Raw genomic sequence first — 144,179 nt, forward strand, 5'->3', positions numbered from 1 at the left:
TGCGTATTGAATTGTCCTTTTCTAGTTTCTACAAAGTCATTAGACACAGCTGTTGGGAAAGAGACTGCTCAGGATACCCCACCTTGCTCTAACTGCAGTAATTCCTGAAACCGAGCAGAAAGACTCAGGGGCCTTGTCCATACCAGGACAAGTGTCCGAGAAGAGGAGCAGGGCTTTAGGGCGGCAGGGGAGTGAGAGAGAGGCTCCTGGGTACAGAGACAGCCCCCCCCCCCCCCCCCCCCCCCCCCCCCCCCCGCTGTGGCAGAAGAAAACAGAAGGGGGAATGAGCAGTGGGGAGGAGGGAGGGCAGGGGAGGGGAGGGGAGGAGGGAGGAAGAGGAAGAGGCAAATGCAGGAAAGAGGAGAGAAAAAAAAAGGAGAGAAAATCGGCGTCTCCACAGGACAGCTGGCCCTGGAGGCTGTGCAGGGCCCCGCACCAGCAGGGGACAGGGAGGACCCCACACCAGCAGGGGACAGGGAGGACCCCACACCAGCTGGGGACAGGGAGGACCCCACACCAGCAGGGGACAGGGAGGACCCCACATCAGCAAGGTCAGTAGGGGGGTAAAAGTCCAGAGCTGATTACAGAAGCCTGGAGAACCCTTACCACTCTCTCTAAGTATAAAATGGTCACAAGTTTAAGATGTTCAGAGAAGTTAACGGCTATTTCAACAAATATTCTAATGGACTCATGATCTCACCAACCTTTCTTTTCTCGCTGTGTGAGACTGTGTTGCATGAGCCTGCCGTGACCTGAGTTTGCTTCCTCCTAGGACTCAACTTTCAATTTTTTCACATTTCTGTGATTATGGGGCAAACTCATGCCTCGGTCATTTAGTCATTTAAATAACACAGGCCTGGGAAGATTGGCAGGTAGAAAAAAAATTACTCAGATCAAGTTAAGATTAAATAAGAGATGGTTTAACGCTTATATAGATACTTGTAATTCACAGTTGAACTGTGTGGAGAAAGTTGTGAGGACCTGGAATCGAGGCGAATTCTCCCTTCTAAGAAAGGTTTCGTTTTTAGTTCTTTACAGCGCTGTGCACGGAACTCAGGCTTCCCCGCTGCAGTCAGGCACTCCGTCCTGAGCTGCACTCCAGCCCATAGCCGCCAGCATTCATTCAGCCATGAGTCAGGTTTCTTTTAGCCATGGCCCCTGAACAGAAACAGGGAGCTGAGCCTGAGCATGCTGCCCTCTGCTGCCCCGGAAGGGGAAGAGGTTGGTATGCTACGAAAAGGGAGGAAAGAGCTTTGCTTTGCTTTTCTATGGGCTTTTAATGTTTGAAAAATGGGTTTAAACTTCCCGGGCCTCCGGCTCAGGACATTAATGATTACAATCCTGAGGCTGGAGAGTTGGCTCGGTGGTTAAGGGGAATTTTTCCTGTAGGTAGAGTTTTCCTGCCTGGCCCACAGTCAGGACAAATCTCTCTCACCTGCCAGTCCCACAGCCTTTCAAACCCGACCAAGTAAACACAGAGACTTATTTTGCTTACAAACTGTATGGCCGTGGCAGGCTTCTTGCTAACTGTTCTTACAGCTTAAATTAATCCATTTCCATTAATCTATACCTTGCCACATGGCTCATGGCTTACCGGCATCTTCACATGCTGTTTCTCATTGTGGCGGCTGGCAGTGTCTCTCGGACTCAGCCTTCCACTTCCCAGCTTTATTCTCCTCCTTGTCCCGCCTACACTTCCTGCCTAGCCAATGGCCAATCAGTGTTTTAATTATTGACTAATCAGCAACACATTTGCCATACAGAACATCCCACAGCACTTCCCTTTTTTTTTTCAAAAAGGAAGGTTTTAACCTTAACAAAGTAAAATTACATATAATTTGGGAATTTGGGCGTAGCTTCTCTTACTACTTCCTGCTGGAGGGGGGCGCTGTATCTTATGGGGAAACAAAGAAAATTTTAGGATTATGGAATAGTCCATGAGGCTGCATCGTCTGAGCCAGTTGCCTTGAAACCATTCTGGATGTTGGATCATCTGGGCCATGGTGTCATAGGAGACCTTTCAGGTGGTCTTGGCTGGTCAAACCTGATATATCTTAATCTGGAACAAATCCATAGCCTCTGGCTTTCTGTGGAAACAAAAGAGACTCTTTTCCAAAGCAATATATCCTTATATCCAAATTTTGAAGTCAAGGTATCTTTAAAATATACATTTTGGCATAACTCAACAGCTTTTACAATCAAATGTTTTTCTGCAGTTAAAAATCCCAAAGACAACACAATCCAGATTCTCTGTGTAATATCCATTTTTACGTGGCTTATTTTTTATACTACCTTTACTGTCTCTTTAAAGACTTTATTTTTTAAAACTATGTATTTGTTTATATAACTTTATATATCACCTTTTTTTGTCTCTTTCAAGCCTACGTATATTTTACACACATTGTAAACTATTACATCTGAATCTGTCTTATTGTGAATCTATTGCTTTAAGCTGCAGCAGCTGTGGCTGCTGGCTCCGCCCACCTCAGCTTCCCATCATGGCTACGTTTACCACCAGCTCTGGGAGCCATTGTGGGTCTATGCTTTTATCCAAGCAGCGTGTAGTCCAGAAACCTCTTTTTTTGTTTTATACCTGCAAAGGCTAAATCCACCACGCAGCTTAATGTGCCACTTGCAAAGGCCTCATTCCCGCCAAACTGCAGGTCGAGCACGCACACCAGAAACCCACAAGGAGCTCAAACCAGCAGCTGCTGCTCATTTGAGAGAGACAATTAGGAACTGTTTTTAGCTCCGTTTTAAAATCTTTTTTCTCAGTTTTAGGTGGAAACTCTTGCCACCACGTTGGACGCTGCCTGGCCCACAGTCAGGACAAATCTCTCTCACCTGCCAGTCCCACAGCCTTTCAAACCCGACCAAGTAAACACAGAGACTTATTTTGCTTACAAACTGTATGGCCGTGGCAGGCTTCTTGCTAACTGTTCTTACAGCTTAAATTAACCCATTTCTATTAATCTATACCTTGCCATGTGGCTCGTGGTTTACCGGCATCTTCACATGCTGTTTCTCATTGTGGCAGCTGGCAGTGTCTCTCTGCCTCAGCCTTCCACTTCCCAGCTTTATTCTCCTCCTTGTCCCGCCTACACTTCCTGCCTAGCCACTGGCCAATCAGTGTTTTATTTAATGACTAATCAGCAACACATTTGCCATACAGAACATCCCACAGCATTTTCCTCTTTCAGAGGACCTGTGTTTGGTTCCCAGATCCCATATGGTGGCTCACAACCGTCAATAACTCTAGTCCCAAGGATCCAATGCCCTCTTCTGACCTCCACAGTCACTAGGCATGTACACGGCACACGCGCGCGCGCACACACACACACACACACACACACACACACACACACAGGGATGGGGGCAGACAAAATACATGCATAAACAGATGTACAAAACCTTTTCAAATGCAGCCCAATACACATACCCACATGTAATGCAGTACCAGTTGTGGACAGTACTTATTCTCCCTTTGTGCCTGCACACCAAGTATTCACTGCTGCCCTTCTGTTTGCTTTTCATTCCTGGCCTCGAAATCAGGTTTTGAGCAGCAGTTTGAAAACTTTGAGAGTGAAGCCACCCAGTGGCCATCTTCATGTCTGCACTGAAGCTCATCAGTGAATGTGAAACATTCTACACAGCTTTGGCTGAAAACAGATTACTTTAAGGCTGGGCATGGTGAGGCACACCTTTAATCCCAGCACTAGGAAGGCAGAGGCAGAGGTAGCACTCTGTGAGTTTCAGGCCAGCCTGGTGTACAGAGTGAGTTTCAGGGCAACCAGGGCTGTTAAACAGAGAATCCCTGTCTCGGGGGGAAAAAAAGTTACTTTGGAAAAACGAACTGGAAGGCTGGATCTGCAGGTGAAGGTGCTTGCTCCCAAGCCAAAGGATTTCCGTTTGATCCCCAGGACACACATGGCGGAAGACTCCTGAAGGTGTCCTTTAACTTCCAAACATGCACAATGTCATGCCCTGCCTCATCCACATAAAGTTAAAAAAACAAACAACAACAAAGTGCCTGGGAAAATTCTAAATTTCATGCAAGACCAATGGAAATGCCAGCCCTTTTCAACAAAAGGCACATTCCACATTGAACATCAGAGCAGGAGGCTGTCTGGATGTTAATTCATCAAAATATTACGTCTCTGCCTGTATGCATCACATCAGCTAATTGCACCTACAAGAACCAAATTACCTGTCATTTCTGATGTCCTGAACAAAAATGCCTACTTCTACACAAAGTCTTACTGCTAAGTATCTGTGATGCATTCTTGTCTTTAGAACTCAATACAACACACCCTTTCTTAGTCACTGTTCTATTACTGACACTATGACCAAGGTAACTATTATAAGAGAAGGTATTTAATTGGAAACTGGCTTACAGTTTCAGAAGTTTAGTCCATTATCATCAAGGATGGCAGCAGGTAGACAGGTACTGGAGAAGTAGCTGAGAGCTCCATCCTGATCCGTAGGCGGAGAGACACACTCTGGTCTTGGCAGGGGCTTTTGAAACCTCAAAGCCCACTCCCCAGTGACACACTTCCTCCAACAAAACCACAACTCTTAATCCTTCTAATCCTTTCGAATAGTGCCACTCTCTGGTGAATAAGCCTTCAAATATATGAGCCTGTGGGGGCCATCCTTATTGAAACCACCACACACCCATACATAGAAGTAAAAAATTTTAAGAAAGTAAAGCAGAGCATCTAGCCTAGACTTGGATGTGGGTTTGGGATCTAAAGCTAGATTCTTCCCTCACTGTGGCATGGGCTAGCTAGCAATATCACCTAATTGTGTAAGTCAAAGGCAACGTGGACTCACTGGTTCCAGACACCTGCTTTAGTATACACATCTCAAGCGGGTTTTGTGACCACTCTAAAATAAACTGGAGCCTGTAATCCAACACTCAGGAGGCAGAGGTAGAAGGTCACAGGTTCCAGGCCAGGCTCAACAAACAGGAGGGCTATCCTGCCTCAGAGGCAGTGCTTCTATAAGGAAAATGTGTGAAGTCGTACCTCAGCTCCCTTCTAGTATTCTCCATCCAAATGAGGGCACTAGGAGCCTACCTAAGCAAAAGCTACAATTTTTACCTCAACCTTCCATGCCAAAGCTTTATACTAGGCAAAGCTGTCTTTGTTTGTGACAGTTTCTCTATGCAGCCCCGGCAGTCCTGAAACTTTGTATGCAGACCAGGCTGGCCTTTGAACTCACAGAGATCCAACTGCCTCTGACTCTGAGTGCTGGCATCAAAGGCATGCGCCACCACTGCCTGGCTCCTATTGTTGATTGTAATCAAGACAGTCTTATCTTGGATAGTTTTATCTAAGAAGATAAATTTTCATCTTATTTCCCCAATAATGGTAAGGAAATGAGATCTGTTGTGGGGTGCCCTCTGCACACATTGGTATGAAGTACTCTGTCCCCCAAACCAGGACCATTGCAGGTGCAGAGTCTCAAAATAAACAAGTAAGTATCCTGATTTCTTCATACCTCAGCTAAACTGTAAAATGGGGTCTTGACTCCACTCCTCTCTTCCAGCTTTACCCTGGCCCACCCTAGATGGAGAGCTGGTCCAACCAACATTTAAAGTTTTCCTGGTACTAATCTAGAAAACACATAGCCCATCAGCTATTTTCTACACAGATCCAGCTCACTCCAGGTCCTCCGGCAAGGCGGAAAGCTAGGAGGAACTTGGCTTCTGAGGACTTGAAATGCCAGAGTGGACTCGTCTCTAAGTGACACCGAGGAACACTCAGCAAAAATTCTGTTTGCACAGATGCCGTCATGGTGGTTTGTACGGCGAGGTCTGAATTCCAGAGTTTGTTTTGTTTTCAATTACATGCCCAATGAAATGCATGAGGCCCCAGAAAACGAGTGTAGGAAAATGTCATGTTTTCTATTTTCAGACAGACATAGGGAACTTATGAGAGGCTACCCTACCATAAATACTCAAGGATAAAACATCTGACGACCAGAAAAACATACCCCAGATTTAACAGTGGTAAACAGTTTTTATTCAGGCAATGAAACATGGAAAAAATATATTAGTAATTATCATAATAATTCTTTTGTGTGAGTATAACTTTTACAAATATTTACCTGACATATAAAAAGGGAAATTACTATGTGTATAAAATCTATGAGGATGATTATTCCACACAACACAGCCCTGACAACAGGAGTCAATGTGGCGTGTCCCCCTGACCCGGTGAAGGGCTCCTCGCACACTTCAGGGCACTGGAGAACACAGTGGAAACAGATGTGCAATAAACACTTGGCACGTTAGTACAGTGGGTATCTACTGGCAAACACTGACTCGCCAACAGCGATACTGGAAAGCTGACTGCTGCCTGGGGGACTTATCAGAATGCCTGAATCCTGTCCCCAGGGTGGCAAAGGACCAAGCTGAGGCTGCAGGTGTGACCTAGACGCTGCCCTGTATCTGGATCGGATGTGGTTTCAGAGTTCAAATTTCTATGTGTCCATTTGGCAATGATTCACAAATAGAGTCAGTGACTTACATGAAGAGGAAGAACTTTTGTTGAGCATGTTCAGATACCACCAAAAGGCAGAGGGACAGAGTGGCATCTGGACAGTCGGTATTGAAGACTCCATACAGGGAAGGTTCAGGCCACACCTCAGCCCCATGCCTGGCCTCCTCTGAGCAATTAAAGCATCATACAGACTACCTAAGGCCAGCATTGCAGCAGCATCTTCATAGTGGAACTAGAACCAGAATATATGTGTTTACATAAAGCTGAAACCATAGAATAGTTAAGAAAGTCATTCCTCGGGAATCTTATTTGTCCAGATCTAACTGCATGCTGACAGGCACAGAGAGGGGCTGCATTTGGGTAGAAACTACTATAGAAGGTGCAATCTTTAGTCTCTGCCATGCCAAGTGCTTGACTGTGCTCTGGACTCTGTTTCAGAAGGGAAGTGAGAAGGAGAAATGCTATTTCTATACATTTATTTCCCTTTACTATCCATATGGGACCCTGAAGAATCTAGTGGTAAATGCTTGCCCCTCCCCAGCACTGGGGATGGAAGCCGGGGACTCGGGCGTGCCAGGTAAGGGTGCCACCAACTGAACTACATCCCCAGCCCTGGGAAATGGGTTTTTAAAAGTAACTGGAATCTGGAGGCCAGCCAAACCTTTGTGAACATCAGTTTCCTTGAAATAACTTCATTATTAAAACTTTTTGAAAGATGATTTCTTAGACCTTTGGCTTGGTGTCCTGGGATTCCCAGACTTTATCTGTTCTTCAGTCAGTAAATAGTAATCTCCTATCCTTAAAAGTCTTCACAATATATACATCCTTAAATTCCTTGCCTGAATCATTTACTCTTTCAACACCTACATTCTCTCTTCCCAAGAAGAAAAGAAACCTGAGAGCAAGCTCAGAGGGTCACAGACCTACAGAGAGACAGCAGGAACGACCGATTCACACATCACAACTGACACGAGACTAAGAACTAGGGGAGGGAACGCAGAAGGTCCACATCACTTTCAATCGGGTGTGCCCTGAACTTTGCCGCGGTTCCTGATGCCTGGGAGCTGCGGAGGGGCTCTGGTCTACTGTGGTCAATCCAGGGTTGCCCAGGGAGTGAGCATTTGTGCATGGGTAGTGGCAAGTCTGCACAGGGAGGAAGGGAGGGGGCCCTGGCTGGAAAGAAAGTTGAGCTTGAACTATAATTCTCCACAACAGGAATCCCCTGCCGGGGCAGAGCTCCGCACCGTGGGCTTCTGCGCTTCCTAATTTGGTCTGGTTCTGAAGATGCCTGACTCCACACTGGCGCGCCAAGCACACAGCATACAAAATTTAGGGAAGTGACCAGTCTCCAAACAGAGTAACCGCACGGTAAGCTGCGATACTGACAGGTCAAAGCTGTCGACACTTTGGCAAAGTAGAACTCATTTTAGGTCTGTGCTGAAGAGTCTCAACAAGACCACCTAATGTTCCCACACCACTTTCCAGCAGCATCCACGACCCTTGTGTTTGAAGTTTTTTGTTATTTACTTTTACAAAGCTGGGGCTTGACACCAACGCCTTGTACACAGTGAGCAAAGGCAGCCACTGAGTCACACCCTCAGCTCTTAAGTCTTTGTAGACAGGGTCTCATTGTAAAGCCCAGTCAGGCCTCAACTTTTGGTCCCCGCCTGTGCCTCCAGAATGCTAGGATTATAGGAGTGTGCCACCATGCCTGGTCCCCCCTTTTATTTTTTTTTTTTTTTTTTGGTTTTTCGAGACAGGGTTTCTCTGTGTAGCTTTGCGCCTTTCCTGGTACTCGCTTTGGAGACCAGGCTGGCCTCGAACTCACAGAGATCCGCCTGGCTCTGCCTCCCGAGTGCTGGGATTAAAGGCGTGCGCCACCACCGCCCGGCCTGGTCCCCCCTTTTAACTGAGTAACAAACAAGTATTTGGCCCCCAGCGTGTGTTGAAGGAAACTTTATATTTTTACTCTCTAGAGTGCTAAGAGCCTTTTTAGGGCTCATTTAATTAAAAGAAAAATAAATATACTTTACTCTGCCTGGTATATTTTCTTAATTTGCCAGCTGGGCGAGCTACATTTTTATGCTTGTTGGAGAGTATCCATAAGCCAGAAGTTGTGGACATTTCCTGGTAATGGTGATGACTAAGAGGCCACTGGCAAATATTGCTTACAGGACTATTTTATGTCCCCTGTACAGCAACTTCATTTAGCAGGGCCTGTTTTTCAAGGAGTCTCTTCCACCAGTGTGGCAGGAAAGGGCGGTCACCATGCCTCTTCTAGGCTCTGTAACATACAGTAGAGGAACCAGCCTAAAAAGAGGGCCAGGGCCAGAGATGTAGCTCCACAGTAAAGTACTTGCCTAGCACGTTCAAGACCCTGGGTACAATTCCCAGTACTAAAAAAAAAAAAAAAAAAAAAAAAAAATTTAAAAATAAAATGAAATAAAAAATTCAGGAAACAAGGACTATAGATTTATGATGGAGACCACTCTAGGCCTTTCAGACTGAAAAGAAAAGCCATTACAAAACACACACACACACACACACACATACACACACACACACAGATACTACCGTAACACTGCAGCAGAAACTTCTGCGGTGTTTCTCGAAATGCAAAATTGACTCCTCTTGTGGAAGAGAGCTAAGCGGACGCTGGTTAGGCCCCCTGAAGACACTTGAAGCTGGCAGTATTTCCTACAGCTACAGCCTTCACATTAAGCCACTGTGACTAAATTCAGAGCCCCAATGATTGTCAAGCCATTTCTCCAACCCCAGATAACTTCTGTTTGTTTTTGTACAAAATGTTAAGACAGTAGGCCTCCAAATACAGCCTAACCTAAGCACCAATTATAATAAATGCATATTGACAAAATGTGATTTCTAGCTTGAGAAGACATTACTCACTCCCTAGGGCTAAAAGCTTTGCGCCCACATGGTAGCACACTGCTAAAGGGATACTGTTTCTAAGATCTACAGAGGTTCCCCACGAGGCACAGCTCATTTCTGGAGTTGGCTCATGCAACAGTTTTACAAGGAGGAAAATATATGTGTACTGAATAGTGCATTTTTACCACGACAACTCAGGGTAGAAGATTAAGGCAAAAAATTCGTGAAAACTTGAATGGATTTGGTTTTGCCTATCAAATGGAAAGGAACTCACTGGCATCAATGTGGGAGATCTCTATTTGGGGGTTAAGGTCCCCCAGTATGAGTTAACAGAACTTCATTCTGTCTGTGCGGACCTTCTCCTGCACTGCCCTCCCCAGCATTCAGCTGATTTGGGGCATGAGTCACATGACTTTTTATTGCCTGTTTTGTTTAAAAGTCCACCTCCAGTATGAAAGCATTTGCTGCTGTTTTGAAGTCTCGGAAGTGTGCCATGCTTGTAAACACAGAAAACCAGTCCTTCACCCTCTAACTGGTCCTTAGGGATGCCCTGATCTGTGAACAAGATCAGCTGACCCTTTCCCAAGTCCCTTTTGTGTGTGTTTCAGATAGATAACCATGGCTGATTTTGTCTTAGAGACTGCCCCCAGGTGGACACATCCATCAAATGCCAGCTCTGAGGGAGGCCCACGCTGCTGTTCATGGATGTGAGAGGCTACTTTCATTGTGAGTACAAAGGGCCATGCTGGGGCCTGGGGGTGTCCAGTACTGGGCAGCAAACGTCTTCCTTGGACACAAAACCTATGTCCCTGATCTTCATATCCCCATTCTCCCCACCCTGACTCAAGTGTTGGTTTGGGTGTTTGACTTCTAAGAAAAGGTCTACACTGCCTAGTGCGGTGCTGTCCTTAAATCCCAGGTTCGAGTGATTTTCCTGCCCTAGTCTCCCAAAAGCTAAGATGTCACCATGCTTCCATTCACACCTTTTTAAACATGGTCTCATATAGCCCAGGCTGGCCTCCAAGTGGCTATGTAGTTGAGGATGACCTTGAACTTCTGACCCCCCTGCCTCCACTTTGGGAGTGTTAGGATAACAGGCATGCACTACAATATCCAGCTTTTGTAGTTCTGGGGATCAAACCCAGGGCCTTTGTGTATAGGACGCACTCTAGCAACAGGGCTATGTCGTCAGCCCCTTCAGAGTCTGAAGCTGGCTTTTAGACCTAGGGTTCTGTTTCGAAAGAAGGATCTGTATTTACTTATGTGACTACGCTCCTCCCTAGAAATTCTTATCTGAATACGCCTCAGGGAAAAAGCAGCGGCATGTAGAGAGGTACATGCATGAGTAAAAGTCTGGAAATAAAAGGGAACTCAGAGTCTCATTGTTAGTAGCAATAGGCCAAACTGTCTCCTTCAATAAAACCGCTGATATTGAAATTTTAAAAGATTAACCAGGTCATAAAAATATCAAATATGTGCTGGGAAGATAATCCCACACAGTCGCCACAAAATTAGAAACTTCACAAACTCGGGAAAGGTGAAGACGAAGTGGAGATGGAGCAGCACACACTGGACCCAGCAGCCCGTCTAACGGAAGCGACAGCCTGGACGCGAGCGCGGGCCTCTGCGTCCCGTCGTTCCTTCCCCAGCAGCCAGGCTCCAGCTGCGGCAGGGGCCGTGAAGCGGGAGAGGCAGCAGCAGGCATGTGCTTTTTAAAAAGTTGTCTTTCTCTGCAAAGGAGGGGTTACTTCTGGATAAGGCAAGATAACTGTGGTCACGACACAAGCAGCCAGACTCCGATCCACACGGCTCTCGGGAGGAACCTCAGTCCGTCTTCCCCAGTTTTGCGATCAGCTCGTCACAGATTTTCGTCAGTTCTTCAATCTCTTGGTTCTGAAAGACAGAGGAGATGATTTTTGCAGGCCGCCTTGTGTTCTGAGAGAAAAGTCAGTGGCTGGGCCATTCCTAGGTCCCCCCCCTGCCCCCCTGCACCACAGTCCTCAGAGGCAGAAGACCAAATGCGTTCCATCCATCAACGTGTGCTCAGGACACCGCACGGCACTGAGCTGAGGGAGAGGGGAGTCTGCAGCCCATAAACCTCAGCATCTGGGTTCTCTTGTCGAGCGGCTCAGTTACTGACACACAAGTTCATGGATTTCACTTCCGTCTACCAACAGCTTCAGGGCCTGAGATTCCAGAGCCTGAGTCAGGGCCACCAGACACAAGCCATGAGCCAAAGGGCATCAGTGCATGAACGCCCATCTGGCGACACAGTGAGTCAGACACTGAAGGAGGAGAAAGGCCGAACCCCGCTGAGCAGTGAGAAATCCAACTGGTGTCATGGAGACTGGGCATTAAGGAGGGCTTCTCCCATGGTAGTGAGGGATCAGAAGAGGCCCTGGAGCAGCTGCCCTTCCAACCCACCCAGATGTATATGTAACTCCAAGGGGGCAAGCGTGGACACAGATGCCCTGAGGAAGTGGTATGTAGAAGGGAAGAGCATCCTGAGAGGGGGGATTAGGAACAGGATCAAGTATGCACCACCAAGGGTGGGTGGGAGCCAGGGCGGGCTTCAGGCTGGTACCCAACACCTGCCTCCATAAAGCACTCCCAACTCAGCTTGGGCACGCGCCCTCCAAGGTTACCTCAACACCTCGTCTCTCTGCCATCACTGGCATGACCAATGGCAAGCAGCCAGTTCCGAGCCTGGTGACATTATATCTCCGCTTTCAATTTCTCTGCCACAGTTTTTCAGCATCCATTATGTTGGGCCGAGATTTGATGAGTTGGACTATCCTGTCCATTATAGGATGCCTGGCAGCATTTCTGGCCTCTACCCACTTCGGGGCTACTAGCATCTCCCAGTCACAACAGCCAAATTAGTCTCTAGACATGGCCTTGTGTCCCTAGAGGGCATGTCGGCTCTGAAAACTGATGACTTATAGCAACGGAAGAGAAGATGATTCACGTACTATACAAAACCAGAGGGGATGAAAGGCAAGCTTGTGACTAAGTGTCCAAGCCCCTGAACTCCAGCTAAAACACAACCTTTCCCCTGGAATCCTGCCTATGGTTGATGGCTCCCCTTAGCCTTGGTTAACAATGTGACGAGTGTCCTGTGAATCGGCTCATAAAGGAGCTGGCCTGGAGTGTCTGTGTAAAAAGGGCAAGCCACTTTCCTCCAGGTCCATGGCAAGCTAAGTGAGCCACAGAGGAGGAGAGCAGCCAGTGTCTCTGTGTCAACCAGAAGAACCCTCCACGACAGAGCCCTCGCCTACCTTCTGCTGAAGGGCCCGCTCCAGAGACTCCACCCTCATCTGCTCTTTCCGGAGTCCAGCATGGAGAGCCGCACTCTCAGCCTTGGCCTTGGAGCGAACCTGAGCAATCTCTTCGTTGGCTCTGTGATGGAGGGTTGGGTTTGTTTGCAGAAGGAAGAAGAAGCACATGGTCAGCCACGAGGAACAAAGAGACTCAGGGCACTGACTACCGACTTCCACAAAACCCAGACTCCAAAGAACTGAGAGGAAAGCCAAAGAACAAAGTCTTACAAATTTCCATGGTACATCCCGACAGCAGGATCAAACTCAAGGACGGCAATGTATTTGTATTTGTATTGTATTTGTATTTCATGGGAAAATGACATTACCGAATTTTTTTTATGACAATCCTAACTTTAAAGGGTTGGTACAATGGTGGCTGGGTTATTCTGCACACGATCATATCATATGGGAGTCATTCAACAAATGTCCTTCCCACTGAAATGGTGTATAAAGGCAACTCCACATCAAAGCGCCCATGTCAGTCTAACGTTTTTATTAGACTGCAGGGCTAAACACTGCCTTGTTTAGGCTCTCCTAGGTAACAGTTCCAGTTTTTTCCACTGTCAACACTGTTGCCCTAAACACAGAGAAGAGATACTGATGTCTGTGAGTTACAGCCCTCAAGAGTGTCTTTATCAATGAGATGCATTAGTATGTCACTTAGTAAACATCCGGTTAATTGGTAAAAGATGCTAAAACTTCACCAGCAATAAAAGACATACAAAGTAAAATAAGCTTTTTAGGTGGCAGGTGTAGGGGACTGAAGCCAGAATCTCCTGCATGATAAGTGGGTGTTCTATCAAGGTCAAACAGTGCAGTTTATGGTCTTGTCCTAAGAATGCAAAAAGACAGGATCACGTGCCGTGGGAAAGATGGAGGCCATCGTGTGGGGATGAAGAAAACAAATACACATGCCTTAGGCCACAGCAGTTCCATTTTTAGCTCACTTCCCAGAAAGACTCTGCTAATGTAGCTCTTTTCAACAGGGAGAGTGTATGAACCAATGCAAACGTCCATCAGTGAAGAAAAGTTACAGAGCTGGAGAGATGGCCCAGTGGTCCAGAGCCCCGGCTGCTCTGGCAGACGACCCGGGTTCCATCCCCAGCACCCACATGGCGGCTCACAACCAACAGTCACTTCAGTTCCAAGGGACCCAACACTCTCTTCTGGTCTCCATGGGTGTCACCAGGCACGCAAGTGATGCATAGACATGCATGCAGGCAGAACACTCACACACATACAATAAACGTAAGTGAAGCTTTAAAAAAAAAAAAATCCTGCCATTTAATAAAGGGACCAGACTGAGCCATGAGTTCTGACTTGGAAAGTGGCTCTAATATGCTAGTGAGTAAGAAGGGGAATCTGCAGGCCGTTTTGATACAGATCTCAAAGCTACAACGACTAAAGGACACCAAACCATCTGGGGCAGTTTCTAAAAGCACAAGGACAACACAAGGACATGCAGCAAATCCTTGATGAGAAGCCAGAAAGGAGTGGGAAGGAGAGAATCTCTCATTTTCATAAAACACACATACGGTATTGCTTTACAGCTTTAAAAAAATATATAAATAAAAAAGAGGATGGGAGCTGACCATGGTGGCACATGGAAAGGCAGCTGGATCTCTGAGAGTTTGAGTTTATTTGGGAAAGATAAACCAAGGGGGTTAGCATGTGTGTCTGAGGAAAAACACAGAATATCAACACTAATGAGCCAAAGAGGTAAGAAACAGAGGGATGCTGTGTGTGCATATGCACACCTTTTTATACTCTAATGTTTTAACCATGTAGAGAAATAAAACACACCCACACACCCACACAAGCATGCAGGTGCCCTGAAGTCGTAAGCAAGAATGCAGATAGCAAAAGGTGCAAGCATGTTACTTTGCAGACCAAACAGCGTCTGTCCGCCTCCACCTGCAACAGTAAGCAGGTGCAGCGCACATTTACAAGCTCTTACCGGTCCAGTTTTTCCTCGGCGTGAATCTTCAGGGCCTGGTACCGCTGCTCTTCCTGCTTAACTCTAGCTAAGTAATCCTGAGCGCATTTTTTCAAGGCTTCTTCATTCTATTCCAAAGCGAAAATTCAAAACAAACATGTAGTCTCTTTGTTTCTCTTGCCCAGTGTACCCCAAGGGTTGGCTTTTGGGGGTTTTGTTTTGTTTTACGGGAAAGCCTGCTTAATGGAGATGTGTTTAATTCAAAGTCCACAGCAACCTCAAAAGGCTTGTGCAGCCCCCATAAAGAAAGCCTATGGAGGTTCTCCATGTCCTAATTCGCATTGCTACCCAGGGCTTCAACTTCCTAATGCAGCTTCTTTCTCAATCCCTATATTAGATGATTGACCAGCCCCATCTTTAATTAATTATTTATTTTTAGTATTTGGTTTTCTAAGACAGAGCTCATTTTGCAACCCAGCCTGGCTCTGGCTTTGCAATCCTTCTGTCTCAGCTTCCTGAATATGTTAGTTAGGATCACAAGCCTGAAGTCATAAAGCACCTCACGTATAGAAGGCCCTGCGTTAGACCTACCAAGAAAAGAATTCCACAATCCTTCTGACAGTACAACTGAATGATCCCACTCACTTCTCCCGTAGTACACAGCTTGGCCCCTGTTCAGTGAGCTAAGATCTCTTCTACTTTTACTAATATCAAAGGGTGAACGATCAAGAAGAAAGCGCCGGGCTAGCCTCAGCCCCACACAAAAGGCTGCCCATCACTCTGACAGGAGACATGGCGGAAGGCCAGCCTACCTTCTTGAACCCTTCCAGCACGCCTTTCAGGTTTTCGTATCTCCTGAAGAGATCAGAAAGGGACCTTTCGACAGAGTTCAGGTCAGCCAGGGCCTGCTCCTTCTCCATCGTCAGCTGCTGGAAACTCTTCTGAGAGGTCATGCTTGTCCTCTGCTCGTCTTCTGAGAACCACAAGTCAAAGGGGACAAAGTGAATGCAACTCTGGAAAAGGGCATGTGGCCTAGGTGTCCCCACTCTCAGGAACTCACAGTCTAATGGGAGGATACACACTGTGACAAGTGATGGGGTAGTAGCAGGATGCGCGGGGTGGGGACAGAGCTGGTGTTCACAGAGAAGCCTCTCAGAGCAGAGACTGGAGCAGGGACCCAGCAGGGACTGGGGATAGGAGCTGCACAGAGCAGACAGCCAGGGCCAAGGCCAGGCTGGGAAGGCTGGTGGTGCGGACTGTTACAGGAATTCTGTCACCAGCTGGCTAGCCAATTGAACGGAGCGTTTTGGTCCAAGAGGTGGGGCTTTTATTGGGAATGAACAGTGATGGGGGAAAAAAGGCAGAGCGGAGGTGTGTGTGTGTGCATTTGCGTGCGTGTGCATGTGCATGCGTGGTGGGGGCTTTGGTCAGGAACAAGACGCAGGGGAATGTAAGCAGAGGCTGGTGACTTGGTTCAGATTCCCCATCTGTCTTGTGATATTTGTGCATGGATTTTGCTTGATAATAAACGATAAAGTAATCTTATATCATCTGCTATCAGTGGACAGTGGGGAAATCTTCTCAGTACTTAAATGCTGCAAGGCCAGAATAGAGTCATGTAAGAGCCAAGCCTCAGAACAGCAACTAAACAAGTCTGGAAGCTCGGTACTGAAAATCGGTCACTGTTACCCTGTCTACGCGCTCTGTGCTGGGTCTGAAGGAGGGAGATCAGCACCTGCAGCGAGCTACCACATCACACCGGACAAAAGACTCACTAAGTGCAGAGCACAGACCTGCCATGCCTGGCCTCGGGATACTGAGCTAGAAACGCTGAGTTCAAAGCCAGCGTGGACTACACAGTGAGTTCAATGCTGCCCTAGGGTGTCTTTGAAGGGCATTATCTTGCTTCTCTCCGCTCTCTGGTTGGTCACATACTCCCACCAACACCATGTTCTGTCCAAGCATATGGGGCCCAGTGACTCTAGAATGGACTCTCGGAAACTGTGAGCCAAAAGACGCCATTTCTCTTCCGATTATAATCATGTATTTTGGTCCGAGTGGTAAGAAAACATACAGAAACAAGCCATGAGAACAGACAGAATCAGAACCTATAGAAAGGAGAGCCCAGCCCAGAGAACATCGTATTACACAAGCCAGACACAGGAGGACAAAGACTAAACGTTCCCAGAGGCTAAATGAGCTCATCCTATAGGTGTGGAGGGCAGAATGGTGGTCCTGAGACGCTTGGAAAGGTAGGCTGGGACAGAGGGACAGAGGACGGCTGGGGAATGAGTATCAGAAGGCAGAAGAGTACGTTTGAGTGTCCTATAATAAAGAAGGACAGCTTCCACCTACCGGAATTTGTTATATACTTTATAAAGAATTAGAAAGTACACAGGAATTCGAATGTTCCCAAAGAAATGACAAGTGTCGTTTTTTTTTTTTTAGGTCTCTCTATGTAGCCCTGGTTGGCCTAGAACTTGATGTGTAGACCAGGCTGGCCTCGAACTCTCAGAGATCCGCCTGCCTCTGCCTCCTGAGTGCAGGGGTGCTACTCACCTGCCTTGAAATGACAAACGGTTAAGGAAGCGGAAATGCTAGCTGTAACAGCTTAATCATTGGCCACTGTATTCATGTACAGAGTACCACACTGTTCCCCACAATATGTACAATTTTACGGGTCACTTTGAAAAGGCCAGAAAGGGTCTGGGGAGATGGCTGAGCAGTTAAAAGCATGCATTGTTTTTGTCGAGTACCCGCGTTCAGTTCCTAATACCCACATTAGGCAGCTCACAACCATCTGTGACTCCAGTTCCGGATGATCTGAAATCCTCCTGCAGATTCCATGGGCACCTGGTGCATGTAAACTTGTGCAGCGCACTCGTGCACATGCGCACACACACATGTACAAATACATCAATATATCTTTAAAACTACAGAAAGAAAATAAGGCTTCAGAAAGCTAGCCATCTCCTCCAGGAAGAATGTAATGATTAAGTGGGAAGGCACCGAGGGTGATGGGCCCTTCCAGACACAGAATCTGCCAGAGCCTCAGCTTAGACTCCACAGATTCCAAAACTCTAAAAACAAGGGTAAAACTGTAAAAACAAGTGTTTGTCTATTGTTATGGCAATCCAAACAGGCTCAGATAGGTTCTATGGCCCATGCTCACAAAACAAAACAAACAAAAAAATCTTCTTCCTTACCAATCATTTGGGCAATGGTCTTTTCATATTCAGCCACAATTTTCCTAAAAAGAAAAAAAAGTAATGTATTATAATCCTAACACTAAAACTTGTTCTGTGATCGGAAGAAAGCAGTTGAAGTCAGAGGACCACTGTCTGAAACAAATTCATGACCAGATAACAACACGCACATAAACCACATCTTCGCTCTGTCTCCCTTCTTAGGTTTTTCTTATATACATAAGGTTAGTAAAGTTCTGAAACGTTAAATGTTCTTAGCACAAGCTAAAAAGGAAGAAAGGAAATTAAATGAAGAAGGCTTATGTCTTTGGTGCTAGGAATGGAGCCCTAGGCTCCCACAAGCTAAGTATGCGCTCTACCCCTGGGCTACATCCTGAACTCCAAAAGCTTTTGATAATCTCATGTTGAATATACTGGTTAGATTTCAATTGTCAACTCGATACAACCTTGAGTCTCCTGGGAAGAGAGAACCTCAACTGAAGAACTGTCTTGATCACACTGGCCCGTGCCCTCCCGTGATTCTCTTGATTGATGTGGGAGGGCCCAGCCCACTGTGAGCAGCCCATGCCGTCCCTCAGCAGGTGCTCTGGCTCTGCAAGAAAGCGAGCTGGTTGCCGGGCGGTGGTGGCGCACGCCTTTAATCCCAGCACTCGGGAGGCAGAGCCAGGTGGATCTCTGTGAGTTCGAGGCCAGCCTGAGCTACCAAGTGAGTTCCAGGAAAAGGCGCAAAGCTACACAGAGAAACCCTGTCTCGAAAAACCAAAAAAAAAAAAAAAAAAAAGAAAGCGGGCTGAGCAGCTGAGCAAGCCAGTAAGGAGCATGCCTCCTTGGTTCCTGCTTGAGTTCCTGCTCTGACTTTCCCTTCATGATGGCCAAGACCTGAGAGTGTAAGCCGAAACCATTCGCTCTCCCAAGGTGCTTTTGGTCATGGTGTTTTTCACAGCAACAGAAGACCGGCTAGAACATAAGCCTTTTGTAAAAACAACTGTCTTCACTTTTTTCTATTTAAATACTGTAAGACAACCTTTTTAAATTAAAGACGTTCTTCAGAGCCCCTCCTATGAGATCCACTCTGACTTCTGTCTTTCCTGGCCCATCCACCTTTCCAAGCACTGTTCTCCTCTGGTTCAGTTCCAAGTTTGATCTTGTGTCCTCCTCCCACAAATATTTTACTTTTTGGAGATTCTGACGATCATGCCCTCGAGCTGGCCTTTCTCTCAGTGAAGCCTGGTTATTCTGACCGACCCAGGGCTGGGTGATCCTCCCTGCAGCTGCCCCTTCCTGGTGCGTCCACCAAGCTGGACTCTGCACTCAAGGTCCTTATGGTGGCTACTGGACGCTCATTAACAGCAAGGCTGTTCGAAGCCCAGCGCTGGGCCTCCAACCAGGAAGTCCTCCCAAACCACATAACACAGGAGCCACCAATCACAGTGGTCATGTTTAAAATATCTCGTCTGCACTCTGGTGCTCGCTGGGGAGGATTATGCTTTCTCCTCTTCTTTGAGGTTATCTTTAGTAATGTAATGACTCATATAAATTTCTAGACTGGACAGGAAAAAGACAAAAATGTTTCTTTTGGGGGGGGCACAAATCTGAGACAAATGTGTAGCCCTGACTGGTCTGGAACTTGTTGTGGGGCCCAGGCTGGCCTCAAACTGTGGTAGTCCTCTTGCCCCAGTCTCCAGAGTGCTGAGATTGAAACACCACCACAACCACCACCATCATCATGGCTAAAAGATTTCTATTTACTAATCTCAACACCTCCATCATCGAATGTATCAGGAAACTGTATTACTCTTTAATGCAAATGGATATTTTTAAATAGACTTCTGACATTCTTTAAAAAGTTAAGAATTATATGAGTTCTGTTTGCACATGATGTTGTAAATAACCCAAAGAAGCTATGGTATTTGAAAAATAGCTAGTCCATACCAGCTCTGACTTCCTTCTTTTTGGAGATGGGACCTCTCTATGTAGCTCTGGCCATCCTAGACCTTGGTAAGTAAACTAGACTGGCCTCAAGTTCAGAGATCCACTTGCCTCTGCCTCAGTCTCTAGAGTACTAGCATTGAAGGTGTGTGCCACCATGCCCAGACTGCACAGACATTTTTTACCTCAGAGTATGGTGCAAAGAGCAAAGCCCTCACACTGTCAGCCACTGATTTTGTGACAAGATAACATGGCTGACTGAACCCACAGAGCACAAAGGCATCCATGTTCCACCCGGGCACCAGGCTAACCTCATCTCCAAGACTTCTTCTCGGGTCTCTTCATATTTCTTCTTCCATTCATTGGCTTCAATCTCTTTAGTGATTATCTAGATTATAAGAAAGGTCTGTTTTACTTCATCAATCTACTGGAAACTGAAATATAACACATGACCGAGTCTGACACAAGATGATCAATTAACATTTAGGAATACAGTACACTGCAATGTTTGTATATAATGTTCATAAACATCTGGGAAAGCACATTCTCAGCTACACAGGGTGCTGGGATACAGTCACACCAGGTCAGGTGACCAGCACAGTGCCCAGCCAGTGTAAGGTGAGGTGACCAGCACAGTGCCCAGCCAGCACCAGGTCAGGTGATCAGCACAGCTCCCTCACATTTAAATGGTACTTGCAACTCTTCTGAATTTTTTGTCTTTATTTTAAGAGAGAGTGCATCCATGTCAGCTTTGAACTTGTGATCCTCCTGCCTCAGCCACCCACGTGCGGAAAAAATGCACTACTACATTCCTGTCTGTAGTGGTGTCTCAGCACTCGATAAGAGTGGAGTCAGAATGAAGGGGCTCAGGGTGCATCCCACTGTGTGATCCATCAGTACAGGCAGATCCTGCTATTCGGACCAGAACCCCATTTCCTATCTGAGACATTCTTGATTCTCAATTCTGTTCGCCCTGCACAGGGCTTGAACGGGCGCCCAGAGCCCTCTTCTCACTAAATGCCTCGGGCTCTCCCTTCTTCCTAATTGGTACATCTTCTGGTTTTGTGCGTATATGAGGGGTCTCAAGAATATAGAGATGGGGGCTGGGGAGATGAGGCGGCTCAGTGGTTAGGAGCACTGGCTGCTCTTCCAGAGGTCCCAGGTTCAAATCCCAGCACACACATGGCAGCTAACAACCACCTGTAACTCTAGTTCCAGGGGATGTGACACCCTCACACCATCACACGTGCAGCCAAAACACCAATGAACATTTTATATATATATATGAACATACATATATATATGGGGAGAGAGAGAGAGAGAGAGAGAGAGAGAGAGAGAGAGAGAGGGAGGAGTGGAAGGATGGCTCAGAGGTTAAGACCACTGGCTGCTCTTGCAGAGGACCTGAGTTCAGTTCCCAGCACCCACATGGCAGCTCACAACTGCCTGTAACTCCAGCTTGAGGGATCAGGTGCTCCTTTGGAATACACATAAAAATAAAAGAATGCAGGGGCTACCCTGTGTGCTTCCACTGACCAGACACAGCTTTCCTTCAGTCACCTCAGTGTACACAGTCTTACCAACACCCCAGTGCATCACCTCGCTGAACACCAGCACCAACACCCAAGTCTACAGAAACCCCTTTATGGGAGCCACACGAGCTACAGAGAACAGGAACCTGCAGGCTAAGGTGAGGCAAGTCAGCAGAGATGGGGCCTTCTGCACACAGAAAGAGACCTTTACCTCTTCTCTGATCAACGTGAGCACGGCGGTCTTGTCTGCTTCGCTGAGGCAGATCCCATCCAGGGGGCTCTCACTCCCACAGGCCACCGACACGGGGGCCTTTTCTGAAGAGGACTCCAGCGCTCCCTGAGGGACAGAATTTGCATTTAACATGGTCAGCCTCTAGCTTAACCCTGAATATCCCTCAACAACTTCCTCACCACAAAACAGATCAAATTCTTTTAAAATGTGCTTGCAGAAGAACCAGGAGAAAAGGGTAGCTTTAAACAAGCAATCTAGTTATAATACTAACTAAAGGAAGAGGTTCTAATGACTACTGGGGTTGGCTTATATTGGAGGGATGGAAAACATAAGAAAGCTTTCTTCTCATGAGAAGGAAAAGAGTGTAAATGCCAAGTGGTCAGTTACCAGAGAAAAGAAACACGTCTCAATATCTCATTTTTTTGTGGCATTTTCTGGGGATATGTCCTATGCAAATAATTTTTCAACAACAGTGAGAACCCTTCCAATCATATATGGATGCTGTGTATGTCTGTTTAACCATTTTGGCAAAGTTTCTAACATGTATTACTGCTGTTGGAGGTTTTTGCTCTTTTGGGGGCCCACCGCCCAGCTCCCAAATAAATCACTCATGGAGGCTTATTCTTAATTATGAATGTCCAGTCTTAGCTTGGCTTAGTTTCTTGCCAGCTTTCCTTATCTTAAATTATCCAGTCTACCTTTTGCCTCTGGGCTTTTCCAGTTCTTTTCCTCTGTAAATCTCACTCTTACTCCATGGCTTGCTGGTTGTGTAGCTGGGGGCTGGCCCCAGGAATCCTCCTCCTCCTCTGGCTGCTAGATCTAGATCCCCTTCTCCCAGTTTTCTCCTTCTATTTATCCTCTCTGCCAGTCCCGCCTATCCTTTCTCCTGCCTTGTTATTGGCTGCTCAGCTCTTTATCAACCATCAGGTGTTTTAGGCAGGCACAGTAACACAGCGTTAAACAAATGCAACATAACATAAGCATAAGTAACACACCTTAAAATATTCTACCACCTATTACCAACTTCCATGCCTAGGCGGGCAGACGTGGCGAATCTATCTGACCTTTGACCTTTGCCTGACTCAGGATGGCTAAGGACTTCAGCTTGGGTGATGATCTCAAGCACACACCCACATTAACCCTTGCACAAAGGGGCCAGATACAACATAAAACCTGTGGGTAGGTGAATTCTGAGAACAGAGAGGTTAATGAGCAGTTCAGTTTGCAGTCGAGTCTGGAATTCCTTCTCAGCGGCCTCTGGCCTTCTGGTACACTAGTTTACTTCCAGGACAGCTAAAGTTCTAAAGAGCCATGTTTGGTTGGTATGTTGGTGTTCCCAAAAGCATTTTATTTTTCAAAGCAATTTCCTCAAACCTAGGAAAGTGAGGTTTTTGTGTATGTGTGACCTAACAACCAAAATGGCAGCCAAAGTGACCTGGAAACACTCTCAACCTCCAAGTGCGTGTGAGTGTAGCTATTCAAATACAATTCTCCTGAGGTGATCAGGGCAGGAATTCACGCTGTGGCCCATTTTAGTTACCCTTTCCTGTCCTCTAGGACTGGAGTTTGACGGCACTTCGCCCTCGTTATTAACAACCAGTGTAAAGCCTTCAGACCTGCCCTCAGAGAGGACTGGCAAGTCTCTTGTAGGACTGCACCAGAACCTAGTACATGTCTAATACAATGCTCGAATTCAGCCAGAGATGATAGTTCAGTCAGTCAAGTGTCTGCCTCCTCAGCACGAGGACCCAGAACCCACGTAAGAACGCTGGTTGTAGTGGTACACGCTTGTCCAAGCAGGAGCAGCTCTGGGACCCACGGGCCAACCAGCTGAGCTTATTTGGCAAGCAGCAGGCCACAGAAAGAGCCTGTCTCAAATAACAAGGTGGCCCAGCCCCTGATGAATGACATATACAGTACTCTTCTGGCCTCCACATGAACCCTTCCCCACATAGACACAGACCCCATACACACAGGAAGACACATGCACAAAACACATACACACAACTCCACACACAGGAAGACACATGCACAAAACAGATACGCACAACTCCACACACAGGAAGACACATGCACAAAACAGATACACACAACTCCACACACAGGAAGACATATGCCCAAAGACCTCAACCAACCAATCGCACCCTTCTAAAAAGGGTCCAGCTTTACTAAACTGCACTAGACTTCTTCCAACACCTTGAGGAGCAGCAAAGCTCTATCTACCGTCCTGATCACAATCTGCAGTCAGCAGGGACGCCATGGAGGAGGAGGCCCTTGCCTGGGAGCACCAGCAGTAACCGGTCTGTGCCACGATGACTGCTTGTCCCATTTGTCCCCAAGTCCCCGCCACTGCTCTACTAGAGGTCTGCTCGGAAAAGCCCGAAGAATTCAACTTTTAACAAGTTTTAAGACTTCTTTAAAAAATAAATAAATAGCCGGGTGGTGGTGGCGCACGCCTTTAATCCCAGCAAGCACTCGAGAGGCAGAGCCAGGTGCATCTCTGTGAGTTCGAGGCCAGCCTGGTCTCCAAAGCGAATTCCAGGAAAGGCACAAAGCTACACAGGGAAACCCTGTCTCGAAAAACCATAAATAAATAAATAAATAAATAAATAAATAAATAAATAAATAAATAGCTGAGTCCTAAGTGGAAAACGCTGCCGAGTGACGGACTTAATCCTCACAACGTAATAACAGGTGGCCTTGGTCACCACTTGGTACCAGGCAGGGGTCTACACCAGACACTCAACACAGGCAGGCTTAGAGATAAACATAGATCATACATTTACGACTCCTTTCCTTTCTGTAGTGCTGGGGATGGACCCAAGGTTTTGCCCAGGCTAGGCAGTCTTCTACCTCTAAGTTATGCCCTCAGTCTTCAACTGAGAGTTCTCCCCATAAGGTTAACATCACAAGGAGTGGGGACTAATTCACACTAAGTTTATACGGCCTTGCTTTTAAGAGGTCACGACAAACGCGCCAGTCTTCCCCAGCTGGCTTCTCTCCATCCGTTTTTTTCCCCCCTTTCCTATCAGAATGCCACCTGATCCCCTGGAGCCCCTCACCCTGTCATTCCTTTTGTCCCTCACCACTCTCCCCGAGGCAGCCAGGCACCGCTGGGAGTCCCAACCCGTCACTTCAAGGGCTGAGTGAGGCACCTGACTACATCAGACAGATGAAGGCCCTCTCCATTCGATAACTGTAGCCTGAAGAGCCTAAGAAGTGCTCCTGTCATGCTGGGGAAACTTTCAAAGGAACTGGCTTCCTAAGCTATCCAGCCGAGCTGTTCTGTAACTCAAGAGTCTTCCTCTCACAGGTATGGACAGCAGGAATGAGGAAACGGAGGCTTCAGCCCTGCCCCAGCTGTGGTTGCTTTGGGCTCCATGACCTAAGACACCAGGAAGCCAAGGATGCCATCGGTTTCTAAGCAAAGACGGTTTCTGTCTGGAAACCAGTCGCTAATGAGTGAGACCCTGTGAGAGGCCGTGCTTCTCATTCCTCCTGTGCCCGGGTGCTCTGCCTTCCCACTTCCTGCCATGCAGAAGCTCTTCCTCCAGCAGTGCAAGAGGGTAGGCAGCTCCGTTCTCTAGGCAAATACCGTGGGCCGTGGCTCAGTCCTGAGTACTGAGAAAATCTGCACACATACCAAAACCTCCAGGAAATTATCAGGGGGAAACCACATGAAGAGAGACAATTGTGCATCGCTTTATGAATACACAAACACATGTGTTACACCATATTGTACATCGGTCAAAACTTGACATGTTCTTGTGCTTGGTTTTGCACTCTCACGTGTGTGGAAAGTGACCTCTACTTTTGAGCTACATCCTGAGTCCTTTTAAACTCTATTTGGGGCAGGGTGTTACTAAGTTGCTTGGGCTAGCCTTTAACTCTCCTGATCTTCCAGTTTCAGCCTCTGAGTGCTGGGATTACAGGCATGTTTCACGCGTTAAGTTTAAAGTAGATGAAAGTTTACTATACTCGTGTGCTTTCTACTACTCTCGTGTGCTTTCATCTACTTTAAACTACAGTAGTTCGCTCACACTTTGCCTACTCAACCACCACCTGTGTCCTGAGGACCCTCATAACCTAACTCAGAGTTGGCATGAGCTCACGTTAGATACTACTGCCTACAGGACACATGGATTGGGAGATGGGTTCCTCAGAGCCACAGATCTATAAAAACCACACAGTTCCACTCTTCCCTCTGCCTGGGTCCTGAGTAATCCCTCCATTCAACAATGTTATAGGAATAAGCACGGGGTACAGCAGCCCACAGGAAAGCCATGGTCCCTACCTTCACCAACCTTACGGTGTTACAGAGAAGGCAGGGGGGCAAACACATGATTCAAAGACAGGTTCACAGAGATCAAAGAAACTCCACACAGGCAGGCTAGCACCCAATGTGGGAGGGAGGGAAGACACTGCACCCTTCCTGTCCACCACAGCGAATCTGAACCTATCCTAAGAGAAGGAAAGACACTGCAAAGCCATGAGAAACAAGGCCAGCTTGGGGTTTAAAATACAGAAATCCATTACCCCGAAAGCTAGGCGTGACGGTGCATCCCAGCAGCGACACATTCAGGCGAAGACACAGCATTGCTAGTTTCAGGCTAGCCTGGGCTACCTAGAGAGACCTTGTCTCTAAAAGCACATATAGCGATATGCACATGCACAAATATGTATTATACTTTCATTATACACCTTTAAAGCTATGGTGTATCACCAAGTCTAGAAACTGGGAGACTAGTTAAAAATCTGCTGTCATCTTTTAAAAGACTGGTAGGGGCTACGGGCTCAAGAAGAGAAGGTAAATTTTCCCTGAATTCTGAACACAGAAACCAGTGACCCTGCCTGTGAGAGAGGAGGGAACAACACAGGTTCAAGGCTCAGACAACGCAGTGGACAGCGGCGTCATTTGGTAAGGAGGCTCCTCTGGTCGCTCTGACAGTTGCGGCTGCAGGAGCAGAACTGGGAGTTGACCTCGCCAATGTCGTTCTGGTTATGATCCACACTGCAGCCACCATGCTTGTCACTGAAGCCCAAACAGCACCGCTGGGTGATTTCTCTCCACCCCCCTCCCCTCCTCTGAAGGCTGCTCCCCACTCAATTCCACAACCCTACTAGGAACTCCAAACCTCCTAGCAGGGTGTCTGTGGCCCCGACGGGTTAGTCCTTGCTGGCCATATGCAACTGCATGGGATTATTCACAATTGTTGTAAAATGTATGCTTTTTTTTCTCACTTCCTCTTCCTTTGCACAAACCAACTGTCCTACCTGGATTGCAGACGACCTCATCTGCCAAGAATCTTTCCTTCTCTAACACTTACTCAAATGGAGGAACCTGATAGATGCCATCTAAACGCAAGTGGCCATGACTAACTCCACTGTTGTAGAATATTGTTTTAAGGTGTGTTACTTTTGTTTCTGGTGCATTTGTTTAACTCTGTGAAGCTGTGTTACTGTGCCTGTCTAAAATACCTGATGGTCTAATAAAGAGCTGAACGGCCAATAGCAAGGCAGGAGAAAGGATAGGTGGGGCTGGCAGGCAGTCAGAATATAGAGAAGGAGAAATCTGGGGGAAAAAGAAGTAGTCAGAGAAGGAGGAGGACTCCTGGAGCCAGCCACCCACCTACACAGCAAGCCATGGAGTAAGAGTAAGATTTACACAAGTAAGAGAATGGAGAAGCTCAGAGGCAAAAGGCAGATGGGATAATTTAAGGAAAGCTGCAAGAAACCGGCCAAGCTAAAGCTGAGCATTTATAAGTAATAAGTTTCCATGTGTGATTTATTTGGGAGCTGGATGGTGGGCCCCCCAAAAGAGAAAAAAAAAAACACTCCACCAAGAAAGGGACACATGGACACAAACATTGTCACTTCTGTTCTATCTGTACAAAAAGCAGATAAACTTAGCTTAATCATGAAGAAACACTAGAGGACCACAAACTGAAAATGTTCTATAAATAACGGCCAGGGGCTGGGGAGAGGGTTCAGCCAGCAAGTGCTTGTCATTCTGTAAGCAAGAAGACTGGAGTCTGGCTGACCAGAGCCCAAGGAAAAGCCAGGTGGGCAGGGCAGCTCAGGACTGTGACTCTAGACTTGGGAGGTGGAGACAGGGAATTCTCAGAGCAAGCTGGCTAGCCAGACTAACCAACCATATCTGTGAGTTCTAAGTTTAACTGGTGGAGTCTGTCTCTAAAGAATAAGGGGGTAAAATGATGGATGAAAACTCCTCTTATCAGCCAGGCGGTGGTGGCGCACACCTTTAATCCCAGCACTCAGGAGACAGAGGCAGGTGGATCTCTGAGTTCAAGCCCAGTTTGGTCTACAATGCAAGTTCCAGGACAGCCAGAGCTACACAGAGAAACCCTGCCTAGAAAATAAATAAATAAATAGAAGAAAAGAAAATTTCTCACATCAACTTTAGGCCTCTACAGGCATATGCAAACACATGCATGTGCACCCACACACATGTAAACACACATATATGCACATATAAACACAAATATATACACACAAAAGTAAGTGGACATCATTCTCAAAAACTGTTGAGGTCAGCCAAGCATGATGGCACACACCTTTAACCCCAGCACTGGAAGAGAGGCAGGAGGATTTCTGTGAGTTCAAGGCCAGCCTGGTCTACATAGCAAGCTCCAGGACAGCCAGGGCTACATGGAGAAACCTTGTCCCAAAATGAAAACAAAAACTATCAAGGCCTCTGTAGACAAATAAAGACTGAGGAACCAGCATAGATTAAAGAAGACTCAGCTGGAGCTGATACCAGAAGGAGGAGGTCAGTGGAGCAACGCTAAAACTCAATGAGGTTTCCATTTGGCTGTTTGGGAAGGCTTAGGAGGTATAGCCTTGGTGCAGGGGTGTGTCCCTAGGGGGAGGGCCCGAGGCTTCAAAAGTCTCCTGCCATCCCCAGTGGACTGTCTCCAGCTTGTGAGCTCCAGCTGCCTGCCTCCTGCTACTTCCACTCTGCTCCGCCATCATGGACTCTAGAACTGTAAGCCCCAAAGAAACCTTTTCTTCCACGAGGTGCCTTGTTCATGGTGTTCCACCGCAGCGATGGAAAAGTAACCCATTTACTTGCTGTGTAAGTAATCTAGGATGGTCTAGAACTTGGGGCCGTCTTCGTCCCTCAGCCTCCCAAGTACCAGGATGTTAGTGAAGTGTGAGCGACCAGCCCAGCTTTGATTTTAACAGCACACTTAACATATCCGAATTGTTACCTTATTAGAAGTCACTGAGACATTAACTATGCCCCTTTTGTGTACTCGGTCTTCAAAGGCTGAGTGTATTTCACAGTATATAAGGCATTTCCATTCAGACTCACAGTTCAAGTTGTCCACACAGTCACATGGGGCTAGTGGTTGGTGTAAAGAATATTATGCACAAAAGGTAAGTTCTGCAGATGAAGAAACTGTATATACTACGTATGCAAGTATGAGTGTGAGCATGGGCACCATGGCGTGCAGACAGAGGTCAAAGGGCAACTCTGGAGTCCATTCTCTCCTGCCACCACCTCTATGTGGGTGGTCAGGCTTGGGCAGCAAGCACTTTTACCTGCTAAGGCATCCAGCCAGCCAGACATGTCTTCCCCCTCCATCACCTAATAGTAACTAGAATTTACTTCTGTTAGTGTGGGCTCCTAAACAAACACCAAAAGAAACAAAGGCTACTCCCACCCCTCCGAGTTTGGGAACTTACATGCACAGCTGACTCCTCTTTCTCCGTCTTCTGGCATGTCTCCTTCTCTACGCCTGAAAGAGAGAAAGTCATTTTTATACTTATCCCGAGGAACGGGTCCCTTGTTCCTGGTGAAGGCTAGGCAATTCCAGTGCAGGCTTAGAACAACAGAACCCAGAACTTCAGGATTTCTAAGACGTGCGCTCGCATTCTTTCTTGAACTCTGGTGTTAAAAGTCCTCAACAAGAGAGGCTTCCAGAGTCAGCCCCAGCTGTCAACCCTCAGGCAGAAGCAATGGGAAGTCTGCCCCCTTGTGTCCACTGGGAATTTAGCAGAGCTGTACTAAAGAACCAATTTCAGAAACGGGAAACAAACCCTGAATCCTACTTCATTCCTCAATCTGAGCACATTTAAATTTTGGCTCAGGAGGACACTCTCAGCTCATGTAGCAGATAAAATGGCCTGAAATCCAATCCTGAAAACCTAGTTTTGACCATCTTAACTGGTCTCCTTGTCGTCCATCAGGCCTATTTTTCTGTTTTAGGCGGTGGTGGATCAGGGCCTGGACAGACAGGCCTATATATATCCCTGAAGAAAATTTACAACTTAGAAAAGCACACAAAACACAAAGCTAAAAATCTCCTTGTTGCAATATTTAAATACTGCTTCAGTCAACACTTACAACACCGACGTGAATGTGTCACGACAGTTCGGCTAATCTGTCTCACTTTTAAACCACAATCTAATGTACACCTCTCCTCTCTGCAAAGCTGACCATCTCAGGCATCAGACACAGCACAGAGATTACCACAAATGCAAACTGTGGCAGGTGTGTGTGTGTGTGTGTGTGTGTGTGTGTGTGTGTGTGTGTGTGTATGTGTATGTGTTCAGTTTTTACTTTCTACCAGCTTCCCAGGGTTAGTGACGGGTCATGACCTTTAAATCTCTAAATAAAATCTCACAAATTACACTTTAATAATGTCTGTTGTCAGGACCACAGTTCTAAACTTTCAGTGAACAAAATTTAAGAGCACACTGTGACATGGGACGTTAATGAGGGTCCTTCTTCCGGAGTGATTAAGAGTCCTATCTATGGTGAGAGGCACTGGGCCAGGCTAGTCTCAGTTCTTGACGAGGACATGAAGGATTTCACAGGTGCTGGTCAGTCTCCACCTACCACAGCAGCCTAATCAGGTGGGAAGAGTCACTTCACATTTTAGCACCAGGAAATTTAATGCTGGAGCCATGGTCTGTGCTCAAAGAGAGAAGGAGAAATGAGATAAAGGGAATGATGCCCTCAAGGTGAGACCCCAGCCAGCTAATCCTGCAATCTATGAAAAGAAAAAGCCTAAGGAATTACGTGTTCCTGAAAGGCACCAATAAATAAATGCTTATTTATGCTGATGTAATTCAAAGAGGGGGCAGGTGCCGTTCTAAGCAAGAGGCAGAATTTGGCATCAACAGGCACATGGTTCTGGCTTTAGAGTCCTGAAGGATACGGGAGTAAGGGGGTTGTGTAATCTTAACTCTGAGGTTAAGGAAAGGTTAAGGTCAGCTCTGAGGCAGGACAGTCCCTGCCTGGAGGCTCTGAGAGGCCTCTGTGAAGCTGTGAAAGTGAAGCCTGGGTGTGTTGGAGACCTCAAGATGCTGGAGAAGCCTCAGGCGCGGGCTCCCTGCCAAGGAGCGCTGCAGACAGGGAGTGGAACCAGCCCAGGAGAAGTATGCTGCCAGGGGAGGGCCAGCAAAACCCTCTGGTATCGGACAGAGGCACAGGATTTCAAGTTTGCCTTTTCCTCGCTGGGCCCCAGTCCTCCCTTTTGGAATGATAATGTATATTCTGTGCATTGTATATTCAAGTATGTAATCTGCTTTTTGATTTTACAGGGGGTTACAATTAAGAGACTGCCTTGAGTCTCAGATGAGACTTTGGACTTTAAAGCCTTGAGACTGGGAGACTACGGGGCCTTTCTTGAAGTTGAACGAAATACATTTTTGCATAATGATACAGCTGCAAGCCTCTGGGGGCCAGAGTGGAAGTGGAAGGCCCAAAGAAGGGCTTCTGTGGGCTCATATAGTGAATGCGTGGTTCCCAACTGGTGGAACTGTTTGTGTGGGAAGGGTTAGGGGGTGTGGCCTTGTTGGAAAAAGTGTGTCCCTGGGAGTGGGCCTTGAGGTTTTCAAAGTCCAGCCATTCCTAGTCAGTCCCCGCTACCCCCTGCCTTGTGGCTGTTGTCTCAACACGTGAGCTCTCGGCTACTTCTCCAGCGCCAAGCCTACCTGCTGCCATGACGGTCATGGACACTAACCCTCTGGAACCACGAGCCCCCAAACTAAACGCTTTCTTTTATCAGTTGCCTTGGTTGTGGCGTTTTGTCACGGCAACAGAAAAGTACCTAAGACACGGACGGCATGGTGGCATAAGCCTGTCACCTGAGTCCTTGGGAAGCACAGGGTGGAGGACCACTCCACAGGTGAGGCCAGTCTGATCCACGTAAGTGTCGAAGGCCAGCCAGGGCTATAGAGCTAGACCTCGTCTTAAAAACTGAATGAAGGAATGATTGACTGAAAACTAAGACCAAACCCTATACTTTTCCGTTTATTTGGCCTTCGTTTTAGAAGGGTCTTCTTGTACTTTGTAGAACTTACTTTAATGGGGGCCTGGTGATATACACCTGTAATCCCAATACTCAACTGAGAGAGGCAGGAGGGTACTGAATTGAAGGCCAGCCTGGGCTACGCAGGAAGGTACTGAACTGAAGGCCAGCCTGGGCTACACAGCAAGTCTGACTCAACAAAACCACGGGCTGTGATACAGCTCGGTGGCAGAGGGCTTGCCTGGCACACACAAGAGCCCTGGGTTCAAACCCCATCACCGCAGAGGCAGAAACCATCAAAAAGACCCTCAGGTATAAATTGGTGTTGTTCTCTGGGTCTCATTTTGGCTACACAGGTCTCAGCGATCAACCTTGCCAAACAGGACCAAGATGCTTTCCTGGGCCCGTCAGGTGACCTGGTCAACGTGCTTAGCAACGTCGCTTCTCTGAGCAGAGCGAGAGCAAGGCCAGACAGAGCGCTAAAGTGAGGCCGCCACAGGCAAGTACCACAACCCAAACAATGCGCACGACAAACCCCAAATGCCACACGCAGGACGTATTTACAGGCCACTCTAAGACTGACCGTACAGATGCGAAACGAGAGAGAAATTCAGTTGCCATCCCCTGGGCACCCTCCACACTTCTCCCTGTGCCCAGGACTGTGTTAAGCACTTCTGTGTCTGTTACAGAGAAGAACCAAGTACAGATCTGTGCCCTAACTGTCCCTCGGGTGACTGCCACGGGCCTTGCAGCGTGCCTATGCTTCTGTGCCCGCTTCTGGGGATGAAAATGCAAATGATAGACACGGGAACATCGGAAGAGTCACAGTAGTACCCCAGGTCTTCCCCTGGCTCACCTTTCACCTCTGCTCCGGCTGACTTCTGACCACAGGATGTGGACGCCAGTTTCTCCTCGTCAGTAGCGTGGCCGTCCCTATTGGAAATGTCTGAGATCTGCGAGATCACAGCTCCTTCATCCTGGGAAATGCAACAGAGAAGATGTTGTCCTTCAGTCAGGGCGACCAGTGACATCTCGAGGATGGAGCATGTAGCTGTGACTGTGCGAGGGTATTGCAGGGTCTGTCACAGGTCCAGCTACAGAACTAGGAGGAAGCTAGTCTTTCAAACCTGAGATGTTGTTTCTAGAACTTCATTTCTGTGGTTTGGGCCTGAAATTTTAAAAGGTGTGCTTTTCTAACCCAAATACGAAAGTTAAAGGGCTTCAAGAGCTCCGAGGTAAGCGTTCAATTTTTCTTGCATATATCCCCTCCTTAGTTCAAGTACACTCGCCTCACTGTGCAGTATAAAGTTCTTAGTCACAACCAAAAACTTTCAGAACAAGTATTTATAATAATCTTTCGGGACCATACTGGAATACTCACAAATGATATTATCAATACCTGGCATAGTCTGAATACTGAACTTATTGTAACTTAGTTACTCTTGTGATTCGGTATCCTAGGAGCTATTTCAAAACTACTCAAGTTCACAGTCATCAATTTACCGTATTTTCTCCCTCTGAATCTGGATTTCTATTCCACTTCTATGACGAACTGACCCCATGGAGGTAGAAGTCGGGGAACAATAAGAACAAAATACACTGTGTGCATGTACAGACGTTGTCAAGAACAGATAAAATATTTTTTAAAAGAAGTTATCTGCCGGAACTCACCCACTTAGCAAGTCTGGCTGGCCAGTAAGCCCCAGGGCTGCTCTCATGCTTGAATAGCAAGCAATTTACCAACTGAGCCCCGGCCCTTTCTTCTTCTTCTTCTTCTTCTTCTTTTTTTTTTTTTGGTTTTTCGAGACAGGGTTTCTCTGTGTAGCTTTGGTGCCTGCCCTGGAACTCACTCTGTAGCCCAGGCTGGCCTTGAACTCACAGAGATCCACCTGCCTCTGCCTCCCAAGTGCTGGGATTAAAGGCGTGCGCCACCACCGCCCAGCTCCTTTAACCTTTTTTTTTTTGTTTGTTAAAGGTATCTTCTCGGCTTAAAAAAAAAAAAAAAACAACTTTCTCTTTCGCTATAAGTCTCTGAGTGTTAGATTGCTTTATTCTGTCAGTTTATCGCTATAATTACTGATGCACAAATTATCCTTAAAATATTGTAGGAGTTGTAAGAATTATCGAAGGCAGGATATGGCGAGATAACTCAGCAGGTGAAGGAGCCTGCCACCGAGGCTGATCCGAGTTCAATTCCCAGAACTCACTCACAGGGTGGAAGAAGAGAACCCTCCTCGGCCAAGTCGCTCCCTGACTTCTTTCCACACATGCTCTACTCATGCACACTAAGTAAGTAAATAAATGTAATGAAAACGTTTTTGAAAATGACTCACAAAAGCAGATTCTGTTGAACTAATTCATCTCTAAAGCTTTTACAATACAATACGTAAGGCTTTTGTTTTGTTTTGAGACAGGGTCTCACTATGTAGCACAGGCTAGCCTGGAACTCACTATGTAGCCCAGGCTGGCCTCAAACTCATAGATATACACCTGCCCCTGCCTCCCAAGCGCCAGGATTCAAGCCAAGTGTCACCATACCTACCTGGATTTTATTTTTGAGAAAACTGAAGAGAAATTTCAGTTTGTGTTGCCTGTTTTGGCAAAATTTGAGGAAGGACTTTTTCCCCACATATTTGTAACAGTCGAAGAAGAATTCCAATTGGAAACTCTTCCCACTCTTTTGAAAGCATCTTATACTTCATCAAGTTGTTGGTACAAAGTGCACAAAATAAACTTAACTGCATTCTATCAACCAACACATGTGTTTCTACAATTATAGTTACACTGAGGTAAGGTCTAAAAAAATTAAAAGCTGGCATCACAGACCTGTGTGCTCTGGTTTTAGGGTTTTTGTTTCTTAACTACTCCATATATTCATATATGTATATCATAAATCACTAGGGTGAAGTAAGAATCAGTATTAACTTAATTTCTGGATTCCACCTTTATAATTATAACCAGTAGAAGCATTCAAAGCCATGATAAGACCTATTACTGATTATTAACAAGATGAAGAGGAGGAAGTTTTATATTCGACATGTCTCTCAACTCTCTGAACCCTTTTCCAGGTTCAATGTTCGGTCTTTCTTCAGACTCATTTTGGGGTCCTCCATTTTGTTAAAGGTAACAGATTGGAAAGTCACCTGAGCCTTTAATAAAAATAAAAATCTGAGGTCGGGGATTTAGCTCAGTGGCAGAGCACTTGCCTAGCAAGCACAAAGCCCTGGGTTCGGTCCTCAGCTCTGGGGGAAAAAATAAAAAAATAAAATCTATCCAGTTACAAGTCAACACCCTTTATAGAACCAATACTTATACCTCTGGTGACCTGGAGAGTCGTGCACTGCGCTGAAAATCTTAGACACGCCCCTCCCCCACTGAAGGTCATTGTGAGAGTCCTCTTTTCTTTCGTTTTTTTAAAATGATTTACTTTATGTGCATTGGTGTTTTGCTTGCATGTATGTCTGTGTGAGGGTATCAGATGCCCTGGAACTAGAGTTACAGACAGTTGTGAGCTGCCATGTGGGTGCTGGGAATTGAACCCGGGTCCTCTGGAAGAGCAGCCTGTGCTCTTAACCACTGAGCCATCTCTCAAAGGCCCCCGAGCTGTCTTTTTCAGGGCCTTCCTGGATGAGTTTAGGACACTAAGGCTCTAATAATTGGTTTCCTTAAGTCTGCGTCCTCAGACACCCCCATGGGACCCATTTTGGCGACCAGCACCGACTTACCTGAGAACATGGATCCAAATCAAGAGCCTGAGTTTCGTATTTCTTCACCTTGCAGCCACTCCTAGAAATGAGAGGAACAGACAAGCCAGTTTGGAATCCCAATGACAACTCCCCAGGAGTGAGATGGAGCAGAGCACAGGGTGCAGACAGAAGCCAAAGCGCATAGCACCACACGATCAGACGCTTGCACGGGAGAGCTGTGGCGACGATGCACACCCTAGAGACCCACAGCCAGGCTCATGCTCTGGCAAGACCACCTCACTCGGTTCTACGGAGTGCCAGACACCACGACTCTGAACCCCACGTGTTTAATTCCACACCACAAAAATACAAAAACCTTTCCGAGCGAGACTCTAAGTCCCTCCAAGAACAGCCTCGGCAGCTAAACATATTTGGTTATGATCTTTACAGGTTTGGTTTTGACGTTCACCAGAAAAATTACCACGCTGGACCAGATTCTTTGAAAATTCTTTATTGCACTAAAAACCATAGGAATCTCCAAAGACAGCTCCAGTCTAGACTTGGGTGCTTACAGAAAGGAACTACGGGCCAAGAGAAAGCATCGAAGGAAAAAACCTAAACAAACTGTTACCATTCTTAAGTAGTAAAGTGGAGAAGAAAAAAAAAAAAAGTACCATGTATTGCACAATGCCCAGGACTGAGGAAAACGTGGCCACCTGTTATTTTTAGACTAGTACAGAATTTGTGATCACGGGACTATTACAGATTCTCCTATGTTTTAATAAACTTAAAATATTCAGGAAAAAAAAACCACACCATTCTGACCAACAAAAGGAAAAAAAAACAGTATTTCCAATTTGTTTTCCTTTCACGGAAAAAAGCGAAAACATAGACAAGCATATAAATTATCAGAGTGCACAAGGTTACTAGTTCACGATCTTCTTTTACCTACTGTTCTAAGTGTCACCAAACTGAAGTTTACTTGGTAAAATTTATTACCTGCTCTAAGACAGCAGCCTCATCCTACCAAAACAGAAATCTAATTAATTATCCCCAACAGTGACTAGTAGGGCAGTCCATCACATCACTGCGGTATGACTGGGGCCAAGCCAGCTTTCAGTCCAGAGTGCCACACGGTCCAGAGTGCCACACGACACATGCTGAGTAAGCCGGGGGGCGCACGCTTTTTGCACCCCAAGGTGGAAAAAGCAGTATCTGCTCCTTTAGGTACAGACAATCGCAAGGCTAAGCCGACTAAGATGTGGCAGATGAAATGCAAAAATGTTCTCAGAAGGTCAAACAGAAGCTGACATGCAGAGAGGAGACAATCGGGCAGGAGGAGGAGAGGGGACTGCCCGGAGTCCCGGGACAAACAGAGCCGACGGCAGAAGTACTTACACCAGAAAACAGAGAAATTTCACTTGCTCAGTAGTCCTGATGCATCAACAAAATGAAGAGACACACAGATGGAGAAGAACCATATGAAAACTAGAACATTTATCTTTCGTCTGCCAGATGTAAAAGTTGCAGAGTTCTTGATATCATGTGAGATACAAATTCAAAACATCATATTCAAACCCGGCATGGTGGTACATGCCTTTAAGTCCAGCACTAGGCAGGCAGATCTCTGGGAGTTCAAATCCAACCTGATCTACAAAGTCAGTTAGTTCCCAGCCTGCCACGGCTACCCAGTGAGACCTTGCTTCAAAACAAACAAAATGCAAAAATAAACCACAAAATATTAAAATATAAAAAGTCATATTCATGAAGGTCAGCCCTGGCGAATGAATGGTAACAAGACCTTAGCTTTAATGAAGGAGAGAGAGATACAAACACTGAGAAACGTTTTACGTTCAGATCTGTAGATGGAAAGTAAAGACCTCGGTGCGTATGAAGGTACAGCACATAGAGACAGTGAGCTTCAGCACTGAGCACACTCACTGGAACTGTGCAGGGCCAGGTCAGGGACACAGTTGGAAAGATACCCGGCTCACTCCACCCTCGGGGTCACTAAGAAACTTAAAGCAGCCAGGCCCGAGGCAGTATGTCGGTCATCCGGCACTTAGCAGGCTAAGGCAGGAGGTCAAAAGTTACAGGCTAGCCTGAATTTGACACAGTGAGACTCTGCTTCCAAGGAAGGTTAGAATGATTTCAGTCATGTATATTATGTGCTCTGCAGAATCCTAACCATCCCGTACCATCCCTATTTAAACACATCTTTTTGAGTGTTTCAAAAACTAACTATCCACTGTGGATGTTAACCCCACTATGCTCCGTCTTCGCAAAAGTGAAGGGACTCTGCTCTCCAAGTCCTAACACTGCACAGGAGCTCAAGCACTCTTTTCTTGCAAGAAAAGAATTTTGATTGGGCACAGATTTTTTTAGTTAAATGTGCGTGATCTATTAGAGCAATAAATTTATTCCACAAAAACGGAACAGTAGAGAATGCCACCGGGTGAAGACGGCAGGACTCAAGAGAGGGCATTTCTTGGATCTAACTACAAGGGACAGAGTCAGGGTCTCCTTCCTGAGCCCAGATCCCGTCTTAGGGAAATGCACGCACTTCGCACTGGCCGTCTGTAGCTGGAGAGAAGGCACTTAAGGACTTAAGACTCTGGCAGACATCTAGGAGACAAGTACCAAGGCAGCAGGACGCCCAGGATGCACCAAGTGCTGTCCAGAATAGCTAACTGACCATGAAAGTCCAGAGAGGTCTGCACAAGCCACCAGTAACAGTCTTCAAAGTCCATCTCACTGCTCAGATGTCATCCAAGAGCAGCTTTAGAACTACGCCTGTCCCTCTGGTCCCCTTAAACAGGAGAGCTGACTGCTGTGTGGCTCAACTTTCTTGGTCGTGAAATTAGTATTTCTATTCTTTACCCCTCTGGATAGTTTTCTTTCCAATGTAACTGACAATCGGGTGTTTTTAAGGCACAGGAATGTTGAAGATTATTTCCTGTGGCTGGAGAGATAGCTCAGCGGTTAAGAGCACTGGCTGCTCTTCCAGAGGACCCTGGTTTGGTTCCCAGCACCCACATGGAGATTTACAATGGTCTGTAACTCCACTTCTAGGGGACCTGATGTCCTCCTCTGCCCTCTGCAGGTATCAAGCATGAAAGTTTTATGTACATAGACATACATGCAGGCAAAACACTCAAATTTCCCTAGCCAATCTAACGACCACCACAAACACACTTCTTTTCAGCATTTTATCCTCCATGTCACTGGCCCCTGGCATCTAATTTTTCACAAGATGTCACAGGGTTATAAACAGGTAGACTATCTTTTATTCAACTTGAGTTTCCTGATAATGTAATCCTGTATCAAAATTAAAAACCTGTCATGGAATATGGCCTGAGGGGTTTACTTTAGGAACTCCCAAATAAAAGTTCCTTCTTGTTTCCCAGGAGAAGTAAAAGGTAGAAGGAACACTCAGCAAATTTACCCAGATTTAAGTGGCCATTGAGAATACTCTCAGTTCTCATCACGGGAATTTGCTAATGAACTAGAAACACATGAGGAGGAAAGAATTCTCAGCACTACCACCAAAGTCACAACTTCCGTTCTCTAAGACTGCTTTGGGTCATTTCCGACACCGCTGACCTTAGACAGGTAATGTTGAAATGTAAAGACGGTGGCTAACACTGACACTTGAATTCTATATACAATGCGATTCCTGAAAACCTCCAATCTGTACTTGATTTCTTTTAAACAGTTTTTTTTTAAAGTATCCAGGGTAGGGGGAAATGACTTAAACAAGTCAAGGATCCAGAAATAAGGCAGAGATCAGTAAGCGAACTTCGGAGGTTTCCAAACGCACCGAAGAGCTTGGCGAAGACTACAGAGGAAAGTGCCCCCCCCACTGCACCTCAAACACTCCTGAGTGCAATTCACAGAAACCAAAAGGAGCCGCCAAACTCCCAGGGAACACACCAGAGCACCACTCCCAGCGCCCGCGGTCACTCACGTTATTAAACGCGACTTTGCCTTCTTGGGTGAGTCTAAGATTTCATTAACATGATTACCAGTGGCGGAACCAAGGGTGCTGCTTGTCAACGCTGCGGCTGGCTTAAAGGGATCCATGGACTCATCCAAGTTATCTGGGTCAAAGTGGTAGGAGCCTCTGCAGGAGAGGGGTGGGGAGCTCTGGAGAATGGGGCAGCTCCCGGAGGAGTTCAAGTTGGGGGGACCCCGTTTACTCGGATCTGGCTTAGGAGACGTCTGGGAGACGGCGGCATCTTGGACTCTTGGGTCTGCAGGCTGTTCGACATCCACTGGCTGACTGATGCCGTCTTTCCATATGTCGGGCATCAGTTTGTTAGCAGGTTTCCTTGGAAGGGCATTCCTGGTCTCGACATTTTCCCCATCTTCTATAAAATCATACTCAAGTCTGAGAGGCGAGTTCCTGGACTCCTCCTGCGGCCCAACCCCTGAACCACTGGTGCCATTACTGAGGGCGCTGGCAGCTTCTTTAAGGTTAAGGGAAGACTTCTGGGCCCTGGCACCCCTCAGCACCCTGGGATGTGTGTTCTTATCGAATTCATCAGGAATCATCAGGGAGGAAGCCTTAGGGAGAGGCAAACCCTCCATGATCATTTCCGCTCCCACGCTGTCACCTCCGGCTGTCTTCTTCCTCAGGGAGACAGGTTTGGGCTTCCTTAGCTTGCTCCTGCTGGCCATGGGCTCTCCAGTCTTCAGACCGGCTTCTGTAAAAGCCTCTGATGTGACCCCCATCCCCCCCTCTGTCCCTGGCTTGTCCTGAGCGGCTTCTGATGCAGCAGAGGGCAAAGCCTCGCCCGTGAGCGCAGGCACACAGCCATGGGATGCTTTGGGTCCAAGAGCCGCCGGCTCCTCTGCGGAACTCCTGGTTTCTATTGAAAATGGCCTCACCACTGAGATCTTACTAACGTCATGGTGGGTTTCTCCTTTGACATCCTTGACTGAGTGAGAATCAGTGGGCGCCTGCGGCACTTCATTTTCTGAAGATCTAGAACACGGATCGGATGAACATTTTTCAGTTACTTCTGCTACAAACTGTTCATCGGCTTCTTGTTGTTCTAGGGGGAAAAAAAGAAGGAAGAAAACTCTATTAAAGAATTCTTTCTACCCCTGGGAAAGAGTCTGTGCTGTGCGACTTTCCCTCAGCACCCTAGCTAGGTGGTGGTGGTACACGCCTTTCATCCCCACACTCGGGAGGCAGAGTTCTTCACTTACAGAGTCTATACTAACCACAGACAGTATCAGATGGGCCTGAGTCACTGGACAGAAACTCAGGTGACGTTAGAGAATCTAAGATTACATAAAATAAGGAACACCGTGGTGGTCTGAATGAGAATGGCCCTCCTGGGCTCACATATTTCGATGTCTGGCCCCTAGTTTGTGAACTGCTTAGGAAGGATGAGGAGGTGTGGCCTTGCTAGAAGAGGTGGGTCACTGGGGTGGGGGTGGGGTTTCAAAAGCCCACACTAGGCCCAGTCTCTCTCTCTGCCTGCGGCCTAAGGTTCAGTATATAAAGTCCTCAGCTGCTGCTCCAGGGCCGTAGCTGTCTGCTGCCCACCGTGAGGTTAATGGACTCACCCTCTAAAACGGTGAGCCAGCCCCAACTAAAGGTTTTCATTCCTGAGAGCTGCCTTGGTCATGGGGTCTCTTCGCAGCAAGAGAACAGTAACGCAAAGACTTGCCTTGGAACAGTGGATGTTTAACAGACACAGCTGCTGTATTTTAAAAACGGCGGAAGGAGTCTCCATACAACAGGGCCCATGAGGGAGGTTTGCTGAGGGAAGGGAAGGGAAGGGGCAGAGAAGGGGGCAGGGACGGGTCCCTGGGGACGAGGAAGGGAAAGAGAAAGGAGACGGAAGGTGGGCAAGGCCACCTTTTACAAGGGAACAGCGAATGCACACAGGGGTGCTCTTAGTGGCTGCAGCTGAGGTCTATCCTGTCAGGACCCTAAGGGCAGGCCAGTACAGAGGCCTAAATGCTGACGTTAGCCACTAAAATAGCTGAGATTTTTTTTAAACGATACTTTTAAATATTTCAATGTACTTTTCACCAAAAAGGTTTAAACTCGTGCGGAATCACTTTATGACCATTTTTGAAATTCTACATTTTCAAAATTAAAAAAAAATGAGAGTGAAGTCTCAGCAATTAAGAGCACTGACCACTCTTGCAGAGGACCCGGGTTCAATTCCCAGCACCCACATGGCGGCTGGCCACTGTCTGCGACTCCGGTTCCAGAGGATCTGACACCCTCACAGAGACATAGTTGTGGGCAAAAACACCATATACATAAAGTAAAAAAATAAGTTGTTTTAAGAAAAGTAGATGAACTGCTCGAAATCTTCAGCAATTCAACTTTACAACACATTCCCCCCTATCCTTTCAGACTTCTGGATGGGGTGTCCTTCCAATGAAGCAGACGGACGGATACTGATTAAATAATTACTCTGCAGAGTCCTGGGAGCCTTGTCCAAGTCTGGCTCTACCTTGAGAGACAGTCAGGTTGTATCTTAAACAGCTCACCCAGCTGCGGTGAGGGAATGCTCTGGAAGGGCTGAGATGAACAAAGCTGTGAGTTACTCTGGGGCTTTCCTGAGAGTACTGCCAATCACCGGAATAAACGCTGCGCAACACTTGGGAGAAATAAGGAGGTGGGTTGGCGGGGCTTGGTGATGGGCCGGATATGAACTGAGGTGGGCGGTATCAGAGGCGGCTCCTGGGTCATGCTCTCGGGTGAGTTTGGGAAATACCAAGAAAGAGGTTGCCTATTAAAGCCAGTGAGGGTGATAGCTATTTGGGGAATCTGAGGAAGAGATGTTGCATGGGCTAAAAATTCAAGAATTAAGGGGCTGGAACTATTTTGTTAATTGAAGCCATAGCTAGAGACGTGACTATTCTTTAAAAAAAAAAAATCACACTGACTACTATTGAAGTACAAATGATCACCATCCTACACTTTCACCTTGAGCCCTAACATTATTTAAATCGAAATTGTTAAAATAGATGTCAATTTTTAAAAGTTTACCTAAAAAGGTTAACCCAACTTAAAACCTAAACTTTATCTTTTTTAAAGTAGTGATATTATTGATATAACAGCATCCTCGACACACAGGAAAATGCCCAAACATCTTAAAAAGAATACTGAACTAATAATGGTCTCTATAATTTATCTTAAAAATATCTGAGCAACAAATAAGAAATAAAAAACGGTGTTGGGAGCACATGGAGTTTAACATGGATGAGGAGAACACACACTCTAACGTGTGTTTCACAAGGTGATCACCATTTTTTAATGATTTACTTCCTTTAATTTTACATGCATTGGTGTTTTGACTACACGTATTTCTGTGTGAGGGTGTCGTGAAGTTACAGACAGCTGTGAGCTGCCATGTGGGTGCTGGGAATTGAACCCGAGTCCTCTGGAAGGGCAGCCAGTGCTCTTAACAGCTGATCCGTCTCTCCAGCCCCTGGTAATGGTAATTACAAGTTTGGGGTGTTAGAGCTGCAGTTCACCCACAGAACACTTATTTATAATTCACGAGGCCCTGGGTTCAATCTCCAGCATGACGATTGGAAGAAACAGAAATGGGAAAAGAAAATAAAATGGTTTCTGTTGTTATTTTAGTTACGTAATTGTCAGTCTACGCTGTCTGCCACTCTCCCTTCTCCATTCCATGACAGGGCACCGGGCCCTGGCACCCCAGTCCTCCAGGCTCCTTTGTAGGCCTGGGGAAACTTGTGGTTTAGGACAAAATGTCACCAGGGAAGGAAGGAAGGAGCCAGGAGCTGAGGTCCTTTCCCCTTTAGCCCGTGACTCCCACACTCTATCAACTTCTGGAGTTTTCTCCTTTGTTAGCCAGAGGCCTTCGCTATCAATCCCTCATCTCAGAGAGGTCACCTAACTTTGTAACTTTTCACTTTTCCCTCCTCTCCTTCCTCATCCTACAGCTAAACTGTGGGACCACACATGGAAACGGACCAAAGGGCTTGGTGTGGGACAGCTGACCCCACGAGCGCTTTGTTCTGTCGCCCACGTCCAGATCAGCAGTCGTGATGGTTAGGAACTGAAAACGTTAAGCAATGTTTGGGTACCACAGGAGCAGGGGACGGGGAAAGGAAAAAATCAGGACAGAGCACCCTGATCCAGCCTCAGCCTCCAGCCTGCAGACAGCTGAAGGAACCCTGCCAAGGGGCATTCTCCTCCCTGGTCATTTCTTAGCCACCTCCTCAGGGTATACGCCAAGAATCTACCCATTCCTTCATCTAGGCACTGGGAGCCCACTTTCAACAGCACACCTCAGCACCACTTAAAAAAAAACATCCTGACTGGGTAGTCAGAGTATTAATTTCCAATTAATCAGTTTGTGAAGCTGTACAAATATAAAAACAAACATTAAAAAATTAGCAGCTAGGCGTGGTGGCCCATGCCTCTAATCCCGGCACTCTGGTGCAGAGGCAGGCAGATCTCTGCGTTCCAAGCCAGCCTGGTCTACAAAGTTAGTTCCAGGACAGCCAGGGCTACACAGAGAAACTTATCTTGGGAAAAAAAAATAAAAAATAAAAAATAAAAAATAAAAAATTATCCTCTCTTAGAAAAGGAGTATTTATTGAAGTTTTATTTGCATTTATACCACCAACCAGCAGGTGTCCCAAGAGCAGCTGCCCAGCATACCGACCTCTGCCCTAGGACAGAAACTTCAAGTCTAACACCACACCCCAGCGAGGGATGAATAAAACATGTGCTGTCCCATCTCAGGCCAGTTTTAGCCCGAGATTCGGCCTTGCTTCTCCTCTGAAAGCGCCATTACATAACAGCTAATCTCCCTCCGTGCCTTCCTGCCTTAAGCTCACACAGAAACCCAGCTTTCCTTGCCGAGGGCCGGAGGCTCCTTCGCCAGAGCCAGTGTGAGTGATGAGCTTGATTCTGACAAGCTGGGCTCTGCCAGAGGCTGGGAGAACTAACTCAGTCGCTAGGAATGGATCAGGCGATGAATCCAAAGCAAGCACAGAGGAAATCCAGAACCAAGGCGACTGCCTGCCAACCCAGCTACATTTGCTGCTAACAGAACTCCTTCAGGACAAGAGGACTGCGAACCCTCACTTTTCAGCATTAGATGCTCTTGACACCGACTCAACACAAAGACTATTATGGGAGACTTCTTCCCTCCCTCCCTCCTTAAAATATTAATAAAAGGAAGGGCATGGAATGCCAGAATATTAAGGATTAAGATAACTAAAGTACTATTCTAGATTGTATGCTAAGAATATTCTGGGTTAAAATACAAGCTTACAAAAGCCTTTCTTAAACCTTAGAAAAAAGCAAATGCCATCACAAAAAACGTTTAAGAAAATCGTATCGTGTATGTATGTGTGTGCAGGAGTGGGCATGTGTGCTACACACCCCATGAGAAAGTTTGAGGACAACTTTGTGGGGTGAATTCTCTCCTTCCACTTTTACATGGGTTCCAGGACCGCCAGCCTTAGTTAACAGGCTTACAAGACAAACTCCCTTACCTGCTGAACCTGTTTTTGTTTTGTTTTTAATTACGTGGGGGGTTGGGGGGGGGAGTTCAGACTACAGCCTGCCTGTATAGCCAGAGGACAATCCAAGGGAGCCGGTTTTCTCCTTCCATGCAGGTCCTGCGGACTGAACTCAGACTGCCAGGCTTGGCGGGAAAAACCATTATTACTGAGCCACCTCTCCTGACCTGTTTTTGGAAAAAGGTTTGACTCTGTAGCCCAGGATAGCCTCCAACTTGTGGCGGTCCTCCTGCCTCAGCCTCACAATGCTGGAATTACAGGAAGGAGCCACCATATTGGCCTCACAAGTGTTTTTGTAACGCAAAGAAATGCTTGAAATTAAACAGAGAACTAGTGTGTCAGCTGCTCTCACACGGACAACCTCACCTCACTAAAAAGGGCTGGAGAGGTGACTCTTGTCACACAAACACAGGACCTGGGTTCAGATCACCAGCCCCAGGCAAAAGCCAGGTATATGGTGGAACCCCTGTGACCCTAGAATGGGCGGAGAGGGGGGCGAATCCCTGAAGGCCGCTGGCCGAGCTGAATCAATGAGCTTCAGTCCGAGGCCTTGTCTCAAAAGATAAGGAGAATGGGTGATCCAGGAGAGACAGCCGCATCAACCTCTGGCCTCCGCCTGCAAATGTACACCCCGCACTAACAAGCACACATTAAACAAATGCACATGCAAATGAAAAAGGTGTGCAAGCCGTCGAAACACGGCACACATGCACACTAACTAGCACCCCAGGTCCGGCGTGATCACAAACGCATTGGAGCTCAGATCTGAGCTTTGAGGCGAAATGCCGCCCGTGGGCTCCTCTCAGATCTGAAGATCCACGCAATCTGCCACTTCCTCTCCTTGGCTACAGACAGATGACCCTTCTCTTCTGTTTCTAAATATCTAACATTAACCCGAGAAAATGAGCCTCCCGTACTTCAGGCATGCACACTGGCTCTGACTGACCTTAACATCTCTCATCCAGTGTCTACAGGATGGGGTTTGGCCACCACAGCAAACACACAGGGCCTTGATTACAAGTCAAAAACAGAGCTGGGCATGGGGGCCTATGCCTTTAATCCCAGCCCTTGGGAGGCAGAGGCAGGTGGGTCTCTGTGAGTTGGAGGCCAGCCTGGTCTACAAGGCAAGTTCCAGGATGGCCAGGGCCACACAGAGGAAAAAAGAAACATCACGAACATATAGCACTCCTCACTCCCTTTATCTATGATTCCCTCACTCATACCATCTACTAGGGTAGACATTGGGACTGAGGAGTCCCAGAGTCAGTTCTAACGAATTACCACACTTGTGGGAACCCTAGAATCTGCAGGCAAGCCAGGTTTCGGGGAGCACAGAGACCAAGATCTTGTGAGGAAGTGACAGCCTGGGTCTAAGCCATGAACCCTCCGGACTGACGTTAACTGAAGGTGGTTGGTGTACGACAGGACTGATGTGAAAAACCACATCCTATAAACTGTTGGCTGTACTCGGGTAAGTGGAGCAAAGTGATCCATCAGTAACAGGAAGGAAGGTGCTATTTCCACGTGACAGAAAGAGCATCCTGCTCATGACTGACCGGGAGGGTCATCCGCACAAGGAAAACTCAGCAAGCTCTAAGACTACAGACCTCTCACGCACAGGGCCCCAGAAAAAAACAAGAGCAAGTTTACCCACAGCTTACTTCTCATCGCTAGTGGTCTGAATGCAGGTCAGTGATTCAGAGCCCAATACGGAGCCCAGAGGAGTACCAGGGGCCTGTAATCCCAGCACTCAGAGGGCAGAGGCAAGAAGATTCCAAATCTGAGGCCAGATGAGATACATACTGAGACCCTGTCTCAAAAAAACAACACACACACACACACACACTTCTTGAAGTAATTCCTGGCATGCAAGATATCTTCTATTTGCTGTTGGAAAAACCGACACCTACAGAGAACACTGAGGCCACCACTTTGTGCTTTCTTCTAGAACGAGCTACTCTCAGGCCTTTTACTGTACAATAACCCTAGATAAGAATTAAATCATTCCCCAATATTATACAGCTGCTGTGGTGGTCTGAATGTGAAGTGTCCCCCACAGGTTCATGTGTTCGAACCCTTGGTTCCCAGCTGGTGAGACTGCTTAGGATAGTTGTAAAACCTTGAGGAAATGGCTGGCACGCTTTCTCTCTCTCTCTCTCGCTCTCTCTTTCTCTCTTTCTCTCTCTCTCTCTCTCTCTCTCCCTCCCTCCCTCCCTTCCTCCTTCCCTCTCTCTCTCTCCCTCCCTCCCTCCCCCCTTTCCTCCCTCTCTCTCTCTCTCTCTCTCTCTCTCTCTCTCCCCCTCCCTCCCTCCATCCCTCCCTCCTTCCCTCTCTCTCTCTCTCTCTCTCCCTCCTTCCTGGGATGCAATATGTCCAGTCACAATCCCGCTCTGCCACCAGGCCTTCCTGCCACCCCAGCCTATTTCCCCCCCCCGGAACTATGAGCCAAGCTAAGCCCCTCCTCCCTTAAGCTGCTTTTGTGAGGGTTTTACCACAGCAGTGATAAGAAACTAGTGCACCTGCCCTTCCCTTATCCTCCAAAGCTCCTAGTCCATTCCTGACCCCACTGCAAGTACCTAACCTCGGACGGAAGGCATCTCTACAGAGAAAGCGACGATAAAGTCTAATTTGTAAGTCCGCACACGAAGAGAATAACACCAATAAACTAGCCAGAGACATTCGTGAGTTCCACGGCTGTGGATTTAATAAACTACAGAGCAAAAATATTCAGAAAAAAATTACATCTGTCCAGACTTTTTGTCTTGAAATGATCCCCTAAACAATAACAACTTCTGACATACCATTACATTACTACACTAGGTATCACGTGGAATCAAGAGGTGGCTTACAAGCACATGGGAGGATGCGCAGAGGCAGCACATTTCATTTTATACAAAGGAGTGAGCACCTACGGTACTGGAACTGAGGGACAACCCTTTTAATAAAAGCTGTATGATCTCTCTAGCCATCTCAATTAACAGGCTATTTTGTAGTAAAGTAACCCTTACTTCACTCTACAATGACCCCAAAGCCAAGGGTAGTATGGTGGTTTGAATGAGAATGGGCCCCCAGAGGCTTATACATTTGAATGCTAGGTTGCCAGTTAGTGGAACTGTTTGGGAAGGATTAGGAGGTGTGGCCTTGTTCTCACTCCAGGCCCAGTCAGCTCTCTCTGCTTCCTACATTGCAGGGAGGAGCGCTAACACCACTCTCATTATCCCACCCAGTACTCTATTACTAGTTCAAAGTGCAAAATCAAATTACTGGATGTGTTCCTGACATGGTGCACCCACCCACCACAGAGCCCTATAATCCACAGCACAGTCTACTAGACACAGGCACAGAACCAAGGCTATGATCCCGGTGAAGACACAAAACCACCTCAAAGTTCTTCGCAATTGTGAGGAAAGTATCAACCACCTTTTCTGGCCACCACCTCAGAGTCCTCATGTTTTTACACAGAAAATCACAACCCTCACTGGACTGCTAGGCTTCCTGAAGTACCAACTTCCTTTTCTGAATAAACTACTTCCTTTTTTAATTTTCACACCCAGCAAAAACAAAGACATATCTAGAAGCATTATAGAAATCTGTGTCTGAAAGACATTTCTATAAACATACACACACACACACACACACACACACACACACACACACACACACACGTATGTACTGATTTAGTCTGAGTGGAGGCACACACCACTGCACGTTGCTGGTTTCCAGGGCTGGGACTCTGGTCACTTTATGCATTGAGCTATCCTGCCAGCCTGAACGTGCAGATCTTAAAGGTCCTTTATATCACAGACACAGGGTAGTTCAGTGGTGAGGCTCTTGCTTCAATCAGACCAGGATTAAAAAGAAAAGCAGGCCGGGCGGTGGTGGCGCACGCCTTTAATCCCAGCACTCGGGAGGCAGAGCCAGGCGGATCTCTGTGAGTTCGAGGCCAGCCTGGGCTACCAAGTGAGTTCCAGGAAAAGGCACAAAGCTACACAGAGAAACCCTGTCTCGAAAAACCAAAAAAAAAAAAAAAAAAAAAAAAAAAAAAAAAGAAAAGAAAAGCAGAAGAGGAACAAGCTGGGGAAAGGTGGGCGTTCCCTTAGGAGGTGTGGTTCCCTAAGGAGGTGTGGTTCCCTTAGGAGGCGTGGTTCCCTTAGGAGGCGTGGTTCCCTTAGGAGGTGTGGCCTCCAAGACAGAACAGACTTTCAGGGACTGGACCAAGCTCAGCATTTCAGAGATGAAAGGAAGTCACAGCCCTGGGTGCAGCTAGAAACAGAGAGTCAGAGACTAAAAAGACCTAGTGAGGCACTGACCCGAGGGTGCAGCACCTGTGTCTGCACGGGGACAAAGAAGGCCTCAGGAAACAGCCCCATGTGAAACAATGAAGCCAGACCACTTCCTTATCCAAACACAGAAGTCAACTGAAAATAGACCACGGACCTAAACAGATGAGTTCAAACCGTCCAAAGAAAACACAGAAGTAAAGCCGGCACAGTGGCTCAGGCAGGTAACCCCAGCCCTTGGGAGGCAGAGGCAGGAGAATCAGGAGTTCAAGGCTAGCCTCACCGACAAGGCAGTGAAGTATTGATATTTGCTAGGATAACAGTTGAACTTTGAAAGCGGTATGGCACGGGGTAGAGGGAGCGCTCTCAATGGTTAGGAGAACTCTTAACTGTTGAAATCTACAGCTCCAGTTCCAGGGGATCTGACACCTTCGACTGACCTCCAAGGGCGTAAGGCATGCACACTGTGCACACATGTACACGTAGGTCAACACTCATACACATAAAATAAAAATAAAGCTGACTTTAATCCCAGCACTCGGGAGGCAGAGGCAGGCGGATCTCTATGAGTTCAAGGCCAGCTCCTTTAAATATTGAGTTCCAGGCCAGCTAGGGTGAGACCCTGCCTCTACAACAAAACAAACAAAACCTAATAAAATAAAAAGAAATCTTTTTTAAGACCATTTAGTTGCACACACCTTTTTAAAAATGTCTGCATATGTATGTGCACATGTTCAGGTGTATCTATCTGCAGAGGCTGGAGGGCAGCCTTGGGTATCACCCTCAGGAATGCCATTCCCTTCCTTTGAGAGAGGCTCTCTCATTGGCCTGGAACTTACATCAGGCCAGACTGACCATAGAGGGACCATCGAGGAAGCCTTCGGTCTCTGAACCCCCTCCCTGAAGTGCACACCACCATGCCCAGTGTGGTCTGGGGATTGAACTCGGATCTTCACACGAGCTTTGCCGACAGGGCCATACTCCGGGCACCATCGAAACCACTCAGCGAAACTAAAATGGCTCCAGTCCTATGGGAAAGGGTGAGGACTGTGCAGCAGATTCACGGCTCAGAGAATGTCCTAAACGATCTCTCGTGTGTCACTTGCAGGGGCCCACACCTGAGGTGGCAGATCGCACTGCCACTTTTGGATTGCACGTCCTTCTTGAGGAAGCCTACATGTGCTAGTTGAGTTCTATTTACAGAGACGTGAAAATGACGTCACTCCTTCCCTCGCCACCAGGAATAACCATGCATATGAAACAGCCTAGGAACATAGCAGCTATCAGTCCAGGGGCTTTGCTTTCTGGGGATGATACAGAACATAATGTATAGTATATACACTAGACAGCCCACACTGGCCTCCAACTCACAATCCTGCCGCCTAACTTTGGCTACGGTTTGTAATTCTATTTTGTAAAGCTGAGTTGGAATTTAATAAATATGTCAGTATACATTTAATTAAGCACAAGGGTTAAGAGAAAGGGGGGAGGGGACACGACTTTCTGGTTTGCTCTTCAGGGCTCGCTCACTCATCTGCTTTTCTTATACTAAGAAGAACCACCTGCCCAGGGATGGCGCCACCCACAGTGAGCCGGGTCCTTCCACGACCAATCATCCATCAAGAAAGACGCCTCTCTACAGGCTGGGCTGATGGGTGCGGCATTCCCTCAGCTCAGTCCTCTCCTCCTAGGTGATTGGCTTATGTCAAGCTCACAAACCTAACCAGCACAGAAGCCAAGGCCAAGAGGTCTGGGAAATGAGCCAACTAATGTCTCCTCAGACTGCCCTCCACAGGGGCCTTCACTTCCTAAAGCCCCTTACCCTACCCATCTAAGAATCCAGTGCTCCAGCAGAGCTGATGCCCAGTGCCCACCGCCCGGCCGGGGGATCTTCTTCATATGGATAAAGGAGTACTGACACAGTTCGCCGTGAGGCCGTTCAGCTGCACACTGACAGCTGTGTCAGGACTGACGACATTTCATCTTCGTTTGCCCCCTTTCCTTCTGGAGGCCCCGCAGGTCCCCCACTCTGCACTAGCCTGGCATCCTGCCCTCCCCCCGGGGCAGAAATCGAGGGTGTCAGGAGAAAAACTGGCTCCAGCAGGCATCACCCCTTTCTGCTCCGGTAGTCTAACCTGAGGAGAATGGTAATGAGGCCCACATTAGCATTTCTGACAAGTGTCCAAAACTTGAGAAAGGGGGTTTTTACCTCGAACTTCGTGTCTGGGTTTCCAGGGGGCTCTGATCTCTCTAAGTTGCAATCTATTCTATGTATGTTCTCAATTGACATTCCCTCTTCCAAGATAACCCTGGCTTTTGTCAAATTTTTTTTTTTTTTTTTTTTTTTTTTTTTTTTGTTTTTTTGTTTTTTCGAGACAGGGTTTCTCTGTGTAGCTTTGCGCCTTTCCTGGGACTCACTTGGTAGCCCAGGCTGGCCTCGAACTCACAGAGATCCGCCTGGCTCTGCCTCCCGAGTGCTGGGATTAAAGGCGTGCGCCACCACCGCCCGGCGGCTTTTGTCAAATTTAAAAAAAAAAAAAAAAAAAAAACAGCCAGGTGGTGGTGGCGCACGCCTTTAATCCCAGCACTCGGGAGACAGAAGCAGGCAGATCTCTGTGAGTTCGAGGACAGCCTGGTCTACAGAGTTCCAGGAAAGGCACAAAGCTACACAGAGAAACCCTGTCTCGAAAAACCAAAAACCAACCAACCAAACAAACCAACCAACAAAAAAATATCACAAAAGCCAAGGCCATGGGCCTTCAAATGGAGAATGAGAAGTCATGCATTGTCCAGGGACTGAATGACCATGAAGGTCTTTTCCAGGGGGTGGAGGACTATGCAGTTCACATTCCTCTGACAACCCTTGGGCCCCAGGCCACCTGGAAGCATGCGGAGGGATTGGTCCGTCAAGGCAGAAGGTCTCCTTAGGGTCACCATACCATGAGGATGTCTAAGGCGGAACACCAACACTAACTCACCTACCCAGAACAGGCCAACTATTCTAACCCTTCCCTGTCACCTCTGAAACTGAAAAATATTTATTACCAAGAAGCTGGGGGAGGGGGGGGCAAGTTTAGCTCTTTGGTGTTTTATTTTCGTTTGGAGACAGGGTACCCACTACCATGCCATTCTGAGGTAACTTTTAAATTCTAACAGAGGCAGCATGGTGGCACCTGCTGAGGAGAACCCCAGCACTCGGGAGGCCCAGGTGGAAATGATCCCAAGGCTGAGAACAGCCTGGGCAACAGAGAAAGACCCTGTTTCAAAATACACACACACACACACACACACACACACACACCCCTTAGTGTGCACACACACACACACCCCTTAGTGTGCACACACACACACACACCCCTTAGTGTGCACACACCCCTTAGTGTGCACACACACACACACACACCCCTTAGTGTGCACACACACCCCTTAGTGTGCACACACACACACACACACCCCTCAGTGTGCACACACAGCCTAAAGTTTAACAAGTAAAAAATAAAAAAACCTGGTGCATTTTCAATGTTAGAGAACTCATTTCAAGTTTACAAAACAGCATTTTATGCTATTTCACTGAAAAAGAGACCCAAGAGAACAGGGGTGGGGGTAGGGGTGGGGTTGGGAATGGGATTCAGTGGAAGATCATTTAGTGTGCATTGAGTCCCTGGGTTCCACCTCAAGCACAATCCACTCAAATCAAGAGATCCAAATTCTACCCTCTGAAGGCCATACTCTAAGGAACCGAAGAAGAGGGCTAACCAGGAAGCGTCCGTCTACCAGCAAGCCAAAGCCTTCTCCAGAGAAGCCAAGACCAACAGTTGACTAGGTTTGATCCTCTCAATAATGCGGTGCCCATCGGTTCTGGAGCCATCTGGATCTATCTGAGGCCACACTTCAAGCGGAGCAGAAATCCTCTACCACAGAGAGAAGTCAGAAAGCCCTGGGCACAGGGCTGCGCTACCCCAGCAGGAAGACACGTGCTAACAGACGGATGGGTCTGCAGTGAGGAGGCCCGAAATTGTGGGACTGCAAGCCACTGCTGCCAAAGAGCCATAATGTGCAATCTCTTCAGAAATAATGACTGCAGAACCCAAAATACCAACTGCTTCTCTCGGAAAGCAGTAACCACCCACACCGCTGGGAAGCAGCTGAGGCTCATGATAAAAAGAGAAAGGAATGCTTAGCAAGAGGAGCCCCCCCCCCCCCAGACAGTGAGCACAGGAGACACTCCCAGAGCAGGACGGCCGGCCGTCCTGTCTGTACCCAGGAAAGCTGCACAAGGGACCTTAAGGGAAGGAAGCTGGGGGGAGTTGGTGGATCCGGAAATCACACCCGCTGGCCACCTACGAAGCTTGTGGTGACAGGCTCCCGCACGGAGCTCCCAGTGAGCCTTCACCTCCTGGCATACCGCTGGGCTAACCTGTGCCACCAAGAGGGTTCTGGGGAAGTAACAGTGTGACTTCTGAGGCTTCTGCCGTGCTGGCTAGTGGCCCAGTCAGTCTGGGGAGGTGAAGCCAGCTGCCGTTCCGTGAGGATGCTGACACAATGCTGTCCAGGGCTTCTCACCTGAGCCTCATTCCATCAGCCAGCACTAACTGGAGAAAAGGAGCGGGCCCGAGTAAAAGACCCTTAACCTGGAGGTCACGTCTCCCAAGGGCCTTGTTCTCACAAGTGACCCGAGCCAAATGCCCGGCTAAGCTGCTCCACTTTCAAAGACTGCTTCAAGCTAAGTTTTGAAATAATTGGCTAAGAAGCAATCAGTGGGCTGCCACCCACCAAACAATATGGGACTCCTATGGGGACTGGGGACATGACTCAGAGAAAAGCACTGTCTACCTGGGGTGAGACCATGGTCCAATCTCAAACACTACTAACAAAAACAAAACAAGAGGCTGGAGAGGTGGCTCAGGGGTTAGGAGCACTGGCAGCTCTTCCAGAGGACCTGGGTTCAATTCCCAGCACCCACATGGCAACTCACAACTGTCTGTAACTCCGGTTCCAGGGGATCCCACACCAATGCACATAAAACAAAGTTAAATAAATTATTTTTAAAAACAAAACAGGCCGGGTGGTGTTGGCGCACGCCTTTAATCCCAGCACTCTGGCAGAGCGAGATGAATCTCTGTGAGTTCTGAGGCCAGCTGGTCTACAAAGCAAGATCCAGGACAGGCACCAAAACACCACAGAGAAACCCTGTCTCAGAAAAAACAAACAAACAAAAAAACAGCCCTTGTCTCTCTACCTCAGAATAGGCACAGAGTCCCAGGAGGCTGTGTGCCCCTCCATACCTCCTTTCCTTACCTGACAAGACTCGGGGAGAAGAGAAACCGAGCCCTTCCTACGTTTTCCTCATTGAAGAGCTGATACTGTTGTTATTTTTACTTATTTGTGTAGAGACGGGGTCTCTCTATGTATCCCTGGCTGTCCTGGAACTCACTCTGTAGCGCAGGCTGGCCTGGAACTCAAGAGATCCGCCTGCCTCTGTCTCCCTAGCGCCGGGATTAAAGGCGTTTGCTGAAGCTGATTATCCGGAAAATTGAATGTTTCCTGTACAACTGTCGCGCTTACCCAAAGACGACTTTTGCTCCTGCTGGTTGTGTCTAAATGTGCAGCGAACGTCTGCTGTTCGAAACCCAAACTACAATGTAGAGACACACACATATGGACGTGTATGCATGCCAAGTTCACAGGCACAGGAAGACCGATCTCCTAGTGGACTTTTAGCTGTCACTCAGGAGGGTGCTTTCCCCAGCACACACCCTGTCCTGGCAGCATTTGAAGGCCTTTCATTTCCTCTTAGCCTTCACAAACACTGCACAGGGGGAGCCACAAATTTCCTGAAGGGGAAAACTGTGAAACACATTTCACAGAGCCCTGGATGTGCAAGCCCTCCCACCCCCCTGCCCTATGACGGAAATGCTCTAAACAAAAAACACCTGCACCTAAAACAGCTGAACAAGACAGCTGGTTAGGTGAGCATCCCGTAGTGGGAACTGGGAAGCATGCACTATCCCTTTCCCAGCGGTGCTCCAGAAAAGAGGCTGCTGGACCAGTTATCGTGGGGCACACCTTCACCTGCAGCTTGGGGAGGCTGAGCGGGAGAACCAGGAGCTGGAGGCCAGCCTGGGCTCCACGGTGACTCAGCCTCAAAAGCAAAAGGAATGAAGAGGAGAGAAGGCAGGGGCCAAGGATGCAGTTCCGTAGTAGAGCCCTCAGGAGTATCCGCCTGCCCAGCGGGGCAGCCAGGCACACCTGCCCTTGTGAAGCAGCAAGAGACCCGATGCTGTGGGATGGTCTGTATGTCAAATGTGTTGCTGATTGGTCAATAAATAAATCACTGATTGGCAGTGGCCAGGCAGGAAGTATAGGCGGGACTAACAGAGAGGAAAATTGAGAGAACAGGAAGCTGGTGGGGGAGACACTGCCAGCCGCCAAGAGGACAAGGAAGATGTAAAGTACCGGTAAGCCACAAGCCACGTGGCAAGGTATAGATTAATGGAAATGGATTAATTTAAGCTGTAAGAACAGTTAGCAAGAAGCCTGCCACGGCCATACAGTTTGAAACCAATATAAGTCTCTATGTTTATTTGATCGGGTTTGAGCGGCTTGGGACTGGCGGGTGAGAGAGATTTGTCCTGACTGTGGGCCAGGCAGGAAAACTCTAGCAACATTATCAGCAATCCCCAGTGAGTTCGAGTTCGCCAGCAGGAAGAGCGAACCCTAGGGCTGGTGCTCACAAAGTGGAGGCCGAGGTCTTCAACTCAAAAGCATCGGGGCCCTTCTACAGTCAACCCTTACAGTCAGTCACAGGCATGGTTAGCAACCTTGGTTATCAAAGACCCAGGAAGACAGGTTGTTCCATGGACAAATGACGGACTCCCCCACACTACAGTGGGTTTTGGAGATTATGAGAAAACAGTCACACCCCAAGACTGCCTATAGATAAGACTGCTGCTTCGGAGAGATTACAATGGCTTTTCTGGCTTTTTGTTTTTGTTTTCCTGTCTTTTGAGACAGGGTCTCACTATGTAGCTCTGGCTGTCCTGGAACTCACTCTGTAGACCAGGCTGGCCTCGAACTCAGAGATCCTCCCACCTCTGCCTCCTGAGTGCTGGGATTAAAGGCGTGCGCCATCACTGCTTGGTTGGTTTCCAGTTTTCTTTGAGAAAGGTGTTTCATATAACCCAGTCGGATCTTGAACTTATTGTGCAGCCAAAGATGACCTTGAACTCCTGATTCTCCTGCCTCTAGCTCCTGAGTACTTTACGTCCACTACCCCCACTCTTTTGGGCATCGCTGGAGCTTGCCTTTAGACCATACCCATTGTTCCCAGTGGAGGCATTTAGGACTACTCCCAACCCCATAGGTAGGAAATGTCTCTGCCACAGAAATTATCAGAGAAAATGAGTATCAGAGTAAATATGCTGGGTGATATTTAGGAAGGAGTTTAATCCTTAGAATACTTAAGAAGGCCTTGTAGCTGGGTGGTGGTGGCGCACCCCTTTATTCCTAGTACTTGGGAGGCAGAGGCAGGCAGATCTCTGTGAGTTCCAGGCCAGCCCGATCTACAGAGTGAGTTTCAGGACAGTCAGGGCTACACAGAGAAACCCTGTCTTGAAAAAACAAAAACTGAAACAAACAAAGGCCTTGACTTTGCTACATCTAAAAAGAGTAAGTGATTTGGAAGTCACTAAAATCTTCACTTCGTGCAGGCATGGTAGTTCTTCTGCCCTGGTGCTCTTTATCAGACACTGTTCTGTGTTCTGAGAAAACAGCTTTCCTAACACAAAACAGTGTCTTGGGTGGAGTGCCATACGGAGTGGAAATACTTCCTCCCTACCTCATTACATTGTAACAAGGAAGCCAACATTCCCCACTCCAGTGGAAAAAACAGAAATGCAGGATGCCGTGGAAATACTTCCTCCCTACCTCATTACATTGTAACAAGGAAGCCAACATTCCCCACTCCAGTGGAAAAAACAGAAATGCAGGATGCCGCTAAAGCTAACGTCTTCAAGTGTTAAACATCTTAGGCTAGAATCACAGAAAAAAAACTAAATTAGGCTGTGAAAGAGCCAATCATACCAAAAAAATCAAGGCATTAAGCTGTGGTATGGTAGATGAGGCCACATATGTTAAACTGGCAGACTAGGTTATATTTAATGTCCTTATTAGTCTCATTATTTCTAGGACTTTCTAATAAAGCAATCTCTTGATGTGGTTAAAGAAATATTCAACTGGGGCTGGAGAGATGGCTCAGAGGTTAAGAGCAGTGGCTGCTCTTCAGAGGTCCTGAGTTCAATTCCCAGCTCCCACATGATGGCTCACAACCTTCTGTAGTTAGATCTGGTGCCCTCTTCTGGCCTGCCTGCATACATGCAGGTAGAATACTTGTATGCATAATAAATAAATCTTTTTTTTTTTTAAAGTATTCAATTAAATCCTAAAGAAAACATACTTGTAGATTTGAACGGACCACTTCAATATGTACCTAATAAAAACATTTGCATAATATCTGCTTATAAATATGCTCAAAGTTTTAGAATAAAATGTCTAGGGCTCAGATTTTAGCAAGATCTGTATTCTAGGTCTTAAACATCCAATAAATATACCATATATTGATATACTCATACACAGTACTCAATATTACATTAGAAATACTGAATATACAAAGTCCATGTTGGTGATGACAGAGAGATGCCTCGGTGATTAAGAATCTGTAATGTTCTTGCAGAGAACTAACCGTGATTGGCTCACAACCACATGTAACTCCAGCTCCAAAGATTGCCATGCATGCTCAAACCCACACACAGACATATAACCAAGAACTAAAATAAGATCTGTTTTTAAAAGTCTATGTTGGTACTTGTATTATTAGATGATTCCAAAATGATTTCTCCCATGCTTTATTTTCTTTTCCAAATACATATTATTATTTTTTAACTCTCTGAATCCTTTAGTGACAAGTCAAGCACACTGTCTCCAAAGGAGACAGAGTCATTGGAGACAGTGTCAGGCAACCTTTCTCCTGTAAGGAAGCCTTTCCCAACCACATGGGCCCACACGGGTGGAAATTGATAACACACTGTTCACTTGTTATTGGAGTACAGCCACCTTCTTTATTCTTCACGGCATCACCCCGGTCACTTCTCTGAACCCGGCAGAAGTATGGATAGAGGTTACCAAACCTCTCCAGGTCCAAGTACTCAACCACTAACCAGCCACTTGAGCATGGCTATATTCCCAAACAGCATCACCACAATTTTTTTTCAAACATTTAATTTTTGAAAGGAAATTTTTTTTTTTCTGTCCTGGAACTCACTTTGTGAACCAGGCTGGACTTGAACTCAGAGATCTGCCTGCCTCTGCCTCCCAGCGCCGGGATTAAAGGTGTGCTCCCCCACTTCTGGCTCAATCATTTAAAAATTTTAAATCCTTTCTATCCCTGGAGGGCCAAAAAAAAGGGAGGTGACCCAATTTGGTCTTGAGCATGGATTGGTGTTTCTGATCTAAATACCAAAATTATGTCAATGAATAATTTTGCATTTCTCACTGGGGCGGTGGTGGTGCATGCCATTAAACCCAGCCCTTGGGAGGCAGAGGCAGGAGGATCTCTGTGACCTCAAGGCTAGCATAGCCAACAGAGTGAATTCCAGATCAGCCAGGGCTACACAGAGGATACCCTGTCTCAAAAAAACCAAAAAAAAAAAAAGCATTTCTTACATCAACACCAGCAATAAAAATAAAGAACTAAAGTAGCTCACTGGCTAGTGAGATGCTCAGCCATGAGTCTGGGGATCTAAGTTCAATTCAATCCCTAGAACCCACGTAGGGTCCTCTACACACACACACACAAACACACACACACCCCTCTCTCTCACTCTGGCATGTGTGCCTCTCCCCACAACCATGATAATAATAATTTTTTTAAGCAGCTAAAATGGCTGGGTATGGTGGCACACACATTTAGGCAGAAGCATAAGGATCTCTAAGTTTGAGGCCAAGCATATGGAGTTCAGGCTAATCTAGTAAGACCCTGTTTCCGAACAAAGCAAGCGAACTCGGCCCGAGCACCTTTACACATTTAGGCAGAAGCATAAGGATCTCTAAGTTTGAGGCCAAGCATATGGAGTTCAGGCTAATCTAGTAAGACCCTGTTTCCAAACAAAGCAAGCGAACTCGCCCGAGCACCTTTTGTTGGGAACAGCAAACTGCAAACAGAACGACCAGTGGAAACTTCATGGCCGCCAGTGTGGTATTTCCAAGAAATACTTTCGGTTAGTTTGAGTTTATTACATATTCAGAAGCCAACTTTTTTTTCTGTCTTAAAAAACACAACCTGACCTACTATTTAATTGCTAGCATAAAACTGTCTTAAGAGGACTCAATACAAAATTTGTATACGTTCTTAAAACAGTTTCCAATAAAAAGAAAAACTGTATTTCTCTCTGAATGTAAAGAACCAGGAGGCAGGTGATGGAGCAGGCGTATGGCACTAGCCTACACACGTGAGACTGACAGGACACCAGGAAGCCTGGCTCATGACAAGTCCTGAGAAGACAGCCCACCCCTACCCCCACCAGTTTGTATGAGCTGTCCAACCAAGTCTTGGAGCCACAGAAATTCAAATAAAACTAACTATTTTAGATGAAAGTGAAACATCCAGTCCAAGAAATTAAAACTTCACCATGAACTGACTTAAGAAGTTTTGCTCAGGCAGAGGCAGGCGGGTCTCTGAGTTCAAGGCCAGCCTGGTCTACAGAGCAAGTTCCAGGACAGCCAGGGCTACACAAAGAGACCATGTCTCGAAAAACAAAAACAAACAAACAAAAATTATTTGGGGATGGAGAGATGGCCCGGCGGTTAAGAGCACTGACTGCTCTTCCAGAGGACCCAGGATCAATTCCCAGCACCCACATGGCAGCTCACAGCTGTCTGTAACTCCAGTTCCAAGGGATCCAATACCCTCACATAGACATACACGCAGGCAAAACACCAACACACATAAAATTTTAAAAATCATTTAAAAAAAAAAAAAGAACTTTTGCTCAGTGAAACCATCTTCAGCGAGACCTATGCTTCCTATTGTATTCTCGGGACGATTTTGTACGTGTGCCAAGGCAATCCACACTGACTCCACGTCACAATCCAGTGACTGACTCCATGAGGTCCTTAAGAGGCCAGACACTAACCAGTCTGAGGGGTCGCCCCACTGTGTAAAGACCTTAAACCGGGGGATTTTATAACAGGCAGGGTAGGATCCCAGACTACACACCACCACTCTCCGCCCCCTACAGTCACACTCCGAAGCCATGAACCACCCCGGAGAACTTTGCTGATCCGAGACTCTCTAAGAAGAAAACATTTGCACAGAATGAAAGAGTGTGAGAGCCGCTGGAACAGGAAGGCCCAAACAACTGAGTGTCTGTGGCTGGGGGGTATAGAGGGGCGGGGCCAATCCCAGCCTCTATTCATTTACCAAAGAACCCGGCAGATTATTCAGAACAGCAGACTGGTAGACCCTTGAGGAAAGGCTGTCCAAGCCCAGGACAATTCCAAGAGGCTTTCAAACAGCTACTTAACATACGGCCTGTGGGCTTTATTTAAATGTGACGAGAAGGCCCACAAAACAGCTCTTTCAGGCATCCAGTCCTCCCTCCCAATCTGCCTGCGAGAATTTTGAGAGGAGAAAGGAAGCTATGGAGGCCAGCAGGATCTTCTTTACAGAAAGTACTGTGCACGCCCCTCTGCACGTATCAGTCCGTGGGAACGAGCAGTCCTGACCCGGGAGCAGAACCAGCCCAGAGCCAGCTCAAGGTGCTGTTTGAGACTCAGCAGGGTACACACAGCATGGAGATCACAATTTCTAGTCAAAAAACAAACTGCAAAAAAGAGGTGACGATACACCAGTAACTCTACCTCCTCTACAAAGTCCTGTGACTCGACTTCCCCAGGCAACCTAGGAAGTAAGCACTAAGCTACATCACCGTGAGCCCAAGAAGTCATGATCAACTCCAAGATAGGGTATTGAAAGTTGTTCCATCGAACCCCCACTGTATGGTGATCAGGTGGTAAAGACAGTGGGGTGGGGAAGCCACCTACAAAGGACATCCATCCCAGGGCCCCTCCTCCATAAAGCAGCCAAAAGGCCTTGCCAAAAGGAAGTCAGGCCCAGCACTTGAGAGGCTGGGGCACTGAGTTCAAGGCCAGCCTGGGCTACGCGGGGAGACTCTTTTATTTATCTCATAAACGACATCTTGGGTCAGCAAGATGGCTCCGGGGGTGTTTACTGCTCCGCCTGACCAGAGACCTGAGTTCAGTCCCTACAACCAACAACCACATGGTGGAAGAACAGAGCCAATTCCTGAGTTGTCCTCCACACACCACAGCGGCACACGCCCCTACCACCACCAAATAATAAATGCAAAAAACAAATTTTTTTAAATGAAGAAATATGGGGGTTGGGGATTTAGCTCAGTGGTAGAGCGCTTGCCTAGCAAGCACAAGGCCCTGGGTTCGGTCCTCAGCTGGGGCGGATAGGGGAGGATGGATGATACGCCTGAAGCGGTGGCTGACAACTTTAATCCCAGGACCGGGGATGCAGAGGTAAATGGATCTCTGTTAAGTTCAAAGCCAGCTTGGTCTACACAGCAAGTTCCAGGCTAGCCATGGCTACATAGCTGAGGCCCTGTCTCACAAAAAAGAAATCAAAGCCTTGTCACAATGAGTTGAATTGTGTCCCCAAGAAGATATGTTTAAAGACATAATCTACCAGAAATGTGCCCTTATTTGGAAATAGCACCTTTGGAGGTGCAGTGAGGTTAAAATGAGGTCATACTAGATTAAAGAGAGTATTATATTGAATGACTGGAGTCCTCATGGCACGGCCACGTGAAGACAGACTTACATGGAAACCCACCATGTGATAAGGCCAAAAGGAATTAGGTTGCCGCAAGCCCAACCCCAAGGACCGTTGACAAGCAGCAGGAAGTTAGAATAGACAAGAAGGGAGATTTTTCTCAGAGTCCCATTTTGATCAGTTCCCAGGAACTATGAGAATAAACTTGTTTTGAGGCACTCGGCTTATGGTATTTTGTTCAGATGACCTACAAGCCGTTTTCTATCTCACTCAGAAAACCTAATCATCATTAACATTGCTTGGCCTGCCTCTCACCTTGCTGACTTCAGCTCCTATTACTAGTCATTCCACTTGGGCAACACTGGCCTCTGTGCCTGCTCCTTCAGAACGCATGATTCTCCACCCCCTGGGGCCTCACTGCTTATGGGCTCCTCCTTTGCAAGTCCTGTTCCCACTGCAGAAAGGGTTCTTCTCCCAAAAAAATATACAAGTTTTCTTCCCTCAATTCTCCCCTTTTAGGAGTCTGTTCAAGTTGCCTTCTCCACCAATTTCCCCTAAACTAACGTCTTGCATTTACTGACCAGGCCCATAGGCCATGCCCCCTACCCACCCACCCCTGCTCTCCACAGAACTTAACACACCCCAACAGACAGATATCTTGCTTTTGACCCTTAAAAGGTTCACCTCCCGGGGTTGGGGATTTAGCTCAGTGGTAGAGCGCTTGCCTAACAAGCACAAGGCCCTGGGTTTGGTCAGTTCCGGAAAATTTAAAAAAAAAAAAAAAAAAAGGTCCACCTCCCTCCAAAATGTTGCTTAGTGAGATCAGGAATTCAACTTCTGTATCACAGTGCCTCTATTTACTGAAGGAACAAATTAATTCCTATTAGAACAAATGAAATTTTACTCAAAACTATGCCAACAATAAACCAAGCAGGGTGGTGCGGGCCTATCATTCCAGCAGTTAAAGACAGCAGGACCAGTCCAGGGTTATATTCAACTACACAGTGAGTTTCAAGGCCAGCCTGAGCTATCCAAAAAAAAAAAAAAAAAAAAAAAAAAAATCGACAAAAAGGATTGCCATTAATTTAGCGGGCCAGAAGCATCTACAATTAAAGGCCATGTCTGAGGTTGGGCTCTGGGGGGACAGAAAAGAGTTATGTGTACCAGATTTTCTTGGTTAGACTGAAGGGCTCCCCACCGGTCCTTGGTGGAAAGGAAAGGCAAGGAATTTTGAAACTGCTTAAGATTCCTAACTCAACAATCAACTCTTACCTATAATTTTGTGTCTAGCCACACCCTTGTAGGAAAAACATCTAGACTGTGGGATCTGTGAAGCCAGACCTAAACATAACCCGACCTGTTACCGCTGCATTCAGTTTTTACTTATTCGGGGTTGCGAAGGAATTTCTAACTGGTTGAGAATACCAATAATCTCATACTCCAAATTCACAATCTCTCTTCAGAGAATGAAGAAAGCTTTGGATCATCAAATGACCAAAGCATTTATTTCACAAAACAAAAGGCAAAGGGCCTTCCAATCAGCAAAGAGACAATCTAACTTCTCTGAAGTGGTGCTCGAGGTACACACACCCCTTTTTATGCCCCCTGCCACTTTCTTTTTTTTTTAAGTTAAAACCAAAGAGGTAGAAAATTAAAGTTGTATTACCTTGGGTTTTGGCCTCAGGTTCTGTCAATCCTAGTGGTGAATCAAAAGACTCCTTGAGAGGCGATTTGATTGGAGTTTCAGCTTCAGGAGTCTCAAAATTACCTTCAGAATCCGAGCTGCCAAGGGGGAAAAATGAGGCATTACCACAGTCAACGGTATTTCCAACTGCCTTTAAAAATGCACTTATTCACAAAGGTGCGGGTCCAGCACCTCCATCTAACTTTGCAACCAACCAATCAATCCTCAACCCGGCTGAGAGAGGCCGCAGCAGTTTTTCAGCGGATGCCCAGCATCCTCGCTCCCCGAAATCTCTTCCGTCCTCTGGAGCTTCTCACTTATTTTTGAGGTCATCTTTGCCTTTTCACACCCGAAAGGGGGGTGGGGGGGGCAGGTTTTCCAATCAACTCTTTTCCTCTTAATAGACCCCTTTTCCAGAGGCTTAAAAAATTAATACCGCCAAACTAAGCCAATTCTTTCATGCCCTGCTCCTTGGTAGGCCTCTACCTGGCTGAAAGTCACTCGAGGCTGCAAAGGCCGTCACCTGCCTTCCACAATCACACGTGTGACAGCTCAGCAGAGACCACCATTTCTCACCAGCTGCCAGGGGCCTGTCATCACGCGATTCCTCTTTTTACCACGGCTGCATTTTAGGACAGACACTGCGGGGCCGAGCAGGGCGGGGGAGCGATTTCCTGCCCATCGTGGGGGGGGGGGGAGCTACAAACCCCACCTGGCCTCATCCACTGACACTACCTGGGGTGACAGTGTCGGGAGCCGGCCGGGGTGTCGACGCTTACAGAAAGCGACCCCGGCACACCGGGGCGCGGAGACTGCGGATGCGGGGCTGGGTTCAGAAAGCTCACAAGCCAAGACAGGGGACGGAAAGCACACTGGGCAGACACAACACGCCCGAACTTTCCGGGTGGCACAGCGGGGGACCCGGCGGCTGCGGGGGGGGGTGGTGGTGCAAGACGCCGCCGCGGGGACCCGGGGACACACACACACGGTGGCGCGCACACAGCAGCAGGACCCGCGGGGTCGGGGGGGGGGGGGGGGGGGGAGGACGGCGCGCGCCGGCATCCCGGCTGCGATGCGGCGTACTTGCCTGAAACTCAGGGATTTGGTCTCGGCTTGCGAGTCCTCCTCCTCCTCGGGGGGGTCGCCCTCGGGACCTCCGGCTTCTTCCTCCCCGGCGCCCGCGCCGCGGACCGCGGACCACGTCCACTTGGCCCACTGCACGGGCGACAGGATCTGCCAGGGACTGAACGCCATGAGCGCGGCGCGGCTGCCCGCCCCTGCGGTGGCAAACGGCGGCCTCCTTCCCTTCAAGATGGAGGGGCCGGTGACAGGCGCCGGCAGCGTCGCCGGCGACCGGCGGATGTGGCTCCAACGAGCGCCGTCGGGCCGGGCGCAGCGCTTCCTCCCACGGCCCGCAGCGCCGCTCGCCCCCGCGCCGCGCCGCGCCGCCCGCTCGCCCCCGCCCACCCGCCTCTCCTTTCCCTCCCTCTATCCCCCTCTCTCCCCCTCTCTCTCGGCGCCGCTTGGCTCCGGGGTCCGCTCCCGCCTCCAGCAGCCCCGGCCGCCGCGGAGCCGCGCCCCTGGAGCCGCCCCCTCGGACCGAACTACTGGATCGGCGCGCGGGGGCGACCGCTGCCGATCGGAAGCGCGCTGCCGCCACCCCCACCACCCCCACCCCCCACCACCCCCACCCCCGCGTCGCCGCGCTGGTCGCGCCCGGCCTGGTTCGGGCAGGGGCGACCGGACCGCGCTCGCCCTCCCCGCGGGGACCCGCGCCTGGCGGCTCGCGGCGCGGCGCCGACGTCCGTTTCCGAGCGCGTGTGCGCGCCGCTGCGCCTTTCCTCTTCCCCTTTCATCGGCTCTTCCTGCCGTTAGGACTTTATGGCGTTGGCGGACGCTGGACCGCACAGAAGTTAAGCCCTTTATTTGAAAAACAAACAAACAAACAAACAAACAAACCCCCTCCCCCCGAAATAAAACTGGGAACCTAGGTAGACTGTTGTACCTTCTCCCTGACACTAGTCATCTCCATCCCCATTACTCCCAGCATTTGGAAGGTTCCCCCAGCCAAGACAAGAACTGAAGATGCCTTGCCTGGACCAAACCACACTCACTGGGGCTCTGGAGTGGCCAGACCTAGGACAGAGGCTACAAAATTGCCCCCTGACAAGACAGCCTGAGCGGTTTCCCGTTGTCCTTTCTTTTCATAACTTGAAGGCTTTTTTTCAGATAATTTCTAGGGCTTTGGTTACTGGTGTCATTTGCCAAAGCCAGCAGGCCTGGTGACCGCAGCCTGTAGGATAAAATCGTTGTATCTTTGGAGGCGGAGAGAAGAGTTTTGTTTTTTTCCCTTCATCTTTGAAGGATTCAGCGAAGGGACTGCCCCAGGCCTTCTCTCCTAGTGAACCCGCTGTCTCCAATTCTTGAGACACTTGGTGCGTCAATAATGCGTTTCTTGTGCTGCTGTCGTTTCTCAGTCTCTGAGAATCTGAGATGTGGCCGCAATTCCCACAGAGAGTGTGCCTCCAAAATCCAGGCCAAGGTCACGCCGAAACTTGCAGGACACAGAGGATCTCCCCTGAGAGGAGTTGGCACTGTGTAGACGGCTGATGAATCACAAAGGTCTTACATACTGGGTAACAAAGCAAACACGGGAGATAAGGCTTGGCAGGTATCCTGCCATAATGAAAAGGCAGGAGGATGCTTTGGAATCCATTGCTGCTTCTTGCCAGAGATAAACAAGACTGTTAAGAGTGTCGTAAGACTTGGGAAAAAAAAGGTATGCAGAAGTTATTTTGTTTTAGGTCTACAAGAACTATGCCAATGCTATCCAACTGTTGGTCACCAAGTAAATCTTCAGATTAGAAATCCCTTAGGTTCCTCCATTTGATACAAGTATCCTGTGGCCTGAAAATAATGTAAGGCTGTACCCGGGTCTTGATCATTCTTCCTCAATAGTGCCAGAATCTTTTTCCCTTCTCTCCATCCTTGGTATGACTTACATAGTTCCTGTGCACTCCCTAACCCCTTAGAATGTCAGTCTCTAACTGGCTTTCCTCTGCCTAGCTGATCCTGCTTCCCTAGGCCCCTCGGTGGGGACCTAGATCTAACCTTTATATGCCCAAGAACACCTAGGAGACTGTAAAAACACAAATTGACGCTGGGATGTAGCTCAGAGGGAGCAGCTTGTCTAGCATGCACAGGGACCTGAAATCCATTCCTAGCCAGGAGGAAGGGGTGAGGGGGTGAGGGTGCAGTGGTGTCTAGACAGTTGTATGTGTATTATAATGTCCTTGAGGAATTGTCAAAGGGTAAACTTGGCAAACAATAGCTAACTTAAGCCAATATCTAGCTTAAGATATCGGCAAACAATATCTAAACTTACTTCTAGAACAGTTTCTTTTGGCCTGCGGAGCTTTCTACGTTCCTGAAATACACCTCTTCTCCCACCTGAACCCCAAGTCCCCCCACCCCCCCGCAAGATCCCTAGCCTTGGCTAGCCAAACTTCTCTCTCATCACCCAGCTCAATGGCCTCCTGTGGGAAAGCAACTCTATGCTGTGTGTCCGTCTTACATCTGAACATTCGTGGCGATCGTGACTGTGGCCCTTAGTTGAAAGAGTGAAAAGGAGCGTTCTTAGTAGTGACCTAGGGACAGCAAGCATAAGCCACGCCTGTCTCAGGACGCAAGGTCACCCTACACTTAGCACAGCATATGCAACGCGTTTATTTATGTGTACTCATTCTACTTTTGTACCATAAAATTCCAAAGGCCAGAGACCATGTCTTATGATATATTTTTGTCTCTCTAGAACCTAAGAACAAGAGCGCACACTCAATCGATGTTCAATAAATTATATAAACAAACATACTAGTTTCCATTTGTCTTTCCAAGTTTGACGAAGCTCCCAGGGAAGCTACATGTTTTGTTTCATTTTTTTTTTTTTTTTTTTTTTTTTGAGACAGGGTTTCTCTGTGTAGTTTTGGAGCCTGTCCTGGATCTCTCTCTGTAGACCAGGCTGGCCTCGAACTCACAGAGATCCGCCTGGCTCTGCCTCCCGAGTGCTGGGATTAAAGGCGTGCGCCACCACCGCCCAGCAAGGGCAGCTCTGTACAGCAGCAGCTTGAGATGACAGAAGCAGACGCCTTAGTTTCCCAAACTCCCATCTTGTTCTCGTCTAGGACTCAGAGTCAAGAGCAACAAGTAACTCGCTCTATAGCCTTCACGGAAGCTGAGTCAGTCTGACGTGTCCGTTTCCCTATAATTCTGGAACAGGCGGACCATGGCCTAGCTGCCAATCTCGGCCTTACCGAACAGAATGTCTGCAAATGCAAAACCGAGCAGCCAAGAAACCTACTTGTGTTGGAACTGACCTTAAGCTGAGAAAGGGCCTTTTATTCTTTTCCACGGCTTCTTGCCCTTCCCAGAAGCAATGGAACAATATAACAGGAAAATCTAAAATACAATTCCCTGGGGCTGGAGATGTAGCTCTGTGGTATAGCAGAGTGCTTAGCATGCATGGGGCTCTGGGTTCACTTCCCACTAATAAAAATAACTCCTTCAAAGCATGCTACAAATGATGGCCAGGTCAAGCATGATGTAGCAACCAATGCTACAGAGGGGTCTGCAAAATGGGTATCTTCAGTAAAAGTTAAAGAAACCCAGCAGGGGCTGAGAGATGGCTCAGTGGTTGAAAGCACTAACTGCTGTTGCACAGGACCCAGGTTCAGTTCCCACCACCCACAAGACTACTTACAACCATCTTTAACTCTAGTTCTAGGTACTTGACACCCTCTTCTGGCTTTCAGGGGCACCAGGCACGCACAAGTGGTATACATACATAACGTGCAGGCAAAGCACACATACACATAAATAAATCTACAAATAAAACGAGTAAACAAATTCTGACCGCCTAAGACTCCGCTGGCCCGAATTCTTGTCAGGTCCCCTAAGCCTCAGCATGCCTCCACCCTGAGCTATCTTTGTTCTCCTAGAATCTAGTTTTATCTGGAATCCTGCAGGTTCTGTTGGGTGAAAATCTCCACCCTCATTCTCTCCCACGGGCCTGCCTTCGGTAAGAATCTTGTCAAGTAGGTTTAGCCGGAATCATCCCGTGCCCCCCGCCCCCCCAGAACTTCCTCTTAATAATTTTTCAGTCAGTGACACAACCTCACTCAATGCAGGTCCCTGCCTATAAATACTCACTTGTCCTTGTGTTTGGGCTTAAACCAGATCTCTATTTTACAAAATCCTAGCAGGGTCGTCCCTTAAATGAAGTCTTCCATATTTAACAAGAGTCACAGCAGACCTCCCGTTAACAAGCAAGCCGTTATTTCGTAGCATAACCACTGTGAGAAGGCCTGTGAGGACAGGGTCGGATGAGAGAGGCAGGTCAGGCGAGGCCTCACTGTGATCAATTCTTCTACATAACAGACCTGTTACGGAGTGTAGAACTTGCTGGAATAGGGGGAGCAAACACAAGAGCCCACCCAGCTTATCAACGGGCATAGCTCTCTCATAGCTGAGAGCTCCGGCAGGCCCTGTTGCCCATCTTCCATCCAACACCCAAATCTTGGCTGTTATACGATATCTTTTAATATCATAATTGTTCTCACTCATGTAAACCGTTGAAATCTGGTGCAGCTGAAGGACCAGCCAAAGTCACTTCGTGTGCACCTTCTAGGCCCACGGAACCTGAACAGGCAAAGAGGAGTATTCATGCTTTAAAGCAAGGAAGTCATGGCTCCATTTAGAAAGACCGTAGATCATTCTGGAAGCAACTTTGGGAGGCCTGGATTAAAGGACTCAGGACTGAGAGACCCAAGAAATTGCATATCGTCTACCCGGAAGCTGCGCAGATAATAGCTCCTCTCACAGAAGCAAGATTCAAATTAGGGGTCACTTAGTTCTTTCAGTCCACTTGGTCAGTAAGTTATGAGAAAGTAAGTAACCCCAGCACTCGGGGAACACTATTACAGTGGGAGGAACAGAAAGTCCAGGCTGCCTTAAAAACAAACAAAAACAATCGTTGACCACCTGTGGACACAAGGCGGCATTTACATAAGACGGTATGAATGTGAAGAGGCAAGGAGAGAGGACAGGGCCAGGGTGACACTCGGGAATCCCAAGAAACTGCCTGTTTTCTGTCTTTCTTTATTGAGATAGGGTCTCACTACCTAACCCTGACTGGCCTGGAACTTGCTATGTAGACCAGGCTGGCCTCGAACTCCCAAAGCTCTTCCTGCTTCTGTCTCTTGAGTGCTAGGATTAAAGACATGTACCACCGTCCCCAGCTTCATGTCTATTGTCTAACATCCAAATGAAATTTTCATTTGGTTAAACCTGAACTCAAGATAACCCTCTGGGGTCAGCCTCCAGAGTGTTGGGACTGTAGGAGTACACCACCATGTCTAACTACAGTTTAAGGATTTGATAAGTGGTTGGCAAGACAGCTCAGCAGTTAAGAGCACTTTCTGTTCTTCCAGAAGATGTAAATCTGGTTCCTAGCCACCCGTGTTGGGAGCTGTGCTGGCTAGTTTTATGTTAACATGACATAACCTAACCCTAACCCTAATCCTACAGTCATCTGAAAGGAGGGAAGTCAATTGAGAAAACCCGGCCTTGTAAGATCCTGCTGTAGGCAAGCCTGGAAGACTTTTTCTTAATTAGCGATTGATCAGGGAGAGCCCAGCCTATGGTGGATGGTTCCATTCCTGGGCTAGTGGTCCTGGGTTCTATAAGAAAGCAGGCTGAGCAAGCCAGTAAGCAGCACCTCTGCCTCAGCTTCTGCCTCTAGGATCCTGCCTAAATTCCTGTCCTGACTTCCTTCAATGATGGACTACAATGTAAAGTGTAAGCCAAAGAAACCCTTCCTTCCCCAATTTGTTTTTTGATCACAGTGTTTCGTCACAGAAATAAAAACCCTAACTGCATGCAACCTTTTGTAACTCCAGCTCCAGAGGATCTGATGCCCTCTCTGGGCCTCTCCAGACACTTTCATACATGTGGCACACATTCACACAGACACATGCACATACAGATAAGTAAAAATAAATATCTTTAAAAAAAATTTTTTTTTGATGAGCAAAATATGTGCCTAACTCAACCAAGATTAAATGCCAGAATGAGAGCTGGGAATGTGGCTCAGTGATGGGGCACTTGTCCGGTATGCTCAAGGTCCCGAGTTCAATACCCAGTCCTGCAACAAATAAATTTTAAAAAATAATAATAAATTCCAGATTGATGATGCGAGCAAAATTGCTAGGCTTCTCAAAACCCCTTAGGAAAGGTACAGGCCTCTGCAAATTCAAACAGCAGCTAGCAATGATGTGTAGGGCCTCAGTGGGACCCCGGTAGAGCATCTCTAGTCTCCACAGGATAACGAGTTCCAAGAGATGAAGGAATTTCCTTGGTGGGCATTACAACAACCTGACTACTGACCGCTCTCCCCACACTGGCCAAGCTCAACACCCTCAGCTGCCGGCTTTTTCCTCCTTGCCTTCCCAAAGCACAGAATGTCCCTAGGGTGTAATGGTAGGGTCTTCTATCAATAAGGCTCTTCTAATCAAGTGATTTCATCAGTCCTCACAATCCCTCCCCTCGGGTCGACGGGCTGGGCGAGATTTATTCTCTTTTGGGGATAAGGTAACTGAAGCAGAAAAGGCAACCTGCCAGCCTGAAGTCACAGACAGGGCAGGGAAGTGCCAGTCTGCAGCCCTAACTTCGCTCTCAGAACTTGCTCTTCCTTGCTCTCTACCCTAGGTGAAAGCAGACTCACCTCCCAACTCCACTGTAGTCCATCTCAGCAACGGTTCTTCTGCCTGCTCCCTCCTTCCCTGGACAGCTTACTAAGCCACAGCTGAGAAGAAGACTGTGGCTTGCTGCTATAAAGAACTACCAATGTGCCAGGCGGTGGTGGCACACATCTTTAATCCCAGCACTCACTGGGAGAGGCAAAGGGAGGCAGAGGCAGGCGGGTCTCTGAGTTCAAGGCCAGCCTGGTCTACAGAGTGAGTGCCATTTCTGGCAGGAGGCCAGAGATCACCCCACATATTGTTTGGTCCTCCCACATTCCCAACACAAAGTGTCTGCTAATGCCTGTACAGCACTGTCCATAAGAGCATTGGACAGCTTGTAACTATGTTAACATCGTCTTATCTAGAGGGTTGTGACTTAGGTTGACGTCTTAGTCTTGGGAGAGGGGTGTTATCATAGAGCCCATAACTGTCATCACTAAGGGATTACAATGTTCTCTTCACTATCCAGCCACACCCAAATCAAGGAATGTGTTCTCCCCATCTACCCTGAAAATTACATCAGAGAAACTCCTTCTTAAATCTGTTTGTTTTTCGGTCTCACGATGTGGTCCTAGTTGGTACGAACTTACTCTCCTGCCTCTGTCTTCCGAGTGCTGGAACTGTCTGTGTGTGCTGTTAGTTTTCAGAGACTCTGGGGACGACTACACCTGTTTTATGATGTTTACAATAAATTGTGTCATTAACGAACCAGGTGTGTTGGGGTCTATGCTGTTCTCATTCATCGCTGTCACACTTCCTGGCTCTGTTTATAGACCCCATAAGGAAGTTCACTTTAGGGGGCTGGAGAGATGGCGGCTGAGAGCATTATCTGCTCTTCCAGGAGACCCGGGTCAATACCCACATGGCACTTCACACCTGTCTGTAACTCCAGTTCCTGGGCTTCTGACACTCTCATACAGACATACATGCAGGCAAAACACCAATGTACATAAAATAAAAATAAATGATTAAGAAAAAAAGAAAGTTCACTTTAGTTCACTACCCTGGGATACAAGGAGCAGTTTTTTTTTTTTTTGGTTTTTTTTTTGGTTTTTTTTTTTTTTTTTTTTTTTTGGTTTTTTTGGTTGGGTTTTGTTTTTTTTGTTTTTTTTTTTTGGTTTTTTTCAAGACAGGGTTTCTCTGTGTAGTTTTAGGGCCTTTCCTGAAACTCACTTGGTAGCCCAGGCTGGCCTCGAACTCACAGAGATCCACCTGGCTCTGCCTCCCGAGTGCTGGGATTAAAGGCATGCGCCACCACCGCCTGGCGGAGCAGTTGTTAAGTATCAAAGACATAAACATAACTAGGTCAGTCTGTTTATTCCAAGTGAGAGAAATAACCCAAATGGTAGCCCTAAGTCTTCCACAAACCCTAACTTTAAAAGAGGCAAAGTCAAAACAAACACAAAGATCTACTTACTGCAGAAAATGACCATCAGATTTAGAAACAGCTCCTACTCCGATAGATAGACTTTGTCTGTCACAGGGACATCACTGCATTTCCAGAGCACTCCTGCTAGAGGGGATGTTATCCCACAAGACTGATTATAATTACCCGTACTGGGGAAGCACCTTATCTCCTTGTGTTTAATTTAGCTCTCTCTGTCTCTCTCTGTCTCTGTCTCTGTCTCTCTCTCTCTCTCTCTCCCCCACACCTCCCTCTCTCCTTCCCTCCAGTGACGGGGCTTCTAACACACTAGAAAAACACTCTACCACAGAGCTATGTCCCCATCCAGAACTCAGCTTCCTCTCAAACAAAGTCCACACTAAGAAAGCGGGCCATCTCTCCAGCTCCATGTTTTAGATGCTTGAAAACAAAACAAAACCAAACCAGCCAATTGTTAAGAAAGGAACAGCTCTAGACAACACTTTAACCAGGAGTGGAGGAGACGGTTCAGCAGGTAAGTGCAGGTGCTGCCCAGGCATGATGACCTGAGTTCGAATCCCCAACACAGCATAAAAAGCCAAGTCTGGAGCCTGTGAAGGGCGGGGATAGGAAGGAAGGTTGCTGGGGCTTGCTGACCACAAGGCCAGGTCCAGGTTCAGGGAGGGACTCTGTCTTAAAGGAATAAAGCAGAAGTGATGGAACAAAGACCCTTGATGTCCTCCTCAGGCCTGAGGCCACATGCACCCCTACACATACACACATGAGCAGACACCACTCACATACACACACACACACACACACACATACACACACATGAGCATGCACCACACACACACACACACACACACACACACACACACACACACACACACACACACACAAAGATAGTATGTCAGGACCTAGAAAGATGGTTCATTGGGTGAAGTGCCTGTTGCACAGGCATGAACACCTGAGCTCGGATCCCCAGCACCCAGCATGAAGAGGTTGACAGGGTAGCTCGGGTCTGTAACCCCAGGACTTGGGAATGCCGCCAGGTGGATTCCTAGAGATCACTGGCCAGCCATCCTAGCCAAATCGATGAGATCCAGATGCAGTTAGACTCTGTCTCAAAAGGAAAGAGTGATGGAGGAAGATATCTGATCTGGGCCTCTGGCCTCCACACAGATGTGCAAGCATGCGCAGGTGCATCTACACACACCCATATGAACATATACCAGAGAGAGAGAGAGAGATTATGATGCATATCTTAGGGTGACTATTGCTGTGATGAAACACCGTGACCAAAGCAACTTGGGGAGGAAAATATTTATTAGCTGTAGCCAGAAGGTTTCTCTGGTCTCACCCCGCCCCATGGTCCCACAGCCACTTAATGGAATAATCATTCAGAGGCTTATATTAATTACCAATTGTATGGCCTATGGCAGGCTTCTTGCAAGCTAGCTCCTATAACTTAACCCATTTCTATTAATCTGTAAGTTGCCACGTGGCCGTGGCATTACTGGTCTGCTGGCATCTTGCTGCTCCTTGGGAGGCAGCTGGCATCTCCCTTGCCTCTCCTTTCTTCTCTCTATCTGCCTGGATTTCCTGCCTCCCTCTAAGCTGCCTCGCCAGAGGTCAATGCAGCTTTATTTATCAACCAATCGGAGCAACACGTACTCACAGCATACAGAAAGACATCCCAGAGCAATTACCCTTACATTTCCACATCACTGTTCATCATTAAAAAAAGTCAGGGCAGCAATTCAAGCAGGACAGGAACCTGGAGGCAGGAGCTGATGCAGAGGTCATGGAGGGGTGCTGCTGACTGGCTTGCTCCCCATGATTTGCTCAGCCTGCTTTCTTATAGAACCCAGGACCACCAGCCCAGGGATGGCACCACCCACAATGGGCTGGGCCCTCCCCCATCAATCACTAATTAAGAAAATGCCCTACAGTCTTGCCTACAGCCTGATCTTAGGGAAGCATCATCTCAATTGAGGCCCCCTCTTCTCTGATGATTCAAGTTTGTGTCAAGTTGACACAAAATTAGCCAGCCAGCACAACTCATTTATGCAAAAACAAGAAGATCTTTATTCTTTCAACCAGCAGAAAGCTCAGGAAAGGAGCCAGAATTAAGCATTTATTATATGATAAAGATGTTACAACATAAAAAAAGGATGGTTGCCTAAGAGATGTGTGAAGAATATTGGTTAACAATGGAAAAAATGATCGGCATAAACTCTTACCCCAGAGTATATATCAAAAGACATTCCAGATGGATCCGATGGCTAAATACTAAAAATCAAGCCATGGGGAGAAAGCAGTCTAGAAACAACAGAATCTGTCAATGCTCCGTAAGAAGGATGCCAGTCCAACTCAGCAGCAATTAATGAAACCACACACAAAATCAAATCCCAGATTTATTGGGGCTACATATGGAAAGTAAGGCTTGTAAATGCACGTCTTCAAATTAAAAGGCAAACAGCAGGCTGGGGGGGGGGGACAAAGGAAGTTCCTATTACCTTATAAACTTGTGAAAACCTGGAGTTCACACAAATCTCAACCGGGAACCTGACGGTCACAGCAAATCAAACAACTGTCACACTTTCTAGGTACCACACAACTGCCAAGCACTTGACCTGAGCTATCAGATTCAGTCCCTGCCTCGAATCCCACAGTTTGGGGGGGGGGGGTGAGGGGGGAATGGGAGGGGGGCTTAATATGGGTCTTTTAGGTTGGCTGGCTAGTGAGTGCTAGAGAGTGAATATAATCTAAAACCTTATGATTGGGGAACTTTCCTATTCTGTATCGCAGACACACTTGTACTCCATACTGGAAAAGGGAATCAGAATGTACATGTTATTACTCAGTTTGTACACATTGTGCTGAGTTAAATCCCCAGCCCAGATGCCCCTGCAAGAATACAAGGTTGGGTGGTGCATATACACAATGGAGTACTACTCAGCAGAGAAAAAAAAAAGACGTTGGGCGGTGGTGGCGCTCGCCTTTAATCCCAGCACTCGGGAGGCAGAGGCAGGCAGATCTCTGTGAGTTCGATGCCAGCCTGGGCTACCAAGTGAGTTCCAGGAAAAGGCGCAAAGCTACACAGAGAAACCCTGTCTCGAAAACCCCCCAAAAAAAAAAAAAAAAAAAAAAGAGAGAGAGAGAGAGAAAGAAAAACAAAAACCATGACAGCATGAAATTTGCAGGCAAATGGATGGAACTAGAAAATATCATCCTGAGTGAGGTAACCCAAACCCAGAAGGACAAACATGGTATGTGTACTCACTCATAAGTGGATTCTAGATATAAAGCAAAGAACAATCAGACTGCAACCCACAGAACGAGGGAGGCTATATAGCAGGGGGGACCCTAGGATGACCGTGGCTTAGAATAAGTTTTGGTTTTACTCAATCACTGGGCAAGCCTCAATGAAACACTTCACTATTAGGATAAGAATCTGTACTGTATCAAGCTGATACTAGAAAAAAATAAATAAATAAATAAAAATGAAAAAAAAAAAAAAGAATACAAGGTTGGTACCAGCACAAACTGACGGGACCAAGCAAACATCCACAGAATGAGGGAAGGTGCAAGGGATGATAACAAGAAACAGACAAAATGGGGCAAAAGGTTCTTGAGAACTGGACCAGAGGGGTGAGCCTGAGTTCCTGAATGACTGCCACCCACTTCCCCTTATAGGCTATCTGCCTGGAGATGAGAGGAAGACAGATCTTTTTTTCTTTTTTTTTTTTTTTTTTTTTTTTTTTTTTTTGGTTTTCGAGACAGGGTTTCTCTGTGTAGTTTTGGTGCCTGTCCTGGATCTTACTCTGTAGACCAGGCTGGCCTCGAACTCACAGAGATCCGCCTGCCTCTGCCTCCCGAGTGCTGGGATTAAAGGCATGTGCCACCGCCGCCCAGCAGACAGATCTTTAGAATGTCAATCCACTGTCTTCTCAGATATGGGCTTGCTGAATAAAGTACAGCTTTAAAAACCGATTCTGGGCCGGGCGATGGTGGCGCACGCCTTTAATCCCAGCCCTCGGGAGGCAGAGCCAGGCGGATCTCTGTGAGTTCGAGGCCAGCCTGGACTACCAAGTGAGTTCCAGGAAAGGCGCAAAGCTACACAGAGAAACCCTGTCTCGAAAAACCAAAAAAAAAAAAAAAACTGATTCTGGGGCTGGAGATGGCTCAGTGATTAAGAGCACTTGCTCTTGCAGAGGGTCTGGGTTCGGGTTCCAGCACCCACATGGCAGCTCACAACCATCTGTGACTCCAGTTCCTAGGGGATCTGGCACATTCTTCTGGCTTTTACGGGCCCCAGACACCCACACAGTGCACATACACATATGCAAGCAAATCATTCGTCCACATAAAATACATCTTTGAAAAATCAGTTCCTATCTTTGCTCACTGGCATCTCAGCAACTGAACGGGAGCAAGAAACTCCAGTATTCCAGTTATATTTAAGCATTATTATGGCTTTTGTGAAAGAAAAGGTAAAGAACAGAGAGACAAGTTAAGTCAGCTACATTTTCAACCCCCAGAGCAGAGACTTCAAAAGAACCTGACGTTAAGTACATATTTGCTTCAGTCTCTCTCTCTCCTCAGCTCCACATGCGGCCAAGTTCCAATCCAGGAATAGTATGTTAGGCTGATTAAAGTCTAATTTTTCAGCCAAGCCTGGTGGTTCCTAGCTGTAATCCCAGCACTTGGAAGGCTGAAGCTGGAGGATTCCCATGAGCTTGAGGTCCGCCTGGGCTCCATAGTGAATTCCAAGACAGCCTGAGCTACAGTGTCAAACCTGGTAAATAAACACGAGAGAGTTTCGTTTTCAAGTCTGGAAGAAGGTGTATCTCAGTAGAAGAGCACATGCCTAGCATACCTGAGGTGTAGCCCTGAAAAAGAAGAAAAGGAAGCTTTGATGGCATGCATAGGATGGAAAGGCAAGAGTGGGCAGTACAGAGCTCACCAACCACTCCGGACTCCTCTGGTGCCCTGTGGGGCCAATGGAGGAGGCAGCCTAGGATGGTCTGATGTGATCAAGTGGCTGGTGTGAACCTTCATTCCAAGGAGGTGTTTGCCTCATGACCCAAGACGCCATGAAAAGATTCCCCCCAGGCTCTTTTACTGATGCAAGGGTTCACCCTCAAAGACAAAAAACTCAGGCCAGGATGTAAGAGACATCCTTCATGTGGAGATGCAAAAGGGTCCATTTTCACATGCTCTCAATGGGCGCTTTCTCTTTCAATAGACTTTTCCATGGCCAGCTTCTTTTGAGAGAGGAAAACAAAGAGAAGGCCCTTAGCGCAGGCCTGTAATCTCAACCCCAGGAGGAGGGGGCAGAGATACCTCATTAGAGGCTGGCATGGGCTTCGGAGCAAGACTGCTTCAAAGAACAGAGATGAAGAAAAATGAGAAGGCACCCATGGGCACTGTGCCAGGACCCCACCGGGGACTTAGAAAGGGACTCACACCAGCAAGGAGCCCGGAGCTTGAGATGGCTTAGCTTCACGGGAAATTCAAGTCATCTTGTAAAACGGAGATACCTGTGGCTCCTGAGCAGGCCAGCTGGCTTCGCCTCGGTAAGTGAAAATATTGATTTACTGAGGGAAGGGGATGGTGCTGACCTCCTCCATCTTCTCAGAGGAAATGAAAAATGTTAACTTCTGGAAACTCGATAAAACTGTCAAAAGACATCTCCTACACAGACCGTGAAACACAAACCCCGACTCCCTTCCTTCTGTCCCAACTGTAAACATGCACGTACAATGTTCATTATTATGACAAAAGAGAAAGACTAGAACGCTTCTCCAGCGAAGAACATGCTTACACTTGGCGTTTCCAGAAAACCACCATGCCTTAGCCCCCACCTCAGGAAAACCCCTGTACAGCTCGACACAGTTTTCCACAGCAGCTGAGTGGGGCCCGTGACTCAGCTCTGACTAGCGGGACCATGCCTCTGCACTGCATAGTATTTTGTCAACATCTGGGAAGAAAGAAGTCAACTGGAAACTGTTTCCATCAGAACGGCCTGTAGACAAGTCTCTGGGACATGTTCTTGCCTGATGACTGATGTGCGAGGGCCCAGCCCACTACGGCAGGGGGTCCCGGGTTGTATATTAAAATAAATTGAGCAAGCCATAGGGAGCAAGCCAGTAAGCAGCATTCCTCCATGGTTTCTGCTCCAGTCCTGCCTCCGGGATCCTGCTTTAAGCTCCTGGCCTGCCGCCCCATATCTGTGTGGAGATGGGGACTGTGGCAGTCTGTAAAGGACAGGAATCACATGCCCAACAAGTACACGCTTCCCCTTCTTCCATTTATGAAGCACAGGCCTCTGAAAAGACGACCATTCACCCTGGTTTTCCCTCCAGGATGGGCAGAGCACACAGCCACCTTTTCAAAGAATGGGGTGCTCTTTATAAATGCTCCCCTTCCAGAAGCAATACTGAGGATCTGAAATACCTGCCCTTCCCCGGGTACCCCCAACCTGAAAGGTAGCAACCAACCCTCTGAAGTAGGTTCACTTCTTCGAAGTGGTAGGCTAATGAACCCGACTACTTTCTGGAGACCAGTGGCCTTATTTTTCAATTAAGAAGTCGATGTGTAAGATGTGTCCGTGCTTGGAGGGAAAGTCTTCCTTCTGTGTGTCTCAGTACCTTGTTTACCTTTATGTGTCAAGGATTAAACCCTGTTGTATCAAGAAAAAAACAAGTTTCTGGCCTGACTTCCCTTGGTGATGGACTGTGACCTGTAAGCCAAACAAACCCTTACTCTCCAAGTTGGTTTTAGTGAGGCTCTTATCACTGCGAAAGCAATACAGACCCCATCTTAGGGAAGGGCCACCATCTTAGACCACCTGCTGTACTCAGTTCCAGGAAGGACCTCAGGAATGTGCCATGACAACTGGAGCGGATACAGGGCAGTATCCTCCTGCAGACATCCTGTCTGCAGTTGATGGCCCTTGAGGATATCTAGATAATCCTGCTGAGTAGTCCAGATAATCCTGTTCAGGGGGTTGTGGTTCCCCACCAAAAGTCTAACCCAATGGTTTCAAATATGGTTTTGCGCCCAAAGTCTAGACCAATAGTTTCAAAAAATCACCTTGCCCCTTATCTCTTCCACCCAATCCCACGTTGCCAATTGCCGGCTTGTGGTTTTTCCCTGTAAAAACTCTCTACACCTGGGCCCGCCGATGCCGTGTTTCCCTCCATCTGCCATGCGGTGGCCCAGGTTGAACCTGACAATAAAGGGACCCTTATGTGCTTGCATCGGAAACCGGCTCCTTGGTGGTCTCTGGGGGTTTCCAGAAACGAGTACAACAATCACAGCAACAGAAACATAATACATACTTAATACATTTAAAAAAGAAAATCACTCTGCCGGGCGTCGGCGACGCACACCTTTAATCCTATCACACAGGAGGCAGAGGCAGGCGGATCTCTGAGTTTTAGGCCAGCCTGGTCTACAGAGTGGATTTCAGAGAAACCCTATCTTGAAAAAACAAAGCAAACACTGCCCCACCCCCTGCAAAAAAATAAAAATTAAAAAAAAGAAAGGAAGAAATTCCTCTCTGGCTGCCTTCTGCAGATGGTGAGCAGCCCCGTGTGGGTTAGGATAACAGGAAAAGAGATGGTAACTAAGAAGACAGGTGAAAACCGAAACCAGGCAACTCCCTGAAACAGAGCAGCCCGAGGCCCTCGGGGACTGTTCAGCAGCACAGCCCCCTTCCTCTGAGCCATGCCAGTGTCTAAGATCCCATCTCAATCAAGAGACTCAAATCTGCCACCTGGACCCTGACCACCCCCAAACAAGACTGGGAGGCCCCCTTCTGCCTCTCCTGCATAAAGGAAAATTCCTGGGAGGGAGCTGTGTCCCCAGAGACAGCCTGACTGATACAAAGGGGCTGTGTCTACAAGACGGATGGGCTGAGCAGAACGTCAATGCTACGGAGAGATTGGAATGTTGAGGTCCAGGGCCCTACTTACCTTATCGGGGGGCTAAATTCCTTGCCCACCTCTGTGTCAGAACTAACATCTCGTGACAAAGAGATTAAAAAAAAAAAAAAAGCCCTTTTGGGATCTATTAATTTAGCAGACCACTAGCTTCCACCAACCCAAAAGCTGAGAATGCATCTTGGGCCCTATGGAAAAGCTTCTTCCCATTCGGCTGCCATCTACCTCTCTAACACACTCACCAATGTATGTAAAACTTGCTTAGACTTACTACTTTGTTCTGTAAAACTGTAAAATTTCATGGAATTGTTTCCACGTGAGAACACGGAATTTGGGGTAGCCTAAGTCTGTGTCCCTTGGCCATGGTCACTCATACCTACTCCAGAATAAACCAGGTCTTTTATTCCTTTGAGGTGAGAGCTGTTTCTTTGGTCAGCTGTAAATGGCTGAGGTGAGGACCACTTCGGAGGCCAGGTGCGGATCTGAAGGGCAAGGAGTCAATATTTAGGCTCCATCAAAGGCCAAGACGTACAGACAGAATGGATTTGGATCCTGATTAATCAATATTAATGTCTTTGGGGAGATGCCCTTGAAACAATATAACTTTGTAAGTCTAAACAATACTAAATAATAAATATGAGCCTTTGCTCAATTCCCAGAATAAAAGATAACTAACCCACATCCTATAAATCAATTGCTGTTGTTTGGATTTAACACCGGCTAATGTTAGTAACAAACACCAGCATTCAGCACCGAAAACATCTGGTTCTTTTTTTGTGTGGTGCCAAGGACTGGAGAGTTGAGCACACCGGGAGGCAGGCTCCTTAACTTCTGATCCAAGTCCCCACTTCCGAAGGCCCACCCTCCCATCCTTGTGCCCTCCCTAAAACAAGAAACACAAAACACCAAGTCCAGTTTGAGTTGCCCATACACCCACTGGAGCATGGGCAAGCTGCCAGTGGCCAGCCCCTTCAGGAGAACTGAGTCCCTCCCCAGCCCACCCCCGTCAGAAGCCATCAACTGTCAAGAGCTGCACCTCAGCATCTTTATAACAGTTTTTAAGGACTCTCTTCAATGGTTTCCTTAGAAACAGTTTTCTTAAGAACTTAAAATTAATTTTTTTTTGTTTTTCGGTTTTTTGGGGTTTGTTCTGTGGTTGTTGTTTTTGCTGTATTATCTTATGAAATACCATAAATAAGGTCATCCCACTGGCCTTTCATTTGTCTCATCATTTATGGTCTAAGAAGATCATGGGCACGTTTAATGCCCTGTAACCAGAGCCGAGACAGCCACCAAGCAGAACATTTGTTTGTTTGTTTGTTTGTGAGTGAGTGTGTGCGTGCTGAGACCGAGCTGACCATCTCTCTGCTACTGAGCCACATCCCAGCTAGAAACGACTCGTTTTAAATTATTTTCTGGACAAATGCCATTCTTTACTATATGCTGCATGTTTACATATCCCAGCCTTCAATTCAGATGCTGGAAGCTCGTCTCCAGGAGGCAGATTTGGGTACTTAGGTTAGGAAACTCAGCTGGGAGCCAGTGTCCTCAAAGAGAGACCCTGGAGCCCTCCCCTCCTCTGCCATGTGAGCCCCTGGGAAGAAGGCTCTCTGAACCAGAGGGGGGCCTACTCAAACCCCAGTCTGTTAGCACATTGTCCTTGCCTTGCATCCTTGGGTGGTGGCAAGTAGGTTTTCTGTTGTCCAGAAACACTTGGTTCTTTTTTTTTTTTTTTAAAGATGTATTTATTTATTATGTATGTATATATAGTGTTCTGCCTGCAGGCCAGAAGAGGGCGCCAGATCTCACTACAGATGGTTGTGAGCCACCATGTGGTTGCTGGGAATTGAACTCAGAACCTCTGTAAGAGCAGCCGGTGCTCTTAACCTCTGAGCCATCTCTCCGGCCCCAACACTTGGTTCTTGAGAGTATCATGACAGCTCAAACGATTTAACATAATTGCTCGTTCCTCAATTAAGCATCCACCCCCGATCTCACAGGACCACGGGGCTTTTTAACCCGAAAGGGATGTTTGTCAGAGATCACTGTGCTCAGTGGCCTCAATTCATCCAGGGACATTAGAGAATTGTCGAGTTAGGCACCAAAGCTTGTACGGCTAAGATTCATAACTCTTGGGGAAGGGGTGAATGAATGCGGATGAGACTTTCTCCCCAACACTAAAGGATGCTTAGCATATGTAATAAAGAAGCAACTTTTCCCCCAAATTTACCTCATCCTAAAAAGCAATCTGATTTTTATTTTAGAAAGCAAAGAATTTTTTTTTTTTTTTTTTTTTTTTGGTTTTTTAAGACAGGGTTTCTCTGTGTAGTTCTGGCTGTCCTGGAACTCGCTGTGTAGACCAGGCTGGTCTCAAACTCAAAGACACCTGCCTGCCTCAGTCTGAGTGCTGCGATTAAAAGTGTCCGTGGGCTGGAGAGATGGCTCAGTGGGTAAGAGAACTAGCTGCTCTTCCAGAGGTCCTGAGTTCAATTCCCAGCAACCACATGGTGGCTCACAACCATCAATAGTGGGGTCTGATGCCCTCTTCTGGCATAAAGTTGTACATGCAGATAGAGGACTCATAGGCATAAAATAAATAAATAAATCTTGAGCCGGGCGGTGGTGGCGCACGCCTTTAATCCCAGCACTGGGAGGCAGAGGCAGGCGGATCTCTGTGAGTTCGAGGCCAGGCTGGACTACAGAGTGAATTCCAGGAAAGGCGCAAAGCTACACAGAGAAACCCTGTCTCGAAAAACCAACCAAACAAACAAACAAAAAAAAAAAAGTGTTCGTATACAAATAATGTTCTTTGTTCCAAAAGTTAACACCCTTCCCCTGTCCCCCGCCCCTTCTTGTCTACTTTCTCTTCTTTTTGAAAATGGAGGGTTTAACTCCTTTGCCTTAAATCCGTAGTACTAAGTGGTGATCACTGGATCAGCAGCCCCCAGGACGTTAGAAATGCAAATGTCACTCAAGAGTGGTCAGCCGGGGGTGGCCCCACCACCTGCGCTATGACAAGCCCTCAGGGGAGGTGTCTGCTTATTCAGAACTACCTTTGGTTTTTCTCTGTTAGGTTATTCATTCTCCCCCTCCCTCCCCCTCCTCCCTCCTCCCTCCATCCTTTCCTCTCTCCTTTTTGGGTGTAGTTTGGAGCCACTGGTAAAGAAATGCTCCTATTTGAAAATGAGTATCCCACGTTTTCTCTGGGTAACTGCCAAGTGACATTCTTTTTTATTCCCCCCTCCCCGCCCCGCATACAAAGAAATGGCTTTTGTCATGACATTTTCATACACGGTATCATTATATGTCTTTCACTTTTATTTATACCCCAACTTTCCTCCTTGGCCTCCACTTCCTGGTCCCCTTTCCACACCAGTCCCCGCTTCTGCGTTCCAGGTCCGTTCATTCCACTACCTCCCTTGTTCCTCTCCCTTCTCATAGTCCCCTTGCTACACCCTACTCCTTGTTGTTGTTTTGAAACGGTGTCTCATCACGTAGCCCTGGCTGTCCTGGAACCTGCAACCATCTTCCGGCCTCTGTCTCTTGAGTGCTAGGATTATAGGAATGCACCACTAAGCCCAGCTTCCTTTTTACTTTCATATGTAAATATATATGTATTTAGACATACACATTTAGGTCTAGATTCCACATGTCAGAGAAGATGACACTTGTCTGAGTCTAGCTTATTTCTTTCTTTCTTTCATTTATTTATTTATTTATTTATTTATTTATTTATTTATTTATTTATTTATTATGTATACAGTGTTCTGCCTACATATATGCTTGCAGATCAGAAGAAGGCACCAGATCTCATTATAGATGGTTGTGAGCCACCGTGTGGTTGCTGGGAATTGAACTCAGGACCTCTGGAAGAGCAGCCAGTGCTCTTAACCTCTGAGCCATCTCTCCAGCCCCCAAGTCTAGCTTATTTCACTCAACGTAATAACATACACTTTCTTTCCTTTCATAATTTCGTTCTTTACCGCTGAATAAAGTTCTGTCGTGCATATGTATATACTGTGCTTTTTTCCAACCATTCCTCTGTGGATGGACAGGCTGGCTCCATCTCTTGGCAACAAATACAGGTGTGCAAGCATCTCTGTAGAATGCTGACTTAGACTCCTTCAGGTACATACCCAGCGGCAAGTCATCCGGTAGTTACACAATAGTTCTGTTGTCTTTTTCTTGAGGACCACTAATTTCCATAGTGGTCGCACAAGTCAACTCCAGCAGTGAATAAGATCTTTCCTCCCCCCTCATCCTCGCCAGCCCTGGTGACACTTGTTTTCTTGATGGCAGCCATTCTGATTTTAAAGAGATAGAATCTCAGTATAGTCTAATTCCCATCTCCCTGAAAGCTAAGGATGCTGAACAGTTTTTCAAATATTTATTATCCATTTGTGTTTTCTTCCTTTGAGAACTGCCTTCAGTTCACTGGCTATTTATGGATTAGATGATTTGGGGTTTGTACTTAATTTGGGGAGGGTGTTCTTCATAGATTTTACCTATTAATCTTCTATCAGGCCTGTAATTAGTAAAGAGTTTTCTCTCATTCTGTCATCTGCTCAATGACTGCTGTGTAGACGCCTCTACATCCATGTATTCCATGTGACAATTCTTGGGATCATTTCCTGGGGGCTGAAATCTCCTTTTGAGAAAGTCTTTGCTCAGGCCTCTATCCCAAAGAGTTTCAAGTTTCCTCCAGTTTCCTGTTTTAGCCTTTCACATACATGAAGGCTTCTGACACATGTCGAGATTATTTTTGTTTGGGATGAGAGATCTGGATCTCCTTTCCTCCTTTTCCGGGTGGTTTCCCTGTCCCCGTGACCATCTGAAAAACTGTACTCTCTCACGGGGACACGTGTCTCCAGCATCTAAACCAGAGCCGAAAGCTTTTATCACACCAAGTTCAATACTTTGTGCTCAGCCTGGTGTTTACAGACGCCACATCGTTGGCTACTTCCTTCATCCACAGCATTTTATCTCCTCAGCAAAACTCACAAGTCCACAGCATCACAGACCCCCAAAGGTTCAGCAGACAGAGGACAGTTATGAGAGGCAGCTCTGATTCTGTCTCCATGACACCATTTCCTCCATCCACCATCCACGTTGGCTCTGGAACTCCGAGGCTTATGGTTTGCCTGCCCCGGGTCCAGCTCCAGCTCCAGCGCAGTGTGTGACAGTGATTCAAACCTGAGTCACAATTCTTCCTCACCCCATCTCTTTACTCCCATGCCCCCAAACAGTATTCGACCCAGCAAGCGGGACCCAAACCTACCCACCACGGCCCCTCAACAGCCTTTCCACATTTGAACCATGTTTAGTAGATCCAATCCAGGGCCCTGTGGCAGGATTCCAGAGCAAATCAGCATCCCCAGCGTGGGAAATGTGCTAAAAGCTGCCCACCTGTACCCTCATAGGAGAAATGGCCTCGCTGAGATGGAGGCAGGGTACCTACCCAGCAAGGATCCCAGGGAAAGAGCTGAGTCTTAGGGACTTTATATGCAGAAACCTGACTCGGCGCTGAATTAGCCAACAAAGTGGGGTTTCCATCAGTCCCTGGCCTCTGAACTTCTTTAATTCCTGTATTTTAGATGTTGAATTAAACCTCTATAATAACCACATTTCCCAGGTTGGTAGGTGCCAGAAATACATACACAGATGGTGCGAACCATTCCTCAGCCTCATTCCACAGCTCCTGGTACATCTGTGTGACCAAATGCTGCCTCGGTGGTTCCCAGAATTAACTCTCCCTACCAATCAATAAAAGGACCAAACTTAAAGAATTCTCCTAATTCTTTCCTCTTGGCTGGAGTTTTTCTCTGCTCTCATTAAAATGCTGATTTCTATTCCCCGAGCAAGATATTCAGAATCATTTTATCATCTGCACTCACACTTTATAATTAATAAGTCAACCATTCAAAATCTCCCATCAAGCGGCTTTCGGGGTGGACAGGGCACCCCGGGGGAGCTGCTTATTTGTTCCGAAGCTGATGCGGGAGGCAGACATTCAGACAGCAAAGGACTGATTCATTTCACATAACTCAAGGCTCCAAAAGTAGAAGAAACTCGGCTATGACCAAAAAAGGAAGCACCATGATTCAGCTTCCACAGGGGGTTTGCCAGTGTGTGAGGGGAACAGCCTAGCTGAGAGGGAGGAAGGGGGGGAGCGCGCGGAGCGGGGGGGGATCCCGTGGCGGCACCAGGAGAAATGTGAGCTGAAATCCTTACCACCTTCAGAAGGCAGGGAAGCTTTTGCCCTTGGGGAGGGACTTCAGAAAAATCCCTCTGTGACTGTAAAGTACTCATGGATACCGTCACCTAGAGTATTCATACAGCAACCAGACAGGCCCAACAGGGCTCTGCAGCTTGACAGGTCTGACATCTCCACGTGTGAAATTGTCACTGCTCTCTGGAGGCTTTATGAGAAAGTCAGGGCTGGCAGTACAGGGCATGTGAACACACACACACACACACACACACACACACACACACACACCCTCCTCACATAGTATCACAGAATCACAGATACACAATAAACCTTAAATGCACTGCATACAATTACATGAACAGTTTCATGTACACATAATACCACAGAGTTACACACACCACAATTACACAGTCACACGTACACACATATCTGTCTCATTCAGTTACACACACACACATACACACACACACACACACACACACATCATAAAGTCACATGTTTTCCAATCTCTTACAAGAATAAACATCCCCACAAAGTCACACACAGGACACTCCCCAACATCCCAAGTACCACTCACACACACACACACACACACACACACACACACACACACACCATAAACACACTCCTCAAGCACACAGGACCTGGTGGAGGAGCATGGACTGAAAGCAGACAATTACCAAGGGCAAGAAAATAACATTTACTTAAAAGAGAAAACAAACAACTATAAACCAGGCCCAAAGAAAAACTGAAGGAGTTGGGTGGGCAGTGGTGGTGGCACACACTTTTAACCAGCACTCAGGAGGCAGAGAGGCAGGCGGATCTCTGAGTTCAAAGTCAGTGTGGTCTACAGAGAGAGTTCCAGGACAGCCAGGGCTACACACAAAAAAGGATAAACTAAAAAAATGTACTTTTAAAATGTTGGATGGGTCAGCCAAGAGGATGTCACAGATCTGAAAATCAACAATCTCTTTCTTTTAGGTGGGGTCTTAGTATGTTGCCCGTGCTGGTCTTGAATCCCTAGGCTATATCCTCCTTCTTCAACCCGGGGTACCTGGGACGCTGGGAACACACCCCTCCTTCTCGGTGAAGACTCGGCATGCTCCCGGGTGGGGAAGCAACACTCTCTCCAGCTCTGTGAATACAACCTTCCCGGGCTAGCCGGAGTCGCTGAGAACAGGGGGCACCCCAAACTGCTGTCATACTGTCAATCCAATTTTCACGAGAACGTCTTTAAACTTGCACATCTATAAATACACACAAGCCTCCACGAATCTCTTCTGCCTCCGACAAAGGTGTTCACACTGCACTTCGGGCAGTGAATGAACAGAATACCACTGAACAAGTCGTGAGGAACACAAGGAAAGATTTCTAACTCCCAGAAACAACAACAACAAAATCTCTCTGAACCGTGAGATCCGGGGCTAAACAAAAGAGATGCAGGATCCTGGTCAGAAGGAAACGAAGCATCAAAACCTTCAGTTCCTCTCGTCCTGTTTTCTTTTGTCTTTCACGGACTACATCTTAGCGTCTGAATGCGTTTCCCTTTGATCTCACCCAGCAACGCAGACAGCCGTCCAGTCTGCTCACCCCAGGCTCAGCTATAGGGAACACTAAGTGAATGGTGGCTGGCTCCCCCTGGTGGCAGGACTGGAGAACAGCGCCTTCTCTGGCAAGAGGTAGACAGGATGAGGGACCCACTCCAGACTGCACAGGGTCTTACAGCCCACACGCAGACATGCTCACTCTCTTCCCTGTTACTGCTATATGTTCCCAAAATGTGGGCACATCTCCTAGTTCTAATCTTGTCCTCAAGCGAACACACCAGCCTCCATTTCGGGTATCAACTTGTCCATGTGGCCCCTGATAATTAGAACATGTGTTCCCTGGTGTTATTGCTCCGGGCCACTGGACATTTCTTAGGTTCCTATACTACTAAGCTTGGATGCTGACTGTCCCCTAAAAGGTCAGTGGGCTACAGGCTTGGCCAACAAGAAGACACGCCTGGAGAGTCCTGGCGTCTTTGTTGGGTGGGGCTTGGTGGGAATCTGTGGTATGTAAATCCCAGCTTTTTCAAAACTCTTCTGTTTTGCTACACACTGGCCATGATGCAATACCAGCCCAAAGCTATGGGCTAGAACCTCCAAAACTGTGAGAATAAGCCTTGTCTCTTTATAAATGGATTGTCTCAAGTAATTTTGTTATCGTGACAGAGACTAACATACATGGCTTTGCATACATAAAGTACCACAACTTGAGAAAAAAATATGTATTTGTTTTGGTTTTGGTGATGGTGTGTTGTTGGGGATCTACTCCGAAGCCTGTGCATGCTAAGTAAACTATTTTTTGTTATTGTCGTTCTGAAATAGTCTCTCTCTCTCTCTCTCTCTCTCTCTCTCTCTCTCTCTCTCTCTCCCCAAATAGCTCTGTGTATTTACTCTTGGCTGGCCTTTACTATGTAGACCAGGCTGGCCTCAAGCTCACAGAGATCCCACCTGTCTCTGGTTCCCAGGTGCTGGGATTAAAGGAATGCACCATCACAACCAGTTTTAGTAAACGGTTGAATTTGATAAAAAGAAGGGCTCACTGTCAGTCATGGTGGCGGCACACCTTTAGTCCCAGCACTTGGGAGGCAGAGGCAGGTGGATCTCTGTGAGTTTGAAGCCAGCCTGGTCTACAGAGTGAGTTTCAGCACAGTCAGGGCTATGTAGTCAGACTGTCTCAAAATAAATGGAAGTTGGAAGGACTCGAGTCTTCTGCGGTCAGTGGATAGGGTATCTATACTTAGAAAGACTGCAACCGCCTCTCACTTTCCTATCTTGCCCAAACCTCTCTCACTTGGCTTCCTCAAACCTCTGCTTAAGAACAATTTTCACGTAGTCATAGAAACATAACGTTTTACACTTGTTAGAAAAGCAAGACTCACAAACAATTTTTTTTTTTTTTTTTTTGCAAAGAAACCCACAAGAGGCATTCTTTCTGCTGTGTAAATGTGATGCAATTCGGGACTTATCTATAGAACAGGTTGGACAACATTTTCTCAAAGATTTCCTTTCCTGACACTACACTAGCAGTAGAGGGAAAGCCATAAACACATCTTCCTAGGAGATACACAGGACCTCAGTTGGTTAAATGAGCCACCACTACAGACACCTGGTCATTTGTGTCCGGTTCAGCCTCTGGTTCAATCAAGTTCTCCACACCTGAATCCCAGTTCCCCGCTGATGACTCTGTGACCTAGTTGATGAACTTTCTCCAAGCCTCAGTTTCTTTATGTGTAAAATGGAGACAACTGTACTTGCTTCACGGGTCTGCAAAAAGATTACATGAGATAATGTCTTTTATATATTGTGCATGTACATTTTCGTGTGGAAATGCCTGTAAGAATATTATCGGGCCGGGCGGTGGTGGCGCACGCCTTTAATCCCAGCACTTGGGAGGCAGAGCCAGGCGGATCTCTGTGAGTTCGAGGCCAGCCTGGACTACCAAGTGAGTTCCAGGAAAGGCACAAAGCTACACAGAGAAACCCTGTCTCAAAAAAACCAAAAAAAAAAAAATAAATAAATAAATAAAATAAAAAAATAAGAATATTATCGGAGTGTCAAGAACTGTTTAACCCAAATAAGTCTTCAGAGCTATTGTAAATGACAGTGCCTTTGCCAGAGTCCTGGGTGTGAAGCAGCACGAGGTGGGGGTGACGGATGGTGGGACTGGGTCACGAGGACAGAGCCATTTCTGGATCCATGCGCTACTGAGTCTTCTTGGGAACAAGCCTATTACCAGAGCTGGTTTGGGTCTGTCTCTGGTCCCCACTCCTTGTGCCATGTGATGTCAGCTTTCCTGTGCACACCCGGACCCGGTAGAGTGCCTAAGAAAGACGTGAGTGGGCACAGCTTAATCTTGAACTTCCCACTCTTTAGAACTGTGAGCTGAATACATCCTGCCCTGCCCCCGGCAATTAGCCAGTCTCAGATATCGTGTTATGGCAACAGAAAACAGACTAAGACAATTCCCAAGTTTAAGGGAGCTAAATGTAACGTCTTTGTCTACCATCGTTACTGGTAGCACTTGCAGCAGATCTAACATAAGACTGATCAAGGGAAAACTGTACTACAGATAAACCAAAAACACCTTTAAAAATTATATCCACGGCACCCTCACCAGCGAGACTTCTGAGTAAATGTCAAAGGCTAGGACTCCCACTGGTAGAAGTCTCCACAGATACCAAGTCTTGTGTGCAAAAGAGAAGAAGATGAAGGGAGAGAGCATGACGATTTACTGTTTGCCTTTCCTGATGGGGACCTGCTGCGCCTTGTATCTGAAAAAGCAAGCCTAGTCTATGGAAAAGGCGCGGGTTGACAAAGCCCGTGGGTGAGCAGAGAGCAGTGGGAGCCGCGCCGTTGCTGAAGAGGAAGCTACATCCTTTAAGACGGATCGGGTTGGTGTAGTATCCACAAGAAAGGTCCCGTGGTGAACGTCCGTCTCTTTTAGGTGCCCTGTCCTCTCCCATCCTCAAGGTCACCTCCCCCGTTCTCACTCCCACCTCGATAGTACAGAGGAACAGTCAGACTGTATATTGAGAAAGGCTTCCCTGGGTGCGTGCGAATTCCCACGCGAGGGACATAATGTTCACAGCGCTCGGCCAGAAGAGAGCGGCCAATTAACGTTTGCTGACCGAAGACCAAACAACGGATGTGTTCTCATCCTCAGTGTAGGAGGGAGGGAGAAAAAGCCATACAGGGAAAAAGGAAAGGAAAGATGGGCTATATCAATGAACTTTATCGTGGTATTATAGGCTGGGTATGGTGGCACACACCCGTGATCGCCAGCACGTGGGAGATGGATGCAAGAGGATCCTGAGTTCAAAACTAACCCAGGTTGTGTAGCAAGACACTGTCTAAAAAAAAAAAAAAAAAAGGTGGGGTGGAAAGTGGGACGAGAAAGGGTCATTTAACACTTTATACTTCTCTCAGGGTTTCTATTGCTGTGAAGAGACACCATGACCACGGCAACTCTTATAAAGGAAAACATTTCACTGGGGCTGGCTTACAGTTCAGAGGTTTAGTCCATTATCATGGCGGGAAGCATGGCAGCATGCAGGCAGACATGGTGCTGGAGAGGTAGCTGAGAGTTCTACATCCTGATCTGTAGGCAGCAGGAAGAGAGTGAGACACTGGGCCTGGCTTGAGCTTCTGAAACCTCAGAGCCCACCCCCAGTGACACACTTCCTCTAACAAGGCCAAATATACACCTCCTAATAGGGCCACTCCCTATGGGCCTAAGGGGGCCATTTTCTTTCAAACCACCTCAATACTACACTAGAGAAACAGATTTGTTTTCTGTTAGACACGTAGACATGATTTCATCAAGCCCAGGCTAGCCACTTGATATCCTCCTAACTCCATTTTTTTCTTTTTCTTTTTTTTGGGGGGTGGGGGTAGGGAGGGTTTCAACATAGGGTCTCACTGTGTAGCTTTAACTGTCCTGGAATTCACAGAGATCTGCCTGCCTCGCCTTCCCAGTCCTGGAATTAACAGTGTGTGAGACTACCCCCAGTGCCTGCCTCCATTTCTCAAGTGTTGGGATCGCAGTCACCACACTGGACCTGATTAGCTATGGGGGGTGGGGGCGGATTTGTTAGAGCCTTATTTCCCATTGGTGGTTCAGGAATCTCAGATAGAATAAATGGTTCATTATGAGGAAGAGGGAGCCATACAACAATGAGAAGAAAAACAAGCCATCTCGTCCTATAGCAAAGAACAGAAAAGCCAAAGAAAGAATTATAAAAGACAACATCACAGGTTGATTTATATTAAAAATAATCACTGCTGGGCTGGAGAGATGGCTCAGAAGTTAAGAGCACTGGCTGCTCTTCCAGAGGCCTGGGTTCAGTTCCCAGCACCCACATGGCAGCTCACAACTGTCTGTAACTCCAGGAGTTCCAACACCCTTACACAGGCATACACTCAGGCAAAACACCAATGCACATTTAAAAAAAAAAAAGTAATACTCATAGCTGTAAGTGGTGCACGCCTTTGATCCCAGCACTCTCTAGGCAGAAGGAGGTAGATCCCTGTGAGTTTGAGCTTGGTCTACATAGCTAGTTCCAGGCCATAAACAGCTACATAGTGAGACCCTGTCTAATATAATAGGTGAATAAATAAATAAATATTTTATTTTTACTTTATGTTCATTTGTGTTTTGCCTACATGTATGTCTGTGTGAGGGTGTCAGATCCCCTGGAACTGGAGTTACAGACAGGTATGAGGCACCATGTGGGTGCTGGGCATTGAACCCGGGTCCTTTGGAAGACCAGTCAGTGCTCTTAACCGCTGAGCTATCTCTCCAGCCCTCATAAATAAATAAATGGGCCTGGCAGTGGTGGCGCACGCCTTTAATCCCAGCACTCAGGAGGCAGAGCCAGGCGGATCTCTGTGAGTTCGAGGCCAGCCTGGTCTACAAAGCGAGTTCCAGGAAAGGCGCAAAGCTACACAGAGAAACCCTGCCTCAAAAAACCAAAATAAATAAATAAAAATAAAATAAATAAATAATCATGACTACTAAATTTATATTGTGGTATTCTGGATAGTAAAAACTACAGAAATCTGACTAAAGTATGGGTTTTGGTTAATTACCATGTATCAATACTGACTCATTAGTGTCACAAATGGACCACACTAAAACACATATTATGTGTACATTACTAACAGGGAAAGCCATGTGGCATACAAGGGAGCTCTAGCTCTCTATATCAACTTTTCTGTAAAGTAATACAAAGTATACTTTAAGAAATATCTCCGCTCCGGGCGGTGGCGGCACATGCCTTTAATTCCAGAGGCAAGCGGATCTCTGTGAGTTCGACTTGACTAACCAGAGCCACCATGTGGTTGCTGGGAATTGAACTCAGGACCTCTGTAGGAGCAGCCAGTGCTCTTAACCTTTGAGCCATCTCTCCAGCCCCCAGGGTAATATTTTTTTAGATTTATTTTAATTATGTTTTTTTGTGTATGAGTGTTATCCTTGCATGTATGACATCTGGTGCCCACAGGGGTAGGAGAGTGTGTGAGATCTCCCAGAATTGGAATGACAGGCAGTTGTGAGCCATCACTTGGTGCCTGGGAACCGAACCCAGGTCCTCTGGAAGAGCAACATGTGCTCTGAACCACTGAGCCAGCTCTGTGGTCCCTGTGGTCGGTAATCCTGATTATTATTAATTTGGTGGCATTGAGAAGCACCACGGGAACAAATCTCTAGGCGCGTCCGTGAGGTATTATCTAGGTTAGGGTGAGTGCGATGACCGACCCACGGGGGCGGTCCTGGATTGAAGAAAAAGGAGAAACTGAGCTGAGCAGAAGCAGTCACTGCTCTGACTTTCCGACTGTGGATGCGGTAGGACCGGCAGCCTCGCACCTCTATTACCAAGCCTTCCCTGCCACGATGGACTGTAACATCACCCTATGAGCCAGAACCTCCTTCTCTAGGTTGCTTTTGTCAAGTTACCATGGTAACTAATAATTAGGTAACTAATGCCATTATTAGTAATACCGGGGAAATGCAAACAGGAATCGAATTCAATACTCCTTCATACCTATTAGAATGGCCATTACAAATGGCCCGGCAGCTAAGAGCATTTGCTGTCCACACAGAGGACCCAGGTTCAATTTCTTTTTTCTTTTTTTTTTTTTTTAAAATATTTATTTATTTAGTATATGGTGTTCTGCCTGCAGGCCAGAAGAGGGCGCCAGATCTCATTACAGATGGTTGTAAACCACCATGTGGTTGTTAAGAATTGAACTCAGGATCTCTGGAAAAACAGCCAATGCTCTTAACTGCTGAGCCATCTCTCCAGGCCAACAAATTTTTTTTTTCCAGAGCTGAAGCCCGAACCCAGGGCCTTGTGCTTGCTAGGCAAGCGCTCTACCACTGAGCTAAATCTCCAAACCCCTCCAGGTTCAATTTCTAGCACCCACGTGACTCACAACCACCTGTAACTCCAGCACCAAGGACCTCTGCAGGTCTTGCACACCCATACAGACACGTACAGGCAAGCAAGATATTTACATACTTTTTAAAAAAGGAACAAAAAAGAAACTCATAAGCAAATGGTAAGGGCAAGGGAAAACTGGAACCCCCATGCCTTGTTGGTGAGAGTGTAGAATGGTGTGGTCACTTTGGGAAACTTCAAAAAAAAAAAAAACAAACAGAATCACTCAGTCGCTCTGCTCCTAGGTACAGAGCCCAGACAAGCTAAAGCAGGGGCTCACTTGTGTTCTGATGCTCAAAGCAGAATCATTCACAGTAGTTAAAATGAGAGGTCAACTCACATGTCCACCCACAGATGAATGAAGAACAAAATGTCACACACTAGCTGGGCGGTGGTGGCCGTGCACGTCTTTAATCCCAGCACTCGGGAAGCAGAGCCAGGCAGATCTCTGTGAGTTTGAGGCCAGCTTGGTCTACAGAGCGAGACCCAGGGCAGGCACCAAAACTACACAGAGAAACCCTGTCTCTAAAAACCAAAAAAAAAAAAAATCCTCTCTCTCTCTCTCTCTCTCTCTCTCTCTCTCTCACACACACACACACACACACACACACACACACACACACACACACACATACATGGTGCACAGACTACACACTGAGCCACATTTTATTCATTCTGATACACACTACAACATGAACAGCTCTGAAAATATTATGCTAAGCGAAACAAGCCAGACACAGGAATAATATTACATGATCTATTTGTATGATGGACCTAGGCTAGGCAGATATAAACCAAAAAAACAGGCCAACGGTTACCAGGAGCTAGGGGAGAAACAGTGGGGAATCATCATTCAATGAGTGCAGTAAAAGTGTCTATGTGTACATACCAGCATGGCACATACGTACCACACACCCACACACATACACATGAATGGTTAAAATTGTGAATTTTAGTATCCATCCTGATTGCAGTGTGAAAACCAGAAAAATAAAAAAAGCATGCTCTACTCCATAGCTGGAAGGAGCTTCCTCACAAGGCAGACCCACACGGATGGTGCCAGTTCATGTCCAGCCTCAGTTAACGACTTTCTCACCCCACAGCCCACTCCGGCACCTCACCAGCTCAGACTCTGGACAATCCGGCAGCTGTGCCCTTTTTTATTATTATCTTCTTCCTTGTGTTTCTGGGTGTTTAATCTTGAAGCACGTGGCAGCTAGGAAAGGGCGTGGGATGAGGGGAAGGTGGGTGCTGCTGTCTGCCAGCCCCAAAGGGGAAGAGTTAGTGGGACTAAGCTGTACCTGCATTCCTTCTCAGGAGCTGTCTTGAGAGTGTGTATCTTATCTTGTAAAGACTAGCAGAGACAGCGCCTTCTTCCTTACTGAATAGGACTACTTCCGTCCCTCACACACAGAAGAGATAACCCCACTACTATATATCCCCACTACACACACACACACACACACACACACACACACACACACACACACTCACATACACACTCACACTCTCTCTCATACACACACACACTCACACAGAAGAGATATCCCCATTACACACACACACCACACACACTCACACACACACTCACACACACTCTCTCACACACACAGAAGAGATATCCCCACTACACACACTCACACACACATACACACACAGAAGAGATATCCCCACTACACACACACACACACACACACACACACACACACACACACACAGAAGAGATATTCCCACTACACACACACACACACACACACACACACACACAAACACACTTACACTACATGCACCCACACACACACCAGTAATTCCCTTGTCCTGAACTTCAGGCCATTTCCCTTTCAGCGAGCTTTGCTAGAGACAGAACAAGCCATCTCCTAAAATTATATATTTCTACATTTCTCAGGCCATTTCTCCAAGTTAGACACTATAATTCTTTTAACTTGTCTTTATGTAGCTAATTTTTCTGTGCCTTTTCCTACAACTTTCTCTAAATCTCTCTTTAATTCTACACTAAAGCACTTTACATAGGCATTTTTAAAACTTCTGTAGTAAATGAAAACTGATGGCGCTTTTATTTATTTATTTATTTTGAGACAAGACCTCACTCTGAATCCCAGCCTTTCCTTCCAAGTGTTAGGATTATAGTGTGCACACACGCCTGGCTTGGAATTAACGTGTTTTTAATTATAGTTGTTTTTTGTTTGATATTTGAGACAGGATCCCATCACATAGCTCCGGCTGGCCTGGAATTGCTATGTAAGCCAGACTGGCCTAGACCTCACAAAGATCCACCGGCTTCTCCCTCCTGAGTGCTGGGATCAAAGGTGTGCGCCACCACACCTGGCTGAACCAGCATGTTTTTAATACAAATTATCTACAGAGAAGATGATGAACAATACTATCAGTTTGAAACCAGTGGGATTCAGAATAAGTGTGCATATTGTGAACCAAGTTTCTGAGTTCAAAAATTCAAGGCCAACACCCCCTCTTCCTGTCAGGAACATTTACCTGCTCCACAATGACTTTTCCATCAAGAAACACTTCAGACATTGGCCTTGAGCACACTCCTAAAATCCCAGGTACTTGGAAGGCTGGAGCACAAAGATCGCATATTCAAGGCCGACCTGGTGGGCAGTGTAAGAGCTTGTGTCAAAGTGGAGAGAGAGAGAGAGAGAGAGAGAGAGAGAGAGAGAGAGAGAGAGAGAGAGAGAGAGGGCTGGGGATGAGGCTCAGTCAGAGTGCTTGCCTGTCATGCACAGGGCTCTAAATTTAATTCCCCGGAACCACCACAAAAAAAGAGGAGGACGAGAAGGGGGAGGGGGGAAGGGAGAGGAAGGGGAGGAGGAGGAGGGGGAGAAGGGAGGGGGAGGAGGGGGAAGAGGAGGAGGTTGCCCTTCAGATTAACTGTTGCAGACTTTACAGTCGAGAGAAGATTAAACCTTCTGCATCTTGCTGACATGATCAGAAAGATATAGGCAAAATCACTCAAGACCTCCGAACACTGTCTACACACACACACACACACACACACAACTGGCTGCCGACCCAGTCCATTATTCACTAAATCCAGAATGCAAAGGTTGGTCCAGAAATTTAACCTGTGCCTATCATATATTTCAGACAGACAAGCTAAATAAGAACGAGGTGATTATCTATAAATCATGGGCTCTGCTTTATCTCATTCTCTGAAACTGCCCCCAAATCACCCACGTTCCTAGAAAAGCTACCACGGTAGGTCGGTCGGTGGGTGGGTCAGGTGTATCGCCAAAAGCAATCGACCAGGGAAGCAGAGGTTTCAAACAGCGCGCCCAACTACCACATACCCAAGGCGGGCCTGTCTTCTTGGTAGCGTTCCTTCCTGAAAAACTTGGAAATGAGCTGAAGGAAAAAATGAAGAGGTTGCTGGACTGGCCATACAGCTCGGTTGAGAGAGTGCCTGAGCGGCAAACGCCAGGCTCCGGGTTCGATCTCCAGCACTGTGTAAAACCAGGCATGGCAGTGAACACCTGTAATCCCAGTACTGGTGCGGGGGGTGGGGGATGGGGGGTGGGGGGGTGTTGGGGGGGCATTTCCCATTTGTCCTAAACTAAGCGAGGGGCTGGGGAGGGGGGCACAGCATAACAGGAATTCTAACACAAGTCTGCCTGCCCCCACAGCCGCGCTTTCTTAATCCTCAAAGCCTCCTGGAATGAATGAATGAATGAACGAATGAACGAATGAACTAATGAATGAATGAATGAAACTACTTCGGCTTTTACCCAAGTCAGCCATTTGTTTCCTTGGGCTCAGAGAAGGTTAAACTTTTAAACACTGATGAGTTTGACTGAAATCACACATTTATTTCCATGCACTTGGACGCCTCTTGGTATTCCTCAGCGGAGTCCCTGTAAGGGCCTTCTCTGGCTCCTTTGAGTACCTACTAGTTAAGTTCTTCTGAAATACAGACTGTGAACATTCTCAAAGACTATTTCTCCCTCAAAAGAAAATGCCTGTGAGTGCATTAGTCATGTGACTTTCATATGATTTTTTTTTTAAAGGAACAATAGACTTCAAAAATGCCACTGTCCAAGGGGGCACTTCCTTGAGGTCAACGTTATCCAGGGCAGACACATGTCCCAACAGGAAGTCTGCCGGGACCCATGTGAACAATGAGTCCTTGCTCTCTTGGCCCCTGGAGAGACTTGTGGTATGTGCCTCCGATTAGTAGCGCTTGGGTAAAAAGCAAATTTTTTGCTTTTACAGGAATGGAATTTCATCTTTCTAAAGTCATTACATACACACACACACACACAGAGAGAGAGGGAGAAGGAGAGGGAGAGGGAGAGGGAGAGGGAGAGGGAGAGGGAGAGGGAGAGGGTTCTGTGAAGCCCTGGCTGTCCTAGAACTTGCTCTGTAGACCAGGCTGGCCTCCAACTCAGAAATCCACCTGCCTCTGAGCTCTGGTACTAAAGGCATGTACTACCACACCCTGCTTCTTAAGGTCTTTAACTGGCATCCCGTGTCCGCTAAGGCTGCCTCACTGAGCAGAGCCTGATGAGATCAAAATCGCAGTCCTGAGAACGAAGCCCAAAGCCTAGGCAGGCACTCCACCACTGAATGACAACCCATGTGCTTACCGAGCAAAGACCAAGGATGTCTGTTTGTATTGGTTGATTTTAGGCAAGCTTTGTCAAACAGAGAAGGTACATGAAGAACTTCCAGGGGAGGGGATCAGAGAGAGAGAGAGAGAACACCAAGACACTAGACAATTGAACAATTGATGACTTAATACCCCAGCAACTGAACTCACGTGCACCTTCACTTTTCCAAACACTGCCAGTGAAAAATCTACACTCTACCTTCAAACTATGCAGTAAACCTTTACAGTCACAATCCATAAAGATCAGTTATTTTCATCCTTGGCTGAGAGAATCAATGGTGTATGTTCACAGATAAAATGGTTCACAGATAAAATGGTTGTGATTCACATACATACAATCTTCTATCGGCCTCAGAACAGCCCATGAAGCTGTTTCTACCATTTGGTTTAAAAAAATGATGAAATGGAGATATAGAGAAGTTAAGAAATAAATAAAAGACCCCCCCAACCCCCCACACAACCCTGACTTAATTATTTTTTCCGTGTTTCAAGACAGGATTTCTCTATGTGGTGCTGGCTGTCCTGGAACTTCCTCTGTGGACCAGGCTGGCCTGGAACTCACAGAGATTCACCTGCCTCTGCCTCCCAAGTGCTGGGCTTAAAGGCATGCGCTACCACCCAGCTAATTATTTTTATTTTATGTGTATGATTGTTTTGCCAGCATGCATGTATGTGCACCACATTTGTGCCTGATGCCCAAAGAAGTCGGAAGAGGATGTCAGATCCCCTGGAACTGGAGTTGTGGGATGGTTCTGAGCCACCATATGGGTGCTGGGAACTGAACTCAGGTCCTGGGTAAGAGCAAGTGCTCTTAACTGCTGAGCCACCTCCACAGCCCCGAATGTTTGTTTGTTTCTTAAAAGTTACATCAACTCTACCATTTTATATTTTTGTATTAAGCAATGCCAATTCAGATTCCCTTATTCGAGGAAAAGGAAAGGAAAGGGGGTGTGTGTTCTGCTATGTGAACTAAAATCTGATTGTTTCTTCCCACTTTTCTTAGGTGAGAGGCAGCTGCAACTTGAACTCTCAAAGTAGACACCCTAGGGTCCGATACTTTGTAGCTGGGTGACCTTAGACAACCAACTTGATTTCTCTGTGCTTTGGTTTATTTACGGGTAGAATGACAATACAAGAAACTAATTCAGTGTTCTTGGAGATTAAATTGCACAAAGCAATTATTAAGTTGTTTTTTTTTTTAATCAAATCTCACATGCTCGGTAAATCTCAGCTATCCTTTTTATTCACAAGTTGCACAAACTACGTTTAGATTTGTAATCATATGTAAATATTAGGAGGTACAGAGCTGGTGACATGTGGTTCAACAGGTAAAGATAGGTCTTTGTACCCAAGTCTAACAACCTTGAGTTCGACTCCTGGGACCCAGATAGAAGAAAAAGAGCTGGCCTCCACACGTGTGCCCTGACACAAATAAATAAATAAATAAAATAAAGTTTTTTTAAAAAATAATAGGAGGTAAAAATAACGTATTTAGTATTTGGATACCAGGAGGCTGTTTTGCATTGAAAAGATTATTTTTAAAAAAAAGGAAAGGGAAAAAAAAAAAGCCTTACCGGGCGGTGGTGGCGCACGCCTTTAATCCCAGCACTCGGGAGGCAGAGGCAGGCGGATCTCTGTGAGTTCGAGGCCAGCCTGGGCTACAGAGTGAGTTCCAGGAAAGGCGCAAAGCTACACAGAGAAACCCTGTCTCGAAAAACCAAAAAAAAAAAAAAAAAAAAAAAGCCTTGCCATGCCACAGCGTCTATCCCCCTGAAGAGTCACCTCCAGCGCACACACAACTAACTCCCCAACACAGTTTGGACGGCTCCGAGCAGTCTCTCAAGTCTTCATCGGCACTCCCCCTCTCCCCACATTCTCCCCAACTTTCACCACGTCCCGCACTGAGCTAGTTCCCTCTTACGGTGCTTGGCGTCCCCAGCTGTCGCCGTCCCGGAACAAAGCTCACTTGCTGCAGCTACAATGCTGCCCTTCTCTGAGGTCACCGGGCACATCGCCGCCGCAAACAAGAGGGAATTCTTGGGAGCCACAAGCGCCCCATCCCCAACCCCCTGGACCCCGCAGGCCCGCGCGGGTCTCGTCGAGCACCCCCACCCTGCCTGCCCGGTGTCCGTCCCTTGCCCCCGGGGTCCCCCGGCCCCGCGCCCTGCGCTGACTCACGCGGCCTCCGCGGCTATCGGGGACGTCTCCCCCGCGGGCCCCGGGCCGCGACCCTGGGAGTGCGAGCCGCCCATCCCAGCCAGCCCACGGGTGACCTCGGGCGGGAGGCGCCGGGAGGAAGGGCCTGACACTCGCGGGGCGGGGCCGCAGCCACCTCCCGCCCGGCCCGCCCGCCCCGGCTGCAAGCGAAGCTGGGCGAACCCTACTCCTGCTACACCACCACGTTCACCCCCAACTAGCTGGGTGACTTGGGACAAGGTATTGCACTCTTTCTGAGTCTTGCTCAAAAAAATAAGGGAGTGTGTTCACCGCTAAATGTGCACGTTGCCTCTGCCGACCGAAGAAGGAAATCTTTTCCAAACTCATAAGAGAAAAAAAAAAAAGCAGACAGATGGGGTGTAGTGGCACACCCCTTTAAATCCCAGAGCTCAGGAGACAGAGGCAGGTGGATCTCTGTGAGTTCCAGGACAGCTAGGGCTACATACTGAGACCCTGTTTGTTTCTTGTAGTGCCTGCAGGCCCGGAATGATCTTGAATTCCTAATCTTCCTTCTCCAAGTGCAGGTATTTTATAGGTGTGTACCAGCTACAGCTAGCTCGCTCGCTCGCTCTCTCTCTCTCTCTCTCTCTCTCTCTCTCTCTCTCTCTCTCTCTCTCAGAAAAAGTCTTGCAAAGGCTGGCCTTGAACTGTGGCTTCAGATTTTCAGTAGCCCATGCTACGCTTATAATGTAACTTTCATAATGACTAGAAGATTCTGACATCCCGGTCTCCTAGTTCAGTGTTTTGTCTCCTGGTTTACCAGCAATGAATATGCACCAGTTGAACAAAAGAGTTAGTTGCTGGGTGCCCAGAACTGGGCCCAACTTTCTCTTGACTGGAAGCTATAGGAAAATAAAGATGTGTGTGGCTACGCTTGTATGTTTCTACAAAGAGTAAGATGGCCACGATCCTAACACTTAACAACGTCTCTCTTGTGTGTCAAAGTTTTGATGACCTGTTGATCTAAGTATGTGGAGCGGGAAGATAAAGACTAATTAAGGAAAGCATAATGACGCTGGAACTGGGATTTCTGTAGGAAGGACTTCAAACAGCTAGAGAAGCGGGCTCTGCAGGCAGAAGCCCGTCTTACGAGAAGTTCTGATTCTTCCAGGGTTGTCTGGAGCAGTGGGGTGGAGCTGGACCACCACTAATAACACAAGCCCTACTCAGAGTCTGGGAGGGCAAGGCAACACCATGGACGCCCAGCACCCCAGGAGGGGCCGGGTGGGCCTCAGCCCACCATGGCTCAGCCCCTCCTCCTCCTGGGATGATGGTCTTCCAAGGGAAATCGGAGGGCTAGGACCGGCAGAGAGCAGGCACCAGAAAGCTTCCTTCTCTGGGTAGATAAGACCGGAGACAGAGACGTTTCGTTTCTGTCAGCACAGAAAGGCACGGGGTAGCGTCACTGAAACAGTTTGACAGGAAAAGATGGTGCTGAAAGTAGAGCTCAGTATTAGAAGACTTGACTAGTGTGTGTGAAGCTGTCCTTGATTCCCAGCACTGGAGAGGGAGGAGGAGGGGAGGGAGGAGGGGGAGGAGGAGCGGGACGATGACAGACAAATAGCAAGAGGGAATCTGCTGTGTTGCAGAGACATTGAGACAGCCGGGGGAAACAACTCCACAAAACAAAGTGAAAGACTGAGGCCCACCCGGCCCCTCCCGGGGTGCTGGGCGTCCATGGGGCTGCCTTGCTGTTGTGTGTCTGGCTGCCCTGGCAGTTACAGGAAAGGCTTGTGGGTAGATCTCCAGAGTCACGGGAGTGACAATACTGAAGGGGACATCTTGTCCTCATCTTGTCCTTGGGAAGGACACTTATCTGAGAGCCCATCAGGAAGCATGCCCAAGGCAGACTGAGATCCCCGATGCTCCTCAACCCCCAAGATATGTAATTTGTGTTCTCATGTTTTTTTTTTCTATTTTAGACATTCATATGGATTTTCAGATCAGAAACACACTGTGGAATTATCTGCAACCTCTCTGTTTAATGGGCCTTTGTTCAAAGTCCTCTCCTTTTTATGCTCCAGTTAAAAACAAAACTAAGAAACATCAGCACCCCCCCAATGCAGACACAGTATGGGAGCCCAACATCAGCATCCCCAGTGCAGACACAGTGTGGGAGCCCAACATCAGCATCCCCAGGGCAGACACAGTGTGGGAGCCCAACATCAGCATCCCCAGGGCAGACACAGTGCGGGAACCCAACATCAGCATCCCCAGGGTAGACACAGTGTGGGAGCCCAACATCAGCATCCCCAGTGCAGACACAGTGTGGGAGCCCAACTCTGTCTCTCTAACAAAGCTTACCTTCAACAGGACATCTCTCTGCCCCCAGAAATTACATCAAATGAGTATCCACTTTCAGAGGAAGTCATTTTGAGAAGTAGAAATGGTGATCTCAGAGAGGCACCGTTTCATCTGGTTTGGATATCATTTCCATGTTGATTTTTTTTTTTTAAAAATATATTTAAAATTGTATTATTTTATGTGTAGAATATTTCGCCTGTGTGTATGCCTGTGCATCATATTCATGCCTGCTGCCAGAGGAGGCCCGAAGGGGGCATCCCTGGAACTGAAATTACAGGGGGTTGTGAGCTGCCACATGGGTGCTGGGAATCGAGCCCGGGTACTCTAGAAGAGCAGCCAGTGCTCTTAACTGCTGAGCTGTGGCTCCAGCCCCTCACATGTCAATTTGTGAAGGATAAAACTGCTTCATATTTTTAGATCCACAGATTACTCTTGAAATCAAGCAGTATGAGTGCTCCAATGTCATCATCCTCCATTCAAAAACAATGGGTCTATTGAAGTTGCTTGCTCTTCCCATATGAGATTTAAAATAAGCTTGTCAACTGTTTTTAAACTGTTGATTATTCCAAGAGCTGACGGTGGCAAACACCGAGGGGGGAACGCAGTGTATGACTATCTATTTTCTCTGCCTTCTTTAATGTCCTGTCACGCTGTCATGCTTTAAAATTTTCAGCCTATGGGATTTATTTTATTTGTGTGTGCATGTGTGTCGTCTGTCTGTCTGTCTGCAAATGTGCATATGAGTACCCATGGATGCCAAAAAGAGGGTGCTGGATGTCCTGGAACTGGAGTTATAGGTTGTTGTAAGCCACCTGATGTGGGCACTGGAAACCACACTCTGGTCCTCTGGAAGAGCAGCAAGCACTCTTGACTACTGAGCCTCTCTCCAGGTCTTGCACATCATTTGGAAGATTTATCCTAAGCATTTTGTTCCATTAGAGATGGAGTTATTTTACCATTTTAGATTCTAAATGGTAGTTGCTAGCAAGATACAATGGATTTTTTGTGTGTATTGTATTCCGCAGGCTTGCTAGCATCATTTATCTTAGTCCGTAGGATGAAAATATCAAGTAGGAGGAAAGTATCAAGTTCAATTTCCTGGCTGTATCACAGTGAAGATGAGGAGATGAGAGTGCATCATGTCTTCCTCTTTTTCCCCCTGCTGCTTAGAGTGGAAGAGCTGAATGCAAGCATCCATGTTTAATCTTGAGGTAGAAGCATGTGCTGAGGGGAAGCAACCAGAATCTCTGATACCACGAACCCCCTAGCTTGTCCACTAAAAAATATCCTTTATGTGCAAAGAAAAAGAAATATATATAATAATTTATATATAATTATTAAATATTAAATTTATATATATATATATATATCATTTAGCCATTGTCATTTTGCATGTCTGTAAGATTTGGGCAAGTCATTCAAGATACTGATCATTCATTTGGTGACAAGAATTCCATTATTATACAGCCAAAAAACCCCAGGACCTTGAATAACCATTACCTAACAGCCCTGCCAGCAACCACTCCACCCTGCTCCATAGATCAAGGGCTATGACACTTGACACCAACTCCAGCTGAAACGATCTATTAACCCCCCCCCCCCCCCAAGCCATCAGGGCTCCCCACAGGTCTGTGTTTTGAATGCCTCCTCCCATCCAGTGACTATACTGTGAGAGGCTAGATTGTGGAACCAAAAGGCGGGCTTAGCTGGAGGAAGTTCACCGGAGCCAGGTTCTTGGGGGGCTTATCCTCACCCACTTCCCACCCTGCTCTTAGCATCCTCCTTGCCATGATGCAAACCGCTTCTTCTGAAACTCTGGGCGGTAAGCTGTTTGCATCAGGTATTTTGGTCACAGTGATGATAAAAGCGATACTATGGAAATGTTAATGACCCGAAAGCCTCAGGGGGGCTGAGACACTCAAAGCTGACAGAACTGATAACACCTGTGGAAGCATCTGCCCAGGCGACCCACACACCAACCCCGCAGGGTGACTCACCTGCAGATGGACTTTGAGCATATATAAGACCTCAAAGCCCGCCTCCACAGTGACACACGTCCTCCAACAAGATCACACCTACTCCAACAAGGCCACACCTCCTAATAGTGCCTCTCCCCTTGGGGGCCATTTTCTTTGAAACCACCACAGAGGCTATGGTGGTTTGAATAGGAATGGCCCCCATTGGCTCAGATGTTTGATGGTTGAATGCTTGGTCATTAGGGAGTGGAGCCACTTGGGAAGGATCAGGAGGTGTGGCCTTGTTAGAGGAAGTATGTCACTGGGGGTGGGTTTTGAGGTTTCAAAAGCCCAAGCCAGGCCCAATGGCTCTCTCTTCCTGCTGCCTTCGGATCTAGATGTAGGACTCTCAGCTACTTCTCCAGCACCATGTCTGCCTGCATGCTGCCATGCTCCCCACCATGATGATAATGGACTAACCTGTGAAACTGTAAGCAAACCCCAGCTAAATGCTTTCCTTTATAAGAGTTTCCATGGTTGCTGGGCAGCACACTCCTTGAATCCCAGCACTCTGGAGACAGAGGCAGGTGGATCTCAGTGAGTTCGAGGCCAGCCTGGTCTACAGAGTGAGTTCCAGGACAGCCAGGGCTGTTACACAGAGAAACCCTGTCTCGAAAAACCAAAAAAAAAAAAAAAAAAAAAGAGTTGCCATAGTCATGGTTTTTCGTCACAGCAACAGTAACCATAACTAAGACAGAGACCCAGCCTGACTCAACTGTCAGCCAGGGAACATGACCATCCCATGGCATCCCAGGAGAAGAGCTAGGAGAATATGTCCCTTCTACCACGCTTTTCTCTTTCTGACTTCCTACAGCTACTTTGTCCGCTAAGTCTGAGTATATAGCAGATACAAGGCAGCCATGGAGGCCAGCATCCTGAGTTCGGAGCACAGTGGGAGAGGCTGGACAGTGGGGGAGAGTGGAAGATGAAGACACATAGAAGGATGTAGGGTCAAGCTCTTCTCAAGATAGTTCACATATATATCCGCTTGGCTCGTAGACACAGAGGGGCTCTGGAACTTGCTCTGTAGTCCTAAGCAGTTAACTTCCTCTCCAGACCTCCTGCTCAGTTCCCAACTCTCATGAGAAGTGGAGAATTTAAAACAGCCCTTCAGACCCCTTTCAGCTCTGGTGCATGTGACTCCTTCTAGAAGCCACTACAGGCCTTTTCCTGTGATCCTTGAGAACTGACAGCTGCTTGCTTGCTAAATATACCCAGGCCTTTCTTCCTGAGATGTCTAGCATCTGCCCTAGCAGGGCAGTAGTGGCTAGCCCCTGAGCCATTCCAGGGCATGAGCAGGCTGTGCTCATGTGAGTTATGCAGGCTCTGGAGAGCTCATTCGAAAAGCCCCGGAAACAGAACGAGACGACCATTCATCCGGCAGCTGGGTGGGCAGACAACCAGCATGCTTACTTGTCCCTAAAGATGACTGAGAAGGCCTCAGCATCTGGCAGCAGCTGGTGCAGTCCTCGGGCTGGTGGGCAGGTGGCTGGCAAGCCCAGCAGCTCAGCAAGGGGTCAGCTGCCAGCAATTATGAAGACAGTAATGGTTAGCCAGAAAGTCAAACTATGGAAAATTCCAGGCGTCCTCTGCTGACAGCAAATAACATACCGAATCTTCCATTCCTGCCTTGCAACATTCTCTTCGGTACTAGTTTCCCACTGTTTCTGTCTGCTTATGTTTCTCTGGGGCCTCCAAGACTAGAGGACCGGGCTAAGGAAGAAAGTCTCTTCCTTGGTATTTTCAGGGCTGAGGATGAAGAAACATAAAGGTGGTGTTTCCCCTCAGTTCCCTTCTTGTGTATCTCTAGTAGACTGGAATAAACAACAGAATTCCTCTCTTCCATCCACCCACTCTCAGTCCTCAAACCCTCCCCCAATTACTGATGAGTCCCAAATGTGCACTCCTTTATCCAGTGTGATTTGGAGGAGGGAGGGAAGCTGAAGAGAGCTATATTCTCAAATTCTTAAAAACTCTTCCCAGGCTGGAGAGGTGGCTCAGTGGTTAAGAGCACGGGCTGCCCCCCAGCACCCACATGGAGGCTCACAACCATCTGTAACTCCAGCTCCAGGGGATCCGGCACTCTTGACTGTGGTGCACGAGATTACGTGCAGGCAAATCATCCGTACACATAAAAACAAACAAGTAAAAACATTGTAAAATGATGACAACAACAAAATACAACGATTGAAAACGAACAACAACCTTTCCTGTATTGCTGATTCCTCGATTCTATTGGCATCATGTTTCAAGCAAAAAAAAAATTAAAAAAAAAGATTCTTGTTATAAACATCCCCTGGCATGGGAGAGAAGGAAGGAAAGAAAAGGGAGGGGTTTTTTGTTTTTGTTTTTTTAAAAAGATTTATTTATTATGTATACAGTGTTCTGTCTGCATGTATACCTGCCCACCAGAAGAGGGCGCCAGATCTCATTACAGATGGCTGTGAGCCTCCATATGGTTCTTGGGAATTGAACTCAGGACCTCTGGAAGAGCAGCCAGTGCTCTTACCTCTGAGCCACCTTTCCAGCCCTAAAGAGGGTTCTGAAAGAGGACTAATTTGAGATTTTGCATTCTGAGGGTGCAAGATATAGGGCAGGGCTCAGCTGGAACCTTCTTTATTTTGTGACATAGTACATTAGTTACTTTTCTGTTGCTGTGACAAAACATCACCACCGAGGCAGCTTGTAGAAGAAAGTGTTTGTTTGGGCTTCTGTTTCCAGAAGGACAAAGCCCGTCATGGTGGGAGGCATGGCAACAGGCAGCAGCCGTGGTGACGGGAGTGGGAAGCTGGGAGATGATATCTTCCACGGCAAGCACGAAGCCGAGAGCAAACCAGAAGTGCGGCAAGGCTTTAAACCCTAAAGGTCTGCCCTTAGTGACAACCTTTCTCCAGCAAGGCTGCCTCCCCATTGCCTCTCCAGACGCCACCAACTGGAGACCAGCCATTCAAATGCCCCAGCCGATGAGGGACACTCAATCCACCACATATAGGAACCAGGATCCTTGGAGGAACAAAGGAGGGCCATGGAGATATAGAACCCCTGGGAATTCACAGACACAATTAAGAGGGCCACATGTGGTGGTGGTATACATCTTTAATTCCAGCACTCAGGGGGCAGAGGTAGAGGCAGGTGAATCTCTATGAGTTTGAGGTCAGCCTGGTCTACAGAACTAGTTCCAGGACAGCCAAAGCTATCCAGAGAAGCCCTGTCTTGAAAAACAGAAGGAGGAGGAGGAGGAAGAAGAGGAGGAGAAGGAGGAGGAGGAGGAAGAGGAAGAAGAGGAAGAAGAGGAAGAAGGAGGAGGAGGAGGAGGAGGAGGAGGAGGAAGCAGCTGTGGCGGCAGCCTCGGCCACACACCTCACAGTTACACCCAGACCAGCGCGCCTGGTAGTTTTCTTGTTCAGATGCAATGACCCCATGAGTCTCCTGTGAGGTGCCCTTGGCACCCTCTAGCCCCTGGCACTCTCTCCCTCAGCCTTCATGTCTAATATGCCTCAGATGGATGGAAATGGGTTCAGGTCGGTGATCAGATGGAACTTAGCAGAACTCTGATGTCTAACGGAAGCATCCACACACTAGCACGGAGTTCGAATCCCAACTTCAGCACCTACATGGTATGTGTCTTCGTGTACCTCATTTCTTTCTCAGAACCTTGCTGTCCTCATCAACAAACTGAGGAAATATTCACCCTCCCACCCGTCCCCTGGGACTGCACAAAAGCACCTCACACAGGCCTGGCTCACACAAAGTACTCAGCAAACTCTGGTTGTAGATTTCTTCATTGACTTACATTTCCGGGGAAGTTGGTAAATCAAGGCATACTAGTTACAAGATCATTCTAAACTTAATTCAGAAGTAGGAGATGCTGATCAATTTGGGTTTGGGGAGGGGGAAGAAACAAAAACAAAATTATTTTTTAAATCATGAGCTGCCTCATTTCCTTAAAATAAGCTATTTTAAAATAAAATATAGCTCTTGAATGTTTGTATCTCAACTTGAAATCCTAAAGTCATTCTTCCAGAAATACAAATGGTCTTGCTAGTGGCATTTACTCACTGGGGGGAAAAAAGGAAAGAAAACAAATAAACAAACATACACAGAACAAAACAACAGCAAACCCCACGTTGTACGGTTATGTGCTGCGCTGCGCTGTGTGGCAGAGCTGAAATGTGAACCAGTAGGCCAACTGCAAGACTCAGCCTGCTGTTGTTAATAGTGTCTAGGGTTGGGCATGGAGCTCAGTGGTTAAGTACTTACTGCGCATGGGTGAGACCCTGTGTTCCATCCTACACACACACACACACACACACACACACACACACACACACACACACACATGTACGTACGCACGCACGCACGCACATGGGTGGGGAGGGGGAGAGCCCTCTGTACCATTTGTAGATAAATATTTACCAGGATGCAGCATCCAGAACGGCGCAGTGCTAGCCCCCGCAATCCTAGCACTCCAAAGACTACCATACAGGATCACAATTCCAAACAAACAAACCAAACCAAAACAAACCCCCAACTCCATGCGTGCACAGAGCACACTTCCTTTCATAGAACATTCTGTCTTGGCCCCGCTCAGCCCAGCCACTTCTCAGAATCACCCTTTACAAAAACACAAAGGGCCACGGCTACTGCAGTCTCCTTCTTCCTACCCCTGTCAAACAGCCCCTTCAAAAGCATTCAAGGCCTCGCGGCTCAGACTCGGCAGGCAGGATGGGGCTCCAGTTCCACAGACTGACCAGTTATGTAAGGTCTACACTTCCTGTAGACTCCTCACCAGCAGAGGCAGCATATGCCTCTCAGGGCTTCAGTGAGGACTACCTGAACTGACTGTGTGATTGCAGCTCTGCAAACCGGTGCTACAAGAGCAGTCTTTTGCAGTCCAGGCAGAGCACCGTGCGCCCGGGTCAACAGTTCTGCAAACGGTTAAAACTTCCTTCCAACTGAGAACCTTACCTTCAAGCCAGATCAAGGCGCAACTTCTGGGCTGGGACTTAAAAGAGGAGGTTACTGGGGCGCCAGATGCCTGGGCCTCCATGTTGAACGCCTCCCCAAAGGGGACCCCATCATTACAAAGAACAGTGTCCTTGCATCGGAATAGAGGACATTTTCTAAGAGACACAACTGCGTATGAGGTAGGAAGCCTGTCCCGGAGCCTGGGGTAAATTGCCTAGCTCTATTCCTACTCTGCTGGTAAGTGAACTTGCCAGGCAAGTGACCTGGGGTCAGTGCACTCGGAGACACTTCCTATGGAACTCAGGCGTCTGCACTGGGAGTGATGGCTGGACCCCCTCCACAGTAGCCCTGCATACTGCAACACCCAGAAAGAGCACATTTGCCTTGTTCGCCTGTTGATGGTAAAACCTGGTTGGAACCCAGATTCAAACCCTGCCTTCTGAACTCAGGAGCATGGGCGTGAGACCCGGGTGGTTCACATCCTTCCTCTGTCATTTACTGAGCCATGCACGAGCCTGATCATCATCTGTCAAACAGAAATGGTGATAACGGTGTCTGCCAGCTTTAGTCTACCTCCTGGCATACGGCAAATGCCCCACAAGAGTGAGTTGGGACTTCTTGATAACCAACGGGTAAGTTCCGACTATCTAGTTTGGTTCCCTTCCACATTTAGTTTAGTCAGAGAACAAGGCAGCTGAAATGCAGCTAAAGGGCAAGCGTATCATAAAGAGGGAAAAGCCATAGGACTCCAGAGAAGGGCAGTGGAAAGGCTCATCACACCTACTTCCTGCCTTCCTCAGCTTTGTGGGGAGTACCCTGAGTTCCCTGGGCCAGTTCAGCATCAGCAGCTATGGCCAAGACTAGGTACACAGCCACAGCCTGCTTACTGTCACTACCAAGGCCAAGGCTACACGAGCTTCTGATTGAACCATAGAGACTTTACACAGCACCTATCCACAAACACAGCCCTGGTGCCACACCCCCACACCTGGAAGGACCACCTCGGAGGCACACTGACCCAGGACCATGAGAGGGAGGAAAATGAGCCAGAAACATCCAAGGTTCATGCCCTGGGGGAACAGCCAGGCCCTGGTTCAATCTACTCCCAGCTGACCCTGTTTACCGATGCTCTTGGCCAAGTCGGGGAGTGGGAGGTAGGGGGCAGGAATCAAGAGAAGAAAACCTCAGTTCACACAACTTATTTCCTAGACTTTGGCCGTTCACCCTTGCCACTCAAACAGCATTTTGAAACGTTGCCACCTTCCCCCAGGTGACCTCCCAGCCACCCTCTTCATGGCAACATCCGGAGGGAAGCTGAAGGTCCCACACCGGGTTTGGCAAAGGAAGACTGAAATGCCCGCCATCCTACCTGTCCGCAGTGGCCGCTGCGTCCCACCTGCTGCGGCGACTGGCCGGCTGGCAGGGTCACCCTCCTCCACCAGCACTTGGGCACAGGGAAAGAGGATGTTTTGTAACTTTTGGCTGGAGCTTCCAGAGGCCGAACAGGAAATGTCCTCTGGGACACGGAGCTCAAGGAGTAATTGCGGGTCTTCCTGGAAGCGCTTCGGAAATTTGCTTATTTCCCTCTCCCTCCCCTTCTCCCTCTCCCCTCCCCTCCCTTCCCCCACCCCTCTCCCTCTCCCCTCCCTCCTGCCTCCTTTCCCTCTGTCCCTCTTTACTCCGTCATGTACTGAAAACATTTTTCCTCTGGGTAAACTTGGCTCCAGAACACTCTCCTTGTGAGAGACTTTCTCATGTTACAAAATTTAGTTTGAAAAAAAAAAAAATCCAGAGCTTTTTTTTTCCCCTCTGAACTTTGTACTGGGAACATTTTTTGATAGATTTTTTTTTCCCTGACCCCTCTGGATTCCAAGAAAATGCACGCCCACATCCCTCTTACTGGTCCCAGTCTTCTTTCCAGTGGAAAAACAACATCTGGTAGCAGACAGTCCTTTAACTCTGGGCCTCCAGCTGAGCCGTCTCCTGTTGGGGTGACCACCCTGTACCTGTGTGGAGTGCAGTAAGAGATGGGGTGCCTTGGGTGGGGGGTCTTTAGGGACAGGACTGGGTACCCTTCCTAACTAACCATCTCCTCTGGTCCCCAGGGATGGGGCCAGGGGTAACCGACTGAGGGGCCAATCAGAAGATCCTTTAAAGGTTGGAAACACCTTTAGCCTTTGTGTGAATGGTCGCAGGCAGCCACAAACTGGAAACATTTAGGACACTTGACTATGCAGGGAAACCTGCCATTCTCACAGTGCTGACTAGGGGTGCAGTCAGGAAATGGAACTTTTTTTTTTATTATTTATTATGTATACACTCTTCTGCTTGCGTGTTGCCTGCAAGCCAGTAGAGGGCACCAGATCTCGTTACAGATGGTTGTGAGAAGAAAGCAGGCAATAAACTAATGAAGTAAGCAAGACTGTAAGAAAAGGTATTTTTGACAATTTCATCGTAGCAGAGATTTTCTTTAGGAGAAAATTTTATTAAATGTATTTTAGCAGATACATAAAGCCATAAAAATTGTAGTATGTGGTAATAAAATTCAACCCGATGTAGCATGAATCTTCAAGAGTCTTATTAATAAAATCAAACCTGAAGCCAGTTATTGGGGTGAACGCTGGAAGATCAGAGAAGCAGAACAAGCCACAGCTTCCTCACCTCGCCAGTTCCTCAGCTGATCCTGTTTCCTCAGACTGGAAGCCTCTGTGTCCTCATCCAGAATGAATCTCAGCTGAACTGTTGCTCAAAAGCCTGAAAGCTTCACCAGCCAAAACGCTTCTAGTTTCTGGTCCTCACACCTTATATACCTTTCTGCTTTCAGCCATCACTCCCTGGGATTAAAGGCTCGCTTTCTGGGACTAAAGGCGTGAGGGCCAGAAACTAGAAGCATTTTGGCTGGTTAAGTTTTCAGGCTTTTGAGCAACAGTTCAGCTGAGATTCATTCTGGATGAGGACACAGAGGCTTCCAGTCTGAGGAAACAGGATCAGCTGAGGAACTGGCGAGGTGAGGAAACTGTGGCTTGTTCTGCTTCTCTGATCTTCCAGCGTTCACCCCAATAACTGGCTCAGGTTTGATTTTATTAATAAGAATTTTTAAGATTCATGTTACAACCCATTATTAAAAATATTTTATTGGGGGCTGGAGAGATGGCTCAGTAGTTAAGAGCACTCGCTGCTCTTCCAGAGAACTCTGGTTTAGCTCCCGGCATCCACACGATGGCTTCCGACTATCTGTAACTCCTGTTCTAGAGGATATAATGCCCTCTTCTGGCCTCTGGGGGCACTGCACACACATTCAGACAAACCATCCATACCAAAATAAGTAAGTAAATAAATAAATCTTTGAAAAATTAAGTAATTAGGCACCTAGTCTACATTCTAATATATTGAACCACAGCACTGGAATAAACACAGAACACTTGTTCATGTTATTTGTTTCCTCAAATGATCTCAAAACCACATTCTGAAGAGCAGTAGACAGAGACTATTGGATATCTAATGCCAGACAAGACAAGTTTTAAAAGATGGCGTCTGAGTGCAGCTCTGATAGGGTGTAAACTTGGCATATCCACAACCCTGAGTCCAATCCCCAGCACATACACACAATTAAATAAACAAGAAGATGGCTTCTGCCCCAATTTAAGGACACAATTCTAATTCTATAGACTTAAAACTATGCAGCTCTTGGGACTGGAGAGCTGGCTCAGCTGTTAAGAGCGCTGGATCCTCTCCCAGAGGTCCCAGGTCCAATTCCCAGCACTCACATGGCAGATCACAGCAGTCTGTAACTCCAGTTCTAGGGAAATCCGACACCCTTACACAGACATACATGCATGCAGAACACCAAAGCATGTGAAACAAATTTTTTAAAAAGTTGAATTAAAGAAATAAGCAGCTCAGTGGGTATGGGGCTTTAGGGTTAGGGCATGGGGCTAAGGCAAGCCAAATTAGAGCAGTAGGTATTTCCAGTGCCCATCCTGAGGACAAGAATTGCTAGACTGGCCACTTCTGTTCAGTTGTTAAACTAGGTGTGTGTGTGTGTGTGTGTGTGTGTGTGTGTGTGTGTGTCACAAGCCTGCCTGCATGTGAATGCGCAGACCAGAGGTTGGTCCCAGGTGTCCGTCGGTTCTCTCCAGCTTGTTTTATGGGACGGGGTCTCTCCCTGAACCCCACCGAGTCAGCTAGAGTGGCCGGCCAGCAAGCCGTAGGCATTCTTGAACTCCACCTCCGTCCATGCTGGGATTTCAGGCAATTGCATGCAGGTAAACACACACACACACACACACACACACACACACACACACACACACACACACTTAAGAAAAACTGAATCCTTTAGAAAACAACCAGTGCCAATGAGAATGGGGGTGCAGGGAAGAACCCTCGTACAGCGACGATGACGGGATTGTAAACTGAGGCAGCCACTGTGGAGATTAGAACACAGTCCTGCAAAGAGAGCTGAGGCTAAAGCCGCAGCCCGACCCAACTCTGTGGATGTACACTCACAGGAACTGGAGTCAGCACACCACAGAGACACTTCAACATTCATGTTTATTGCTGAGATATTCACAACAGGCAAGACACAGGACAGCTTAAATGCCTAACATAACCAATACAGAGTGTGATATATATATATATATATATATATATATATATATATATATATATTATAAAACATACATATATAATAACAGATATACATTCTACAGAACTTTATTCAATGATAAAAAAAGAATGAAATGTCATTTGCAGGAAAATGGATGGAGCTGGAGATCACCATGTTAATGGAACCCAGAAAACTAAGACAGCGGACTCTCAAGTTTGAGGCCAACCTGGAGTATACAGTAAGTGTCAAAACAAAGCAATGAAACCCAGTCAGGTGGTGGTAATTCCAGCACTAGGGAGGCAGAGGCAGGCAGATCTCTGTGAGTTCGAGGCCAGCCTGGTCTACAAAGCAAGTTCCAGGACAGCCAGGGCTGTTACACAGAGAAACTCTGTCTCGAAAAACCAACCAACCAACCAACCAAACAAACAAACAGACAGACAGACAAAACAGTGGGGCTGGAGGGATGACTCAGAAGTTAAGAGTACCTGCTGTTCTTTCTGAGGACCGGAATTTGACCTCTCGCCTGCATCAGGATGCTCACAACTGTCTGTACTTCATTTCAGGGGATTCAACACCCTCTTCTGGCCCATGACTCAGCCTTGGCTGAAAACCTACTATGTGTGCCAGGTCTGTTTGAAAATTTCTCAGAAAACAATTTCAACACCACAATTGTATCAAGTATTACCACTTTTGGGGTTTTTTAAGGTATAGTTTTATTTTAATTATGCATATGTGTGTGTGTTGTGGGGTGTGTGTGTGTGGGGGGGTATGTACATCTATGTACAAATGCCTCAGAAGCCAGAAGAGTGTATTAGATCCCCTGGGGCTGGCGTTACAGACAGTTCTGAGCTCCCTGTTAGAGGTGCTGGGAACTGAACTCTGGTCTTTCACACGAGCAGGACTACTTCCAAATCACGGAGCCATCTCTCCAGCCCCAAGAAGGGTGCTCTCAGTCTACAAAAAATGAGCTGTGGCTGAGTACATTTTGCAATGATACTTGGTGGTGTTAAGATTGTTAGTGATCAGGGCCTTTGAAAAAAATTTTTCAACTGATGTATTCTGATCATACTTTCCCTTTCCCCCAGCTCCTCCCCACATTCCCTACCCACCTGGCTCCATATCCTTTTTCTGTCTCTTTAAAAAACAAACAAAAATAGACAAACAAAAAACAAGAAACACACACAAAGCCTCCCACCCCCCCCCCAAAAAAAACCCCACAAAACAAAAACTAAAATATACAAGCAAAAGACCAGTAAAACAAAAATACCCAGTGTGGTAGTGTGAATGTAATTGGCTCCCATAATCTCATAGGGAATGGCACTATTAGGAGGTGTGGCTTTATTGGAGTGGGTGTGGCCTTGTTGGAGGAAGTGTGTCACTGTGGGGGTGGGCTTTGAGGTTTCCTATGCTCAGGATACCACCCAGTGAGTCAGTTGACTTCCTGTTGCCTGCAAGATGTAGGACTCTCAGCTACTTCTCCAGCACCATGTCTGCCTGCATACCGCCATGCTCCCTGCCACGATGATAATGGACTGAACCTCTGAAACTGTAAGCTGCCACCTCAATCAAATGTTTTCCTCTATAAGAGTTGCCATGGTCTTGGTGTCTCTTCACAGCAATAAAATTAAGATACCCAGACAAAGCAAAATGAGACAACAACAACAACAAAATCTACAGAAATACCATTGAGATCATTTTGTGTTGGCTAACTACTCCTGGGCATGTGGTTTATCCCAAAGTGTGGCTAAAATACCCAGTGAGATTCCAGTGGAGAAGACTAATTTTCCCTTCATCAGCAGGTTTCAATTGCAGATAGTTTTTTGGTTGAGGGTGGGAGCCTATGTCCACTCCCCCTTCTCAGCGCTGGGACCCCCACCTGGCTTGACCCTGTACTTGCTGCCACAGTCTCTGAATTCATATGTGCATCAGTCCTGTTGTCTCTGGCTAAGGCATTTCCTTTTTAAAATTCACGTTATTCATGATACCTGTTTAGTCCAGCAACTCTCTCTGATGTTCAGCGTTAGAATTGCAAACATCATCCATCCATTCATTCCAGTCAATAAATATTTATGACTATCAGTGCACATAGCACTGGACCAGGGCATGAAGGAATGCCCAAGGGATGTTTGTAATCTAGTAGGCAGAGAAATAAACACACTTGTATCCTTCAGCCAGTGGCTCCACCCCGAGCTGTACCCACCTGAGAAACCAGTTGTCAGCCGTCAGGATCTCAATCCATTCTGAAACGCTTTTATCTCTCTGAAAGAAATCCTTTATCAGTTCCCAAAGCCCCAACTTCAACACACACACACACACACACACACACACACACACACACACACACACACACACTAACATACTTTCTGTCTCTACAGGTTTGCCTATTGTGGACATTTCATATTAACAAAATCACACCTGTTCTTTTATGACTGACTTTCTTCATTTAGCATTACAAGCTCAGGGCTCTTCTGTGATTAAGCATATATCAATATATCAATCCTTCATTTCTGTTGTACCTCTGGCTGTCCTGGAACTCCATCTGTAAACCAGGCTGGCCTCAAACTCAGCCCTTCAGCCTGCCTCTACCTCCCGAGTGCTGGGATTAAAGGCACACACCACCACCCCTGGCTACTTCATTTCTTTTTATGGCACAACTTTCCGAATATACTAATAACCATTAAACTGTATAATCATAATGGGTGGCTTTATGTTCTGTGAACTGCATAAAAGGAAAGCTGTTGCAAAAAAAATTGGGGTACGCATGGTGGTTTACACCTGTAACCCAGGATTTTGGAGGCTGAGGCAGGAAGATGCAGTATAGCAAGATCCTGTCTCAAACAAAGAAACAAATGAACCAACCACACACCCCTCCATACCTGAAACCAGAACCGTATCTGTTCATCCTGTGACTCACCCCAGCTTCCGGGGTCTTCATGCGTAGTTTCTTGTTTTCTTCGCTGATTCATTCTGAGGTCTGTTTTGAGACATTTGAGACGTTGTCTGAGAAAACAAAGGATTCACGGGAGATTCATGGGAAGACGCAGCTCTTGGAATGACTCTTCCTCGGGCTGGGGGTTCACATTCCCTGAAGAGCTTTCTTCTCGGAGGAAATGAGATTCCCAAGCTCACCTCATTCTGCTCTCTACTAAAAGATGCACGCAAGCCAGGTGTGGTGGCGCACACTGTGATCCCAGCACTCAGGAAGCTGAGGCAGGAGGATCAAAGTTCAAGGCCAGCCTGGGCTATAGAGTAAGTTCCAGACCAGCCTAGGCTACAGGAGAACCTATCACATAAATAAGTAAACAAGCAAATAAATTAATAACACATTTTGAAGGATTTTTAAAGTAAAATCTCAGAGACATAGAAGCCTGATTATCACTGGATTAGTATTTAAGGAAGGGGTAAAGTTTTGTTGCCTTAACCAAATCACATAAATCCACTCTAATTTTTATTGCTTAGACACGAGCAAACTCTTGCTTTATTCCAGGATCCCTGCGAGGTTTAGGAGCTAAGACCAGCAGAGGAGCCAGCTTGTGAACAGGGACATAGGCGACACAGGCCTTTCCATTAGCATATGCAGGTGAAACAGAGCACGAAGGTAAGGGGACCGTGATGTGCCAGCCAGAGAACAGGGGCCTCTGTGGTATGCAGGGGCCAATCAGTGTCAAACCATCTCAAGAAAAGGAATGTGTTTTGAAAGACTTAATTTTATTTACTGATATACAAGGGTTTGTATGAATGCACTCCGTATGTGTGCATGCCTGTGGAGGCCGGAAGAGGGCATCAGATCCCCTGGAGCCGGGTTTTGGACTTATGTCCAAACTTACGTCATCTGGAAGAGAGCCTTAAGTGCTCTTTAACTCTGAGTCATCTCTCCGTAAATTATTATATTCTGGGGTCGGTTAGATGGCTCAGAGGATAAAGGTGCTTGCTGCCAAATCCGAGTTCAATCCCCAGAGCCTACATGGCGCCCAGGACTCACATGATGAAAGGAGAGAACTGACGCCTGCAGATTATCCTCTGACCTCCACATATGTACTCCAGCATATGCACACATGTGCACATGCACACACATGCACGCACTTGGGGAGGAAAGGGTTTATTTCACTCACAGATCTATAGAACAGTTCATCATCAAAAGCAGTGAGGGCGGGAACTCAAGCAGGGTAGGAACCTGGAGGCAGGAGCTGATGCAGGGGTCATGGAGGGGTGCTGCTTACTGGCTTGCTCAGCCTGCTTTCTTTAGAACCCAGGACCACTGGCCCAGGTGTGGTCCCACCTACAATCAGCTGGGCCCTCCTGCCCTACAGGCTTGCCCACAGTCTGATTTTATGGAGGCACTTTCTCAATCGGGGTTCCCTCGTCTCTGATGACTCTAGCCTGTGTCGAGTGGACATAAAATTAGCCGGCACACCGGGAAGTGGTAAAGACTACTTTTTCAATGTATTGATTTTGTATTCTATGACTTTATTGTACGTGTTTGTTAGGTTCAAGAGTTTTCTAGTAGACACTATAGTGTCTTTTAAGTAAAGAATCAATCATCTGCATATAGGGGTAGTTTTCATCCCTTCTTATTGTTATGGACCTGTGTCTTTCTCTTGTCTAATTGATAATTGCTAAGACTTCAAGCACTACATAAAGCCAGAGAGGTGGTAGTGGGCATCCATGTCTCATTCTTGACTTTTAGAGAAAACGTTGTCTGCCTTCATTTAATACAATGGTGGCTATGGATTTGTCATATAGATCCTGTATGATTTTGAGGGGTGTTGCATCCATTCCTAGTCTCCAGAGCTTTTATCATGAAGGCATGTTGAACTTGGTCACATTCCTTTTCACAGCATCAATTGAAATGGCTGTGTGGTTTCTGTCTTTAAATTTATTTATATGGCGAATTTACTGATTTACATATGGTGAACCAACCTTGCTTTTCTGGGATGAAGCCTGCTCGATGGTAGTATGTGATCTTTTTTTTTTTTTTTTAAGATTTATTTATTATGTATACAGTACTCTGCCTGCATGTATGTCTGCAGACCAGAAGAGGGCACCAGATCTCATTACAGATGGTTGTGAGCCACCATGTGGTTGCTGGGAATTGAACTCAGGACCTCTGGAAGAACAGCCAGTGCTCTTAACCTCTGAGCCGTCTCTCCAGCCCTGTAGTGTATGATCTTAATGTGTTCCTGACTTCAGTTTGCAAGCATTTTGTTGACAATTTTTGCAACTATGTTCATCTAACAAATTGCTCTATAGTTTTATCTTTTCTTCCCCCCCCCCCCCCCCGCCGGCTTTTCCCCCTGTGTCTTTACACAGTTTGGCTATCACAATAATACTGTGACTGTGATAGGGTTCCTTCACTTTCTAGTTTTGGAATAGGTTAGGAAGAACTGGTCTCAGGTCTTCTGTGAAGGCATGGCAGGACTGAGCGATGACTCTGGGCTTTTCTTTGAAGGAGGCTTTTGGTTGCAGAGCCCAACACCTTGCTCATAACTAATCTGCTTAAGATTCACTGCATCATGGGCCAGAGAGATGGCTCAGTGGGTAAGAGCACTGGCTGCTCTTCCAGAGGACCTGGGTTCAATTCCCACCCAGACCATCTATATGACCATCTATAGTGGGATCTGATGCCCTCTTCTGGTATAAAGGTGTACATATACATTATAAATATTTTTTAAAAATCATTGCATCATAATGAATATGGGTTTTATTTTGGTGAATGATGCACATTCAGAAATTCTTTTATTCATCTAGCTTTTCAGAGTATAGGATTTCACGGTAATCTCTAATGGTGTTCTGTATTTCATTGGAGTCAGTTGTAATGACACCCTTTGACCTCTGATTTTGTTATCTGTGTCTTCTCCTTTCCTCTCCCCCAACCCCTCTCTTTTGTCTTGGCTAACTGGGAAACGGTGAAACGCACTTTATAGAGCGTGTGGCCAGAGGTCTCATTATCAGTGTTGAAGTGTTACGTGATACAATTGTTGCTAACATCTCGCAGCACAGATTCTATAGGAGTGAGTCAGTAGCTCCAGCCCGGGCCCTGAAATATCAATCATAATGACAGGAAAGACAATTCAGCTGCCCTTCAGATCCCTTCTCTAGGACAGTGAATTGTTTCTTGATAGATGGATGTAATACGCAAGGTGTCCAGTAGATGGCAGCATTGCCGTTTCGGAAGAAATTTCCAGTTTTACTGCTCTTCACCGCTGAGGACCACAACCGTGAACTGTGTCTTCTGTTGACATCAGGTTCCAGGCATGTAGGCCAGAATTATATGGGTCGAAGCATGAACTTCTGACATAGCCATGTGATAACCCAGGCATCTCCCGTAAACAAAACAATTTAGATTAATCTCTCTAGACCCTTCATCTACGGGGTCCAAAAACAGAGGACTCCACCAGTTCTGAACGCCCCGATTCCGCTAGGTTTAGTGGATCAGACCTGTAATCTCAGCATTTGAGGGACAAAGACAGAGGGTCCAGGATTTAAGGCCAGCCTTGGATACATACTGTTTAAGACCAGCTGTTCTTGGAACGGCCCTTGACCCTGGCTTTCTTCCTGCGTGTTTCGTCCCTGTCCGTCCCTCTGTATAGCCTGGGGCTGATTTGCGGCTGATGTTTGCCCTCCCCTGATGGGTCTGTCACTGTTGACTCATCTCAGGTGACCCTGTGAACATGTCACGTCAGTTTTTCCACTGCCCCCCCCCCAACACACCACAGGATCACGAGGCCCCCACCCTCCACAGCCCTAGCTCCCCAGGCCACTACAAGTTTCTCAACAAATGTTCATGGGCTGGGTGATGGGTGGAGAGCAGATCTGGGAGGCTCAATGAGACTCTGCCCATTAGGCAATGACCTAAGTCTGCCACAGCCCCAGGAAGACACTTAAACCTACTCACTGTCACATACTGGCCCATCTGACCCAGTCCTTTACCCTGGGGCAGAGGCTGTACTTACAGGAAGCACACTTGAAGTCCCAGCCTCGGGGCCAGCTCCTGTCTGTCACCAGCCAGCTGTGTGGCCGTCCCATGTCACAATGAAGTCTAAATCCCCACTTCATTATGGCAACAAAGAAGCTGAGCAGCTGGACTCTCACGTTCCTTTCTTTCTTTCTTTTCTTTTTACAGTGCTGGGGATGGAACTTCCAGGCCTTGTGTGTGCTGGGTAAGTGCTCTACCTCTGAGCCATAGCCCCAGCCCAGAGGCTCCTTGTTCTGATAGCGTAGGGATTTGAGTACAGAGCTATGGGTCTACTGAATACACAGTGACATCCACAAAAACGTGCTCAGTCCTAAAACAGGACTTGCACAGAGACACGGACTCTGTGAGTAATGACATGATGACGCCAGCCATGTGATTTTGCAGCTGGAAGACAGTCAGGAAGAACCTTTCTACTGACTGAGTCCTTCTCGGTCTCCAGGAGGCCCTATTGGGCCAGCCAGGCATGTAGCTCAGTTGGTAAAGAATCCCTGAGTTTGATGCCTGGCACCATGTGTGTGTGCTGATGCATGCCCGTAATCCCAGCTTGGAAGGGGAAGAGGGAGGGAGGGGGGAGGGACGGTGGGAGGGATTCATTTTGAAAATTCAGATCCTCAGAGTCCCATTGTGTCACCTTATGACTGGGATTTCAAGGCCAAACAGGAGCTCACCAGAGACCAGCTATTTGGTGAGATCCCCCCCCCTCCCCCCCCCCCCCCCCCCCCCCCCGCAGCAACAGTTGACTAACCGCTAGGAAGGAGCAGGTACCACAGGAAAATTTCCCCCTGCTTTGTTAATTTCTTCTCCGACCGTCATCGGAAACGCAGTCACTTCTCCAAAGCAGAATTTCTATTTCCATATAGAGGTGGTCCTCATATCTCTGGGCTCCATGTATACAGGTCCAAACAAATGCTGATGGAACAGACCATCTTCCATCTCTATGGATCCCGTGCAGTCTGTGTGTGCCGTCGCTTCCTAAACAATGCACCAGAACAATGAGGCTCAGCCTTCGCGCTGTGTTAGGGATCTGAGGTGGGTATGATTCGAAGCACATTGGGAGGGTAAGCACAGGCTCCATGCCAACCTGGTCTGAGCATCTGCAGCTGGAGCATCTGGGGAGGAGGAGGGGGCCAGTCCTGGAAACCATACCACAGATGCTGGGGATGGCTTGGGAACTCAGCCGCGCCCCAAACCACCAACACAGACGCCGGCCGGTCTCTCCTCTCCCCATCACCAAAATGAGTCCCGTCAGCTCTGCCCTCAGATGCAGTCCCAATCTGCGCACCGCCTCATCGCCTCTACTGACAGAACTCAAAGGACGCTCACTGTGCTGCATTTCGCCAGCGCCCGACAAGAGGCTCCTCGTGGGCCTGCCTGCCACTGTTCTGGTTTCCTCCATACAGTAGCCAGAACCACCCTCTGCAGTTTAAGCCCCAAATGGCTTCCCGGTGTTAGGGTGGGATCAGCCAAACTCCCCATGATGGCTTGACCCGCCCACCTCCTTCAGCCTCACCCGTCAGGTTCCTTTCTGGCCCTCCAACATACCCAGTCCCTTGCCACTTCTGTGTCTTCAAATATATTATTGCACCGGGCGGTGGTGGCCCACGCCTTTAATCCCAGCACTCGGGAGGCAGAGGCCGGCGGATCTCTGTGAGTTCAAGGCCAGCCTGGGCTACAGAGCGAGTTCCAGGAAAGCTAGGGCTGTTACACAGAGAAACCCTGTCTTGAAATACATATTGTTGCCTCTCCTCTCCGATCTCCACCTAACAGGGACCTTGACCGATGCTACAAATTGGTCTTGTATACCATATCTCCAAGAACTAACACAAACAAACAAACAACCCACTAAAAACTGTTCCATAAGATATGTTCTCTCTTCCTACCATGGCAAATTCTTCCCACTGACAAAACAGAAAAGTCTGTGCTAAACGTATGTTAGTAAATAGAACAACTGAATTCAATTATTACTGTGCATGTCTGAGCGCTCTGGGTTTTTGTTAGTGAAACTTGAATAATAAAATGGTGGCATGCATTATTTATAACATAGTATAAGTTTATTGTGCAGAGGTACTTTCATTTAAGGGAAATCACTAATCCGGGCACCACCATCAAATCGTTTATGTTTATTAAGGTAAGTTATAAAGAAGTTTTAAGACTGTTATTATCTCAATGTGTACAGAATTTAAGTATAGTATCACTTAAAATATAACAAACATAAATTTGAAGTTAAAATGTTTTTATGTATGCTTTCCAAAAAGTTACTTTTCTCAAGTACTCAAAATTATTTATAATTACATACATGCATATTCAAATGAGTTGTATGAAATTTTACAATAACTAATTATTGAAAAGACTGAGAATTCAACTCAAATATAGTTGTCCTTTTATTTGTTTTGTTTTGGTTTGATTTTTTGCTAGGAATTGAACCTGAGCCTTATTCTACGTTAAGCTACATTCTCAGTCCCTCAGATAGTCTCAGTCTTAGTGTCCAAGAGCCACGTGACTGTTAAGGTTAAGAATTGGCACGTTTCAAGTGTCTTACAGTTATCAAATCGTTTCCCTGTTAACACTACAAAACATTCCTCATTCTGCGTGCAGATACTGCTGTGATCCGTGAGCATCAGCAGAGCAGGAAGCCGAGGGGAGGGTGTGCAGAACTCCAGGACACCATCCTTTGTCCAGCCCACTGCACAGATGTTGTCTGAGAGGCAGCGGTTAGTGCATTATTAGTTTATTATCCTCTAACCTAAGCTCTTCAGCCATGTGACCCCGTGTTTGTCTCAGCTCTGGCAGACCACAACCCGCGACACTGACGCATGTGGATGAGGTGGTGGAGAAGCGTCTGCCTGGAGTCTGAACACGATGAGTAAACACGGATGCCTGGGAGCCTCTAAATCCCAGGGCCCAGGGTGTGCCCTCTATTGCTGTGGCCAAAGGTTCGTAAGGTCACACTTAGGACTTTTTTTTCCCCCCCTTCGAGACAGGGTTTCTTTGTGCAACCTTGGCTGTCCTAGAACTCACTCTGTAGGCTAGGCTGGCCTTGAACTCATAGAAATCCTCCTGCCTCTGCCTCCCTCCCAAGTGCTGGGCTTAAAGGCATGCACCACCACGCCCTCATTTAGGACTTCTTCGTGGCAAGACCTTCCTTGTCTGCTCTAACCACCCGAAAGTGATACCCATCTCCCCTCCTCCAATTATCTATATCCTGTCGCTTTCTACGTTGTTAAAAGCTGTTAACCCCAACTGAAATTACATTATATCTCATTTGGGTTTGTTTAGAAACAAGGTCTCAAACCAGGGATCCTCCTGGCTCAACCTCTCGAGTGCTGAGACCACAGGCAGGAGCTACCGAGGAAATGACATATGTCACGTGCTGTCTCTCGCTTTTTACTCACCAAGCGTATTTGTCTGACCATTTGGCCACGATCAGACGCTTGTGTCGGTAAAATTTCAGGGCTGCAACTGACCCATGCCTTTGTGCTTGCTCACGGCCTACTCCCCTGAGAACTCCTGGGGAGCGCTGATGTGAGAGGTGCCTCATTAGTCACCGGGAGCCCGTGGACCCGCTGGGACTGAAACCAGACTCTTAATAAAGGAAAGCCTGTGTTTTTTTCCCTAGCCACACTGGGGTGCGGAAGAGGCCCAGAGAACCTGGGGCCCGCCTCCGCTCGGGGCAGGCACGCATTTCTTCCTCTAGAGGGCGCCGGCTGCCTGCGTCTGGGCGGTTGGCAAGTCCATCCAGGGGGATGCGCGTGACCCCCCGTGCCCGAGCGCAGGTTTCAGAAGCCCTGGGTGTGACATTCCAGCCACACCAAGATCGGAATATACCAGTTCCATAGACCCCATGAGCTCCGTGCTTCTGGAAAGTCGGGAACCTTTGGCTTGCCTTCTTTCAGGAAGTTGTAGCGCCGAGGAGACGCGGAGACCTTTTCAGCCTCCGCGCCGCCGTGGGCGTTTTTTGGACCCGAAAGATGAAGCGGGGCGTGCTGTCTCGCTCACGACAACCTCGCTCGCCCCTGTCACCTATGAGGATGTGCCAGGACTCAGCCCCCTCTTTAGTGCTGGGGTGTGTGGGGGAATCAGGGCCCCCGAGCTGTGAAGGATGAGACCCCTGTAACCTCCCACAAGCTCGGCAGCCAAGCCAGGAGGCCATTTCTGAGCACACCCCAGACCCAAGACAGAATTCATGAACGTTCTGCACAGGATCTCACGGTTTCTGTCCTTGCAAACTTTTCTTCCAGGGATATTTATTTATTTACTTATATTTTATCGTCTCCAAATGGTAATCGTTTGTGAATTAAATGGTGTTTATCCTCCCGGCTATGAACTCTAACCAAGTGCAGGGTTGTTGTTGTTTTTTTTTTTTTTATTTTTATTTCCCTGGTCTGCACAGTTCTTATTCCTCAGGAACCATTTATCTCCTTTTATTGTTGTTTTCTTCGTTGGCCTCCCCCTCAGCCAGACAGGCTTAATAACTGGCAGCCATCACTGGTAGAGCAGTAGTGGTGGCAGCCACCCCCACCCCCCCCCCCACCCCACCCACTCCACCCCCAGCCCCCCAACCCCCCACCCCGCCCCCGCAACGGGGACCCAGCCGGTTCCCAGAGCCCGAATGCTCTGGAGCCATGGTTTCTTTTGTCTTCTGAGCAGACTCTAGTTTTGTCTCTTGGCTACCCTTGAATGAAGAAAATCTTAAAACATCGTGTGTCTGCTTGGCTTTGTATAGGACGGAACAGTAAACAGGAAGTCTACCGCAGAATGAATGAATGAATGAGTGAATGAATGAATGAATGAATGAATAAATAAATAAAAGTGATCAGTCAAATTAGGCTTCCAGCATAACTTAACCCCCACTTCCCGGGCCCCCTGGGGAAATGCTGGACGGTATTAATCAGGCCAAGGTAGAACCGCAGGGAGGCCTGCGGGCAGCCGTCGAGGAGAGAGTGGGTGCCAAAGATCTGCCAGGAGGGGAAGAACAATATGGCCCCCAGGCCTGCGTCAAAACCATCGCAGCCAAGTTGCAAAGAACACGTGACAGTCTTTTACATTGTCCTAGAGTGGGTTGAGAGGCCTCACTGGGAGCAGGCAGCTCAGTTGCCTGGCATTCCAGCCCTACACTTGGCTGCTCCTGTTGTATTCAGGGCTGTGACATTCCCAGTGTGGTACTGAGACTCCCACTAGGTCTCCATACCAGCGTCTGGGAAACTTTATATCCTTGGTCGCCAGCCGGGGGTAGGGTCCTGGCTCAGCACGGTTCCTCCCAAAAAGGAGTTGCATGGGTTTAGACCCTGACCCATCCTGCCCAGGAATCTTTCTGGAGTCAGCGTTATAGAAAAACTAAGGGGGGCAGGAGCTTGGGGGGGCAGCGCGGTGTTAGGGTACATGCTTAGCATGCTCTGGTCCTGGTTTCCACCCCCAGCACAAAAATGTAAGGAGGAAGGGAGGGAGAAAATAGAGAAAGAAATGGGGGGGGGGGGACTGTAAGATGGTTCTTTGACATCTTAGGAGAGGACAGAGAAAGGAGGTGTGCCCGAGAAAAACTCAGATTGGGCAGGAGTTTTCAAAACAATCAAAACCCAAAAGGATGCAGGCTGCTAGTCAAATAGTTTCAAGTCTAAAGGACAGAAAGACATTTTTAGAACAGTTTCTGAGGCCACCTGGGAATGTAACCCGTAGAACAGTGAGATTCATCTCAGCTCCCTCTCCCAGCCAGATTCCTGTGGTCCACCTTTTGTAACTGGGGAGACTGCCGTGCAAACCTACGCACAGAGACGACCGAGTAAGGTCTCCACAGCAGAAGTACCCAACTGTGCACAATGACAGCATTCTCAGGAAAGTGTGGGAGAGGGCACCCGTGCCATGAGCAGACCGCTGCAGAGGAATGGCACCCCTCTGACCTGACCTACGTGCCCCTTAGCTAGAGATGCTGCAGAAGCCAAGTTTCCCAACAGGTGGCGTTCTTGTGACCAGAGCAAGGAGTCAGAGGTGTCTGTTATGAGGCAAAAGGCCTCAGGCTTCTAGTTAAGCCAAGACCCACTCCTGCAGCCTGTGCTCTGGGTTCCCATAACAACACAACTTGCAGGAAGAAGGTACTCACTGCTCTTCTCCAGCGGCATAAGAGCTCTCGATTAGATGCAGGCATCTTCTATTCAACCTCTGAAGTAGTCCCTTCATCTCCCACAAGCCATCCCGGAAGTTCAGGAATCAAACCCAAGCTTTAGACTTACACAGCAGGAATGGACACATTCTGCTGGGAGGTGGGAGACCATCTCAGGCAAACTCCCTGTCCCAGATAAACCAAGTCCTTCCCAGTGGACCCAGTCCATTGACCTGGATGGTAAGTGACCCCCATCACCGGGAACTTTTGCATCTATCTCGGCTGCGACTGACACAGTGCATCATGTAGCTAGCCTGTTGTAACTTACAAGATGCACTAACAGGCAAGGCTAATATCGCAACAGAGGGCACAAAGCCATCCCGCTCCTCCGCTCCTCGGGGAGATCAAACCCGAGACTTTGTATAAAGTTAGGGCACTTGGTTTGATAGTATCTCATGATGCTACGTGACTTCTATGTTTGTTTATTTGCTGCTGAGAACTGAACCCATAGCCTTATATATTCTAACCACAGATATCACTGAGCTGAACCCGTGGCTTCTGCCTTTTCGTCATCTATTACACACTAGACCATAAACTCTTTCTGAGTAGGAACTGTAACACACACACACACACACACACACACACACACACACACACACACACACACTACCCTCTTACTGAATGCTGCAGTAAGGATGACTGCATAGACGTGACTATAACTGCAATTTGCCAGAGTTTGTGGCGGGAGCAATCCGGGTGGGCTAGAGTCTCGGGGGAGGGAGGCTTCCACGGAGCCGCAAGAGGCAATTCGCCATGAGGATGCTGCCTTTCTTTTTCTTTTCTATCCTCTTCGGCAGTAAGGATTGAGGACACCATCTTCAACATTATGAAAGCATGCATGTTCCTTATAGAAAATGTATAAGATAAAGACTATGATAAGCAGAGTATGGTGGAGGGGGCCTGTAGGGCCGGCGCCGATGAGAGAGACAGGCGTGGCATGAATGTGAAGCCAGCTTGGGCCACACAAGACCCTGTCTTCAAACATCTACAGTGGAGGAAAGAAAGAACAATACAAAGAAGAAAACTCAAAAGAGCAGGCAATCTGACTCTCAGAAGCACACAGACTATAAATTATAATCTGTCTACTACTTGCTGTGGAGGCATAGATCCATAAGGGGAGCAATCATGAAGATCTTGTAGATGTGAGATGGCCTCTAAGGGGGTGACGTCAGGGCTGAGCCCTAAAGAATGACCAGGGTTAGATGGGTGAAGAGAAAGAGTACTATATGCAGGTATGTGTTAAAGGGCCTGTCTGTCTGTCTGTCTGTCGGTTTGTCTCAGTGTTAGGGGTGGAACCTAACTCCTCATGGATGCTAACGAAGTACTCTGTCACTGGGACATACCCAAAGCCCGCAGGATATTTTTTTTTAAAAAAAAGGTAATTCATGATTCTCATACAGATGTGTGAGCAACATCTGCCAGAGGTTTTATTTAATGTATCGATTTAGGGGAAGAACAGTGTGAGGTGATGACTGACTGGGGAGAATTGAAAGGACCCCACCTCCTGAGGTCCGTCCAGAAGTGAAGATATCAGTAGATGCCACATTAGGTGTCGGAAGAGAGGGTGTCCCTCCACTAGACAGAACTGGTGGACGGGAAACAACCATCTGTGCTGCTCTCGGGTACCAGCAACTCACAGGGTTGGAAATCAGCTCAGAGGAAATGAATAACGGGGAAGGCAGGGCGGGGCCAGCTAGTCAAGACAAGCTCCCACCTCCTCTTCCGTTTCAAAGGCTGTCACAGTTTCTCTTGACTTAACGCAAATACCACTGGGAGGGAAATGTAACAGAACTCAGGGGGGTGCCAGCTTGTCGTGAGCCAGGAAGAGAATGGGTTGAGAGAGGCATTCCTTCACGTTTCCAGGGGGCTTTAAAAAATCTTTTAATTGGCGGAGCGGTGGTGGCGCACGCCTTTAATCCCAGCACTCGGGAGGCAGAGGCAGGCGAGTCGAGGCCAGCCTGGGCTAAAGAGTGAGTTTCAGGACAGGCTCCAAAGCTACACAGAGAAACCCTGTCTCAAAAAAAAATCTTTTAATTATTATTTATTGTTATTAGTGTCTGGGTGGCAGAGGACAACTTTGTGGAGCGGGTTCTCTCCTCCACCTGTAGGTAGTCCCTGGGTTCGAACTCTAATTGTCAGGCTTACTTGTTGGGAAGCAAGCGCCTTTCCCTGCTAAGCCATCTTGCTGGTCCCATAACTGACTCTTTTTCTTCTTTCTTTTTCCATACTCCCTATTCTCTCTCTCTCTCTCTCTCTCTCTCTCTCTCTCTCTCTCTCTCTCTCTCTCTCTCTCTCTCTCTCTTGTCAAGGTAAATCTTCTTTTTTTCCCCCAGAACCTACCTCCCAGAAGCACTTTTAAGGTTCACAGCAGAACTGAGGAATACTCAGAGATGGCGCAGATGCCCTCTGCTCCCAGGCTGCCCAGAAGAGTCCAGATGCACATCCTGGTTACCCACAACCTGGGGCTTATGTGAGGCTCCTCTCTTGAGCTTGTAGTCCTCAGGGTTTTGACAAATGTATAAGAAAGAGCACCTATCTACCAAATAGTGCCATCCATACCGAACATCCCACTGCCCCAGCACATTCTCTGTGCTCTGTCTGTTCACGGCCCCTCCCTTCTTATTTTCTTTTTCTAAATTCTTTTTTTTTTAAGATTTATTTATTTATTATGTATACAGAAGAGGGGGCCAGATCTCACTACAGATGGTTGTGAGCCACCATGTGGTTGCTGGGAATTGAACTCAGGACCTCTGGAAGTGCAGTTGGTGCTCTTAACCTCTGAGCCATCTCTCCAGCCCCCTTATTTTCTTACTTCACAGTGTAGACTGAGTATTTCCCCTACACGATCAAGCATCTTTTGAAGTGTGATGTCCAATCTCCACACTGTTTCTTTGCAGTGAACACACCGTGGTGCATTAACCCACCCATCCCCCATTCTCGTCTGTTTGAGCTTTTCCCACTTCAGATTCTTGTATATCATCTTTGATGGACATAAATCTATTTAGGATACATTTCTAAAAGTGGGATGTCCAGGTCAAATAGTATTCCAAAAACATTAACAAATTTCGCTTTCAAGGTAAACAAAGGAAAAAGTCCTATGTACTGACAGAGCTTTGAGACGAGCCGGCAGGTCATGTGACAAATAGTGGCGAGCGGTGTAAGGTAAGAGCTGCCGGAGAGTGTGGAGTTCTGGTTTTATCTAGTGGAAAATGACTCCAGGGCATTGAGCTCACTCTGTGCGTGTGTGTGTGTGTGTGTGTGTGTGTGTGTGTGTGTGTGTGTGTGTGTGGCTGGCCAGCAAGGACCCAGGGATCTACCTGGCTCTGGCTCCTCTACACTAGGATTACAAATGCATGTGACCATCCTTGGCTTTTTCGCCTTCTTACTGTGGGTGCTAGGCATTAAACTGACCCTCCTGCATGCAAGGTAAGCGGAAAAGCCAACTGAGCAGTCTCCTGGGTTCCCATTCCCTTTTAGAGACACTTGGAAGATGATGTCTTTGAAGAACAAGCTAATTGGAGGAATTAGACGCCATTGTTTGGGGCCTCAGCCTGTGAGACATTTATAAAGCACGGGAATGAGGAGGCAGAGGTGGGTAGACAAGGTAGATTTGGAATGGACAGGGACCGCCTCCTGCCGAGGGGGACTGTGTTTTTCACAGCGCGCTGCAGAGCACTTGCGTTCAGAGTGCGCCGTGGAGAGCTTGGCAAATGGAAAATGGGGCTGGGGAACGAACAGAGTCCAATACTGCCGCGAGGTCAGACAAGATAAGGATGGAAGGGAAAAAACATGTCTCTGGCCAGAAGAATGTCATGGTGACCTAGCGGAGAGCCGTTTTGACAGAATTACGGGGGTGGAAGTCAGTGGTTTAGGAATCGGGAGAGGGAGGCATGGAGTGCCCACCACAACACAGAGGATTTTTGGCAGCAAATGGAAGAGACGCTACCAAGGAGACGAGCAGGACATTTATTTGTTCAGTGTCCAACCCAGCAGCTTCTCTCTGCCTCTCCACATCCCTGACCACAGCTCCTCAGCTTATTTTTTTTTTTTTTTTATTTTTTTATTTTTATTTTTATTTTTTTTTTTTTTAAGGTTTATTTATTATACAGTGTTCTGTCTCCACATATCCCTGCAGGCCAGAAGAGGGCGCCAGATCTCATTACAGATGGTTTTCAGCCACCATGTGGTTGCTGGGAATTGAACTCAGGACCTTTGGAAGAGCAAGCAGTGCTCTTAACCTCTGAGCCATCTCTCCAGCCCCAGCTTATTTTTTTTTAATCCCCCCCAAAAATTTGGGATCATTTTTTTAAAGCTTCAGAGGCTTTTATGTGCCTTCACAGACCATGAACTGAACACAGAGTGGCACATAGTAAGTTCTCAGTAAGGGCTGGCTAGTATCCATACTGTTATTTGATGAACTGATAGTTCTTAGGGACCAAATACACAAACAAAAGGAAACATCCAAAGCATACAACTATGAGTAGGTACAGGGAGAACGGGAAGAGAGAAGCCAGAGCCTGTGGTCGGTAGGGAACGAGAAGCACAATAGGCCATTTCATCTTTCCTGGACTGGATTCTAGATCGGGGCTTTCTGCTTTTGCAGGAGATGCACTACCAGGGCCTGCGGCTCATCTGCATGTCTGGGAGACTCCTCTCACGGGGGTTTTGTTGTGCTGGTCTCATTCATGGATTTGAGTCAGTCTGAGTTTTAGGTCCCTCCCCCAACCACACAACACAGGAAACAACACAGGAGAATTCCCAGGGGTTCAAGATTGGGAAAGAGCAAGCGGGACAGAAGTAAACACCACGTGCAGAAGTCAGGGGCAGCCAAGGCAAGCATGGTGGAGGAGCCACGCAGCTCGAGTGTGCAGGAGTGGACTGTGAGTGAAATCCATCAGCAGAGGATCTGGGCAGGAACAAAAGCCTGTCCCTAGAGAGTTCCAGTCACTTCCCAGTTCTGACAAGAACTGGGGAAAATGTCAGCCAAGAAGCAGGGGGAGGTTCTGGCATACCTGTAGCAAGGAGCCGGAATGGCCCCCTCATCCCCAACTGCTATTGCGGGTGTGTGTGGAAGCTGCAGTTTGCTTAGACTGGGCATTGATGATTCATCCATTCACTGGTCAGAAGGGGAAAATGGCCAACTGTCTAATCTACCTTAAAGACATTTATTTCTAAAGACTTATTTTATGATTTTATTTGTGTGTATGTACCCACACGTGTGCATGCCAAGTGTGTGTGGGTACCTGTGGAAGCCAGAACAGGGAGTGTGATCTCCTAGAACTGGGGTTACAAATGGTGGTGAGCTATTTGACATGGGTGCTAGGAACCGAATTCTGGTCCTCTGAGAGACTAGAAAACGCTCTTAACCCCCAGCCATCTCTCTAGCCCTCCATTTATTTTTGGAATAGGATTTTGCTTATGGAGCCAGGACAGCCTCAGATTCCTGCCTCACTAAGCTTCCTGAATACTAGGATTATGAACTACGGAAGCTGCCACCACACCCAACAACTTCCATGGTTCAATAGCTTTGGTAGAATTCAGTCTCCGATGGGTCACAGCATTCCACCTCCTCCCAGTCTCCTGGTTCTCACCCTAAGATCCTACGTCTCACCTCTCCAGAGTCTGAGGAAAGGAAGTAGACCTAGAGAAGGGTGAGTGTGGCCCACACTGGAGAGGGCCTCAGGTGCGCTTTCCTGTGTCTGTCTGGTGACCTAATGGCCATTCTCAGATGAGGAGGATGCTGTTTCACGCATGACCCAAACTCTCTTGGCTTGGCCAGACCTCAGCACACTCCCAAAGGAGCTGACTTGGCCTTGCAGTGCCTCTCTGCCTGCCTGAGTTGAGGTCCCAGGGCAGACTCCACTCCACAGCTGAGTGTAACCCTCCTCCTCCTCCTCCTCCTCCAGAACTGGCTGGTTTCGCTCCAGCCACAGAAGCCCTGGTCTTGATGAAGCCGGCCATCCCATCACTGCATCGTCTAACTGGGAAAAGCAACACTCCAAGGAAAAACTCCAGCATAGAGGCTGCCCACAAAATAAGACACGAGCCCCAGAACCCCTCAGCATTCTGACGTGCCAGCCGAGACGGTTAGGGGCGACCAGTTATTTTGACGTGCCAGCCGAGACGGTTAGGGGCGACCAGTTATTTTGGCATCTGATAGAGATGGCTGCTTGAGAGGTCTCATGTTTGAAATTCTCCAAACTGAGCTCAAACAGAAACTGTTGCGTGTGGAAACTGCCAGAGTGAGTGGGGGCAGAGGGACAGTGCCCAAAGAGAAACTTTTCGGTTCCTTGCTTTCAAAAAGCATGCCCAGTGCCATATGTCAGGAGGCAATACCGTTCTCTGCATGAAGGTGCCATGGCTAATGGAAGCAGTGACTCTGTAGCAAATGCTATCCCAGTCACCAACTCCTAAGAAAGAACAGAAGACCGGACAGCTAAGAATCGGGGCAGCCTAAACCGGAGGAAGCTGCCCTCCTCCCGCGGGGGAACTTCTTTGTTTCAGAGGGAACATAAGTTTGCATGTGGTCCCGAAGAAACACTGTCACCATTAACAAACACCATCTGGATGTCAAGAAAACTCTAAGAATTTTGTTTTTTAACAAATTGGTAGGGAAAACATGTTCCAGTCAGGCAGCCTTGAATGTCAGAAGGCGCCAATAGGGGCACTGATAAATAAACAACCTGAAAAATCTGCCGTCGAGTGACAGGGGAAGCATGTTGTCCTCCTCTTTATTTAAATCAGGAGGCTAAGGTCAGATGGGACCAAGTGCATGGACATCTCTGGTGATGCACCTTCAGTAAGTTTTCACACAGAAAGGCTCTTCTCGGGGACCTGACAGGCAGAATATCTTCTAAGACGCTCCGGTCCCATCGCACCTCCAACAAATGGGGGTAACTATGCAGTAGGAGATAATGATTTAATGGTTCTGCTAGCCTTCTCCCGAGACTGCCCTGCTCTCCCCCCCCCGCCCCCACCTACCATTTTGGCAGGCTGGCAGACCTTTCTGACAATAATGCTCCAAAAGGAATTGTCTCCCCAGTGAGAGTTGGAGGTAGCAGCCTGCCAGGCAGGTGTGTGTCTGTGTGGTGGGGGCGCGGTATTTGGGGAGTTGGCACCTCCCAAATCCCCATTCTTCAGACACATAAGCTGCTCCTGCTTTGAGGCTAGCTGCTGAAACTTGCCTTCCAGACCTCTCATCCCCTGCCATATCCCTGCAGGTGTGAGCAGGCACCTGGGCAAGAGCCTTGCTTTCCCATTCAGTACAGAGCCGGGTAATTTTCTGTGTTGTTGCCTAAGAACAATTCATTCACGCTTTCTTTGGGTAACTGGATAAAAACAGACTCCGTGCTTGATCCCTGCCTACGTGTGGCTATTTCCAAACAAATTTCCCAACCAGAAGAGCTCAGAGAGTCCCCAATTTAGCTGGTTTCTTTTCTTTGCCCATCCCTGAACTGGGTTGAACAGGATTGCAATTCTGTGGCTGCCCATAAGTGTGCTGGTTCACCTTGGATGGTGGGTCACTCTCTAGTTAAGGAAGATCATAAGCTTGTTAATTATCCAGAAAGCAAAGGCAGAAAGGCTGCAACTGTCCCTAGAAAGAAACTAGCATGATATGATGCTCTTCTTGCCTGTTTCCTGAGGACAGTGGTCCAGGACGATTTGAGCACAGCAGACTGAACTGGTTTGGGGTGCAGCAGAGGTGGTCAGGACTGAGAGCCACATTCATTGATTTTCTTCTATTTCACCTCTCGGGGAGGAGCTCATGCAATATGACAACTGGAAATCCATGGAGTTTTCCAGTTTTATTTTTTTATTATGTATGCAGTGTAGATTTTTGTGATTCTTTAGTTTAGCAAATACTTTTGCGTAATTTTGTTGGTAGCTTACCAGAATCATTTGAAGCAGACTCTTTGTTTCTTTGTTTTTTGTTTTTTCGAGACAGGGTTTCTCTGTGTTGTTTTGGTGCCTGTCCCGGATTTCATTCTGTAGAGCAGTCTGGCCTTGAACTCACAGCGATCTGCCTGGCTCTGCCTCCCGAGTGCTGGGATTAAAGGCGTGCGCCACCACTGCCCAGCGGAAGTAGACTCTTTGATGGTTCAGCTGAAGTGTAGAGAGGCACTGAAGTAACAGAGGACTTGATTCTGTTTCTACTGCATCAAATACCTTTCATTAAAAACCCAGAGGGTTGCTGGGCATAGTGGCACACACCAGCACTTAGGAGGCAGAGGCAGTTGGAGCTCTGAGTTCGAGGTTAGCCTGGTGTAAAAAGTAAGATCCAGGCTAGCCAGGGCTACACAGAGAAACCCTGTCTCGAAAAAACAAATCAAATAAACAAACAAAAAAAGCCCCAGAGGGTTGGTGAAAACCTTTCAAATCTACTTTAGACTATCTATAAATTCTATCCAGTAACCTTTCTTTGAGGATCATCCAGCCTTGATCGTATAATTCTACAATTTTCAGTAATATAGGGCTTCTTTAGTTTGGCTGTGGTAAAACCCATTGTGTTCCTAACTGAAGGTAAGGGCCCCAGGTCTAGCCAATCAGAGCATTCCACTTGGCCATAGTGATTGGTTCACATTTGGGCACATGACTTAAGATACCAACCATAGTTTTTCCAGGCTTTTTGATACAGTTCTTGGGAAGATGTACTCTCTTTCCCTGGATCCTTGTAGGAGCCTTCCTGGGCATGAAGGTAAATAGAGGGAACCAGAGTTGAGAGACGGAGAGAACTCTGAAGTTATTATTTAACCCACTGAGTCTAGCTGTGCCTGAAGCTCTTCACTGACCCAATATAAATTCTCTCTCTCTCTCTCTCTCTCTCTCTCTCTCTCTCCTTTCTTCCTCTCTCTCTCTCTCTCTCTCTCTCTATCTCTCTCTCTCGTCAAAACAATTGCCGTTATGTTTATACTTGAAAATGAAAGAAGTTAATGGCTAATAAAACTGCCACTTTTCTCTCTCCCAGAATGAGGAAATACCTCTCCAAAACTGCTTATTTGCAGAATGCTTTATTCCTTCCCACATAAAAGGGGCCACTCACAAAAATAAATAAGACGAGGCAAAAGGCCAAAAATCAAAGGGTAAGTTTTCACACACAAAATGCATGTCAGATGTATGTGTGCAGCACAAACTTTTTATAGAATTGGCAAAAGTAATATTGCTGAGGGTGCTGGGAAATAGATGGTTAGAGAAATTATGAATCGTGCAAACTTCTAGGGAGAAGCTTGGCAATGCTGATTCATATTCCATGTCTGTTACCAACCATTGTGCTCTAAGGAATGTATCCTAAGGAAATAATTACATATATAAAGATGTATGTAATAAGAATGATTCTTATAACCCCAAGCTGGAATCCAGGCTGAAGGGTCAATGATAAGTTATAGGAGTAAAATATGATGCCTTTCCATTATAACAACATGTAATTTGTTAAAATGATAATATGAGGTTTTATTTATTCATCTGAAATAATATGGATATTATATTAGTTATTCTTCTATTGCTATAATAAAAAAACCATCACCAAGACAAATTACGAAAGAAAGCATTTAATTGGGCTTGCCATCTGGAAGGTTATAGAGTCCATGATGGCGGAGGTAGGCATGTTGGCAGCAATGGCTGAGAGCTCCCATCTCAAACCAGACCCGTAAGAAGAAGAGAGCACATTGGAAATGGCAGGAGTCTTTTGAAATGTCAAAGCCCACTCCCAGTGACACACCTCCTTCAATAAAGCCACACCACCTAATCCTTCCCAAACAATTCCACCAACTGGAAGTCAAGTATTCAAACATATAAATCAGTGTGGGCCATTCTCCTTCAAACCACCACACTCCTGACTCAGCCTTTCCTCTTCCCAGAATTCTCCTCGTCTGCTTGCCCCACCTATACTTCCTGCCTGGCACTGGCCAATCAGTGTTTTATTTATCAACCAATCAGAGCAACACATATTCACAGCCTACAGAAAGACATCCCACAGCATAGCACGTCCATCATCTTGGGGTCTCCAAGATAATTCAGGCTTCACTTTCATAGCTTCACACAATGGCCTCGCAGGGCCTCTTGCCCTCTAGGGACCTTCGTGGAGAGACTGCCCTGTCATACATGGCCTGGCCTCAGCAGCTCTCCCTAACTGTGGAGGAAGATTCCACAACCCCCTTTACTCACACATCCTTCCTGTGGTGGTTTGAATAAGAGTGGCTAATCGCCGGGCGGTGGTGGCGCATGCCTTTAATCCCAGCACTCGGGAGGCAGAGGCAGGCAGATCTCCGTGAGTTCGAGGCCAGCCTGGGCTACAGAGTGAGCTCCAGGAAAGGCGCAAAGCTTACACAGAGAGACCCTGTCTCGAAAAACCAAAAAAAAAAAAAAAAAAAAAAAAAGAGTGGCTAATCATAGGCTCACAGATCGGAAGTGGCTAATCATAGGCTCACAGATCGGAAGTGGCTAATCATAGGCTCACAGATCAGACTGCCCAGTCACCAGGGAGTGGCCCTACCTGAAAGGATTAGGAAGTGTGCCACTGAGGATGGGCTTTGACAAGCCCAGGGTCTCCCTCTCGGCCTGTGGATCAGGATGTAGCTCTTGACTTCTCCAGCACCATACCTGCCATACCTGCTGCCCTGCTTCCCACCATGATGGTAAAGGACTAGACCTCTGGAGCTGTAAGTCCCCAAGTAAAAGCTTCATTTTGTAAGAATTGCTTTGATCATGGTGTCTGTTCACAGCGGTAGAACGTGGACTAAGACACTTGAAGTCCAGAACCACACAGAGAGTCTGGATCTGGATCCTGTATATTACTGTGTTATCTTTAGATTTTTCCGATTGCTAATGAAGGAATGACAGTTGCTAAGACACACTGGATTGTGAAAACTGCTGGATTAAACCAATCTATATATTTTATGACTGTCTTGACTTCAAAATAGAAGTCAAAAGATATGTTACTTTGGGGTAGAGATTATACTTTTATTTCAACAGGAAATAAGAGGTTGTGGATTCATTTCAGGTTAATACGGATCAGGTTTGATCAGGGAAGGCCCCCTGAAAATCCTGACTACAGATATGAAGAAATAAACCTAGAAAAACTACAAAACATATAACATATACTTTACCTGCTCAAACATAAAACAAAAAAAATCTTTGGCTAACTTGTGTACAACAGTCTATACTTGTATTAATGCAGACATATATGTTACCTTTAATTTAATTTATGTATTTTCAGAGCAAGGGGACCAGACAGCAATGAAAACAGATGGCCCAAGTAATCCAGCATCTCAAAATGCCTCTGATACAGTCTCCTTAAAATTCTGCATCCAAAACAGCTTCAAGGCTGCTGGCTGAGATGGTCCAGCCTTATAAACTACTCCAGCCAAGACCTAACAATTATCCTGATTTTCTCAAGTTTCCCTCAAAGATACCAGCAGCCACAGACAACAGGAAGTAGCTAGAGAATGACACCACATTTCCAAGAGATGGGGTGTGGGTAGGTTTTGGTTATTCAATGGATTACAAATATTAGTCATTGTTTAGGGGGGTTGGTTACAAGTTGTTACTGGTCATAGGAAAAAAGCTAAAAAAAGTCAAATTCAAAGATCTCTTTCTAAAGAAAAAAAGGGGATATGATATAGGGATGATAGGAAAAGGGTAGATTACTGAATCTAATCAAAAAAACTATTAATCTCAAAATATTTTACATTGGTATGGATTTTGGTTTATTGATACAAATTTTAAGTTAATTTTGTTATACTGTATGTATGTTTCTACTCTTGTTTGTAATATTGTGTTTATACACCTCATTTAAAAATATAATGTATAATTAAGAAATACAGATTAATAGATAAGTCATCCATAATAGTCAAACTTATGTATGTTAGGTATGTTTTCAATGTCATACACAGATATATTTAGATAGATAGATGGTCTTCAAATACTTCAAAGGTGTACAGAATATGACATTTAATACATTAATAACCTAAGGCTTTTCATGACAGTGAGACATGTCTGCTCCTGACAGCACCAATTTACTTCAAAAGAGGATGATGGCCATTGAGGAAACTCCACATGGAGTTTGCTTTCTTTATGGCAAAAGGTAGCCATTTGAGCAAAGAAACTGCCCTTGCCTCAATTGCCAACAGTTACTATCCAAACTGGACCAGCAGGACACAAAAAAAAGTGACTGCCAAACTTTGCCAAGACAAGGTAGGACAGTCCTTCAAAATTCTCTGTTTCTCAAAAATGTCTGTCAGGGGCAGTGGTGGCACATGCCTTTAATCCCAGCACTCGGGAGACAGAGGCAGGTGGATCTCTGTGAGTTCGAGGCCAGCCTAGTCTACAGAGCGAGATCCAGGACAGGCACCAAAACTACACAGAGAAACCCTGTCTCAAAAAAACAAAAAACAAACAAACAAGCAAACAAAAAAAGTCTGTCAGAAAAAAAAAAAAAAAAAAAAAAAAGTCTGTCAGATACACTGGGCCTGTAGGCCGAGGTTGGATGCCCCAATGTTACAGAAGAACTCTGGGTAACTGTCCAGGCAGCCAGATGTTCCTGTCATTAGGTAACATTACACCCTCCTGGGGTCTTTGATGGAGTTAAAGACTAAATAATTAGACTTAAAATTTTCCTTAGTTATAAGAAAAAGGTAACTTAAGTACAAAACTCTAGACTCACAAAGACAAATAATAGAATATGTTCTCTAAATTTGCCAAATACAAATGGACTGGATATTGTAACTGTAATTCTTACTTGATAACTGTTTTTGTTGTATATAATTCTACTATGTTGAAGTTAAAACCTTCCTTTTTAATTACACAAAAAGGGGAGACATGTAGAATATTCCTTCACACTGTGTGAATATGTGTCACCGTGATTGGGTTAATGAAGAAGCTGACTGGCCAATAGCTGGACAGGGAGAGAGGTTGGGTGGGACTTACAGACAAAAAGCGAGTGAGAAGAAGGGGAGGTGGAGTCCTTTATTTAAAGGAGTGCTGCCTTTTAAGCCACAGATGTCTGAATCAGCAACTGCAACTCTGTTGCTAACAGCAGCAGTTAGGCAGCAAGGGCCATAGTGGAATGAAATGCTCCCTCAGGCTCCAACTCTCGCAAAGCTACGAAGGGAACTTAACTGAACTCTCTCCCTCTAAAAAACTCAAGATTCAAAGGTTAAGGTGGAATTCTGCTCTTCAGAGGCTGAATAGCAAGTAGCTCACCTCCTCTCCTTGCTTGCGTCCTCCAAAAAGCCCCATGCTTCTCTTTGCCCCTCCTTATATATAAACCCTTTCTCACCTGGCTCCTCCCTACCACTTCCTGTCAGCTGACGCAGCCTCCTAACTGCAGGTGAATTTTATTTAATCAAATGCATCTTTGCATCATTAAACAGACGTTTCAGAGTGTAAACGAAAGTACACACCTTGAAATGATATTCTTCAACAGGGAGGAGTCAGAGGATGGTGAGGAGACGTGGAGAGAAGGAGGTGAACTGGCCATACTGAGAAAAGCTACTAAGCCATGTGGCAGAGCGTACATAAGAAATATGGGTTAATTTAAAATGTAAGAGTTAGCTAGTAACAAGCCTGAGCTATTGGCTGAGTATTGATAATTAATAATAAGTTGCAGTGTGGTTACTTGGGAGTAGCTGGTGGGACATAGAAAAGCTCCGCCCACACTCTGCATTGTTTTCTAGGCTTCTATTAAGATGGCCCATTAAGTCCTGCTTAGAGCATTCAATCATTTTCTACCTCAGAGTCTCAAGGTCTTCCCACATTCCTCAAAATAAATAAATAAAGCCAAAAAATCCCAGCATTTACAGGCCTATCACAGCAATAGCCCACTTCTGATAACAACAACTTATGAATGTTACTTTTCTATGACTCTGAAGAGACACCATGACGAAGGCCACCTATAAAAGAAAACATTTAATTGAGTTTATGATTCTGCAGGGTTAGAGTCAACGATGGCAGAGTAAAGACATGGTATTAGAAACAGCTGAGAGCTGATATCCTAAACCACAAAGAGGAGGCAGAGAGCACCCTGGGAATAGCATGAGTCTCTGGGACACCTCAAATCCCACCTCCAGAGACACACCTCCCCCAACAAGGCTACACCTCCCAATGCTTCCAAACAGTTCTACCAACTGGGACCAAGTTTTCAAACATATGAGCCTATGGGGTCATTCCCATTCAAACTATCACAGATATATTGTAGAGTGGGTTAGGACTGGCATGTTTAAATCCTTCCTAGGCTACAGTGATAGTCAAATGAATTAATTACTCTTAACCCCATGTTCTTTAAAAAACAAAAACAAAAAACCAAAAGCATGATTTTCTGGTTATAATTTAAAACGAGAAGATGTAGAAGTGGGAAAAAATTACTCCTCTATTTTTATGAGTCAAACTTGGATGTCCCGGCAGAGGAGATTTCAAGGCAATGTAGTATAGACCGTGTCGTGTGGTTACTAGTGATGGCTCTTACACAAACCTACAATGAGAAGGATCAAGCAGGGCAAAGAGAAACACACAGTGGACAGTTTGAGGAGAAAAGGAGCACCAGGGAATTTAATGTTGGAGCCAAGTCCTCAGCTCCAGGAGTGTAAAGAAAGGCAAAGTAGTACATACCCTCAGGCCAAGCTCCCCGCCCCAGTGTGACCCCCGTCCCCCAGGTAATCCTGAAATTTGCAAAAAGGAAAAACATCCACACATCAAAACTTACACAAATGTGCCAGGCGGTGGTGGTGCACGCCTTTAATCCCAGCACTCGGGAGGCAGAGCCAGGCGGATCTCTGTGAGTTCGAGGCCAGCCTGGGCTACCAAGTGAGTTCCAGGAAAGGCGCAAAGCTGCACAGAGAAACCCTGTCTCGAAAACCCAAAAAAAAAAAAAAAAAAAAACTTACACAAATGTAATTCAGGGAGGGGGCCAGGTTTCAGCAGAAGCAAGCAGAAGCACTTGGTTACATCCACCGCGTGGTTCCGGCTTCACAGTCAAGAAGGACACAGGAGTAAGGGGTTGTGGAATCTCTCTCCAAGGTTAAGGAAAGCCAACAATGCCAGCCAGGCATGTGGCAGAGGAGTCCCTGTATGGAGGCCTGGAGAGGCCATTTCATGAAGCTGTGAAGTTGAAGCCTGG

The 144,179-nt window shown here is 47.1% G+C and overlaps 1 protein-coding gene across 5 annotated transcripts; it reads right to left on the minus strand.

Annotated features, from left to right (window-relative positions):
* Positions 1-10,802: 10,802 nt before the first annotated feature.
* On the minus strand, positions 10,803-102,112 carry Tacc1 (transforming acidic coiled-coil containing protein 1). Of its 5 annotated transcripts, none has more exons than XM_052751863.1 (14): positions 102,006-102,094; positions 63,859-63,974; positions 39,487-40,576; positions 36,918-36,953; positions 35,559-35,619; positions 32,690-32,810; positions 29,261-29,313; positions 21,530-21,655; positions 20,098-20,174; positions 17,858-17,901; positions 15,464-15,624; positions 14,673-14,779; positions 12,674-12,794; positions 10,803-11,288 (listed from the first exon to the last, which is right to left on the minus strand). In XM_052751863.1, the coding sequence occupies exons 1-14, from the start codon at positions 102,077-102,079 to the stop codon at positions 11,220-11,222; spliced, it is 2,256 nt and encodes a 751-aa protein (XP_052607823.1). In that variant the 5' UTR covers positions 102,080-102,094; the 3' UTR covers positions 10,803-11,219. The 5 variants fall into 5 exon arrangements, with proteins under 5 accessions (XP_052607823.1, XP_052607824.1, XP_052607825.1 ...); XM_052751864.1 differs by lacking the exon at positions 102,006-102,094 and adding an exon at positions 64,964-65,318; XM_052751865.1 differs by lacking the exons at positions 36,918-36,953; positions 102,006-102,094 and adding an exon at positions 64,964-65,318.
* Positions 102,113-144,179: the final 42,067 nt, after the last annotated feature.

Source organism: Peromyscus californicus, unplaced genomic scaffold (genome assembly GCF_007827085.1).
Source record: "Peromyscus californicus insignis strain IS unplaced genomic scaffold, ASM782708v3 Scaffold_23__1_contigs__length_62951481, whole genome shotgun sequence".
In the NCBI taxonomy this organism is placed as follows: Eukaryota; Metazoa; Chordata; class Mammalia; order Rodentia; family Cricetidae; genus Peromyscus; species Peromyscus californicus.

What these genes read in the sequence shown, in the direction of transcription:
- Tacc1 (XM_052751864.1), bottom strand. Translation starts at nt 65,130, where the DNA reads ATGGCGTTCAGTCCCTGGCAGATCCTGTCGCCCGTGCAGTGGGCCAAG. An exon ending in ACCAAATCCCTGAGTTTCAG is followed by an intron (nt 63,975 to 64,963) that starts GCAAGTACGCCG and finishes CCCCCTTGGCAG; the next exon opens with CTCGGATTCTGAAGGTAATT. An exon ending in AAGAGGAGTCAGCTGTGCAT is followed by an intron (nt 21,656 to 29,260) that starts GTAAGTTCCCAA and finishes TCTGTCCCTCAG; the next exon opens with GGAGCGCTGGAGTCCTCTTC.